The sequence below is a fragment of the Zingiber officinale genome, chromosome 7A (assembly GCF_018446385.1).
Source record: "Zingiber officinale cultivar Zhangliang chromosome 7A, Zo_v1.1, whole genome shotgun sequence".
In the NCBI taxonomy this organism is placed as follows: domain Eukaryota; kingdom Viridiplantae; phylum Streptophyta; class Magnoliopsida; order Zingiberales; family Zingiberaceae; genus Zingiber; species Zingiber officinale.
The window spans coordinates 135,456,961-135,578,110 of record NC_055998.1 but is presented as its reverse complement, the minus strand read 5'-3'; the positions used below and the strand labels follow the sequence as shown (position 1 = coordinate 135,578,110).

The 121,150-nt window shown below is 35.5% G+C and overlaps 3 protein-coding genes across 10 annotated transcripts; all 3 read left to right on the top strand.

Annotated features, from left to right (window-relative positions):
* The first annotated feature begins 18,299 nt into the window (after positions 1-18,299).
* LOC122002721 (dehydration-responsive element-binding protein 2A-like) lies at positions 18,300-21,696 on the top strand. Of its 7 annotated transcripts, none has more exons than XR_006117707.1 (4): positions 18,302-18,440; positions 19,934-19,975; positions 20,050-20,125; positions 20,509-20,671. XR_006117707.1 is itself a non-coding variant. In XM_042557996.1 (2 exons), the coding sequence occupies exons 1-2, from the start codon at positions 18,415-18,417 to the stop codon at positions 21,389-21,391; spliced, it is 909 nt and encodes a 302-aa protein (XP_042413930.1). In that variant the 5' UTR covers positions 18,300-18,414; the 3' UTR covers positions 21,392-21,696. The 7 variants fall into 7 exon arrangements, 2 of the variants coding, with proteins under 2 accessions (XP_042413930.1, XP_042413931.1); XR_006117708.1 differs by having other exon boundaries at positions 20,046-20,125; XR_006117706.1 differs by having other exon boundaries at positions 19,934-20,125.
* Positions 21,697-41,035: 19,339 nt separating this feature from the next.
* LOC122002720 (N-terminal acetyltransferase B complex auxiliary subunit NAA25-like) lies at positions 41,036-105,546 on the top strand. 2 transcript variants are annotated; one of them, XM_042557994.1, is made up of 19 exons: positions 41,036-41,299; positions 46,934-47,090; positions 47,175-47,293; positions 47,412-47,486; positions 59,619-59,712; positions 59,789-59,907; positions 60,991-61,061; positions 73,481-73,631; positions 73,734-73,909; positions 78,139-78,341; positions 86,856-86,986; positions 87,872-87,948; positions 94,037-94,111; positions 94,247-94,439; positions 96,861-96,980; positions 97,092-97,230; positions 97,424-97,464; positions 103,986-104,252; positions 104,530-105,546. In XM_042557994.1, exons 1-19 carry the CDS (start codon positions 41,153-41,155, stop codon positions 105,217-105,219), a joined length of 3,045 nt encoding a protein of 1,014 aa, XP_042413928.1. In that variant the 5' UTR covers positions 41,036-41,152; the 3' UTR covers positions 105,220-105,546. The 2 variants fall into 2 exon arrangements, with proteins under 2 accessions (XP_042413928.1, XP_042413929.1); XM_042557995.1 differs by lacking the exons at positions 41,036-41,299; positions 46,934-47,090; positions 47,175-47,293; positions 47,412-47,486 and adding an exon at positions 47,562-54,119.
* A 2,430-nt stretch (positions 105,547-107,976) lies between these two features.
* LOC122002719 (phragmoplastin interacting protein 1-like) lies at positions 107,977-113,698 on the top strand. The gene is made up of 4 exons (XM_042557992.1): positions 107,977-108,538; positions 108,639-108,798; positions 112,837-112,883; positions 112,962-113,698. Exons 1-4 carry the CDS (start codon positions 108,063-108,065, stop codon positions 113,449-113,451), a joined length of 1,173 nt encoding a protein of 390 aa, XP_042413926.1. The 5' UTR covers positions 107,977-108,062; the 3' UTR covers positions 113,452-113,698.
* Positions 113,699-121,150: the final 7,452 nt, after the last annotated feature.

Here is a 121,150-nt window from a genome sequence, read left to right as displayed (position 1 = left end):
TATGAGAGTTTAGTGATCTATACTTTGAGTTTAGGGTAGCGCTTAAGTTGGGAAAGACTCAATCATGAGGATCATCGTAGTCAAGGATCCAATCTCCTAATAGATTGGTTGGTTGAGTTGACTTGGGCTTATGACTCACAAATAAAATATTTCTATTCGGAGTTGAGCCAAACTGAGTAGTCAATTAGAATGACAAGCAGTCAACTAATCTCTTGATAGGAGTAAAAAAAACGAAGATTGTTGATCGGGTAAAGGAAAGTTGCAATTGTTAGATGACAAAAACAGTTAGGTCGGGCAATCAATTGAACCTGGCATTAGTCAAATCAACTAGTTGTTGCCGAGGAGAGCAATTAACTGGTGTTGAACTTATAACTTAATTCAAAAATCTGTTGGCAAACTAGAGGATGAGGCAATTACAAAAATGGCCTATTGGAACGATAGGTAGTTGCAGGGCCGGCTTTAGGAGGGCCCCAATTAAAATTTTGGGTCTATTTATTTTATTTGTAGTGTATTAAATATATTTTTATTTGTATTTTTTTTTAAAGAAAATGAAAAAGAATATGTTTACATGATTACACAATCTCATTTTTTTAAAAATTAGGATCATTATTTTTAATATATTAAATATATTTTTATGTATATTTTTTTAAGAGAATAGAAAAGAATAGAGTCCATGTGAATAAATATTTACATGATCTAAATTTTGATCAAAGTTTTGGATTTCGCAAAGGTCTTATTATACTTCCAATGAACAAAGTCATAAAGGGCTCTTTTTTTTAACAAATTAAATTTATTTTTTAATTATGGATATTATTTTATAAAATCTAATATATTCCTCTTCAATATCTCTCAATCCTAACTACTTTCGTTACGTTTCTCATTCGTTGATGATGTTTTCTCCTTTGATCAATAAGAACATGAATTAGAAATTTTTTTATCTTCTTCATACAATGCAAAATAAAAAAAGCTAATTTTTTTTTTTAGTTCCCCCTCTTCCCCTTTTCCAACTCCCCTCTTTATGCTTCTCTTGCTCATTGAGATGGGAGAAGAGAAACCACACGTAACATTAACACGCTGATCCGGTTGGTGCTACTATGCTCCTTGCTTGATTAAATTCAAATGTGATGCATTTATCCATATTGTGTCTAATCAAAATGTACCATTTTATTATTGTTTAGCAACAACGAGTTAGGTATATCTACCATTTCACTTCCTTGATAGTCATTAAATTTAACTTTTATTTAGATATATTTACAGTTATAAATTGTTCGATTTTCTCTTTATCTCCATTCTATCATTTACAACTGTTTTGATTTAGGTGATGAAAAATATGATTTATTTTTTTTTTCTCTGAGCCTAAAAAGGCTCCCATTTAGTTATTGATAAATGATAATAGCTAGTTTGATTTCATTGCGATCTTTATTTTCTAAGGATTGTATTGAGTTTATTATTTTGTACATATATTTTTTATTTATTTATTTTTATGCTTTGCCGATGATGATGAGTTCAAAATGGGAACATGATTTTTCTATTGTCATCTTATTTCATTGTTCTTATTTTCTCAATTTTATTTCTTTTGTAAGGGTTGTTCTCTTCATCTTTCATTTAAGTAATTAGTGTTGGATATAAGTAGTGTGAATGGAGAAGAGGTGGAAAAGGATAAAAGCTCCATTGTGAATGGGACTTTAGTCCCATATTGGGAGTTGCATGGCATGTTAGTTGGTTTATTTTGATTCACATGCATTGAAGATGTGAACAAATGCATGAGAGAGACTCTCTCATGCATGGGTGCACGGAGGGTGCAAATCTAGGGCCCAGATTGTATTGAATTATGTTGACTTGTGTACGGACATGACATGTGCACTCTGATATCCTGGTAAACAGACGACCTTAGTAAGCGAAGCACAGCTGGAGGTAGGCGAATCTGTTTCAAGGAAACAATCGTGTTCGGTTTTACTGCCCGATCATACTGCTCGATCGGCCTATCAGATCAGACGGTTGCTCTGCCTGAGTGGGCTCTGTGATCTACTGCTTGGCCGATCTGCCCGCTCAACAACACAGACCTGCAGCTCAGCCAATCTTCCCGCTCGGCGACTCAGCCTGCTCTGCCGCTCTTCGACTCATAGGAGAAATCAGCTCCTACTGGCAGCTTCAGATTATCCGCTCAAATTGTTTCTTCCAACAATTAGATATACTTTTATCTTTCTTTATTTTTAAATAATTTTGAATATATTTATTTTTTTTTGGTAAATAAATTGTAAACTTATTATTGACTTGAGATATATTATTATATCTAATAATAATACTCTGTTTAATATAATAAAATTTATACTTCTTTAAATTAGGTTATAAAAATATAAATATAAAAATTTAATTAATAATTTTACATCTAAAAAATGGAAAAAAAATAAATTTTATAAATAATATTTTAATTTGTTAAACAAAATTAATCTATATTTTTTATCCCAAGTTTGAATGAAAAAAGATGAGTAATTTTTTTTTAAACAATGTCAAAACGACTTTTTACCAAAAGGAGTTGTCATGTTTCTTTATTTATCCAAAAGTGCATCTTAGTTTTAAAACTATCAAAAAGAGCACCAAAAATAGTATTATTTCTTTCCTACCCTCCCGTCAACATCCTAAATCCCCTCTCTCTCTCTCACTGTTTCCAATGCATCCTCTCTCTCCATGATTAAAAAGGGTTTGATATGTTCCCATATCAGGCCCACCATTGGACTTGATATGATAGCCCAGTGTGGGTTTGATATTTTCCCATATAATGCATGTTGGGCCTGATATGCAAAATATTAGACCCACGTTGGGTTTGATATGATCCAATATCAGGCTCAGCGTAGGCTTGATATTTTCCCATATCAGGTCCATGCATTGAAAAACAATATGAGATTTAGGAGGTTAGCGGGAGGGGTAGGAAGAGAATAATACTATTTTGGGTGCTCTTTTTGGTAGTTTTAAAATTAAGGTGTTTCTTTTGGTAAATAAGAAAACGTGGTTGCTCTTTTGGTAAAAAGCCGATGTCAAAAGCCTAAATTTTTTTTCCTCCTAGGACCTCAAAATATGTTTGAGCCGGCCTTGGTAGTTGAATGATTGACAACATGATAGAATATATAGTAAAACTGATGATAACTTAGAAGGTTATATAGGGAGAACCAAGGAGACACCTTGAGGGCAAAGGGATTCGAAAGTGAGATCATTGCTTGTATTCATTTTTGTTGCATTTAATTGTGTTTTAATTAACCTTGACAAGACATTGACAAGAGTAAGAGTTGTATTTGTAGGTCAAGTAATATCCACCCCTCCTTTAGCCCCTCTCTAACCAATGATCCATTCATCATATACCCTCATAGTCCTAACAACCCTATCCAGAAATACAATTTTTCTTCTTTAAGTCTTTGATATCATTAATGTTTATTGACTTTGAATCTATCTTGTTAGATCCCTGATTTAATTCAGTCAATTAGTTTCGTGATCGCCTCAACCTCGAGTTTACTAACGAATTTCTGAGAAGACTTAATTCCACGCCAATCAACTATTCTCCAATTGGAAGTAGCTACTTTACTTGATTGATGCCAACTTTAGTCGATTGCCTTGATTTAGCTTTTCCTTTGTACGATTGATCAGTGGTCTTCTTTCTTTCTAACTCCTATTAGAGAATGAGTCGCTTGTTTGTGTTTGCCATTAAAATCGACTCAACTCATCCAATCACCTGCTCAGTTGATTGACCTTCGGACAAAAATATTATACTTGCAAGCCATCAAGCTTGAGTCGACTGGGCTTATGGTCAAGTCAATTGGGGTTTTTACTATAATTATTATAATAATCGAGTCTTCGCCCAAGTGAAGAGCTACCATAAACCCAAAGTGAAAGTTATTCGACTTTTACAACTTGCTTAAGGGTTTACCATACACAATTTGACTTCGCTCATAAGGTTATCTCTTGCCAAATCTTAAGTTCTTCAATCGGCTTGCTCCACATCCTATCCTTCACTATAAATCCACCTCCTTTTAGCCATCATCAACATTGCCACCTCAATTCTCCTATAGTCCTTCGGATGTCATATTTCATCCTTCTTAAATCTTCAATGGATCTCAGCCATCAAGCCAGCCCATTCAATGGCTTGGACAAAGTCAAATTCCAGGACCTTCACTACACACGATGCTTCTAATCTCTCAAATGGCTCATCGTCCACCTGGAGGAGCACTGGGCGGTCGTCGTCCTCTCCACGTCCAGGACCGGCTCAAGGCATAGGCCATTAAAATCTATGCCTAGGACTCTTATTATATTAGGGTCCACAAATTTTACATATATACCTATCTAAATCAAATATGAATATTAATTTAAAAACATATGAGTTTAGATATTAAATATTTAAAATTATAGCTAAAATAAATTTTAGTGCAGATTTATTTTCATCGATAATTTTAATTTTTTACTAGTTAAACTATATTTGGTCAATAATTTTTAATTTTTTATAAATTAAATCTGGATCATTTTTGTTTTTTTACTCGGGTTAGATTTAATTGGTCATTTTAATTTTTTACTATTAAAATTATATTTGGTTGGTAATTTATTTTTATTTTTTTTAACTAAAATTTAATTAGTAATTTTAAATTTTTTACTGTTAAAAAATTAATTTATTAATCAAAATTAAATTTTGTTAATAAATTAAAAATATTTATTGATTATACTTAATTAATATTTTTTTATAAAAATATACATGTTTAATATTATAGTATTATTTCTTTCTTAAATTTTATTTTTCTTTCACTTTTTAATAATTCACCATTGATATTTTCTAACTAAATATTTTTGACTAAATAAATTTTATCAATAATTTATCAAAGTTAAAATTGATAAAAAGATAGTTTAGTTCACGAAACTCCCATTAATAAGGGATTTCGAGGAAGAGTATATTATAAGTAGTGACTATATCTAGTACTCAAACCTATTTCCTTTAGGTCACACAATAATTTTACCGCTATGTCGAGACTTTCCTTCCTCGGGGTTAAAAATAATTGTTATTTTTTAAAAAAAAATTGTAATTAAAATGTATATTAATAGTATTACAATAATTTATTACTTGTTTCTAAATTAGTTAATATAAAATATTTTTTATTTTTTAAGTTTGACATAAGATAAAATTATTGCTACTTGACCTAGTTGGCCATTGCTTCCAATTGTATAAATAATCATTGGCAATATGTGAAATTGTCTTTTAAATTTTACTAATAAAAATAAATGTCGCCCTAGGGACATAGTTGAGTTGACTAATACATAATAGATATTGTTACAATGGGCAATGTGTCGAATCTTGGCAAAACCAAGAAAAATGCTCTCCTCGCAGTGACCAAATGCAATTTCCCGATTTATCTCCTTACATATGCTTGTAGGGTCGGTCTTGTTGGGCTGTTAGGGTGACAAATTCCATCTTTTGCTATAACTAATAAAATTAAATATTTCTAATAATATTTATTTTAAAAATATTAAAATTTTTTCATGGTTTAAAGTGTCATCCCAAAACGGGCGAAACGTCTCGTTCCACTTGGCGACCGACACTGGCACGATCACGACACCAGATCCATGATAGGTACGACATGTTACGTGACCCCGTGGTCACAGTGGAGGAGTTGCTCGACCCTGCAATAGTAGCAGAGGGGTCGCATAACCGTTCCGTTGCCGCCACGAAGGCATCGTGCGACCCTGCGGTCACTGTAGAGGGGTCGCATGACCAACATAGTCACACAATTCCCGCGGCCATGGCTAGTCGCGCAACCCCGTGACAGCGCCGAAGTTGTGCGGCTCACTAGTAGTGTCGGATTTCAGATTTTTTTTAAATTAAACTTAGGTTAATTATTTTAATCAACTCCTAGTTATAATAGAGATAATCTAAAGAGACTTTATTAAACCCTAATAAAATTATCTAATTAATTTTATATTTCATTTATTTTAATTTAAAAATTATAATAAAATTTTTATTTATTTATTTTTTTATTTATTTTCATTTATTTAAAGATTAATTTTTATCTTGTTTATTTTTTAAATATTTATGTTAAATATTTTAGTTTTTAATTAATATATTTTTTATTTAAAAATACCGAAACTATATCGGTACATCACAATACGGTACCAAAATTGTATCATTTCAGTCTATGACTGAAACTTTGACACGGGTCGAAATTTTAAAGCTCGATTTTTTTTCCGCCTCGGGCCTCAAGAATGGTTGAGACGACCCTGTTCACCTCCATCCAACGATGCAAAGAGACACAACAAGTCAGCAGCAACAGTTTGAGATCAATGTTGGAGCTTTTGATCAATTCGTGGTAGCCTCTGAGAATTGATGGTGTTTTTGATCGAGATTTGGAAGAAAACGTGCGAGATGGAAGTAGCGTCGAGCTACGTCAAGGACACTGAGTTGTAGTTTGCTCTGTCGAGCTCCCATGCGTCAGAGACATCCGTCATGAGAGGCGGAAAATGAGCACTTCTAGAGGTGAGGCTGACTTTGACAATTCTTCATCGGAGAGCAACTTCGATCATAGGAGTGTGGTGCATCCCTGGTGGCAAAATAAATTTTTGATTTCGATCAAAGATAAGAACTTTATGTGTTTTAGGGGTGGTTTAATTTTTCTGGACTGTAGTTGTTTAATGAAATGTAAGGGTGTAGCTAATTGGATAGTCGCCAATCTAGATATACAAGAAGAACAGCTTCCGGACGAGGAAGATGGAGACGGAGATGGAGGCGGATGTCGCAAGGTTATTTGTGAAGGTTAGCATGGATGAGGCTCATTACTTGAGGAAGATTAACCTCAAGGTTTACAAGGTGTACAAGAAGCTCAGGGAGGCCTTGGACGGCATGTTCAAATACTTTTCCCTAGTTAGGCAAGTATGACTTAATCGTTGCTACCCTCAAACTGATATATGGTTGTGTTTCTCAATAATTATTGATCTAAATTATTAATTTTCACATCTCTTACAAGAGAAGTATCAAGAAAAAAAGGTTGCAATTCGAGGGGGACTTCGCACACTGGAAGCGTCGTATGGAGGTATTCCTAAAAATTGATTTCGAAATTCGGTTAATAATAAAGTATGGCTTTGTAGCTCCGACGAATCAGAATGGAGAAGAAAAAGAAGAGAGTCAGTGGACAAAGAAGGAGCAGAGTGATTCCGTAGCGAACAACCGTGCGGAATATAACCTGCTAAGCGTGTTGCCTCCTCAAGAAATCAACAGCATCGGAAGCTACTCGTCGGCCAAAGAACTCTAGGAGAAGTTCCTGTAACTCCATGAAGGAACATCTGAAGCCAAGCTAGCAAGGAGAGACATTCTTTGGAACAGACTGACGAACATCTGTCTGGAAAAAGGTGAGAAGGTAGCCGATCTACACGCAAAGGTAAAGGAACTGATTACTGGTCTCGAGAACCTCGGTGAAACGGTAACAAACCGAGACACCATACACTACGCACTCAATGTGTTTCCCAGAACTTCAGAATGGACATCAATCGTCGATGCCTACTATATTTCAAAAGACCTGGAGGTAAGTACTTTAGAAGAATTGTTCTCTACTCTTGAATTACATGAAACTAGGTGTGTAGGGATAACAAAGGAGTCAAGCCAGATGATCACACTAAACGCAACTAAGAAGGATGAACCAGAGTCAAATTCAGAACAGGATCAGGAAGCATATATGGTAAGAAATTTTAAAAAGTTTTTTAGATCTAATAAATTTAAAAAATGCAGAATAAAAAGAATCCTATAAATAGAAGAAGAATGTGTTGCTACCGGTGTCAAAAGGAAAGACACTTAAAAGAAGACTGCCCAGAACTAAAGAAGGATAAAGTTAAGATACCCAAGAAGCACAAGAATCTAAAAGCAACTTAGGACGATAGTTCATCATCTGAGTCCGAGATTCAAGAATATGTCGGGATTGTTGGAACCCCAAGGTTGTTTTGGTGTGATCAACAAGTTAAGTTAGGTCCTGTTTATTTCTAACCTAGTGTCTAAGTGTATAGGAGTTTAGGAGCACAGGTAGTCGAGCGGAAGACGCAACCAACGAAAAGGACGGCACGCGGTGCGTCCAAGGGACGAGGCACTGCGGAAGAGTACACCGGTGAACAAGAAGGAATCGCGCGGTGGTTCCGAGGGACGAAAGCCGGAGCGGAAGATTGCTCGGGGAGCAAGAGACGCAGCTAGCGAGAAGGACGTCACGCGGTGCGTCTGAGGTACGAAGACTGCGGATGAGTACGCCGGCGGATGAGAAGGGAACACGCGGTGATTCCGAGGGATGAGAAGCCGGAGGGAAGCCCGCTCGGGAAAACCGGAAGTTGGGTTCGGGTGAGCCCTTTTCCGGATGGCAGAGATCACCCAAGCGAACGGATCCAGAGTAGAAGACCCGGACCTAGGCAAACTGAACCGGAGCAGTGGTCCCCGGATGAAAAAGTCAACATCGGTTGACTTTAGGCTCCGGGGCGCCCGGAGCAGCCCGGGGCGCCCGAAACCCTTCCGAGCGCCGGGACCTGGTTTGTTGACCTGATCGCTTCAAACGCGATCTGAACGTTGGGGATAAAGTTTTATCCCCCCAGGGCGCCCGGAACCCCTTCCAGGCGCCCCGACCAAGGCTATAAATATAGCCTTGGTCCAGAAGCTTTTTATCAACTCAGTGCATTCCATTTCCAACACTTGTACGCTACTGTTCTAGATTAGCTTCTCTATTTTACGCTTTCACTGCTGTAAGAGGCTTCTCCGCTTGAAGGAGATACTAATCCTACATTCCTTGGATTAACAACCTCCTTGGCTGTAACCAAGTAAAAACCTTCTGCCACTTTCTTTCTGCTTTTTATTTATTATTTTAATTTTATACAAGTGTACTGTTGAGAGTTCGAGAAAGGCTTGTCTTATTTTTGTAGGCTATCCAAGCCCCCCTTCTAGCCGGCCACAATGATCCTATAAGTGGTATCAGAGTCGAGACACTTCAGGAGGACTAACCGTCGAACGATGCAACGAGATGGCCGGATCTAACATCCACCCGTCAAAATTCGAGGGGGACCTTGCAAGCTGAAAGAAGCACATGGAGGTATTTTTCGGTACCGATTTCGATTTATTACTAACAATGGAACTCGGTTTTGAAGCTCCCGAGGGCAAAGCAAAAAATCAATGGACAAAGAAAGAGCAGGCCGAGTACGTGGCAAACAAGTAAGTAGAATTCCATCTGCTAAGCGTACTTCCACCACAAGAAGTCAACCGTGTCGGCACCTACAACTCGGCAAAGGAGCTTTAGGAGAAGTTCCTTGAACTACACGAAGGAACATCCGAAGCCAAGCTTGCGAGATGGGACTTACTTCACAACCAGCTCACCAACCTCCGTCTTTAAGAAGGTGAAACAATTGCACATCTACACTCGAGGATACAGGAGCTCATCACCGGACTTTCGAATCTCGAAGAAGAGGTAAGTAACCGAGATTCGCTTAGGTACGCTTTAAATTCCTTTCCTAGAAACTCAAAATGGGCATCACTAGTAGATGCCTTTTATATTTCGAAAGATCTTGAAAAAATTTCATTAGATGAATTCTTTTCAACATTTGAAGTGCATGAGTCAAGATGTGCAGGAATGAAGGAGCCCAAGAATAACATCACCCTCAAAGCTTTGAGAGACGAACCTGAGTCAGAATCTTCTCTCGACGACGAGGAAATGGTAATGATGGTAAGACGATTTAAGAAGTTATACAATTCTAAAAAAACTAACTATCCACAGGGTAGAAAGAAAAGAACGATCCGCTGCTACCATTGCGACGAAGAATGGCACGTCAAGGACAACTGCTCCAAGCTAAAGAACAAGGATAAAGATAAAGGTAAAAAGCCTGTTCAAAAGCGCAAGGCCCTAAAAGCGACGTGGGACGATACATCATCCGAATCGGAAGTCGAAGCATTCTCCGGACTCGCACTGATGGCGAGTCATCAAGACGACGACTGCGATTCAAGTTCCTCTGAGATGAGCATCGAAAGCATCGATGATGGGGGAGCTTCGTCGGAAGAAAGCAGCAGTTCAGGGAGAGACACAGACAACGAAATCAAGGTAAGTTAGGTACGTTCACTTCCTCCTGACACCTTTTTAAATTTATTAAATTACTAACTAAAGACTGTTGCAAGTTAGAAAAAGAAATTAAAAATTTTAAAGGAATATTAGCTGAATCTTGCCCATTAGAAATGTTAGACAAATCAAAACTAGAAAATGAAAATTTGAAGTTAGAAATTCAAAATTTGAAAATTCAAGTAGAAAACTTAAAAAACCATACATGTCCATCTAAAACCAATTTTAGAAGATCTAATAAATTAAATTGGTACTTTAAATATCACCTTGGATAAATTAGGAACATTTCAAGAAAATATGTCCCTAAAAACTTTTTAATTAATCCAGTGGGTTGAAACCTATATTAGGTTCCTAAATCATGCTTAAACTAATTTTTAAAATTAGCGCTTTAAGTGAGAAAAGTAAACAAAGAATTTCTTTATGAGGCTTTGTCAAGGAAGTGGTTGTTGCTCTAATAACCAAGAAGGCCTAGTGCCTCGCCACGACCTGGAAGCCAAAATATTGAAATAAATGTTTAATTAACTTACTAATGAAGCATTAATACAAGAATTAATTAGTGCTTTAAAAAGGTTATTCAAAACATTTTATTTCAATTTAGAAATTTACTTACTTAGAAATTTTGTTTGCCTAAGTTTTTTTTTTAAATGTGCTTAAAAATTCTCAAAGATTTAAGTTAGAATTTCTTAATTTCAAAAAATTATTACTTAGGATTTTTTTTGTACTTAAAAAAAATTCTCAAAAATCATTTTCTCCTAAAAGTTAAAAACTTTTTTCTGAAACTAGAAATCTCAGTTTAAATTACTTTAAAAAAATTTCTAAATTTCTTAAAAACTTAGAACTTTTTTAGAAATATTTTTTCAAAGTCTTTAACCCTTAAATTATTTTTCTTGGAACCCCATTTTTTTGTGATCAAAGGGGGAGAAGGGAAAGTATAAGTCTAGAGGGCGGTAGATAGATTTAATTATTTTTTTTTTTTGTCTATCTTTTTGCACTTAAATTACAAATTAAGTTAATTTACTTAATTTAATTTAATGTATATTTTAACTCTAGCTTAACTTGGGTTGATCACACCAAAAAGGGGAAGATTGCTGGAACCCCAAGGTTGTTTTGGTGTGATCAACAAGTTAAGTTAGGTCATGTTTGTTTCTAACCTAGTGTCTAAGTGTGCAGGAGCTTAGGAGCACAGGTAGTCGAAAGGAAAATGCAGCCAGCGAGAAGGACGGCACACAGTGTGTCCGAGGGACGAGGCGCTGTGGAAGAGACACCGGCGGATGAGAAGGAAGCGCGCGGTGGTTCCGAGGGACGAAAGCCGGAGCGGAAGATTTCTCGGGGAGCAAGAGACGCAGCTAGCGAGAAAGACGGCACACGGTGCGTCCGAGGGACAAAGACTGCGAATGAGTACGTCGACGGACGAGAAGGGAACACGCGGTGATTCCGAGGGACGAGAAGCCGGAGGGAAGCCCGCTTGGGAAGACCGAAAGTTGGGTTCGGGGTGATCCCTTTTCCGGATGGCAGAGATCACCCAAGCGAACAAATCTAGAGTAGAAGACCCGGACCGAGGCGAACTGAACCGGAGCAGTGGCCCCCCGATGAAAAAGTCAACATCGATTGACTTTAGGCTCCGGGGCGCCCGGAGCAGTCTGGGGCGCCCGGAACCCTTCCGGGCGCCCGGACCTGGTTTGTTGACCAGATCGCGTCAAACGCGATCTGAACGTTGGGGATAAAGTTTTATCCCCCAGGGCGCCCGGAACCCCTTCCAGGCGCCCCGACCAAGGCTATAAATATAGCCTTGGTCCAGAAGCTTTTCATCAACTCAGTGCATTCCATTTCCAACACTTGTACCCTACTATTCTAGATTAGCTTCTCTATTTTACGCTTTCACTGCTGTAAGAGGCTTCTCCGCCTGAAGGAGATACTAGTGCTACATTCCTTGGATTAGCAACCTCCTTGGTTGTAACCAAGTAAAAACCCTTCTGCCTCTTTCTTTCTGCTTTTTATTTACTGCTTTAATTTTATACAAGTGTACTGTTGAGAGTTCGAGAAAGGGTTGTCTTATTTTTGCTGGCTATCCAACCCCCCTTCTAGCCGGCCGCAACGATCCTATAAGGATAGCACTGATGGCAAGCTATGAAGGGCAAAGTACATCAGAACCCAGCATCAATGAAGAGAGAGAAACGTCAGATGAATGCAACGAAGCAGGGGGAGAATCAGGCTTCAAGTCTGATATGGTAAGTGGGGTATGCCTCTTACCTCCTGATTAACTTTACTTTGGTATTAAGGCTATGGCAAAATCCATGTATAAATTAGAAAATTAAAAAACCAAATTAAAAAATGAAATCTTAGAAACAAAAAGAATTTTGGCAAAATCATGTCTAATAGAGGATTTTGATAAATTGAAACTTGAAAATAAAAAATTAAAAGAGGAAATAGAAAGATTGAGAAAGTCTAACGGTTCAAATATTTCTGGTTTAAAAAATTATAGAGGATTAAACTGGTACTATAGGTTTCACCAAAGTCAAATTAGAAAATTATCAAAAGCCTATATATCTAGGAAATACCTGATTAACCCTGTAGGTAGGAGCCTCTATTGGGTTCAGAAAACATGTTTAACTTGAATTTAAAAATTAAACTTAGCATTTTCAGCGAGAAAGTTAAACAGATAGTTTGTTTATGAGGCTTTGTCTAAGAAAGTGGTTGTTGCTCCAATAACCAAGAAGGCTTAGTACCTCGCCACTACCTAGAAGCCAAAATATTGAAATCAAATGTTTAATTAACTTTCTGGAAAAAGTATTAAAATTAGAATTAAATAATGCTTAAAAGTTTGTAAACATTTGTTTTAAAAATTTTGTATAACTTGGAAAATTTTTCTATTGCAAATTTTTTTAAAAAAAAATTAAGTTTTTGCTTAGAAATTTTTTAAAAAATTTTTAACTTAAATTGAATTTTTTTTAAACTTAAAAATTATGTTTTCAAAGACTTTGAAAATTATTTCTTAGAAATTTTCTAACTTAAATTTTTAACACTTAAATTTTTTTTAAGTTAGAATTTACCTTAGACTTGTTAAAAAGGACCCTAATTTTTTTATGTGATCAAAGGGGGAGAAATATGTTAAGTCTAGGGGGTGGTATAAAATAAATTGAAAATCTGTTTTGGACTTATTTACAAAATCAATTGTTTTTATTGCATTTGTTTACCCTAGCTTAACTTGGGTTGCTCACATCAAAAAGGGGGAGATTGTTAGAACCCCAAGGTGTTTTGATGTGATCAAACAAGTTAAGTTAGGTCCAGTTTTGTCTAACCCTTGTGTCTAAGTGTGCAGGAGCTTAGGAACACAAAAAGTCGAGCGGAAGACGCGGCTAACGAGAAGGACGACACGAGAAGAGAGTCGATGGGTTCGGTGCATCCGAGGGACGAGGTGATCGCGGAAGAGTACACCGGTGGACGAGAAGAACGTACGCGACGTTCGAGGGACGAGAAACCGGGAAGGAATGTTGCTCGAGGAGAAGGCCGGAACTTTAGTTCGGGTGAGCCCTATTCCGGATGGCCGAGATCACCCATGCTAGCGGAGCCGGAGTTGAAGACACGGACCGAAACGAGCTGAACCGAAGCAGAGCTACCGGACGGAAAAAGTCAACTAGAGTTGACTTTTGGGTCCGGGGCGTCCGGAGCTGACCGGGACGCCCGGACCCCTTCGAGGCGCCCGGAACGTACCAGGGCGCCCGGACCGAAGATTTTAACTAGATCGAGTTTTGACTCGATCTGAACATTGGGGGATAAAATTTTATCCCCCCAGGGCGCCCGAACCTTTCAGGGCGCCCCGAACAGTGCTATAAATATAACACTGATCTGCACAGTCTTCTCAATGAACTTGTAATCTATTTTCTCTGTGCTCTTCTATTCTTTTGTGCTGTCAACGCTGTAAAGAGGCTACTCCGCCCAGAGGAGATCGTCAGATATTGAGCTATACTTTCCTTGGATTATCAATCCCCTGATTGCAACCAAGTAAACCCTCTGCGTCTGTTTTAGATTTTGTTTAGTTAGTCTCTTCTATTTTAATTACAAGTTTTATTATCTAGTTAAAAATCCGAGAAAGGGTGTTTTATTTTTCAAGGTAATTCACCCCTCCCCTCTTGCCGGCTTTCAAAGGGACCATCAACTAACTGATACCACGAATGAGTTCTTTAGACTTCCATCTTTCTGAAAATATAAAATTTTTGAATTTTTGATTAGCAAAGTTCCATCAGTTGGTTTCATCCAAAAGTGGCTAATAGACCTAGAGAACTCGAAATGACTTCAAACCAAGATCTTTATACTCGTCTAATGCTCCTCAATATATACGTGCCCTCGAACATCAATGTAACACACAATATTGAGAGCTACAATTTTTTCAACTTGATTTAAGCATGAGAAATGATGTCAAAAGTTCATTATAAATGCTACGATGATGATACTCACTAATCGACGCTACAAATGAGATCCTTGAACTCCTCTCATTCTAAAAATATCGATTTTTTGATTTTCTAAATGGTTAAGATCCATCAGCCGATTTTGTCCAAAAGTAGTTGATGGGCCTACAGAACTTGGAATGACTTCAAACCAAGACATATGTACTCATATAAGACTCCTTAATATATTCATACCCTCAAATATCAATGTGATACACTATATATAGAGCAATACTTTTTTTAAACTCGATTCGGACATGAGAAATGATGTCAAATGCTTATTATAAGGGTAACAATGATGATACTCACTAACTGACACTACAAATATGTTCATTGGACCTCCAACTTTCAAAAAATATCAATTTTTTTTATTTTTTAAACGATGATACATAATCCATTAGCCATTTTCGTCCAAAAGAAGAACTCTAAATCACTTCTAACCAAGACTTGTGCGCTCATTTAAGGCTCCTTAATATATTATGTCCTTAAACATCAACGTTATACAATATATTAAGCAGTGATTTTTTCAACTCGATTCTGGCATAAAAAATGATGTCAAATGCTCATTATAAGGGTCATGGCGATGATACTCACTAATCGATATCATAAATGAGTTTTGTGTACTTCCATCTTTTAGAAAATAACAAAAATTTTATTTTTTGAATGACGAAGGTCCATCAGCTAATCTCGTCCAAAAGTGACTTATGGACATAGAGAACTCTTAATTATTTCAAACCAAGACCTCTATACTCATCGAAGGCTTCATTATACATCTGTGCCCTCAAATATCAATGTGATACCCTATTTTGAGAGCGGTTATTTTTTCAACTTGATTTAGGCATGATAAATTATGTCAAAAGCTCATTATAAGGATCAGAATCGCATTATGTTAAATTATGCCCTCATTATAAGCTCAATATAACCATAATTCGCAGTATCATAATCTTACCCAAAATCGATTTGGGATCAGGATCAGATTGATTAGAATCAGATCATAAAATCATATGATCCTACCAAAAACTCTTAAATTTAGTTTAATATTTGATAGGATGATCAAATTGATCAATAGAGATTAAATCAATTTTATATTTCATTAAAATTCTCTTTAAAATAAATTAAAAGAAATTAATAATATTATTATTAATGATAATAATAATAATAATAATAATAATAGTAGGTTGATCATATACATAATAAATAAATAAAATTTATTTATAATTTTTTGAATTTAAAATAAATTTACATATATATATTAATAGAATAATTTAATTAGGGTTTGAAGAAATATATTTAAATTATCTTATTTAAGTTAGGAAATATTTAAATTAATTAAATAAATTTTCAATTAAAAGCCTACGTCTTTAAGTCTATTGATGCCCCCTCGATCCCTAATGCTCCCCTCGCCAGTGTTGCTAGCGTTGTCGCTACCGTTGTCAGCCGTTGGTCGATGCAAGTCGTCTGCAAGCCACCGAGATACATCACCTCCTCACCCGTCCCCTCCACTGTCGTTACCTGATGTCACCGACGAGGTCATTGGTCGTTGTTGCTTCCCATACTCACACGCTTGAGTTGTTGTCGAGAAACACAAGCTGCCTGCGTCGCCTCCTCACACACTCTAGTGCGTCCCCTCAACTGTCACTGGTTGTCCGTGCTTCCGGTGTTGAAAATTCTAAACCGTATGTAAAATCATTTCTAACATATATTCGTATTGATTTTATCGGTTCTTAGCAATCCCAACCATCCTATTTTGATTCTATCGCAAAAAATAACCTAATCTATCATGGATCAATTTTGGTGCTTCCAGATCGTAGGATCGTCCGATCTACAATCCAGATCATGATTTTGTAAACCATGGCTACGACCATAACATTTGCTAACCAACACCATAAATGAGTTCCCTGGTCACCCCTCTTTTGGAAAAATATTAATTTCTCAATATTTTTTCATCCAAAATGATTAATGGATCTAGAAAATTCCTATTCACATGTAATCATGATTGATGTACTTGTCTAATGCTCATGAATATAATTATATCCTTAAACATCAATTGATACCATAAATAACACACAAAAGCTTGAGAAATGTTATCAAAATATCATTATAAAGACTACGATGATACTATTATTTATACTGACTATGACGATGATAACACACGGCAAATATCAACTTACAAAAGTACTTATCTGAGAAAATCTAAACAACAATCCAATAATAACATAGATTAAGGGAAAATATTTGCCAAATAAAAGAACAATATCATTTTATAACATATCAAATATAAATTTACAACAAACATGCTATAAAATTTCAACAATAACAATAATGATCAATAACAACAAAAATTTAGGCATATTAATTTCCAACAGGACAAGATCTATAACACAATGACACAAAGAGCATCAATTTACAGCTATTATACTATAAAATTTCAATAATAATAGATACTTTTTAGCATAATTGTTGGGGTTTTCATACTTTTTTGCTCCACTTAACGCAGATGGCGAACCCCCAAGGATCGAGAAGAGGGCAAATTTCAGTTCCAATCACAACAAAATCTATGGAAAAAATAAAACATAAATCTATTGCAAGTGGCAGACATATTAATTTGGTTGTGAAGTAAATTTTTACAGAAAAAATGAATGATAGAATTCTATCATCTACTTCAGTGTTACTAGATATGACACCTATTGACAATAATGAAGTTGCTAAGTTCAGCTATGAGTAATATAAAATAATTTTCAAACTAAAATACAAGAACAACACAACAAATATCAATTTACAATAAACATATTACAAAATTTCAACAATAATAAATATCCAATAATAACAAGAATTTAAATATTAATTTCTAACCAAAGACCAAGATCTATAACACATTAAAAAACATCAATTTTACAACAAACATATTATTAAAAAAAATACATCAATTCATACCAGATCTTTAAAACTATAAAGTATATTTTTAAAAGATAGGGAACAACTAGGGGAGGGGGGTGAAATGAAATTTGTTCAAAAAAAACTAGAATATTCATTTCCAAATATATTAATTGTAATATTAAAATAAAATTAAATATTTTCAAATGAATATGTGTCATACCCGTTTTTTACTTCTGTTAAGTAAATGGTAGGTTTTGAAATAATCTATGATTTTATGCTTATTTTTTTATTTAATTTTATTAAATGTAAATGATCTAAGAGTACTGCGGGTATGATATGATTGAATAAATTATATAATGACAAATAAATGAATTTCCCACAAAGAGTTTTTAGTATAAAATTGAAGTTATTCACTATAGAACAATTAAAATAGTAAAATTTGTTATTTATTTTCAGCTAGAATTTAAAAAACGATATATACTAATTTTTCATGAGTAAAAATAAAAACGTATCACGATCATTTTATTAAATTAAATTAAATTAAATTATAAAATTAATTTCATAAAAATAATATCAAACAAAATTAGAATTTAAAAAAAACAAACTTTTAAAAAATAAATCTAGTTTGAATTATCTAGGCTGAACTTGGACACTCAAGACGACCGTACGACTATTGAAGGCCACGTGTATGACTAGATGTGAGTAGCTGTCTACGTCAAGGCTGGCGCTGCCATCAGCGGGTCGTCGCACTTCCTGGAAGCTTCGGCCGACACGTGGGGTGGCAGCGCTCATATCGCTACACGTCATCTCACACGTGACCTGGTAACGCATTCGCCACGTTGCTATTAAAATATTTCGACCTCTAAAGGATGATGATTCCTTACAGCTTAAGATAAATCGAAGCTTCCAGACCTAAAAAGCAATTGGAGATCAGAACGATTGTGGAGAAACCTAATCCGAAGAAGAAGAAGAAGAAGCAGACGAAGAACAAACAGATGGCGAGGATGATGGAGACGAATAGGTATGGTTAATTTCGTTGCACCAACCGATCCTTGATCCATTCTTTTCGAAAAGCTTCGTTAGTCAACTTTCTCTGCGCTCGATTTGGTTCAGATCGTTTAAATTTGTGCTTTTCGTGCCTGTTGTGTTCATCGCTTAATTGGCGTTGTTTTGGCACTGTTTCTCACTCTTCCTTTCTTGTTGGACTGACTTTATAGGCTTGTGGGTTCTTTCTGTCTCTTTTTCCCCCTTAGATATGCCAGGTTTGAAATTTATCCATTTTGGACTCAAGGGTTTACGATAGAAAGGAAATTTTAGCGGATATAGCTCTTGGCAATGGGAGGTTATTGATTGAACATACTAACTTGGGCGAAGTTGGAAGATCACTGTTACCTATCGAAACATCTCCGGATTCACTCGAATTCCGTGTCGTATGAGAAGAAAAACATCATTTGGGCGGTGGTGTGCGATTGAGGGTGTGGGGAACTACCTAATACGGTTTCTCTAGCTGGTTATGTTTGGGATTTACTTTAGTGTCTTTGCAGTTTGGATTGAATTGTCTCTCTCGTACTCTTTAACAGCTTTTAGTGATTTAAACTGAGAAACCTAAGGTGAAACCGGTTTAGATTCAAACAGTTGAGTACCCCTCCGTAAAAAAGTGAATTAGCGTTTGCAGTGCTTGGATTTGGTTGGTGCTAGTAGGGCATTTATACTTTTGGCGGGAGCTAATTGAATAGATCTGAGTGTTTTTCTTTGTTAAAGATTCAATGATAAAGGTTCTTTGATTGTCAAGATGATGATTGTTCTTCACTTGATTGATGTTACAGAAATTATGTTCTTGACTAGTATCTCCCTCTTGTGCATAGAAGTATCAGAGGGAGGATTTTGCGTTTTGATATAAAGGTTTTAGGTTGGTGCGTAATAACGAATCTGTAGGTAACAATCGATCTAATAGTTCTCTGTTGCTCACTCTCGAGGAATAATTTGATGCTTTGAAGCTTTTGTTTTCCTCTTATAAATTATGCAAGTTGACAACATTGACCCACAACGATGATACCCCGAAGTGATTTCCAGTCATGATAGTAAGGATGCATGTGCAATTTATGTTTGGCAAAGTTGTATTGTGCGAAATGGTTCTACACTTCTACATGGTAGTGACAATTGATGATTCCTTCACTTTATTCTTCCAAAATGGCAACAATTTTTCACGATTATAGAATGTTTCTAACTCCAGACTGTAGAACCTAACAAATGCTGATTTTGTGATGGTTTTGTTTTTAGTGGAAAACCTGATTTCTAGGGAAGTTAGGACTTAGGACAAAGTGTTGTCAAGGTGAAGCTTGTTTACCTTGGTCTGAACAGATTATAACCCGAAGTTTTATTTTGCTTGTTGTATTTATCGTCTTCCACAAGTTATGCAATTTTAATACGAGTTTCTGGAATTCATTGATTTAGATTTTAAGCCTTCTTCTATACTCACACTCCATGTTGTTTTGTGATATTATGCTGGACTAGATCTGAGGCGCAGGTGATTGATTGTTTTATTCCGCGGTGCATGTAAGTATGATATTGGAATCCTTTCTGATGTTTTTAATGTTAACTTCATGTTTCTCTTGCTTTTGACAAGATAGCACACAGCTTTGTTATCAAGATTGGTTCTTAATTCCAGTACATGCAGACCAGTTCTAAGTAAAATCAGACTTCCATGTAAGTTGTATTTCTGGCAATTGTTTTGTGTATGTGTGCGCGTGAACCTGCATGATTTGTTCGCGAAAAATTCTCCTGCGTAACCTCAATTGAGCCCGTGTGAAGCGTCTTCTATGTTGCCTTTAAATGTTTTCTTTGTTTGCTGTCTTCGACTCTATGGCTCTTATTAATTCTTGGTTTCGATGAGAGATAAAGATGACTGATCAGTGTTCTGTTTCCTCACTTATACCTTTTCTGTATCCTCTGCGTGTTCTTTTGTAGTCTATATTGATGTCTTGAGGGAGGCCTTTCCTCTGTTTACCATTTCGCTTGTTAATGTCCTTATTGGCTTTTTGCAAAATTTTCTGTTTACCCGCTTTCTAATTTCTGTGATTTTCCTGAAGAAAAAAGAGAGCACGCAGGGGGAAGAATGGCAACGAATCTGTGGCAGAAACTATCTCCTGGTGGAGAGAGCATAATCAAAAGCTCGACTGCTCCAATGAGAATGAGAAGCGAGTTCCGAAACCACCTGCTAAAGGTTCAAAGAAAGGTTGTATGAGAGGCAAAGGAGGGCCAGAAAATACTAGCTGCCAGTACCGTGGTGTTAGACAACGCACCTGGGGCAAATGGGTCGCTGAGATCCGAGAACCTAACCGGGGGAATCGCCTTTGGCTCGGAACTTTCCAAACTGCAATTGAAGCCGCCCTTGCTTATGATGAGGCTGCAAGAGCTATGTATGGTAACTTGTCCCGCCTTAACTTTCCGGAGGCTATGCCATGGGAAGAGTCATGGGAGTCTGCTTCTTCAGCTTCACATAATTGTCCCGCTGTGATTGGTGCCTCCATTTCTCAAGAGGATCAGATTAGAGATCCTAAAGCTGAAGTCAAAGAGGAGCTCCAGTCTCATCACAACGATAGTATTGGTTTCTTGCAAGAGGCACCTTTATCTGCTGAAGCGCCAGAGGATGAATTCTCTGTGGAGGACATGTTGAGGATGATGGCAAATGAAATTGACAGCAACAGCGTGAATGAGTTTGGTGCCACAGAGAACTGGCAATGGCCTATGCCAGAGGACAACCTATTGAACTTCCATAACATAGATGATACCATTGAAATTGGCCCTTTGTGGGCCGACAGAGACCGACTTGAGTTGGATACGGAGTACAGTGACATTGTTTCAAAGCCGTTGTTGGGTGATGACTGGGAGCAAGGCATGGTGATGGAAATGCCTACAACTGCTGAGTTTGGTGCCTCCACTGTGGATGTCCTTTCAAGTCCAACTAATTGATAATGTCGTGACAAACCATTTATTTCCAGAATCACTCGATCTCTACTTTTTAAAAGAGATGAGAGATGTATAACCTCATTTTCTGCCTTGTACATAGTTCTCATAGAAGTTGGAAGTTGTATTCTGTTTGATTAGTCAGTCACCTGTCATGCACATAGGCAGTCTCGGCAAGGTTGTTACTTTATCTAGTCAGGACTGCTGTATTTTGTGATTTAAACATGTCGCATATGTCATAAGGGACTCCCAGCTGTGTACACAGATCTCTTATTGGAATTACTCTATCATTTTTAAATTCTATTTTATTAGTCAAGTGTTTTATGCGGTTAAACATGTTGCTGCTTATTCGGCAACTTCGGCTAAAAAATGTATCATGTGGTTCATATGGAAAATCTATTTGACGAGTCATCTGTGATATATATTGTTATATATTGTGGTTTAAGGTACTCTTGTGTTTCTTATCACTAAATGTGGTTCTTAAGGAAGTTATTCTATATGATTAGTTTGTCATGTACTGTGGTTAAGGCATTCTCATGTCTTACGTTTCTTATCGACTCTTGAGTCCACTTTCTTTAGGCCAAAATACTATTTCTTTTATTTTTTTTAAATTAACAGTAAGTACCAAATTCTTTAAATTGACTATTTTAGAAATGCTCAATCTATCATTGGATCAAGAAGTATTTATATAGGCTTATTTAGATGGTCAGTGTTCGGCCAATGTTCTTAGATCTAATTGCTAAGGAAAATCCTAAACTTTGCACTTCTATGGTAGGATTAATAAAAATAAACATAAATAAATTATAAACCAACATAAAAAATTTATCAAATTTAATTTAGATTGAATATAATTTACATTCAAGTATTTGTATTTGTAATTTTATCTAGAAATAACATGTTAAGTAATATTAAATAATATGATAAATAAGTATTGTTGAAAATCAATACAACTAAAGAATGTCATATTTCAATTTTTGTTTTCAATAAATAAATGTTCACACTATAGTGCATTATTAATAACAATTATTCAATCAAATTATCAAACTCAATCAATTATATATTTAGATAATAAAGTTTTATTTTCACAAGGCTAGTACATGATTAAGAAATTGAATCTATAAAAATATACTAATTGTAATGAAATAATAGAGAACCTCTTAGTATGATAATAAAATATAAAATATTCATCCAACAATGAAGACATCTCAACTAAATAAGTAGAATTTAATTATTGTTGGATCGAAAAAATACTAGAAGGGTGAATAACACACTTCATACGCGTTCAATAATAATTCAAAAAATAAATTTGTGCATCGAACCAACAAAGAGAGAGTAGGAAAAAGACATGATAATTTTACTTGATTTACCGTCTTAAGACTACTATTTCAGACTCGCAATCAATTTGATTGATTTCGATAATCAATCATTATTAACTTTCTTTCTAAAAGGGAAAAAGGCTTGTTTCTTTTACAATGGTAGGATAGAAAACAAGCTTACTGACCCTTAGATAGATAAGTACAAAAGAAATGAATATGATACAACTACAACAAATGAAGGTTATCCAAAACTAGGCTTGAAGTGTTGTGTAGTTGTAGCTTGAGTGTAGTTTTTTGACGATGTAACAACATGTGGTGGAGCTTGAATTCTTCAACAGAAAATAACTAAGTTTTGGATCAATCAATGTGTTGAGGCTGCCATTCGATGGCTCTTTTATTAGGTATTTCGGTCGCTTATACCAACTCTGGATACCCCCATCTTGGCTTATCTAATCCACCTCCATTGGTGGGTTAGCCATCTGGTGGGTTAGTCATCTCCGGGCACCTGGACTGCTGACATAGCAGCATCTAGACGGAACTCTATCTGCATCGACTTTTTCCCTTCCTAGGCACCTGAATCCGTCCCGGACACCTAGAAGTTAATATGCATCGTCCAATCATGGCATGTCACCTCACCTGGACGCAGGTTGGAATTCGAGCTATCCGAGCGCCTAGATCCACTCGGGGTGCCCGGACCTCCTGTCGCCTGGAACCACTCTAGGCGCTTGGAGTTCGCTGTTTCCCGCCAATTTCGATTTAATTTGTTATTTCTTGTATCACAGTGTTAGCATAGACATAGTAAAATTATGATTGGCGGTTTTATAGATGTTCGGTCTCAACTTCAAGTCTCCTGTGAAACATTAGGTTGAACCAACACCTACTACTTTCCTTCCCAGAGCGTGTCCTCATCGCTCTACTCGAGAGAGTTTACTCGGTGTCAAACCTTGGTTCCCTCTATCTATTTGGATTTTTGCTCGACTTGATTTCGAATTCAGGACTTTCCGCTAGACTTCCGGTCCTCAATCCGTCTAGATTTCTTACTAGGTGTCGTCGACCCCAGGGCTTCTTGTCTTATATCAACGATCTGTCAAGATTTCCTAAGCAAACCCACCAAACAAGATTTTCTTGCCCAGTCTCTCTAACCAAGACTTCCTTGTTTAGACTCAATTAGGACTTTCTTGTAAACTTGATAAGCACATCAAACTGCAAATAGACTTAACTTTTAACCATTTGCCAACATAAAAACCTAGGTTTGATCATATTGTGTTTCTTGGACCAACATTAATAAGCTATTAACACCATTGGAGAGCTCTCACGCATGTGATTTTTGTTGGACCCCGTAGGTGTTTTGATGTGATCAACCAAGTTAGGTTAGGTTCTGCTTGTTATTTGATCCCTCTGTCTAAGTGTGCAGGAACTTAGGAGCGCAGGAAGTCAAGCGGAAGACGCAGCTAGCGAGAAGGACGGCACGGGAAAGGAGCCGACGGACTCGGTGCGTCCGAAGGACAAAAGAGCTGCGGAAGAGTACACCGGTGGACGAGAAGAACGTGCGCGGCGTTCGAAGGACTAGAAGCCGGGTCAGAAGCCTGCTCGAGGAGAAGGTCGGAAATTGGGTGAAGCTTCGGAAGTCAAAACAAAGGAGAAAGTAAGCTGGAAATGAAGCTCAAGGCGCCTTCATCAAGTATTGGAGGCGCCTTCATTCTTGTTTGAGGCGCCTCAGCCTTGGTCAAAACGACCGTTGACGATTGGATAGAGTTCTATCCATTCACCCGAGCTGAGGCGCCTTGGACCTTAGTTGGAGGCCCCTTTGACCTACGGGATAGACTTTCCAGGAGCTATAAAAGGGCCCCTGGACCTAAGAATGAGAAATCAATAAAGCGTTCAACTCTGTATTCATCTCTAGCAATAGTTCTAAGCTTCTAGTGTGTAAAAGACTTCTCCGCCTTCAAAGAAGGAAATCTTTCAGAGCTTTTTCTACTGCCTTAGATTAACAACCTTCTTGGTTGTAACCAAGTAAATTGTTGAGTCTTTTTCTTTTAGTTTACTTTATTACTGTTGCATTTTTTCTTTTGAGTTGAAAGTCTTAAGGAGGGTATACTCTTTTATTTTTCAGGCAATTCACCCCCTCTTGTCGGCTCCGCTGCACGAACAAGTGGTATCAGAGTCAGACCGCCTCAGAAGGACTAACCGCTCGACTGAAGCACAAAGATCAAGATGATGGCCGGAACAAGCATTCATCCCCCGAAGTTCGATGGAGACTTCGCTACGTGGAAACGCCGAATGGAAGTATTCTTCAAGACAGAGTTTGATATTCTTCTTATTATGAAATATGATTTTGCAGCACCTAAAGTTAAGGAAGAATACAACTAGATGAAGAAGGAGCAAGCCGATTTCATGGCCAACGGAAAGGCGGAGTTCCACCTGCTCAGCGTCCTGCCACCATAGGAGGTAAGTCGGATCGGAAGCTACAACTCCGCTAAAGACCTCTGGGAAAAATTCCTGGAGCTCCACGAAGGAACCTCAGAAGTGAAATTAGCAAGGCGAGACATCCTCCGGACCCAGTTGACAAATCTCCAGATGAACAACGACGAGAAGGCAGCGCAACTTCAGGCGAGAATCAAAGAGCTAATAACGCAACTGACCAATCTCGGAGAATCGGTAACGAACCGAGATTCTATCCGGTATGCGCTCAACGCCTTCCCAAGAACTCCAGAGTGGATGTCCTTAGTAGATGCTTACTACATCTCTAAGGACTTTGAGGTAAGTACCTTAGAAAGTTTATTCTCTACATTTGAATTTCACGAGTCTCGAATTGCAGAGCCTAAACAAGTAGAGAAGCCCAATCTTAATATTGCCCTACAAGCCGAAAAGGACGATCCCGACTCTAAAGCGTCGATCGACGTATCTGAAGCGGCTCTTTTGGTAAGAAAGTTAAATAAATTTATTAAAACTAATAAATTTATATCGCAGTCAAAAAACATCAACACAATAAAAGGACGGTTCGATGCTACAACTGCAACGAAGAAGAACACATCAAGGATGATTACCCTAAATTAAAGAAAAGGGACAAGGAGCAGTCTCAAAGACCAAAGTCCTCCAAACGCAAGAGTCTGAAGGCTACATGGGACGATTCTTCCTCCTCCGAGTCAGAAGTCGAAGCCTTCTTAGAAATAGCATTGATGGCCAACCATCTCTTTGAAGATGACTCGAACTTAGAGATGAGCATAGATCAAGGGGGAGAATCAGAAGAGGAAAGCTACGATGAAGGGGGAGCATCACCAAGTGAGGTAAGCAAGGTACGTGATCTCACTCCCACTCAGTCGTTTTAATTTATCAAAGTACTTACGAAAGATCTAGCAAAACTAGAAAAAGAAAATGATAAATTAAAATTAAAATTAGAAGAATCATGCCTCTTAGAGTTATTTAACAACTTAAAATTAGAAAATGACAATTTGAAAATACAAATTGAAAATTTAAAAATTGCTGCATGTTCAAAAACAAATCTTTTTCAAAAATCAAAACCTGAAATTTATGTAAAGCTAAATTGGTATATAAGAAAACATCAGGGACAACTTAGAAAGATTCCCAAGACTTATGTACCACCCAAATATTTAGCTAACCCTGTAGCAAGGAACCTATACCGGGTTCCAAAATCTTTACTAGGTTAAAATTCTTTAAGTTAAGACTTTCAGAAGAAATTAAATAATGAGTTTCTTTATAAGGCTTTGTCTAAGGAAGTAGTTTTTGCTCCAATAACCAAGAAGGCCTAGTGTCTCGCCACGACCTGGAAGCCAAAATATCGAAAAAAAATGTTTAATTAACTTTCTGATAAAAGCATTAAAATTAGAATTATATAATGCTTTCAATTTTTTTTAAACATTTTATTGGAAATTCTTCAAAAAAAAATATATAATTTTTTCCAGAAAAATATATTTTTTTTTCATAAAATTGTGACTTAGAAAATTCTCAATTTATTTAAGTTAAAATCATTTCTTAACTAAGTTTTTACTTAAAAATTATTCTGAAAATAATTTAAATTTTAAAACCTACTTAGCGTTCCTCTAGTAAATTTCTTTTTACTTAGAAATTTTTCTCAAACAAATTTTTTAAGTCATTTTGCAAGTGATTCCTTTTAAAAATATGTTTAGCAAACATTAATAATTGATTAACTTCAAAATTTCTTTGAAAATTCTTAAAGATAATTATGTCTTAGAAATTTTCTTTACAAATGATTCCCTTTTTCCCTACTCTTTTTGTTGTGATCAAAGGGGGAGAGTTAGGTACAAGTTTAGGGGGAGTTAGGAAAATCAAAAATCTTAATATTTGAGGTTGCAAATTCTATTATTGCAATTTTTGTACTTACAATGTTAGGTTAGTAATTTTTCTTAAATTACTATTTGTTTGTTTTTATCCTAACTTGAACTTGGGTTGATGCACATCAAAAAGGGGAAAATTGTTGGACCCCGTGGGTGTTTTGATGTGATCAACCAAGTTAGGTTAGGTCCTGCTTGTTATTTGATCCATGTGTCTAAGTATGCAGGAACTTTGGAGCGCAGGAAGTCAAGCGGAAGACCCAGCTAGCGAGAAGGATGACACGGGAAGGGAGCCAACAGACTCGGTGCGTCCGAAGGACGAAAGAGCTGCGGAAGAGTACACCGGTAGACGAAAAGAACGTGCGCGACGTTCGAGGGATGAGAAGCTGGGTCGGAAGCCTGCTCGAGGAGAAGGCCGGAAATTTGGTAAAGCTTCGGAAGTCAAAACAAAGGAGAAAGTAAACTAGAAATGAAGCTTAAGGCGCCTTCATCAAGTATTAGAGGCGCCTCCACCTTGGAGGCGCCTTCATTCTTGTTTGAGGCGCCTCAGCCCTGGTCAAAACGATCGTTGTCGACCGGATAAAGTTCTATCCATTCACCCGAGTTGAGGCGCCTTGGACCTTAGTTAGAGGCGCCTTCGACCTGTGGGATAGACTTTCTAGGGTCTATAAAAAGGTCCCTGAACCTAGGAATAAGAAATCAATAAAGCGTTCAACTCTGTATTCATCTCTAGCAATAGTTCTGAGCTTCTAGTGTGTAAAAGACTTCTCCGCCTTCAGAGAAGGAGATATTTCAGAGCTTTTTCTACTACCCTGGATTAACAACCTTTTTGGTTGTAACCAAGTAAATTGCTGAGTCTTTTTCTTTTAGTTTACTTTATTACTGTTGCATTTTTTTCTTTTGAGTTGAAAGTCTTAAGGAGGGTATACTCTTTTATTTTTCAGGCAATTCACCCCCTCTTGTCGGCTCCGCTGCACCTATAATTTTCACCCCTGGGCTACGGTACAGTGATAATGATGCTCCATTAGTTATCACTCCATCAATTCCCAAGCACCTATTATTCGAATCTCAGCTACGATCGACTGCAGCGTGATTTCCTCTAGTGGGATGATAAATCTCGGATGTTAGCTATCGTTGGGCGATGAGATGCTTGCACTTCTAAATTTATCCTAGTGGGTGATGATAAATCTGATAGTTAAGGTAGGTTTTGAACTACCTATAAAAGAGAATGGCAGGCCAATTGACTTCAACAACTGGACAAGTGACATAAAAAGAAACGCTAAAGTCAATACTATAGCCACAACCACATTGTAATGATATCTAACTCAGGAACAATTGAGTAAAGTTTGACTATTCAACAACTCTAGGACAAGCTAATTGAGTTGCAGGAAGGTTCAGTTGACTCACGAACTGCAAAGAAGGATTTGCTACTAAGTCAACTCCAGAACATCCAAATGAAGAAGGGTGAATCTATAAGTCAACTCCATAGTCGGTTCAAAAAAATCTTGAATGGCATTCACGTAACCGACGAACAAGTCGACAATCATGACTTGATCAAGTAAGCACTTAAGGAGTTTAGAAGGATCACTTTGTAGGCATCAAGGGTTGATGCTTGCAAAGTATCTAAGGATCTTTCAATTATAAAACTAGACAAATTCTTTTGTGATTTTGAGCTCCATAAACAAACTAACCTTGATAAAAAAAAGGCAAAGGTATAACCTTAATTGTAAGAAAATCCAAGTTGAAAGAGGAGATCGAGTCAGAAATCCGAGTCTAAATCAACTTACGAATATGATATATCTTCAGAAATCGTGCACTTGGTTAAATGAATGATCTGATGGAAGAAGATCTCTTGAAGATTTGTGAAAAAAGAAATCTTGAAGAAAGATTTTGTCAACGTTCAATGCTTTGAGTGCAACAAGAAAGGACATTTTAAAATTGACTGTCCACTTCTTAAGGAAAAAGAGACTGAAAAGAAGAAGAGGAAGAAAAAGATATTAAAAGTAACTTGAGATGAGTCATCATCAAAATTCGGATTAGACTCAAATCAAGTCAGCCTAATGACATTAGTAGCAATCAAAGAAGCATCAAGTCTTGAGTTCGAGTTAGACTATGACTCAACATCAGACTTAAGTTAAATTAGTGACTCAGACGAGTCAGCTGATAGGGTAACGAAATCGATCATCGAAAAATTATAGTCTACTGTTTCATATTTGACTAAGACTCTAGCTAAATACAAGTATAAAATTAAGACTTTACTCAAGGAGATCAAAGACCTTGAGGAAAAGGCTAACTTTGACTTATTGACTCAGGTTAATCAAGTTGAAATCTCAACTTAAGTGTCAAAGTTTGAGGAAGAAAATTCTAACATGAAAAACCTAGTGAGTTAAAGTCAATGGTAAGCAAGTTAACATCCGGGTCTAAGTATTTAGATATGAAGTTTGGATCCAAACGAGCTGCATGCAATAAGACTATACTTAGGTTTAGCTCGAATCAAAATTATATTTCTTATTGTACCTTAGTCAATAGAAATTCTAGAAGTAAGATAGACTTGGGTTCCAAGTCTTACTTAATTAATCTAGTTTATTATAAATATTTTTTGGATGCCTAAACAACATATACATGTGATTAATGATAAGGCTTTCTATGTTGACTTGAATGCTAAATTGAAATATGTTAGACCTCCAACTTAAGGGGGAGCTAACTCTTGGATCTTTTAGACTAGGATGAATTTAAACCATATTTACATTACTTTCATTTTCAAATTAATATAATTTTAAAATTAAGTTATTTTTTAATAATAATTTTACATATTATATACTTATTGCTTTATTCAAACTATTTTATGAGTTTTGATAACTTTTCTTTAAAAAATTTATGTGTGAACTTAAGGATTAATTGAAAACTTAGAAATACTTAGTGCAAAAAGTTAAAATTTTGACTTTTCGGTCACCCGGACAAGATATAGGTGATCGGTAATTAACTACGTAAAAGTCAAACAATTTGATTGGGGTAGATAAAAATTGGACTGTGGTCGATCGAGAAGCTTCCATGGTTGCCCACATTCAAAAAGTCGCATTTATTACAGTGGTAGAAAATTATGTCCCCAGTCGTCTGGGAAGCCTCCATGGTCTCCCACCTTACCTTGAATGAGCACCTTGATTAGACGTATGAGGTCATCGGATAATCCTACGGTCGCCTGGACAACCTTTTATAAAGGCAATGACGAGCATCCCTAAGACTTCACTCAAACCCTATTTTTCCTCTTCCAAAGTTGATTTCAAGCTTATTTTGAGTTTGTTTTCAATCCATTTCTCAAGCACATGCCCCCTTTCTCGATCATCATGCCTACATAATATTTTAGACTTAATCATTTCAATTTCATCTTATTGTATTCATAATATCTTTTTTCTTATTAAACTTAAACGTAGAGCTACTGAGACTAGCACCTCACAACATGCTTCTAATGACTCTAGGTTTTCCTTTGATAACCTTAGAGGCATGAACAACATGCATACATTTCCATGTACACTAAATATTCGAGTCAAAAAAATTTCACTGATCACTATGTCGACATACTAGAGATCATAAACATCTTCGAACTTAATCATTTCAATTTTATCTTGTTTTATGCATAATATATTTTTTCTTATTAAACTTAGTTGATTATTTTACTTGTTAGACTTAAAGGTTGAGCTACTGAGACTAACAACTCACAATATCCTTTTGATGATTCTAAGTTTTCCTCTGAGGACCTTAGACTTAGGTATGAACAATATACATACATTTTCATGCACACTAGATATCTGATTCAAAAAATTTTTACGGAACATTATGCGGATGTACTAGAGATCATAGTCTACTATGGTATGCCCACACTTATTTACTGTGACTAGGTAGTAAACATTGATCTAAGTGCCAAGTTTTATAACAACTTGACTAGGTTGGACGACTACACATATTGTGGCAAAAAGGCGAATATGCTCGCCCCCAGCGCCCCCGCCAACCCGTCCCAGGGCCAACACGGAGGAGGTAAATCACGGGCGGCTACTAGCCTTTGGAATAGTGACTAGCACATAAGGGAGACATTTACCTCGGCTTTGCCGAGATTCGAACCCGAGACCTCATTGTGGCAACACCTCATGCGCTAGCCACTAGACCCATCCGAGGGGACTGGACGACTACACATATGCATCTAGTGCTGGAGGTGTTGATATCATTTTCACAACAAATTTGATTAGCGACTAACTCGAGTTGCATCCCTCAGCCTCCATAATCTACTGTTTTCCATGTTCTAGTTTACCTTTTCCTTATGCTTATTCTGATATCAGTATGGATTTTATTTACACTTACTTTTTTGGTGGCAAATAGACTCCGACCGTCATCAACTTTAGCTCTGTCCAACTCAAAGTTGAAGACTATTGTTTTGTACAAAGTCCTATATTCATGTATCTTGCTTCTAAATACTTAAGACCTTGTTGGCAAAAAATGATACGCTGACCCAAAACACCCCACGTGATTAGTCCCACAGTCATTTATAGCCTTTAAACAATGACCATTGCATGGGGGAATCAATACTAGAGACTTTACTATCGTGTAATCATTCCACTCTTTTCTTCTATATGCCCTTAGACAGAGATTGAACATTAACCTTGCTATCATGCTATCATGTAATTTGACAAGATAGAGCTTAGAAATTTCACTTTAGCAAAGATGGTCCTCATAGAGAACGCCTTAGTTTAGAAGGATGAGAGGCATGCTCCTTATTCTCTAGAAATTGATGATATTTTGGCTGAGTTCGATGTTGATCCAACCCAGCTACCAGTACCTCTAGCACCTCCACCTCCTTTGACCTTGGAGGATTGAGTAATCCGACTCAAGGATACTGTCACTCAAGAATTTCAGGATGTTAAGGCTCAGCTGCAGGAGATCATGAATATAATGTGTGCCCAGCACACAAGCTAGCAGCATCCTGCTCCATCTACCTAGACTGATCTATCCTGGCTCATCTTTATATTTGGACTAGTAGTTATATCATTTTGGCTATTGTGGACTTGGATTATTTGATTTTATTTTGACTTCTTATGACTTATCTTATCAGTGCTCGACTTATCTTTATAACGGACTATTTTAGACTTGTAGTTGACTTTGTTTTTGACTTCTTATGACTTATCTTTATAGTACTAGTTTGCAAATTAATTATTTGCTTGATTTAAATTAACTTGTTTAATCTTGCTTATCTATACTTGACTATATATGTTTTCATTGATTAACATAATTCAAGTTTTTCTAATATCTTATTTAAAAAATTAACTCATTTTGATGAATGAAAAAGAAGGAGAAAGGGGAAAACAAGGGTTAGTTAAAGTCAAGTTCAAATTTAAAATGTTTAAAATTAAACTTCCCAATTTACAAATTCCAAACATTTTATATGATTAAGGGGGAGTTATGATTAAGGAGGAGTTGATATTTATATTAATATATTCATATATGATTGTACTTATTATTTTTCTTTATCATACATTGAATGTAAATCTCAAAAATTATTTTTTGATTGTTTTAAACTAATTTTAACTTAAGTTTTATACTATCAAAAGGGTAAGATTATTGGTGGTGGGAGTACAACATTAAACACAAAATTTTAATGTACAACTAAGGTTAAAGGTAAGTTTATCAAGATCTAATAAATTTATTTTAAGTGTGCAAGAGTAGGTTACTTGAAAGATAGTGAAGTCCTGGTTGGAAATAAGACAGTGACTAAGTACTAGTAGAGCTAGGCAACTAAAGTCATAGTTGGGAACTAGGTTGTGACTAAGTCCTAGTGGAACTAGGCAACTTAAGTCATGATTGGAAATCAAGAAGGAGTTAAGTCTTAGTTGGGAACCAAGCAAGAAGGTCCTACTTTGGAACTAGGTGGGTCAAGTTCAAGTGGAAGTCAGTTGGGAATTAAAGGCTTGGCAAATAAGTCCATGTAGAAGTCAGGTGGGAGCTGAAACCTTGGCAAACAAGTTCAAGTGGAGTCAAAGTAGAAGACTTGACAAATAAGTCCAAGTGGAATAAGCTGGGAGCAAAAGCTTGACAACACGCACTAGATGGGTCAGCTAGGAGCTTACATCTAATCAAGTGAGAGTAACTTAAAATATTCTATCATACTAATATGTGTAACTATTGTAGGGAAGTAAAGTTTGACAGTTCTAGATAACCAAAAAGAGTACGAATGACTAGCTGGTGATAACTCTCGATTAGTGAAGTCAGAGGGTCCAGGTGATCGTAGCTGAGTCGAGGCAATTATAGTGTATAGGCAACCAGAATAGCTTTCATGCAACCAGTAGTAGATATTATAAGTACCTCATGGTAGTTTTAATGTGATTAACTAAGTAAAGTTAGGTCTTGTTGGAATTTAATCCCTGTGCCTAAGTATGCAGGAACTTAGGAGTACATGAAGTCGAACGAAAGATGCAGCTAGCGAAGACGACACGGGAGAGAGACGACAGACTTGGTGCATTCGAGGGACGAGGTGCTGTGGAAGAGTACACGAACGGAGGAGAAGGAGGCGCGTGACATTTCCAAGGGACGAGAAGCTCGAGCAGAAGATTGCTCGAAGGCCTGAAAATGTGTTCGGCTGAGCCCTATTCCAGATGACCGAAATCACCCAAGCGAGCAAAGTCAGAGTGAAAGACCCAGACCAATACGACCAGAACTAGAGCGGAAGATTGGGATGAAAAGTCAAGAGAATGTTGACTTTCCGAATCTTGGTGCCCGAAGCAGGTTTTTATCTGAAATACGACGTGATGCGTTCCGTTATGATGGGGATAAAAGTTTATCCCCCCAGGCTCCTGGAATCCTTCCAGGCGCCCGACCAGGGTTATAAACACAACCCTGGTCCCATAAGCTTAGATAGAATACTTGTAATCATTTTTTTATTTAGCTTTTTAATTGAGTGATTCAACTGCTATAAGAGACTTCTCTGCCTACGCCTGAAGGAGAATTTAATTAGTGCTTCAAAGTTTTGGATTAACAACCTTCCAGTTAAAACCAACTAAAAATCGTAGCCTCTTCCTTTCTTTAATTAGTCTTTTATTTCTTATGCAAGTGTTAAATTTATTAAAGCTGTAAAAGTTCGAGAATTTTTTTTTTATTATGCAAGCTATTCACCCCCATCTAGCCGGTCATCAAAGAGACTAACAGACATTATCCAATGATTCGAGCGAGACAGTCAAGGTGAGATTTGACCATGCTCTAATCGACCTGAGAACATAGACAACATGATCTATCAGATAAAAGTTACAACCACGTCAGTAGCTTGCAGGCGACCAGAGAGGCTCCAGTTAACTGGAGCTTGCCATGTCGGCAATAAAGGAGGACTATATAAAGTGTCTTGAGGCAGAGGTTTTAAATCATCTCTTTCTATTCTTGTGCTAATGTGCTTGTGCTCTAGTGCTCTCTGTGCTCGACAATGACACGCTGCAACTTGTGCTTTATTTCCAATCAGTAACACCTAGCATATAATCCTTTATTTCTCTTGTGTTGTCATATTATTTATTCGTGTACTTAATTTTTAGATATTTTTTTTTGTAAGGTTTCTCCATCTACAAAAGCTTTTTGAAAAGGATCGATTAGAAATAAGAAGCATTTTTTATAATTGTTGTGCATGTTAATTTTTGCTCTCGTTGATAAACTGTAATACAAGTTTTGCATAGTTACCTTGTTTTGTTTCCATTAATTAGATTGTGCTCAATTAACTTTTATATTATTTCTACTGTGTTACTTTATTTTTTTAGTTATTTTTAATTAATTTCAGCTCGTAAAATTTGTAATGATATTCACCCCCTCTAATATCGAATTCAATCCTATTGATCGGTCCACTGAAAAAGGTGTATAAAGCTACCTTGACGGTCGAGCTCAGAAGAACAATTCTCAACAATCTAACTCTTTCATTCTATGTTCTGTTGGAGCAATTATTGTTGTTGACGCTCCTAATCTCTCACAACCAATGCCAAAGTTTTACACTTGTTGTTGGTAAATTTATTTTGGATAGCACTTCATTCTATTAGAGAAGTAATAGTTTGTTATTATTTCTTCTATATTTGCAAGTGGTTTTGTCTCCTCCTTCGAGAGTTCTTTGGGAGGAGAGATTATAGTATTGTCTATCCGAAAATGATCAAAGAGATCGAAGATCTTATAGTAGCAATCGTTGGGTTGTGAGCCAAGTAACAATCTGTGTTAGCTTGTCATTGTTTTTCTGTTGCTTTCTGATTTTGAACAGATTTTTTTAAAAAGCGTAATATCCATCCCTATCCATCCCTATCGCCTTCTTGGTCCTACAAGAAGATCATTTATAAAGAATCTGCATATTTTATTAACTTAAGTCTTGCGATATTAATTAGGTCAAGTATTATAAATATTGGTTAAGTTTGATCTTGTCTGTTTAGTTTTGGTTAAGAAAGTTGTCTGCTTAGTTAAGTTGATAATCAAGTGCATATTTAATTTAGTTTATTATTGCTTAATTAGTTAATTTGTTTCCATTGCATTTTGATTGTTTGTTTATTTGATTGTTATATTATCAATTAGTAAAATTATATACTCTATTCACCCATCTCTCATATAGACAATATCCTGTATAAAGGTACTTTACATGTACTAAAAGCAAATAAAACACAAGAAAATAGATACAAAACATGCTTATTTGAATCCACCCGAAGATAATAATCACTCATCAAATTTTCTAATTTGGATCAGCTAAGTTCTTTAATCGAGAAAAAAATTAAATAATTTACCAGAAGTAACATTAAAATCCATTAGGACATGTATGCTTCTATGTGAATTCTAAACAATACTGTTACATCTTTTGTGAAGGACAACCATAATGGACAAATTTAAATGTCCTTACTTTTGAATCCTAATTCTCAAATGTGTTAATTAATAGTCCCTTAAGTTGTGGTATTCCTGATATGCTAAGGAATAAAACAAAGGGGATATTACTTATAAGTTGAGTACATCTTTCATGGTAAGGAATAAAATAGAGGGGCTATTATTTATAAGTTGAGCACGTCTTTCATGGTGATGTATTCTTGAATGGACTCTTCCCTTTATGGAAGCTCTAAAACAAATTCTATAAAATGTCCCAACACACTCATCTAGTGTAACTTTTCCCCTAAATTTGATAATTGCATCATTCTTTCATAAGTTGATGCAATATCTTCAATGTTCAATGATAGAAAAATAAAATAAAACTTGATAAAATACAATCAACAACTTTGATAAAACTATCTTAAATAATTTTAGAAATTGTAAAATCCAAAACAATATACAACCTAAAAAATATTACCTTTGGAGATGATGGTAAGTTAGAATCTTGAAGATATGACATTATGTGAGAAAGTGATTTTGTAACCAGATGCAAATGGGAGAACTAGAACGCGGATTAAAATGGGAGCCGAAAGATAAGTCACAACCCATAATAAAGCTTTGTCGCAAGGAAACTAGGGTTTTGATTCTCATGAACTAAGGCTTTGAATTGTTGGGAATACAAATGAGTGACAATAGTAGACCTTTCGTAGGAAGAGTGTTGAGTGAAACACAATAGAAGAAAATGGAGAGGATGGTGATGCAAGAGCTTTTTGCTAGGCGATAATGCAAGAGCTTTGGCCGGGAGAATAGGGTTTTAGTTTTTGAAACTTTTAAGCTCAGGAAATGACATGGGACTTGGAGACTTCACACATGTAGGTAAAGTGCTTCAGTTGAATGAGATGGTTTGAAGGAACACATAAATATTGCGTGCAAAGGAGGGGTATAATGAGAATGTGCTAAGCATTTTGATAAATTTGAAACTTCATAATGCTATTTGGGTAATAAGGAAACCTATCTACATAGTTCAATAAATTATTTAAATGGTTTTATTTTTAATTGGGTCAACTAATGATATCAATCGATTACCGGTAAATTTTTGATGGACTAATGGTCTACGTGGAAAGTAAGAAAGAGCTATCGTCGTGCGACAATGATTGGATTGTGAAGAACAATCTATCGATAGTGATAGACTAGTCGATTATTGGGTGTCAAACAACAAGAATGAAAATAAAATTAAATGCTATAGGTGGAAGAGCTCATGGAGTCTTTGAGGCTAACAATTCTTAGACTAGTCAAATTTATAGAGAGCTTGTAATTTATTGCATTCTATCCTTATATTATTTTTGAAATTGTTAGTTGTTTCCCACATCTAACGATTGGTTGAGAAGGAGAAGATACAGAAACTTTTTGAGAATCATTTACATCAAAGTTTTGAACCATTTTATTTTGTTGTGTATGAGTTTATTCTCTTATTTTTGTATTTTATTTTCACTATAATAACCTTGCTTATGATTCAAAATATGAAATTGAACTACAATGACCATTCACCATTCACTCTAATCGACCTTTGTTCTAGTTCCTACAATTTAGGTGACACAAATGTTTGACTTAATAGAGGGTTGACCACCCATTCACAAGCAGGCAAGGCTATTAATTAGTTTTATTGTATTCTATAAACTCTAATAGAATGCGTGCATATGAAATTTAGAGGGTACCCAAGCTTTAATAAATCCGATTTGATAACTCGATCTGAGTCAATCCAATAAATATTGGATTTAGGTTAGCAGTATTTGGGTTCAGGGTTGGATTCAGATTAGGATATAGGATTATGTTGAATTCAAGTTCAAGGATGGAGTCAAGAATTGCAGTCCACTTGGACTCAAAATGACCTCCCGATTTCTCCTTGGGCTAAAAGCCCTTTCTTTTAATTGAAAATTTCAAAATTGATTAACAGGTCAAATGTATATGACTTGCTTTTAGCCCCCAAGCTATAACCTGAGTAAACTTTTACCTAACTTCAGTATTCAGGTTGATCCGAATGGACCTGAGTTTAAATTAAATTTTATTTTGAGATGCTTTCATATATATATATATATACCCTAAACCCTAAATTGTGGGTACATGATCATGATGCTATCCAAAATTTTCTAAAGAAACTTAGATAGATCATCTCCTTAGCCCTTGAAGAAAGAGACCTATGCTATATGTAATATTAACAGCTCTCCTCCAAAATGGGTAAATCTGAAGATTGAACCTGATATGCATCTTATCAAAACCTACATTGATGAGCTTAATGGACGACGATCAGAATTTGATGACTATACTTATGATTTTGATACTGAATGAGATGCTTTCCCTTCATTAATAGATCAAGTCAAACATTGGAGAGTCTCGGTCCAAGGATTCAACTAGACATGAGATTGATAAGAAAACCTTAATGAGTACCTACTAGTCGGATAAACATACACTGAAAAAATTTATTGGCCTAGAGATACGGGAACCAGGTGCTTCCTTTCTCCTTCACAACACAACATACAACATTACTACAACACTACAAATGAAAGGTCGAAAGATGGTCTCATAAAGCAAGAGCAACTTCAGCCATTTTTGCTAGAGCTTACAGAGCCGCTCTCGCCACGACCCAAAGAAGGGAGACCCACACACATAGCTCTTCTAACCAACAAGGCCAAGACAACAGCTCTTACACCCAAAAAGCCTAGTACAATGAAGCCTAGGGAACCAGTGTCAGTCCATCAATGGATTCTACAAGTGAACAAAGCATTGAAAACATGCTAGAACCCTAAGGGTCCCACACTCCATTTCTACTCTAGCACACTTACTTTACAACTCCATTCTCTCTTATCCTCCAGATGTCTCAACTCCAAAAATGCCCCCCTTAGTTTTCACCTTTCTAGCCTCCAGATGTCTCCACTCAAAAAATGACCCCCTTCCACCTTCTTTCTAGCCTCCAAATGTCTCCACTCCAACAAATGGTCCCCTTTCACCTTCTTTTTATCGTCCAGATGTCTTATTCCCTCCACTTTGAAAATGTGCCCTTTCCTTCCCTCTCAAATAGTTGTTTTGCCTCTTTTCCCTCTCTTCCTGATCTAGTCTTTATCAAAGCCTCTAATATTTGTAACACAGGAAAAACTTTAGACATTAGAGTCAAATATCTTATAAATATCCATGGCCATAAATTTACATTAAATACTTGTTTAGACGGTGGGGTTATTAACTCTATAATAGATGAAGTCACACTTCTTTCCACATTATCAAAAATTCTTATAAAAACAGCATCACAACCATTAATTAGTACTCAATTTGATGGTCAGTAGTTAGCTTATACACAATTAAGGTTTTACGATAATTACGACCGATATATCACACCCCTTCCACTCTCTAACCTTTGGATTAAACTATTATTGCATCTGAATATTCACTTAATCTTAGGACTAAATTTTCTTTTAGCACATGATATATCTTTCCTTCTAAAAAAGATTATGCTCTTTTCTTTTTCTCACCCATAGTATCACCTATAGTATCAGATTATTCATCTATTGTTCATCCTTTAACTAACATACTAGTCTTAGAAACATTATCCCTTGATGATAGTATTTCTTGTCAATTTCTACTAAACATGCATGCAAACAGTCAGGTGAGCCTAATAGCCAAACATGTGCTATAGTTCTTTTTGAATATCAAGACCATAAAAAACTAGACTCACTTGACTAGTCAAACCCTGTATCAGATCTTTTTGATGACACCTAGACCATCTCATCTGATCCTCTACTTCTAAAATAGTTGCTTCAAATAATAAATTCTCATCAACCTGATTTAGACTCTCTCATTTCGAGATTAGAAAAACTAGAAATTATTAAAGAAAATTCTACTAAATACTAGGACAAAGACAAAGTCTACAAAAAAAACTATCAATAATTGACCCAGATCTCACAATTAAAGCTTAAGATTTATGATATACAAATTAGGAAACTGATAAATGTAAGATGCATATAAACAAGCTACTAATTTTAGGAGCTATCCAGAGATCAACATCTAGACATAGAAGTATAGCTTTTATAATTAATAAAGGAGCATAATATAAACGTGGTCAGTCAAGGATAATGTTTAATTACAAAAGACTTAATTATAACTGTCACGAAGATAATTATAAAATATTCTACAAGGACAAACTTTTAAATAAAATTTAAAACTCTAAATGGTACTCTAAGTCTTATATGAAGTCAAGATTTTGATAAGCTAAAATGCACCCTGAGTCTATTGAATGGACAACTTATGGAAAATAATTACCGGAGGCACATGTTACAAGCTTGTTTTCCACAGATCTTACATGTGTCTTTTTTGTCTGAAGATGAATAATAACTACAAAAAAAAAATATGGAATATTTTCTGTTCCGATTTTTAGTATCCAATCACGTAGACAATTAATTTCTTTTGTAGTTTTAGCACTAAGTTGTTTTAGCATTAAATTTGTATTATTTGGAAAATCTTCCCATAATTTTTTAGATTGTCTAAAGGCACGTAATCCTGTGTTTCAAGGTTATGAGGGTAAGAAGGATATAAAAAAGAATTTATGAGGCTATAATCGGAAGAAGAGCGCACTACTTTTACATCATCTACTGAAATAATAGAGTATATTGAAGATGCATCAGAGACATTTGATTGTACTTCTACCTCATTAAGATTGATACAGGTGACTAGTTTAGCTTATCTTATATATAGATTTTTTTTTATTTGGACTATATGTGTATATATATATATATATATATATATATATATATATATATATATGATAAAATATTAAAATAAAAATAAGAAATTATAGAAAAAAATTAAAAAAATATATTTAATTAGACTTTTCAGATTTTTTGTATTATTCATATTCAAATTCAAATTTAAAATTTTCAGATTAAATTCAAGCTTAATTCGGATTATTTTTTAAAATAAAATATTTACTTTAATCCAATCCCAAACCCATTCAAATCTATTTTTTTTTATATGTACCTTTTTGGTAAATAAAAAATAAACAATATGAGATAAAAAAAAATAAAAAGCCCCATAGAAGTCAAAATGACACGTGCACATGTTGGGTTTGGGGTTGCCCGAATGAATTTGGTACAATTAGTTCTCCAGAACTGGCCTAGGGCGGCGGCACAAACGTGCCCCGTTAGAACATACTCCTTACATAATTGAACCGCTCTACTATCTCTGACCTTACGTTACTCTTCCCTTGTCCCGCTTCCGCCTAGAAACCCTAGTCTTACCTTACGATGGCCGCCAGATTTGGCCTTGCCGGCGGCATTCCGGAGCGCAGGGTCCGCCCGATTTGGGACGCCATCGACTCCCGTCAGTTCAAGGCTTCGCTGAAGCTCGCCAACGGGCTCCTTGCCAAGTACCCCACTTCTCCCTACGCCCTAGTGAGTTCTCTTCTCCTTCCTTCTTAATCTTCCGCGTCTCTTTTCCTCGTTACTCTTCGACTTGACGTCTGCCGTTTTGATCGATCGGCCTTTTCAAGCCGTGAAATTTTATCCGAGTTGAAAAAGGAGGGCCCTTTATTCTCCTGTAGTCACCTGTTTCTATGTTTTTGATTTGTCTTGGTTGCATTCTCCTCGTTGCGTTTCGGGCATTATAAATTTGAATACGATGAGTTGGACCATGAGGTGATCTGTCTGTGCTCGAAGAAAGGAATGGCCCCTGAGATTACAACTCTGAAGAATTTCTTTGAAGTTTATAGTATATCAAGAAGTGAAAGATAGCAGTTATTACCTCAAACGAGGTCTTGTTCACATAACCTATGAGGACAAACAGATTAATGAAATGCTGTAATCGTATCTATCACCAATTTCTTTTTGCACGTTTTTTCACGTTTATCACATCAGAAATCTGTATGCTACCTGGTAGTGTGATTGCTTCAGGCATTTTGTTAGAGACTATCTATACATTATCTGTTCATCAATTGCAATATATCAGTCTCTCTCGTTTTCCTTTTTTTTTTCCTTTCATAATACCACTTCACTAGCTCCTAAAAGTTTAGATACCTATTGCATCAAAGTTCATCCCATAAAAACCACATAATTTTCTTATTTCTTTCATGCCAATTAATTAGAAGCATCAGCAGTTGATCTCACAAGAAAGGAAAACAAACTTCCGAAGGAGTCATATATCTTAGCTCTCATCCATTTTTTTGCATTTGCAGCCTAGCATGCATGTAGATTAATTTAGTTTATAAGGTCCAAACATATGATGCATACCTCCATACCTGAGCAATCAACCTCATATTACCATCAGATTATGTAAGCTGTACGCATATTCTTTGCTAGTTCTTATCCATAGTTTTTTTTTATCATTAATTTTTTAAACTCTAGAATTAGATATTTGTTAAAAAATCACTATGTCATTCCGTTTCTTCCATTTGCCTTATTGATCTTAATCTTTATGCAAATAGTAATGCAGTAATACTCCATTCTTATATTTTTTAGATCTCTATACATGCCTGCTAGTTTCAGCCTTTGCAGTTTAACAAAAATATTTGATTTTTTCTTGTAGTCTTGATGATTTTATTATTTTTTTGTAACTACTACTTTTGATCCTTATAGTATCCACTCTCATCAATTTTCAAGCATTAGTATATGCCCTGATTATAGTAGTTGTATTTTAAACATAAATTCCACTCACCAAGTTGTCTTTAAAGTCGAGCCATTTCTTTTTGTCATATTTTTGTGTTTTATAGTTTAGTCATGGCAAAGGACTTTCCATAATGGATGTTCAAAAGACTGAATGATAGCTTTTATGTTAATACAGATAGTGTCTTGTAACATGCACTAGCATAGATTGAAAATTATCAAAGTAAATTACTTGGAAAACTAGAAAGGTTATCTTCTAAATTTCCATTGTTTGAGTTACTATTTAAGTATTTATATATGGATGTTAGTATATGTAGGTTTAGTCCCACATGAGGCAAATATTTCAGCATTGGGGTATTATGTTAGAGTCAATAGATATATATGCTCGTAAAGTTCTCTCTGAATGACACTACAATTTATCCATCTTAATACATTAAAGTTAGAGTCTCTTCTACTGTTCTCCTTTAATCCCGCCATAGGATGTCCAACTCTTCTACAAGAGTCGTGGAACAATCTCTTGCAATGCAAGGTAAGACTGCGTACAATAGACCCAATGTGATATGGTTATTCTCATTGGTGGGAGCTTCGTGCACTTGGCTGCCCTTTTAATCCCTTCACAAAAGGTCCATGGTTGTAAAAATCAATATAAATACTAGGATATAGTGGTAAAAAAATCATAATATAACCTGAATTTTTAATTACAAGAATAAAATTAAAAAAAGTGAAAACAAATAATTTGATATAATATATCATAAATGATGTTCAATTGTAATAAGGATATATATTGCGATCATGAAATAACATAATAGTTAATAAATAATGAATGGTAGAATTAATTATATTAGTTATATTGTTAGTGATGCCATGTTCTTGTTTTAATAAATTGTTATTTATTATTGTTTTAAAGAGTATTATTTTAGAAGTATAAATTGAATGCATTTCTTTTAGATCATTGATAAATAATAAACGATATTTTAAGTTTAAGAAGGGGAGCCTTGGCTCAACAACAAAGTTGCTGCCGTGTAATCTAGATGTCACGAGTTTGAGTCTCGGAAACAACCTCTTGCAAAGCAGGTAAGGCTGTGTACAATAGACCCTTCCCCGGGACTCCACATTTGTGGGAGCTTCGTGCATAAGACTATTTTTTTTTTAAGTTTAACAATATAAGACCAATTTCAAAAATATATTCATAAATACTATCACATTTATTAATACAAAGTTTCTGAATATTATTATATGTTAATATATTATTTACTCAAATTGATTATTGTTTAATATGTCATATTACTGGGTTCAATTTAGAAGGGTTTTAATGCAATATTGACTGGGAGCGAGGTATTATTTTCTTGTTCGATGAAGTATTTTCTCAATCAATACTAAATGAGGAAGAGATTGATGAGTTGCTTGGTTACTTTGTGGTGTATCTCATGCAATAACAAGGTTGTTCTTGATCTAGTAATAAATCTTAGGCGATGAAGAGGTTAGGGATTGAAGATGGAATTCATGAGAGAAACAAGCAATCTCATTTCCTTCTTGATTATGCCTTCACTGGTACTAAAGCTAAGGCCAAAAAAGAGTTGAGTAGATTGGGCGAGTTTGTCAATATCAATTTAGTTTGACAAAATTTCAACCTATTCCATCTTTTTTGTTGGTGAATTGACTATTTTTTAGCCCATTTAATCTATTTTTCAGTGAAGTTCACTCATTTCTACTTTTCTTTGACTGATTTCTTGAACAAGATCAGATTTGCCTTTGTTGAGGTCGATCCAACTAGGGTGGTCTGTATCAGCATCAATCCTTGAAACCTTGGTTAGGGCAGAAGTTTAATTTGATTGACACAGTTTCCCTCCACGAATGTACTTTTTCCTCCACAAAATTTTCTTCAACACTTCATTTGTTGTTCCCCTTTCTTTCTTCTCTTCATTGCTTGATGAAATATGCAATGCTATGTCACTTGTAATTTATCTCCTCTACTTCAAAAAAGGGGAAACCTTTCACTATGTTGATTACTACCTGCACATCGCATTCTCCTCCCCTTTCTAACTTTCTCATTCTCTTTCTCTCTACTGCCTTCTCTCACATATAAGCTCCTTTTATCAAATTTCTACCCCAAGAATATAAAAACCATCTTTGTTGACTTCTCATCCTCCACTCTTGCATCTTCCCTTTATCATCCTATATGTTTTAATCCCATATCAACTATTGATTATTCATTAGAGTCCCAATGATCTCTTCTCTTATATATTATCCAAGGAAGTTACAGGAGGTGGTAGGTGTACCACATTCTTCTTGCTTGAGCACTAGGGATGCAATGATCCCCACTACATGTGTTTGCGAAGGCACATGCTTCTTCTCCACAACCATCTGAAATTTCCGTAATGGATAGCATTTGTCAAATATTGCATCTTTGATTGCTTTCGGATTCTTAAATCAAATGAATTGTTTGACTATCTTAAACTAGCTAACTAAGAGGGTATATATGCCACTTGCATTTGTGGTCAAGATGAGATATTGTTTTTGAATGCACCACCAAAATGCTATGCCCATGGGCAGATGTACTTTCACCTTACCTCCTTCCATTCCTACCTACTTGTATCTCTGCTATAAGGCACCCAACGCTAGATCAAAGAAGCACACCAAAATCATGTCTAGGAGAGGGGCAATCCAAGAGCGATTTTTTTTTGTTAAAGAACGAATGCAATTGTGAAAAATGAGTGTAAACAATACTAGAAAAAGGAATATTAAGAAAAGAGGGTTTGGTCGATCAACATAAAGAAAAAGGGCAAAAATCACATCTCAAAAAGTAGATGACTATAGTAAAAAGAAACATTTACTTCTTTTCGCATTCTTCAATCATCTTTCCTCCTCTGTTGATGTATTATAAACTGTTTATTTCTCCATCAAATTTCATTTTTCCATTCTTTTTTTGATAGTGAGGTGAAATCATTGTTTGTCTTGAACTATCTCTTGTCTTTTGGAGTCATTGTCAAACTTGTGTCTTCACCATTTTCTCTCTCGGACCAATGACCCTCTATCTTTTGGAGTTGATATCAAACTTCTCTCCAACATATTCTCTCTTTTAGAGCAATGATCCTGAAACTGAATCTCCTCCCAACATTTACATCCACGTAGATGTTGACCCCCTAAGCACATTTTGACCTGCAAAACTTCTATTAGACTCTTCAGTCAACTGCAATTTCAATTTCTCTTTCTTCCATTATCTTTTTTTGTCTCAATTAGTTGCTACATTTTACTCACTTTGACATCCTTTAATTTGTTTGATTAATAGCACACTTTACTATTATCTCTTAATATTTACTCCTCATCCCAAGTGTAGAAACTGAAATTTTAATCCATCTCTTTTCCTTTGCAGCTTATAGCAGAAATGAGTATTTACTTTTGGTTTGAGGGGCATTAAGAAGATTATATTTACACCTTTTAATATCAGATCAACTCGGTCAAAGTTTCTTTGGATGATGGCTACTTAACAAAACATTGATTGTTAAAGTTTGTTGATATTTATATGTTATTGTTCGTATGTTTAAGTTTACTTCCATATGAAATATTTGGTTATTATTCATGCACACATGCATACAACCTTAGTGGATTGTTGCAGTTAGTACCTGTATGAGTATTTGCTCTAATAGGTCTTGGGTCAATTCCCAACGGGTGCAAAATGCCTTGTTGGGTGCTTGACATGCAAAGGGCTGTTGTGCTAGGGTAGAGCCGGCGATACTAGTTCGCTTGGGTTGAGTGATATCACCTTTTACTCCAATGCACACATGCATATACACATAAGAGTACAATAATTCTCTTTTGGTCAATAAACTACAATTTATCCCTCTCAAATTGTATATCTTTAACATCACTGTAAGCAAATTATATCTACTTGAAATATTGATTCATTCTTTTACTTATTTCAAATTCGTTTGTAGTACCATATGTTGGTCCACTGCTTGTATTCTGAATAGAAATTGTATATTGTTTCATAATTGTTGAAAAATCCAGAATTTTCATGTGTACTTGGTCACGAAAGTTTTTGGATAATTCCTCAAAGAAGACCTAGAGGTTTAATGTAACTTTTTTCCTCATTTCTTACCTAGATAAGGATTTAAGCTACACATCTTTATGCTGATTCATTTGATATGATTGGTTGATCCAGGTTTCTAAACCTCTTGATGAATTTTCAAGTTTCGCTGGCCTTGTTACATATCCATAATAAGGTCTTTAACATCTTTATCTTATGACAGACAATTGCTTATAGATGATCAAGTTCCTCTTTCTTTGTTCTCTTGTTTCTGTGTGGAACTATTATTATGCTTACTGATATTTAACTTTTACTTACCATTTTGTCTATTTGTTCTGCTTCTCTATTTGGTCTAGTGGCCATGAGATATTTTTAAATTGCTGATGAACATTTTTACTCAGGCACTTAAAGCGCTTATTTTGGAGAGGATGGGAAAGCCTGAGGAAGCCCTAGGCATTTGCTTAGAAGCAAAGGAGCTATTACATTCAAATAATTCTGTTCATGTTGATTACTTGACTCTCAGCACTTTGCAAATTGTTTTCCAGAGGCTTGATCATTGTTTGTCAAAATCCTTATTCTTTTTTGTTGTCTTTTGGCAAGTTAGTTTTTTTTTAACAGTGATTTTTTGGCTAATGTTTTTAGTGGAACTTGCTACCTTATGCTATGAGCATGCTTGCGTCAAATATCCTAACAATCTTGAGATAATGATTGGCCTTTTCAACTGCTATGTTCGTGAATGCTCTTATGTGAAACAACAACAGGTTTGTTAATACCGCGGTGTGTTATTCTTATGCATACAATATTGTTGATTTTATTTCAATAGTTGTCTACTTTATAATTTTTTTTTTTTTGTAATTCTTCTGCTGTTTTTCATGGCAGTTGGCAATGAAGATGTATAAACTTGTTGGCGAAGAGAGGTTTTTGCTCTGGGCTGTTTGTAGTATTCAGTTACAGGTTGTTTCCTGATTCCTATTTTCCTGTGTTTCATATTTATTTCCCAGATACTTTTAAGTGCTTTAGGTGACATTATGTACCTTGGTAGCTTTGATTTTGTATTTATTTTTGTGAATTTTTTATGTACAAATATTATTACTTGTTAGAGTTTTTTTTTTAATTTCAGAATATATGTTAAGCTTAAGCATTAATAACACTTAGAAATGCGTAAATATCTTAACTAATTGTTTTGAGAAGCCATTTTAGAAATTCAGGAATAATGATCAAACTTTCTGATTTTGGATCCTTATGTCTCTATGTATTTCTCCATGAATTAAAATCTTGTTCCATGATAGCAGATAGGACTATAAATGAACATAAGGTCCATTGAAACTTGGCTCCATAAGAGCTTTTTATGATTGTTTGATATAAAGAATATGTTAAACAAAGAAGCTTACACTAGGTTTGGTTCATTAAACAAAACTCATGAACAATTGATCATAAAATTGCTTAACAAATTTATTGAAGCTTTAATTTTAATCTTATCTATAAAGTTTTTAATTCAAACATATAACAAATATGATATGTGTGGATATTTATGATACAATTTTCATCTTTTATTATTGATATCTTAGAGCTTTAGATACTCTATGTGTTAAAAATGAATAATAAATAAATTTTATTTAGTGGGTCGATTTAACTAAATTATAAGGACAATCATGCTACTAGTTGAGGTTGATAAAAGGCTCAAGCTTGAATTTATCTTAATAAGTTGTTTAATAAACAAGCTTGCTTGAATAGACACGATAAGATTTTTTGGACATCATTATACTTGGCTCAACTTTGTTATAACATTATCAACCATCATGCCTCAAATTATCATTTTGCTCCAGACTAGATGAAGAACAATGATGACACCCCAGTGATGATGGTGGGTCTTTTCTTTTGAGATGAAGGCTTAGCACAATTTCTGTGTGTGGCAATGAGACTTCTTTCTCATTAAGACACATATTAAGAACATAGATCTTTGCACGACAAGGCTTTTTCCATTCAAGACACAAGCCTAGGATAATGTGATATGTTATTCTTTTCTCATGATTTCTTGTGTTTCATACCAACACTCAACATAGGTTCTTCCTTGTGATCCCTTCCTCCTCTTAGCATAGGTTCTTCATGAATCTTCTTCTGCCCCCATGGGTGTAGCCTAGTTGGTACTCGGGTGGCAGAGTTGCTTCATTAGGCAAGGGTCAATTCCCGTAGGGTTCATTCTCATGAGGATTAAATGCCCTCCCACCCAAGAGGTTGCTCGGTACCGTGATTTACCTCCTTTCACCTTGTTGTGGGACCGGCGTTGAGGGGCGCTCGGGGTGAGCGAAATCACCTTTTTGCTTCATTCATGAATCTTCCTCTATGTTTCTTCTTATGGTTTCTCTTTGTGATTCCTTACACCTAGATTCTCCTCATGATTCCTTGGTCCCTCCTTTCAATTGCTTCCTCTTCCAATTCTTCCTAATCAATGTCTACCGCATCTGCACCATGTCTTTACATGCGTCGTCAGGTTGGTATGAATTTGTTCTTGCTAGGGTGAAATGTGACATGAAACAAGACTTAAACCTTGATTTCATCTATGAAAGGTATTAGGTGATGCATGGAGCTCGTGATTAGTGCCATCAATGTCAAAAAAAAAAAGAAATCTAAGGGAAGCCTGATGCATGGAGCTCCTATCAATGCAGGTCTTGGGAAAGGGTTAAGGGTAAAGGGTCAGACCACATTAAGTCTATTATAAGTAGCCTTACATGTATTGTAAGAGGTTGTTTTCATGACTCGAACATGTAATCACTATGTCACACGGCAACAACTTTACTGTTGCGCCAAGACTCCCCTTTGTAAAATATTTCATAAGCCAGTAAACAAATGTTAAGAGTGTTCCAAGGCACTTGATTGTTTTTCTCTCATTTATATGTGAACTATTATTGAAAAATATTCTATTTTATATAAAGAATAGTGTTAGTTTATTTTAATTATTAACATCTAATATCATACAAGAACTATTTAGTAAATGCTGCATCCTCACCATACTTGATCATGTTATGGGTTGTTTTTGTTGTGCAGTTTGCACCAGTAGCTCCATTATTATCTGCTATTATTGACCATGCAATTAAGCTTTGTATCATCCACATGAGACTAAGTTCTCTGGTAATCAATCACGTGACAGAGCTTTGCCTAAACTTTTGTGTCAAACCTCTGAGCTCTTATATGATGGGTTCAAACTTAAACCCTAAATATTTCCAACAATTATATGACTATCTTTGCTAGTTGGTCGGGTCTATGTTTGTTTTGCTATTCATCTATAAAATGTCACAAAGAAATTATTAGGGTTATATGCTTGGTAGTGCTCTTTACAGTATATTGTTTTTTGAAAACTTACATTTACATCCATTAGGCTATATAATTACAACTAGGTACTCACTTTTTTACAGTTAAGCCACTCAGTCTTCCATCATACTTGTTTAAAGATATTGAAAAACCCTAACTTATTGTTAATGTATTTAGTTTTGGAACTTATTAATTTATTTGCATGATGATTATTTGAATTTGCAAATGAAGCTATGATCTCCATATTTTTTTTTCCTTGTAAAGTGAGTCGGTCTTTATATGTTTAGTTCTCCGGTGAACTACTGGATCTTAAGCAATATACATGACAACTTGATTGTCACAAATCGATTTCATTGGCTTAATTAGAGGATTACCTTACTTGGTCATTATCTATTTAAAATAGATAAGTTCATATGTGGTGAGAGTTATTTCCTATATTATCTATATGCACTTGACCAGGCCACTATGAGCTTCTTGCATTTCCAAAATATCAATTTCCTTCCAAGAGGATACAATACGCCAGTATCTATTTGTGTGAGTTCTTGTCTTATTTGTATTTATATACCTTACCTACATCACCGATTTGTAGGAGAGCTTGACTTATGTGTATCTGTTACCTTACAATTTACAATCTGGAGATGATCACGGTTAAGAGATTTAAGACCATTTTCCAAGCATTACTAATATATTGTAGGATCTTCAGAGCTTCCTCTTAGTGAGATCATGATGGGGAGCTCAAAGAAATTGATCAATTCACAGCTGCAGAAAGAAGATGGCAGGAATGTTGATTGTAAGATAGTTAAGTTTACCACTTAGTCAAGATGTCAGGAATGGTGATTGTAAGATAGTTAAGCTAACCAATGATATCTCTGGTAATAACTCCCATTGTTTTGGTCTGATATTAGGATCCATGTCAGTATATACTGACGTAGCTCCCAACACAACTACTTTCTCAATCATATCAATCATATATATTTCTCAAGCATATCAATCATATATATTGTAAGTGACAAATGCCCAAATATCTCAGGCTAAGTAAATCCTTGTTTAAAAGTGTTCATAAGGGCATACTTTTAACCTCGCGTTTGTACAAAATCATCATCAATAAAATATATTATCCATGAAAAAGATAAGAGATAATGTAAAATATGGCATGTTCTAGAAGACTCGTAATCATTTCAACTTCAACAACAATAATTCTGAATTTGATAAACTGTCCTAGGATTTTCGTTATCCTTACAAAAGTTTTTGTAGTTTGTTCAGAAAACCATTTTCCCTTTAAGTAATAAATAAGGAGGATGCTTTATATATACCTCTTTCATAAGATCACTAATGAAGGAAAGCATTCTTAATGTATAGCTGATATTACGGTTACTGATATTGTTCTATTATTGAAACTTTCAAAGGATTTATTTGTGATTTCTAAAAATATTTTGACCTTTTCGCAAAATGGCAATTAAATAAACAACACCTGCTTCTCTTCTCTTGTGCACCATGTCTCTTCCTCCCCATCCAAATCCTAACCTCCTCCCACTCGCACTGACACTACGGCTGTTGCCACGTCATGTCAGATTCCACCACAATTTTTCTAGCGAAGAGAGCATTAAGCAAAGCTCCTTATTCGGCCCTGTCACTGCCCCACGTTGTTGTTACCTCGTGTCAACTTTTGTTGGAATTTTTCCAATGGAGGGCAACAAACAAAGCTCCTTATCCGGTCGTTTTGTTGCCTTGCCTCCTCGTGCTAGCTTCATCGAAAATTTTCCAACAGAGATAGAGTAGTGATCATGATGACAAAAGGCGAATACGCTCGTCCCCAGCACCCTCGCCAACCCGTCCCAGGGCCAACACGGAGGAGGTAAATCACGGGCGGCTACTAGCCTTTGGAATAGTGACTAGCACATGAGGGAGGCATTTATCTCGGCTTTGCCAAGATTTGAACCCCAGACCTCATGATGACAACACCTTATGCGCTAGCCACTAAATCCATCCGAGGGGACATAGATAGAGTAGTGACCATGACTCCTCAGATGGTTGCAAAATCATTGCTCTTAACCGGTGTCGCTGCCCTTAGTTACGGCCAACACCCTTCTCTCCAAATAATCGTAGGTTTTGGAGCGGTTTGGATCCTTTGAGCGATGAAATGGAGGTTTCATGCTTGTTTTATTATAATCATCTTGTGCATGATTAAATATAGAACATTAATCATATTAAATAATTATGAATATTTGCAAAAAGGAAAATATTAACAAATTGCTTGATTATGAAATAGTGAGTAAATAAATAAATTGTAGTGGATAAATTCCTTGAGATTTAATTTATACTTTTATTAGGTGAAAATTAATGGTAAACTCATACTTTTATTGCTTATAAAGTCTTCTATTTTCTGTTTTTTGTCACTTTGTTGAAATTTATTGTTTATATTACCAAGAGACAACTTTAAATTTAAAAAGAACATATGGAAATTTAGGGTAGTCTCTTCTAACTTCTAAGGAACTAGAGTTATCATTACGATAAATTAATCATATATAGATGAATAACGGGCTAAACTAATCACATATAGATGAATAATACGAGAGAGCTTTGGCTCCGTGCCCTTAAGATGTCATGTAATTTCTCAATTTAACAAGGAAACCAATGCAGCAACCTTTGTTACAATAGAGCTTCGATTTTATAATTTCTAAGAGTGACAAGTCTAATTGTGTTAGAAAAAAAGAATCTAATAAATTCTCATAATTATAGAGCATTGGCTCTATGCTTTGAAGGAGTTGCGTGATATATATATTGAGTTTAAAAAATAAATTAATTACCTATATTATAGAGTATTGACTCTGTACTTAAAGTGGGCCCTTAAAAGTCTTTTCGTGTGCCTATAGACATCAACCATATGACATGAGATGTTTTACTCACTTGTTAATTATAGGTTGTTCACTCTATTCTTATATGTGATGCATTTCGAGTGGTTTACCCAATCTATATGTATGTATATGTACATACACATGATGCATTTCATTGTGAATGGATTGTAGATCATTCGCTCTTATATACGATGTATTCTTATATGAATTACTGGTTGTTCACCCTATTTTATACTTACATAGGATGTGTTCGCGTATTAGGTGGATTGTGGGTCGTCCACCTTTACATATTTGGCGTATTTCTTGATTGGTGGATTGCGGGTAGTTTACCTATTTAAGAAATTATGTTAATTTTTGTGTAAAGACTACAATTTGTGTAACATTGGAAAATGGAAAAGGGAAACAAGGTGAATTGATGAAATTGATTAAAAGAGAATGAAAGAAGAATAATGAGAAAAGTGTATCGATGCAATAATGCCAAAGAAAATGAAAACAAAAAACTATAAACTTTGTTGTTCCCTTGTTTGATTTTGGATTTCATGTATTTAATTTCTTACTCCGCTTTACACTATGTGTTCACTCTTCTTTTTTTTCCCTTTACCTCCAGATTTACAAATTGAGGTGATCCTCAAGGTTTGAATAATTTTATGGGATAATGTGGCTTAGAGATGCTCAACGATAGTATTAGAGGTGGGGTTTCTATTAGGGCCCATTTGTTTTATTTTATTTTTCTACTACAAGGTTGTTATTTTTATGCATTTTGGTACTTTGGTGTATTCTTTTCATTTGTTAGCGTGAGTCCATTTTGTCCATCACGACGAGTCCAGTAGAGTAATTATTGTGAGTCGGACATTATGTTAATATTTTTCAATAATGTTAAATAGATTGTTAAGTATTCATATTTGTTATCGCTTGGTGCATCCTTAAGGGTATTGCTTGTAGATATTGTTGCGACCTGAAGACTTCCATCCTTATATAAGGGATAGTCTCCTTGATCACGACAATATTCATTACTGCACCATAACCACAAGTAATACCTCTAAAAGTGCAAAAGGCTATAATAAACAAAAATACTTAATATTTTTTAACATTATAAAAAAATGTTAACACAATACCTGACTCAAAATAATGACTCTGTTAGACTCATGACGACTGATAAAATGGACTCATGCTGATAAATGGAAACTACCAAAATACATAAAAGTAAGAATTCCTGTAATAACAAATAAAACAAAACAAATGAATCCTAATAGAAATTGTCTCCAATACTATTGCTAAGCATCTCTAAGTTTATCCTATAAAATTGCCCAAACTTTGAAGTTCAGCTCAGGTCTGCGAATCTGTAGGTCAAAGGAAAAGAGGGAATGAGCATATAGTGCAAAGTGGAGTAAGAAGAAAAGTGCACGAACCAAAATCATAAAAGGTAATAATAAAATTTATAGTTTTTATTTTCATGTGTCTTAGTATCGTTGTATTATTACTTGTTTATCATTATTTTTTTTTCATTTTGTTTTTAATTAATTCCATCAATTCACCTTGTTTTTCCATTTCCATGCTATACAAATTCTAATCTTTACATGAGAATTAACATATTTTATTAAGCTGATGAATGACTTGTAATCTACTATCAAAAGATGTATTGTATATGTCAAATGAACGACTTGCAATCCACTTGATATGCGAACACATCCTATATAAGTATGAAAATAGGGGTGAACAACCCTCAATCTACTCGATAAGAATGCATCGTATATAAGAGTGAACCACTTATAATCCACTCGCAATGAAATGCATCATATTGTTTTGTACACATACATATATATTGGGTGAACCACTCACAATCCACTTAAAATTGTGGCAAAAGGCGAATACGCTCGCCCCCAACGCCCTCGCCAATCCGTCCCAGGACCAACACGGAGGAGGTAAATCACGGGCGGCTACTAGCCTTTGGAATAGTGACTAGTACATAAGGGAGGTATATGAGGGTTGTTCCCAATCCACTTAAAATGCACCTTATATAAGAATAGGATGAACGATTTACAATCCACCCAATGAGTAAAACATCTCATGTTATATGGTTGAAATCTATGAACATGCAAAAGGACTCGAGAGTCCTTTTTGAGTGCAGAGCCAATGCTCTATAATCTAAGTAATTAATTTATTTTATTAATTCAATATATGTATCATGCAACTCCTTCATAGCATAGAGCCAATACTTTCTAATTATGAAAATTTATTAGATTCTTTTTTCTACATAATTAGTCTGCCATTTTTATAAATTATAGAGCCGAAGCTCGATGGCAACAAGGACTGCATTGATTTTCTTTTTAAATTATTTGAGAAATGCATGACTTCTTAAGGGTGCAAAGCTAAAGCTCTTTGGTATTATTTACTTGTATGTGATTAGTTTGGCCTATTATTCATCTATTATGATTAATTTAGCATAATGATAATCCAAGTTCTTTTGAATAGACTACCTTAGGTTTCTGTTTTTTTTTTTAAATTTCAAGTTGTCTCTCGGCATTCTAATCAATAAATTTCAACAGGGCAACAACAAATAGATAAAGATTTAATGTAAAAAGGACAAACAAAGTAGAAGTCATTATATGAGTTTATTACTAATTTCCACCTAATAAAAGCATCAGAATTTATTCACTATAATTTCCTTTTTGAAGATATCATTATAGTTATCTAATATCATTAATGATTGATAATATGCACAAGATGATTATAATGAAACAAGTAGGAAAACCTCCCCTTGATGTCAAAGCGTCTAACTCACTCCAAACATACGACTGCTTGGAGAAGAGGGCGTTGGCAACAACTAGGGTGGCGATAGTGGTTAACGGTAGTGATTTCATGGTCATATGAGGATTCAAGCTTGCTGCTTTCTCTTTGCTGGAAAAATTCTGCGAAAGTTGTCACGAGGTGGCAATGGTGCAGGGTAGCAGAGCAGCCGGATGAGGAGTTTGCTTGCTGCCCTCTCTGCTGGAAAAATTCCTGTGAAAGTTGGCAGGAGGCGGCAATAGTGCAGGGCAATGGCATGGCTGGTTGTGGAGCTTTGCTTGCTGCTCTCTCTGCTGAAAAATTCTGGCGGAATCTGGAGTGTGGTGGCAATAACTGGTAGTGTCCACCTGAGTGGGAAGGAGGTTAAGGTTTGGGTGGGGAGGAAGAGACATGGTGCACGGGAGAAGAGAAGTGGGTGTTAGTTAATGGTCATTTTGCCAAAAGGTTAACATGTTTAGAAATCGCAAATAGGTCCATTGAAAGTTTCAACAAATACAACAGATATATTGCGGTATAAGTGAGATATTCTTATTGAAGCAGTGCTAATCTAGCCTTTAAAAGATTCACAAAACCTCTAGGTGATTTATTCAAGTGGACAATGGCTTGCATTCAATGATGAATTTGCAAAGAGACTAATCAATTCTGAAGTGCCATTAAAATGAATGTTTGCTATCTTATTTATCATAGCTTTTATCTTGGATTAGGAAAGGCCTCTGAAATAACATGAGGAATTAAATGTTAAGCTAAACGAGAAACAAAGACAATCCAACTAAGTAATAAATAAGTATAAGAGATAACAACAAAGAGGAGGCAAAGTAATGTATCCGTGAGTATGTTTTTAAAGAGCAATATGGTGGTCCAAATTAGAGGTTGGATCTGTGATTGATAATAAATCTTGCATTTACAAGAATTATGAAATCATATGCATGGTTGACAAACTAGCCAATCCCAATATGGATCAGCCGGGTTGGATAGTGATCAGCCTAGGCTGATCCAATTTTGGGACATGATTCTCAAAATTTCTTAAACTATGGTAATCAAATGGAAAATCGATTAAAATTTATGATGATTTTAGTTGAAATCATCTAAAAAGTAGTGCAAATTGATCGAATTAATGAATTCAGTTGATCTCTCCAATTCCACTTAGGAATTTTTCTATGGCAAAAAAAAAGTGAGGAGAGTAGGGTCGAACTATAAGAGGGTCAACATAGAGTAGGGTACAACGATTAGAGGGGCTAGTAGTAAGGAGAAACCCATTCTTGATTCTAAAACGAAGAGAGTTTGAGGAGGATGTGGCGTTCGGTTCTTTTTGTTGTTTTATTCATTAATTATTAATATTTCATATTAGCAACCATTGGAGTAAAAGGTGATATCGTTCACCCTAAGTGATCTAGTTTCGCTGACCCCACGGTAAGCTAGTAAATCATGGGGGCATTTTGTCCTAGCGCATCGATCCTTTGCATGTGGAAGTCAGACACCCAACAAAGCATTTTGCACCCGTTGGGAATTAACCCCAAGACCTATTAGAGCAACCACCTATGCAGACTAATTGCGCCAAACCATGGGGCTTTCATATTAGCACCCATTGGCTGCAAAAGGTGAAACCGTCACCTCGGTTGCCCCTCCGGGGTGCCTTCCACGGTGGAGATAAATCACTGGGTTTTTTGCCAAGCAACAATAGCACATGCAAGGAAGGGTTGAGACAACCAGCGGGGCATTCCACACTTGTTGGGAATCGACCTAGGCCTATTGCTAGCAACACCCTCTCCGCGGACAGGAGAGGAGTGAGTGAGATTGGGTGTGAGGGAGGGAGAGAGAGAGAGTAAAGGGGGAGAGAGATTAGTGGGAGAGAGGAGAGTACAGTGAGATAGTGAGGCCGTGAAAATAAATAAATAAGGATCTCATCCTGGAGCTCCTCTGATTGAATCTGAAAACAATCCTTTTATAGTGCAGTGAGACTGAAAAATTTATTTTGGTTTATCCTTTGGAAGGAACAAAATGGAAATATAGCTGCATATTCTTTCTTTTGGTTAACACATATCCTTATTGTTTCTTTTGGTAGACACTTATCCTTATTCTTTCTTTTGGTAGATGCCACTGGTGGTTTTATACAGCTCATACTGGAATCAAATATTTTTTTTCTGTATATTGGTGTCCCTAAGCATAGCACACTAAATTAAATGAAATAGATGCTATATTTTCTTTACAGATTTATATTTTAAACAACCAATATAATTGCATAAATTTTGCTCTGGAATTGCTATTTATGTAGAGGACTTAAGTGAAGGATAAACCATGGTTTAAAGTGCCGTGCTGAGACTATCGAAACGGGCGAAACGCCTCGTTCCACCTGGCGACCGGCACCGGCACGACTCGGCACCAGACCTGTGACAGTTGTGACGTTTTGCGCGATCCCATGGCCGCAGGGAGGGGTCGCTTGACCCCGCAACAGTAGCGGAGGGGTCGCATAGCCATTCCGACCTTGCGGCCGCAGCAGAGAGACGCACGACCACTGCGGTCGCACCGGAGGAGGCACACGATCCCTGCGGCCATGGCTGAGGGGTTGCACATTCTCGCCGCAGTGCCAAAGTCACGTTAGCTCGCAAGTGGTGTCAGATTTCGTATTTTTTTTAATTAAACTTAGGTTAATTATTTTAATCAATTCCTAGCTACGGTGGAGATAATCTAAAGAGGCTTTATTAAGCTCTAATTAAATTATCTAATTAATTTTATATTTCATTTATTTTAATTTAAAATTATAATAAAATTTTTATTTATTTATTTCTATTTTCATATCTTTTCCTTTTTTTAAGATTATTTTTTATATTGTTTATTTTTTAAATATCTATGTTAAATATTTTATTTTTTAATTAATATATTTTATATTTAAAAAATACCGAAACTATATCGGCACGGTACGATACGGTACTGAAACTATACCTCGGCACAGGTCGAAATTTTAAACTTTGGGATAAACCAAGGAGTTAATTATTATTCTCATTTTTAAGAAAACAAAGCATTTACACAATTAATTTTACACTGTTGCATATTAAACATGAAGGGGAGCCTTGATGCAATGATAAAATTGCTACGTGTGAGAGGTCACGAGTTCGAGTTTCGGAAACATCCTTTTGCAAAGTAGTATAAGACTGCCTACAATACACCCTTCCCCAGGACTTCACATTAACGGAAGCTTCGTACACCAGGCTGCTTTTTTGTGTTGCATATTAAAGATGATATAAATTTATCAATTTAGCTTTATTTTGATATTAAAAATAATATAGAAAATTATATAGATGCTAATCTTTGCTCGTTAAATGACAATAAGACTAGATGAGTAGACAACAATGGGGTAGTGATAAATTCCCGACGATGCATGCCCTCGGGAAAAAACTTTTCACCCCCTTGTCATTGGCGGCCGGTTATAAACTGACTCCATAATTTACCTTTTTTCACATAACCTAGGGATGAGTGAGGGGGGCGTATGGGGTGAACATAAACACCTTTTTGCTACAGTAGTAGACAACAATGTTTAGTAGAGTAGCTGAGATATATTTTTGAAATTAATTTGAAAACAGAAAAAGACAGATTCAGATTTTTTCTCTTTTGAATGAAAAAAGATTATAAACAAAAGATTTTGATCTCATTTTGAAAATTCTCAACCTACAAAAATTGTCGCATTCAATACAACTATTAATTTAGACGAAGATGGATTTAGCACAAGTCTTTATCATATCACATACACAATGGAATTCTTGCTTCGGTTAGCCGATGAGCTCCTACTTCCTACAGAGGAAATAAATAAAAACAGTTAACCTTTTTTTCAACTAAAAAGGGAATCAAGCTGATTTTTTTTGAAAATTTGTAGTTTGTTTATTGAAACTGGAAGACAAATAATGTAAATACTTGATAACTTTATGAGCATGTGGCTGGGATTCTTATAATAATTTGTAAAATATTGTTCTCTCGAATGTCAATGGGAATGCTCTTTAATTTGCATACAATTATAGTTGAAAGTAAGTAAATACTGAAACCTGTATTGGCATACCAAAACTCTGACATGGATTGAGATTTTAAAATTTAGTTATGAGATGATGTGGTTTTGAATTTTTCTGCTAAGTTCGTTATCTTTTAGGTACATTGTAGCAGCACCAGCCAAAAACTCCTGCAGTTAGCTGAGGCATTAATGAAGAAGCACATGGCTTCCAATAGCTTGCATGATCCGGAAGGTACACACGTCTTTTGATGCCTCATGTTCATTTTGGAGTACAATATGGTTTCATTTACTTGTCAAATTCATTTCAGCACTCGTCCTATACTTGTCGCTTCTGGAACAACAAGAAAAGTTTGATGCTGCTGTGGAAGTTCTATCTGGGGATCTTGGCTCTCTTATAGGAATTCAAGAGGACAAATTGCGGATCCAGGTACTTTTTGGATTTAGTTTGAGACACTTTGGCAAGGTTTTGGAATCCTTCAGGGGCCAATAGTCTGGTATTATGCCTAAAGTGCTTTCCCCAAAGCAGTGACTTCTGAAAGCTACTTTTCCAATACAAATGAGGGAGTGCTTTCCCAAAGCCATTTTTCCAAAGCAATTTTTTTATACTTTCAAAATATAATATAAATAATTAGGTAAAAATAGCCATATTAATATGAATAATATGCACATTAATGTTAAATGTTTTATTAAAATATATTATATGTATATCAGTACTTGAATGTTTAGTATTTGAGTCAATGTTAATTGAAAAAATATAAAATACCAATTATTATTTGCGTTAACAATGTGAACAAATGGAAAAATATTTTAATACTATTTAATAAAATCAAAATAAAAAATCATTAAAATAATATATTAAATAATGTTGTTAAGTTTACTCAAGTCTTAAAACAAAATAAGTAATAATTCACTATTTAATTTAAGTTTCATTCTTTAAATTTATATTTAAAATCACAAAAATTGATTATAAAAATAATATAATGTGTTCATTGTAATTGAATTTATAGCAATTAAATGATTAAAAGCATTATCATTGTTTAACTTTTAGTTAAAAATTACTTTTAATGTGCTTTAACCAAATATTACGAGGTGCACAATTGTTTTGGAAGTAATTCTGAAATGCAAGTTCCAAAAAATAATTTATATTTTAATTAAATTGTTGTCACTGTTCAAATTATAGTGAAAAATGATTTTAATTTTACATTCACCAAGTGTTATAGGATACAGAATTGCTTTGCAAAGTAATTTTAAAATGTAAATTACCAAACACTAAAGTACTTTTACTCAATGCTCTTCTAAATGTAAATGCAATGCTAAACCCAACCTTATCTCCATACTATTTGTCTGAAGTTTCTGCTTTTTTCGTCAGTGAGAAGTGACATTCATAATTAATGAAATTTCTTTTGGTTGGATTTGTAGTAGTTTTCCTTTTCAGTCAATATCTAACATGGTCTATAATAGAACTTCAGATTTATCATTCCTGTGTCCTTGTTTGATTTCAAGTTGACAGGGGAGGCTTCTAGCTCGTGCATGCAACTATTCTGCCGCTACTGAGATCTTTGAGAGGGTTCTAGTGTCATGGTATTAAATCATGCATATTCTGTGGATTCTTACTACTTCAACATGTTTTACGTCATACATTATGTGGATAACCTAGATCACAGATATTAGAACACTTGAATCATATAAAGTTGACAATACAAACTACTCTAGTTTAAAAAAATTGGAAGTAGGCTATATGCCATTAGGTTTCTAATGTGCCAAAAGCCTAGAAAAAGTAAGTAGTGCTACACCAGCAAAGACATTTTTCTAGTGTTGTTTCCAAATGAAGCACTTCATAAGAGTACCTATGGTATATCTCAAATTTTTAATTACTTGGATCTCATGATGGCAAAATTTATCAATCACCTAATTGCACTCATCTCAAAATATATATGATGAACTTGTCACAATGTCATCTCTCCGACTTATCAACAACCGGGTTCTGATAATAGTTTTATGTTGGATTAGTGTGATGCATGATTTATATCCTAATATTCTTGTCTCTTCAACAAAATCAGGGCATATTTTCTTTGGGTGCTATATATTTTTTTCGAGTGTTCTAAAAAGTGCTCAAACATTCACTGAAGGGCTTAAGTGAGGCAATGATCAATTGCCTTGGCACCGTACTGTCAGGGCATATTGGCTGGGCAATGCTAATTTGTGCATGTTGACCTGTTGTGTGAATGTCTAGGTAAAAGACACAGGTTGCACATCAAGATTATAAAATCATCCAGCCAAGACAGTCTGAAAATAAAAAACACATGGGGTACCTCCAAAGTTGAATAACTTCTATAATGAGATGGGCACACGTTTTGATGGGGCTTGACACAAATATGGATGGGGATGCCAGATGATTGATTGGAACAAGGCTTAGTTGTGTGGCAGATGGCAACAAGCAACAAGGGAGCTTGATTGCTCAACAGACAATTTAGGAAGGGACATGATGTGATTATTTATGGAGATTCTGAGTTTTGACAAGGCCTTAAATATGATATCAAATGATATTAGTTTATACTGTTATTGTTAAGTAATTGTTTAATGCACAATTCACAAAATTGACATCAATAATTGGATTGGCCAGCCAAAAAACTTTGTATTGGGTCAGAAGGGCTGGTAGAATATCATTTAGTTAAAAGCGAAGTAGATAATTTTTTATAGATTATTATTAACAAGTATCATAAATTAGATTATTATTCTAATTAATTAATATTTTTATATAATGATACTAATAATGAATCTTTGTTAATATTAAATATGTTTATTATTAGTAACTAATATCCTAAAACTATACATAATTTATTAGTAATTTAAAATTTTTAATGTAGAATGTTATATTTACTAGTAATTTATTTTTTAAAATCTGTTTATTATTATAAATGGTTTTAATATTTATTGGATAAGATTATTAATATATAATATAAAATGATCATCTAAATACACATTTTACTAGTAAACAATCATCTAATCAATTAATTTAGAACTATGAATAAATAATATCGTAGTTAAATAAATAATATTTTAATAATATTTCTTGCTAATTTATCACTTAAGTAATTTAATTTTAACATTTAACTAGTATATGATAACTTTTAATTTATTAAGCATTAACATATAATAATCATTCACAATAAGTACTTTGATTGCCTCTTCTCTTCTGTGACCTGATAGTCAATAGTTCCATCATTTATTCACGGGTTATATGGAGCTCCTTGCTCATTTGTCAATTTCTCTGCTAGCTTGATTAATTTTATCCAATTTACTTTTTGGTTTATATTTCTTGTAGAATTATTTCACTACCTCAAGCTGTTTTATCAAACATCCGAATAGCCTGAAATTATTTATTTATTAAACAAAAATTGGCAATTACCTCTTATATTGAATGAGTATTTATCTTTCTAAAGAAAAAAAATTAGCTAAATTCAGTCCATCAAGATATTTCACCTAATAAATTAATGGAAGACTGTTAATTATGGCAATTGCCTTCTTTTAAAATTATTCTAAATTTTTTTAGTCACTCAAGATTACAGGCTGTATAATAAAACATTGGAGGGTATTTTGGTTCATAAAAATGGGAGGGGCTTGATTTGGCATTTTCCAACATTAGGGACTCTTTTTGGATAATAGTTCTAAATTTTATATTTGATCACATGGTTCAATTTGAAGTGTGGATGTTGGAAGGGTTCAAGTGTGATAGGTTTAAAGTATGATCAAGATTACACGAGACTCGAAGTTGGACATCAATGTGTTTGAAGGGCCATCACTAGACTAAGGTGCCCCTGAGTGTAATCATCTAAGGGTAATATTTCTACCATAGAAAAAAAGGCAACCATTTTAACCTAACTTTCTGAGGATCGACCAACAGATAGATTTTCTACACTAGCATGAAGAATTTATGCAACAATATGTGAATTACAAGTCGGATCACCCAATCCTCTAAGGTCAAAGGATATCTGGGCTGGATCAACATCGAACTCAGCTAGATCTGGTCAATCTCTGGAGATTGAGGAGCCTGTCTCCCATCCTTCCAGACTAAGGTGTTCTCTCTAAGGACTGTCTTTGCTAAAGTGAAATTACTAAGTCCTATTTTGTCAAATTCTGATATGACAGGAGGGCATATAGACTCGACGACTAGTAGCTGTGCATGAGTGATAAATGATGGACCTAAAGATATGCAAGCTAAAATTAATGTCCAACCTCTGTCTAAGTGCATATAAAGAGAAAAGAGTGGAATGGACACATGACACTTGACGACAGTCGGAGTTCGTTCACCCCCCACCCCCCAAAAAATAAGTGTACATAAGGTCCAAAGTAATGTCAAAAAAAGGGTAGATTAGTAAATGAGAAACATTAGAATGTGGAGACTAAGGGATGCAACTTGAGTCGGTCCCTAATCAGATCAGATGTGAAAATGATATCAACACCTCCAATTCTAGATGTGTAAGTGTAGTCGTCTATCCTAGACAAGTTGTTGTAAAACTCGACACACTCACTGCCTGGTCACAGTGAATGAGTGTGGACACACCATAGTAAGATATGATCTCCTGTATGCCCGTACAGTGATTAGTGAAAAATTTCCAACTCAGATATCTAGTGGGCATGGAAATCTATGTATCCTGTTCATGCCTAGGTTTAAGGTACTCAGAAGGAAACCTAGTCTCATCTGTGAGGTCCTAGCCTCAGTAACTCTAATCTAACAAGTAAAATAAACAATTAAGTTTAATAAGAAAGAAAGAAAAAGATATTATGCATGAAATTGAAATGAAGTCTAAAAATGTTGCCTAAGCATGATGATCATGAAACGAGACTTGAACTCAAGAAATAGATCAAAAACGTTCTGGAAATAGGCTTGAAACCTAGTTTGGACAGGGAAATTAGGTTTTGGTGTGAGGGTCTTGGTGGCTGCTCGCGGTTACATATATAAAGGCCCCGGTCGACCCTGCACATCTTATCGAGGCGTCTGTTTAAGGTTAGGCGAGCGACCGTGGAAACTTCCCGGGTGATCAAGAACCTAATTTTCTATCGTCATAATAAATGCGACTTTTTGGATGCGGGCGATCGTAAATAGGTTCGGTCGACTATAGTCCAACTTTTTACCTATCTGGGTCAACTCGTTTGAATTTCAGGTGGTTAACTACCCTGGATAATGTCCGGACGACAATGAAGTCAAACAGTTGATTTTTTATAAATGCTATTTCTACCAAGTGTTTCAATCTGCCCTTAAGATCATATGAAAATCTTTCTAAAATGGGTTATTAAGACTTGAAAATCGTTTTATCAATATAATATTTTTGAAAATAATTTTTAAAAATAAATTTTTAACCATCTAAGTTTTGTCAATATAAATTTTGAAAAATAGTTTTGAATGTTCAACTTTGATTTTGAGCTTAACTATCTATATGATAGAAGCTTTTAATCAGTTGGTCAAGCTAAGTAAAAGTTTTCAACTTTTCCTTATAAAAAAAAGTTGTCAACATGAAATTACCTAACTTGATTTTTAGCCCCAATTCATGTCAATACATTGATATAAACATCTGGAATTAAGGCTGTAACCCTAAGCATCTTACACCTTTCTATGTTTCTCAATACACAAACATGTTATTCCTTAGATATTTATGACATGTTGGCTACCTAGTATCTATAGGTGCATGCAGTCTACAATATTATCTAGGTTAAGTCCATTATGTAATAAAAATGAATAAAGCAAGACAAATATTAATAAATATATATAATATGAAAAATATATATTTAATTTTAAAATCATATTTATTTGAAAGCGAAAAATGTTAAATAAATATGGTTTGAATCTATCCTAGACTAAGAAGATTTAAGAGTTGCCTCCTCTTAAGTTGGAACTCTAACAGATTACAATCTAGAATTTAAGTTAACATAGCAAGCATTAGCATTAATCACATGTATATATTGTTTGGGAATCCAAAAATATTTATTTCTTACTTTATTGACTAAGACTTGGGAATTCAAACCATCTTATTTTTAACATTTCTATTGACTAAGATATAGGAAGAAATATGATTTTGACTCGAGCTAAATCCGAGTTTAGTCTTGTTGTATGCAGCTCGTCTACATCCAAGCATCATGCCTAAATAGGCCCAGATGTGAATTTGCTCAACGTTGGCTTTAACTCACTTGATTTTTCAAGTTAGAATTCTCTTTCTCAAGCTTTGATACTTGAGTTAAGGTTCCAACTTACTAACTTGAGTCAATGATTCCAGCTTAGTCTTTTCCTTAAGGTTTTTGATTTCCTCAAGTAAAATCTTGACTTTAGACTTTTATTTATCTAGAATCTTAGTTAAATATGGAACTGTAGCATACAATTTTTCAGTGAGTGGATTTGTTACCTCATCAACTGACTCATCTTAGTTGCTAATTTGACTTGATTGTCGCTAATGCTAGTAGGTTGACATGGTTGAGTCTGATCCGGATTCTAATGATGACTTGTCTAGGTTTACTTTTAACGCCTTCTTTTTCTTCATTCAAGTTCTTTTTCTTTCTCCTTTAGAAGCGGATTCTCGGTTGCACTCGAAACATCGAACGTTTGCTAGATCTTACTTTGAGGTCTCTTTCTTCTCGAATCTCCATTTCTTCCATTGGATCAGCTATTTAACCAAGTGCGTGACTTCCAAAGATAGGTCATGTTCGTCAGTTGTTGATTCGGATTCGGATTCTGATTCAGTCTTCTCTTTCTGCTTGGCTTTTGACTTAGATTTTCTTACAATTAAGGCTATATCCTTCTCTTTTTGATCAAGTTTATTCATGAAGCTCAAAATCACAAAAGAACTCGGCTAGTTTTATAATATTGAAAGATCCTTGGATACTTTTTAAGCATCAATCATTGATGCCCACAAAGTTGTCCTTAGAAACACATTAAGTGTATACTCGATTAACTTGCAATTGTCGCCTTGTTCATCGATTGTGTGGATGCATTCAAAATTTCTTTGAAGTGACTGTGGAGCTGACTTACTTATTCACCCTTCTTCATTTGAATGTTATGGAGCTGACCTTGTAGTTGATCGTTCTTTGGAGTTTGTTTCGTGCAACTCAATTAGCTTTTCCCATAGTTAGTGTTGCTGAACAATCCAACTTAGTTGTTCCTGAGTTAGATCGCATTGCAGTGTGGTTGTGGCTCTAGCATTGGCTTGAGTCTTTCTTTTTTGTCACTTGTCCAGTTGCTAAAGTTAATTGACTCGCCATTTTTATTTGCGGGTAGTTCAAAACATACCTTTATATTAGATAGTTTTCTATCTCATTCATGAGATAGTATTCCATTCTATCCTTCTGGCAAAAGACATTTTCTCCGTGATTCTTGTGAATCTTGGGTTATTTGCACAATAATATATTACACAAATTTGTTCAAGTTGTAGTTAAGGTTTGGAACATTGTTTTTGGTTTGGTCTAGTTGCAATTAGGGTTTGGATTGGGTTTGGGCTAGACTCGGATTGTGTTAATTAATTTCAATTGATATGATCTGACTCAAAGCACAAAATTCGATCTATGTTACATTTAGGTTTTGCTTTGGACTAATTAACCAAGAGTTTTCTAAATTTGCTTCTATGCAGTGTTAAGGCAACCTTCTTGATTGGAAGAATGACCACTTAATTAGACAAAGTTAATTTAAGAATCTAATGCTAAATTAATTTTAATACTATACCTTGGTTTAATTGGTTAGAGTGAGGTGAGTTAGCTCCAACTAGTTCCACTTTACTAGCTCACACTTTCTTAGAGTTTACTTCTCCTAGACTTCTTATTAGCTAACTCAACCCTGATGATTGCAGGATCAAACTTGACGTTAGAGGGGGGTGAATAACATTACTAATTATCAATGTTCCAAAATTCGCTATGCACTTAGGTGGGGACTAGACGCTGCTAGGCGGATTCCTCGGTATTAACATAATTTACATAATAACTCACATATTATAACTCCAACACAATAGCATCAAATTTAAAATGAGTTCAAAATTATACAACTAATAAAATTTCATTGGACACAAACTCAATATTATTAGACACAAACTCAACTTCAAATTTATTCTACTTCTCCATTCTTTTCAACAACTTGTTCTTCATCGGACATAAACTCAATATGATCATTTTGATCCTCTTCTTCAGATGCAAAATCATCCTCGTGAAGTTCACTCTAGAGCTTCTTCGGAGTTGTAGATTTTCATTTGCTTCACTCATCAACCAAAGCTAGTTCAACTTCATCATCTTCTCCACCATTCACAATCCAACCTCGTGTATTTAAAGCATCTTTTGCAAGAAGAACATCGACATTCCTTTCTTTTTCTCTTTTTTGTTTGTTCAATAATCTAGCATTAAATTGGACAAATACTAGATTGTTCATCCAACTTATTTCTTTTCTTTGTATGAATCCAAAAAAAAGAGAGAGTAAATATTATAGTTAGCAACATGAATATAAAACTTTAAAAATTAATACTTACTTTAATTAAAGACTTAAAGTTTAAAGCCTACTCTTTCGAATACTCTAATTTCTTTCACACCCAGATGAACTTGTAGTTAATGAAAGTATCCTCAATGCCACTTGTAGAAAGTTGGGTGTGTGAGCACTGTATGTACTCCACCATACACATGAATCAAACGTATCATCATTTTTTTCACATGCTTTTACCGAGTGTTTTTCTAAATAATCCAGTCTTGTCTCTGTATTTTGTCAATTCCTTGTTAATAATTATATCCCGCAGATCTAACCCATTGGCATGTAAAATTTTCATGCATTCAAAAATCTCTGTTGTGAGTTGTGACCTCTTCATAAAGAGCAATAAAACTATCTTTATAGTAAAAATAGGGATTCAACAAAAATACAGTGGTATGCAATGATGTATCAAGTTTATCCTTCATTTTTAACTTAATCACTATGATATGTTGATAATTTGATTCCACGTTGTTCAGGGCCATCTTAATGTCTTCTTTAGCTTGAAAAAGCTTCCCATATAGAAACTCCATCGATGACTTTCTATCTACCATTTGAAGAACTCTTACCAAATAAGCAATTATTTTCAAACAAAGTGTCACACTATTCCAAAAACTCATGCTCATCACAGTAGAGTGAGCCAATTTTTCTTTGTTTTTGACCATTTACGTATCTCCCACATATCACATATAAACATGACCCTTAAACTAGATTTTTTTTTAATCAAACTTTGCAATGTGAGGTAATTTGATGCAAATCTGGTAACTCTTGGCGGGACTATGTCTCTCTTAGTGAAACTTCTCATCAATGAAAAAGTCTTATGGTGAGTATAAATGAAGATGATAAAAGACTTGATTTGCTCAATAACCTTTTTATATCGTGGAACCTTACCAATACTTTTAAGCATGAGATTAACAGTGTGAGTTGCACATGAACTCCAAAAGATCCTAGGTCATTTTTTTCTCATCAATTGAGCTGCAATTATATTGTTGTTGGCATTGTCTGCCACAATCTGAATAATATTCTGAGCTCTTACTTGTTCAACACACTTGTCAACATACTCAAAAATAAGTTCAGCTATAGGTGCCTCGTTTGAAGACTCCTTAGACTCTAAAAATGTAGTATCCAGCTTACAATTAACACATATTTAAGATGCTTCTTTTCCTATCACTCCATGCATCTGTCATAATTGAGCACTCGTTCTTTGCCCATTCTTCATATTTCTTTAGCAGTTGCTTTGTTCTTTCAACTTCGGCTTTCAACAGTGACTTCCTAAGTTGATATTGAGTTGATGGCTTAAATCCTAGTCCAAATTGACTCACTGCCTCCATTAGTTACTTGAATCTATCATTATCAATAGCATTGAATGAGATTCCATTTTCATACAGCCATTTCATAGCATATTGTTGAACTTGTTAAGTTTTCTCTTTGAAAAGAGCCTCATTTATATTTTTTGGCAAATCACTTTACTCCCATGGGAACATACATTTTCTAGAGCAATTGTTGATGCATATCTATCCATGGGGGCAAGAAGAAGAGGTTTTTTAATTCCATCTATCCCTTCAATTGCAGAACCTTCTTCTTCGTCTAGAGAAATAGTCACCTTTGCCTTATAACTCTGTTCAATTATTTTGTTCTTTCTTTTTGTTCCTCCTTTCTAAAATAGTCGGTTTGCACTTAATTTTATCTACTTGAGATGCTTTTTGACAGCTAGATACATTTCCAGGTATATTTGCTATGTGCTCCTTGATCCTATACACGCCCTCGACATCGTTTTTCCACACAATTTGTATTTAATTTTGTCGAAGTTCTTAGGATCAATCAACATCCCAAACTCCTATCCGATGTCATTTGACTCTCTTAAGAATTCTGGATTTGGGTTGAGTGACGGATGCCGTCGAAGATGGATTGCTCGCCTTTGTATTTGTTATAACTTGAAAAGTGATTTAAAAATAAATTTATATGATATAAATCATTAAAAAACATTAATATAAATTAGTAAAATAATATTATCAAAATATAAATTTAATTTATATGAATTAATAAAATTTATTATATATATATTTTTTAAAATTTTAAATATAAAATTATGAATATAAATATGATTTATATGAATTAATAAAATTTATTAGAATTTTTTAATATTAAATATAAAATTTAAATTAATTATTAATATTTATCAAAATGTTTAAATTTTAAATATGTTTTTTTTTATAATTTATTGGTATAATTTAATTTGGGTGTATAAAAGCCTATTCGAATTACCTTATTAGGTGAGGAATTGTTGAATTAAATAAATAATAAATAAATTTAAAATAAATATCGCGAGTTCGCAACATCGTCGTTGCTACCGCGCGTGTTTGGTAGCACTTGTGCAGAATTCTGATGGGTCCAGGGTTGCCGGATGCGTTGCTTGAAGCTTTCAACGGTGTTGGAAGCTTCGTCGGAGGCTTCCGGCAGTGCTAGAAGCATCGGGGACGCGCCCAGTGCCCTCGTCGCACGACGTTGGACGAGTCCCGTGACGCTTCTGGTGTTGCCAGAAGCCTTCGGCAAAGCGTCCAATACCGCTGGAAGCTTCCGGTGACGCGTTCGGCGTCGGTGGAAGCGTCGCAGGAGGCAAAAAGGAAAAAAAATAGATAACATAAATTTTAAAACTTACTGATCATTCGGAGGAGGCGAGAGACCGTCGGGGAGTTAAAACGGCGTGAGATTGAGGATTTAGGGCTTTAAATGGCAAAAAATTGGAATTTCCGCGACACCCAGTGCCACCTAGGCACCTGGCCGCCTAGGTTGGCCTCTGAGCTCCTTTCTTGTGCGGGTGTTGCCCGCCGAGTGCCTAGGCGGCTGCCTAGGGCGCATTTTAGAACACTGCCAATTATACGAGCAAAATTTATCTAAAGTAACTAAAAACAGCATAATAATAGAGTAGCATAATGAAAATATTTAAAAGCTAATTATAAAAGATTTAGTTAAGTAAAATAGAACAATGTAAGCATGCAAACAACTGAATCAAATATTGAGCATACAAGACTTTTAGCAGTTTATCATAACAGGAATTGACAAGCACAACAATAAAAAAAATGATTCTTATTTTTAATTTCTCCTTTCTAGAAAGTTGGAAAAATCTTACAACAAAAAAAAATATAAAATTTAAGTACACAAAAACACACAGGTATGGCAACACAATAAAAATAAAGGATTATACGCTAAGTGTTGCCATTGCAATTGATGCAGGAAGTTGTAGCGTGTTGTCGTTTCAGCACAGAAAATACGGGAGCACAAAGAGCACGATGAGAGTAGCACCAAGATAGAAAGGTTGATCTAAAATCTCTGCCTCGAGGCTTCTTTTTTACCCCTCCTATCGGCAAGCTCCTGGAAGTTGCTAACGTGGCTGTAATATCTGTCTGATAAATAACGTCGTTCGCGTTCTCCGGTGTCGCTTGGATCATGGTGAAATCTGATCTTGACTGCCTCGCTCGGATTGTTGGATCTCGTCTTCTATTGGTTATCGGGAAGTACCTCGGTCGCTCATACTCTGGTTGCCTTGACCTAGCTACAGTCGCCTAGACCCTCCGACTTTGCTCGTTGAGAGTTATCACAAGGCAATTGCTCGGACACCTTTCCGGTTGCTTGGAACTGTTGAACTTTGTTTCCTTTCAATTGTTATATGCAATGAGTATGATGTAAAATTCTAAATTACTCGCTCTTATTTGACTAGATGTCTAGCTCCCAAGTTAACCCATCTAGAGTAAGTTGTTAAGCTTCAGCTTCATTCCACTTGGACTTACTTGCTGGCCTTCAACTTCTAGTAGATTCCACTTGGACTTGTTTGCTAAGCCTTCAGCTCCTAGCTGATTCCACTTGGACTTGATCCACCTAGTTCCCAATTAGGACTTTCTTATTTGGTTCCCAACCAAGACTTAGCTCCTGCCTCATTCCCAATCATGGCTTCATATGTTTAGCTCCACTAGAACTTAGCCAGTCCCTGTTTTCCAACTAGGACTTCCTCTGCCTAGTTCCACTTGAACTTTGCCATTGCCTGGTTTCCAATCAGGAATTTATTGTCTGTCAAGTAACTTGCTCTTGCACACTTGACACCAACTTGTTAGATCTTAACAAACCTAACTTTAGCCTTAGTCATATATCAAAACTTTAGGTTAAATTTTGTTCTCTCTGCACCAACACTCTTTGCTCACAATTGATCCAAGAGTGCATCTCTGAGCGGCCTTGTGTTCTGTGAAGGAACAAAAACAATAGGTTAAAAGATTTATAGGCAATCATGTTGTCCCTTTTGACCTAACCACTGTTTAATGAACATTGTACCTTCTTTATTGATTCAGTGTTCATTCTAGGCTGACAGTTGACTTAAGAGCAGAACCCTGGAGTGCAACTAGGGGGATTCTAGGTCTGACAAGATACTTTTGGTACCTGGATAATTCATTTGCCCTTCTTGTGCCCTTGTCAAAAATCCGACATTACTGATATTGACACCCTTAGCGACTGAGATGTCAGATACCTAGATTCATATTTGTAATGTAAATTGTGCCCAAGTCTGAGGAACATAGGATGTCACAACACAAAGGCCTGCTGCCAATGGTAGTCTAACACAAAAGAGAACAAAATTCCAGATTGATTGCTAGCCAAAATGTGAACTCAAGATTTTTCCATTGATAGATTGGTCATCAAAATCAGGAAATAAGAGACGGTGTTGTAGGAAACTGAAAATTTGCATCGAGGGCAACACCAAGATGCAATCAACGTTAACAATTGTTGGCCACAAGAAAAAGAGGCGGTGCAGGAAGAGATCCAAGTGCAGAAAACTCATGGTAAACTATGCTGTAATTTTGGGAGAGGTGATCTTTTTGTTATTGCAGTTCTCTTAGACTATAATGTCTCAGTTTTCCAAAGAAACTCCCTAGCAATGATGACAAAGATCTTGACGAATGGTCAATGCCTTGAACATATGAAAGTTATGATGCTATTCATGATGATGATGACCAACGTATGGGTCAGTGCCATGCTTAGATGAAGTTTATTTGAAGATGACGATCAGTAGGCTGAGGCAATGCTAGAAGAGGATATCTACCCATGTGAAACCTATTTATTAAATTTGAAATATTACTGGATCTGTTATCATATAAAAGATCCAAATTATAATGTGGTAATTTATCTACACCTATTCCTTCAATTTATGAAAAGTTTATAAGAGAAGCTCTTTTTGTAGCAATACTCTCCATTCTCTCACTATTTGCTACATCAACCTTCAGATTTGATTACATTCTTTGGTTTGGTCTCGAGCTAAATAGAAATTTTTTTATGTAGAAATAGGGTGCTGAAAGAATTAGTTCATTTTGAAATAGTTATTGTGAGAACATACATGATAACATTTCCTTCTTTAGGATGGATTGATAGGGATACACACCTGCTGAATGAATGACTTATTGGTTTATTTGCTTGATGAATGATATCCGTGTTCTTGGTTTATGATTCTGACCTTGTATTGGCTTGGCAGTCCTGATGATTGGGAGGTATTCCTGTGCTATCTAGGCTGTCTGTTGGAGGATGATCTAAATTGGTTAAAGATGGATGCTACCATGCAAATCTGCTCACCATCTTTTGATGACAATGGAGCTTGCAAGGCAAACCACTTGAGCAATGATGAGGTTCTGTAATCATTCAAATGATTTTTTTAATTGAATGCCATGTTGATTACTTTTCCCTTTTCACCCATGCTGAAATTTTCTTTCTGACTCATGAACATGCAGTTTAATTCCCGCATCTCCAGTGCAGTGTCACTTGTTCAGAGGCTGCAAACAGATTGCAATGGCGGTTTTGTCAGAGGTGCTTTCCTAGCAAATATTGAAATTGAACGCCGTTGTCGGTTGTGTGGTACCAAGCATGATGACAACTTTGTGGAGGCTTTGCTAACTTACTTCTATAGGTTTGTGTTTCTCTTCAACGGGATATGACATCTTGCAATTTTGGTAACGAGTTGTACTTTTAACTGTATTTTATCAGAGAGAATTAGTTTGCATACAGTTTTCCTAAATTTGTTTTTGTGAAAATACTAGCACGCATGTACATCCAAGTGCATATGCAGTTTTATTGGAGAGATGCACAAACAAACACATAATTAATCATGAAGAATAGAATTGGTATTATTCACATATGGAAGTTTCTTTGTTGTTGATGTAATATTTGTGTTTCTTGATTCTTTTAAGGAGGATTTTCTTAATGCTTTCCTAAGTATCTAATGAAAACCTGAGGAAAAATTAATTCCATGAGTGCCTATCTCTACCAAATGCCTTTTAGTTAGGCCATTAAAAACTTAAGAACTGGTTTAGGCCTCCAAAGGACAAGTTGCTTAGTGCGAGATGGAGACCTTGGCATTGATGATTCCTAGAGAATTGGAAGCTAGACCACAGTTTACTTAAAAGAGCTATGTGTTTGAACCTCTATCTAAAACTCCATAGCTGTCCTTCATTAACCTTCTATCTCGCTTCTTTAAGAACACCATGTTGTACCTCCACAAGCAATTCATCATCTAGAATTTAGTTCATAATGTCGAGGTTCACATCAATCGGTTCATAGGGAAAGTAGAGGTGCCAAACAAGGAGAACACCTATATGATTGAGAGTTAGGTTGACTTGACCAAACTTGACCTCCTATGCAGGTAGCATATGCCACCTAACTCAGTGTGGAGGAACATTTCAATGAAGCAAAGGAGCGACTCATGATGTCTGTGAGGCAGAAGAGATCTCGCTGAAGTACTAGCATGATTTGAATTAGGTGAAGTGTGAGCTTGTTGTGCAAAACATCTTAGTCATCTCTCACAGTCAGACCCTTTAAACTAACTTGGAGGTTGAGATGTGAAAAAGTTTTATACATCAAAGAGGCTCATTACGCAATGGTGGTTGAGCATAGGAGGGCTCTGGATGAGCTTGGTCAGGTCCAATAAGTGACACTCAAACTCACGGCCTGCTGATGCCTCCAAAGAGATGGAAGTGGCAGTGAATAAGTTAGGAACTTCAGCCATGTCAATTGCTCAGCTCCATCCCACCATCTTCCAATTCGAGCTATGCAGTTTACTGAACCAAGTCCATGTGATCCAAGCAGAAAACTCTTATTTTGTCAGATTGGGTGAGGAAAGTGGCTGAAAAAGGGTAAGGCACTTGGTAGAAGAGAGGGTAGAGGAAGCAATTAAAGGAGATGAAATGGAAGTAGGTGGAGTAAAGACGCTCCTGACTTAGCTTTTATTTTCATTTTGCAGTTTATTTTCTGCTTGTATATAAATGTACTTACTCTTTATATAATAAAATTTCTTGTTCATATCAGTTTACTTGTTTATTCTCGTGATTTTGTTTGTTTCCAGTTCTTCCTTGCCCTTGTAGCCTTTACTTTTTTTCTTCTTGACCTTTGGATCAAAATTGGCATGAAGTATAGACTGTTAGGTCTTCACCAACTGTGTTGGTGTCAAATATTTTACTATAGAATTTCAACAGTAAGAATTCTACATCCACATGTGATACAAGCGGTGATGTGTGCAGGTAGGTTCTGGTGGTCTTCAAACTTGTATACAGGTGGGGAAGGGTTAAAATTGCATAGGTGGATAAAGATTTCTGATGGAGATTCTACATGGAGGAGGATTGTGTTCTAATGCAGTAGGTTAACAGGAGGAACTCTGAGGGAAGGACTTCAATGGGTCTGGAACCTTTGGGGACCTCTTCCTCACTTGATGGCTTCCTACGGAGGTTGTACTTGGAATTCAGCAGGAGGGAAGGTGTAGATGGGATCCTTCATGACCTTTGTTCTACCAATAGGAGGAAAGTAGGAGGTGCCTTCTACCTGCAGATTTGTGGACTTGATTGATGATGGAAAAGAGGCTTTGCTCCTCTCAGCTCTCAGAGGCTAGTATGCAGGCAGAATTATGATCAAATCTGATGGGTGTTAGATAATATGCGAAGGTCATGATGACGGAGACAAGTCTTCTCTAGCATGTGGGTAAACGAGGTGATCTGTATATTGTGGAGGTCATTTGGAAGGAGTATACTGAAGAAAATTAATTTGTGCCATGGGTACAAAAAAAAAGGAGTTGGGTAATGATGACTTAATCAGGTAATGAGATGTGGAGTTGGATATGTCAATAGATGCGCAAGGGAAAATTAAAGTGATGGAGGTCGATAGTGAAGGGCGGATTCAGCATTAGGAATTTGTGCTTTGATACACCTAGATGCAACAATAGGACAAGTAAACTCAAAACAAGAATTCAATTTTATTAAAATTAAATATTTCTTATGAAGAGCAACTAGTGCTTCTTTTATAAGATTCTGAACCATGATCTCTTCACCCCAAAAGATAATTATTTGGTATTCCTAACATAGAAAACATGGTAATAAATGACCTAGAATGGGTTACCCCCTGAAGTACTCATCATGTTCTACCCTTTTTAACAGTCACTAATTTCACATCTAATGTGTGAAATACTGCATGGTTGAGACAAAAAATGACCAGGTGCGATCATACCAAATCTAATACATTGGAACTTTAAAATTAAACATGCTTGAGCAAAAGTAGTTTTAAGATACGTAACCCCTTGGTGGGAAGACCTTGTGTTCAACCCTTTTGGTTTTCTTAACAGAGATTAGTTTCACATCCAATATAGTGGGGACACCTCATGTCAAGACCAACACTAATGTACTAGATCCCATAAAAACTTCGAAGTTAAGCGTATTTTGGCAAGAGTAAGATTTCAACGGGTGATGGTTTGAGAAGTACTGTTGGTGCACCCTTTTGGTTTTCGTAATGGAGATTAATTGCACATCTAATTGTGGTCTGATGACACCCTATGGCCAGGAGCAAAGAGAGAAAAAAATTGACCTATTCTCTTGAAATAACATATCTTCTTAAAACGATCCAATGGAATGTCACCAATTTAAACTGAATTATAAAATAAACTTTGTTTCTGCATTACAATCACCAATCCATTCACTAATCTGCAACTTCCAATCAGAACCATGTGTTGCCTGTCCAACATTTTCCCTTGTTCTGTTAATGAAAACACTAGTGGTTGACCTCCTTTGAAGTTACGGCACCTCTTTTTAGTGAGCATGGTTCTAACCGCTATCCATCAGTTATTTTGTTTAGTAAGCAATATACATTAATGGTCAATTAGGGCTTTGTTTGTTTTTCTTCACACTGATATTTTCCATAGTAACTTTCACTTGAAAATTTTGAATCAACATATTTAACTTATAAACCTCACTGAATGAAGATTTAGTTTATTTTCATTTTCCAATTTTTCCCCATGAGTTACACTATAGTTTATCTTATATTCTTACTGAATAAAATGACATTTTTGCAATAGTAGGATGGTATGAATTTTCCTGTGTCAATATGTTATACTCCGATAGGAATGCCTTTCTTTCTTTATCTTTGATATAAAGACTGATAAAGGCATTATGATCTCTTTGCTCTATTGTACATTATGTTTTTAGATATTTCCTTTTTTGTACTTTTGTTTGTGATGCCAAAGTGTATTGATATTACTCTATTCATCACACTTCTAAGGAAACATAATTGACATTAACTAAAGTTGAAAGTGAACAAGCTTCTTGCATGTCAAGATAAAGTTACAAAATTATGATCTAAATAATTTATATTTCTGTTACTTAAATTTCTCTCTCTTCCTCACATGTTAAAACTTCTTACTTGTAATTAGATGATCATGACATCAAGTTACTTCCATCTATAACTGACCAAACTGTCTTTGATCCAGGTTTTATGGCACATTTGCATGTAATCCTTCCTGATAAATTCTTAGATACAGGACTTAAATGAGCAGGGTATTTGTTGCTGTGGTTTCATAGTTTTTTTCTTCTTTTTTAAATGAGTTATAACTTTTAATCATGTTGATTAATTTTGTCTGGCAATTATCTTGATAACAGTGATTACTCTGTTCTTATTATTATTCATGTTTTCACATTTCCTTTAAATTTACTGTTGTCATTTTATGCCATTGTCATATTAATATCCTTATTCTTTCATTTATCTTTCTGATCTATGAATATTTTTTTTCTTCAGGCCATTGTGAGGGCAATGACTATTTGTGCTTTTAATTTTATCCAGAATTTTCCTTCAACCCTTGTAACTTCTTTCACTTAAAATCCACAGGTTTGGACACTTATCTTGTTTTGCTTCTGATGTGGAAAATTTTCTCCACTTACTTACTCTAGAAGAGAAAGATAAATTTCTAGAGAAGCTCATGAAAACATTAGAGTCCCCCCCTGCATCTCCACTAAAAGCACTGGATCAAGCTATCTCCATTTTCAAAGTTCATGAGTCTCTTGGTGTCATGTTCTCTCTCCCTCTTACAGGTGGGTAAATGTTCTGAATCTGTTATGCAAATTGAGGTAATATTTGCCAACTTCCTTCTAATAGGTTAATGTATTTTATTCTTTTATGCTAAAAGATCTCTCTAGAAAAATTATGACAGGCTGATCTGATTAGATTTAATACTGTATAATAATCATACTGACATTTGATGCTTTGACACATGCTAAGATGAATTTATCTGGGTTTTACACCTTAACTTCCTATCATTTGGCTTGTTACTTCCAAAAGACAATTTGTGGTAATTAGTAGCTAATTGTATTAAAATTTTGAAAAAATAGATTAAAGACAACAAACATCTTGACTACTAATATAACTACTACTAATAATATCTCTACTAATTTCTTATAAGTTAAAGCCTTTATGAATACCAAAAATGGATGTAATGCATCACTCTGATTAACTTCAAGTTAACTATAAAATTAACTACACTTTATAAATCATAATATCTTACAAAAAAAAAAATCATGGTTTAAAATTTCATGCCATACTCGGTGGCATGAGCGAAATTTATCTTTCCCCGGCTACCGACACGACACCGTGGCCTCATGAAGGCCTCGAGCGAGCACTGTGGTCGCGTGGAGGCCTTGTGCGAGACTTCGGTGATCGCACGAAGCTGCAAGTTTTTTTTTCAATTTAATTTTTAAAAAAAATTTTAGGCCGCTGAGTTTTTTTCAAGTTTAAAAATTTCTTTAATTTTTTAATTCATAATTTATTTTTATTTTTTTAATGGTAAATTCTTTTTCCTCTTAATTCTTTATCCTTCCTTACCATATTTTAATTTTTTTATTCTATTCATCCTTAAACACATGAAAAAAGATTCCTTTTTAATTTGTTATCTTATTCCTTTCATTCTTAAATACATGGAAAAAATTTCATTCGTAAATTGATTAAAATAAATTAAATTCAATTGAATTTTAAAAGGAGAGTCTTGGCGCAATGGTAAAGTTGTTGCTTTGTGACCTAAAGGTCATGAGTTCAAATCTTGAAAACAACCTCTTGCAAAAAGCAGGTAAGATTGCGTGCAATGGATCCTTCCTCGGGACCTCGCATGGCGGGAGCTTCGTGCACCGGGCTGCCTTTTTTTTTTTTTTTTTTTTTTTTTAATTCAATTGAATTTAAACCTACTTGATCTTAGTCACTATACCTAGACTTTAGTTAATCTTGAGTTGACTTTTATTCAATCTTAATTCTTAAAATATTTGTTTAACGTAGTGGTAAGTATTTATAGTAATCAAATATTATAATATAATTTTTTAATTAATATATTTTATATTTAAAAAAGTATGAAATCATATCGGCATGACACGATTTGATACATAAATCGAAACTTCGTTATAACTCAAAATTTTAAAGCACGTAAAAAATTACTCCATAAAAAATCTAAATTATTTTTTATCCATTTAGTATAGTTATACTAATTTTTATAATTAATAAATAAGTAAACTTTTGATTAATAATAATATTATTTATAAATTATAGATAATTAATAATTGTAATGTTAACATTTCATCAAATTATTCTTTATCTTGTGTATATAATATAATATCAGTCTATATTGAGTATAATTATATTATGATTTACATAATTAATAAACTAGATAATCATTAATGTTTATTGAATTTGTAAATTATTGACATAAAGTTATTACTTCTAATCGTTGACTATTAATTTAGAATTTAAATTATAACTTTTATTCAATTATTTGAATTTGGTTTTGTGCCCATTGCCATTGGCATAGGTGAGACTTACCATTTTGCTTGTTGGATGCCCCACCGAATAGAACAATACATTTGATAGGTGAGTGACAGCTACATGTGTGAACTTTAATTTTGGGAAATGTCATCATGGCATGTGAATTGAGGAGGGGGCAAGTGTCTTCCTCAGTTTTGCGAGCCACATCTTATAGGTGTGTGACAGTCACACTGTGAATGACAGCCACACATGTGATCTTTAATTTTGGGAAACGCCATCATGGGATGTGAATTGAGGAGGGGTTCAAGTGTCTTCCTCAGTTTTGCAAGTCATTGCAAGAATCGCGAGGCTTCCTCTGTAAAATGATTTGTTTGAGTATTGAGTCAATGTTTTGCAAGCTAGGATTCCACCGCAAGGTTGTTTCCAAGTAGCTCGTTCAACTCCCTATCAATTGGTTAACAACTAAGTCTGAGAGAAACTCGCCAATTTCTTCTTCTTCTTTCTTTGATTCTTTTTTCTAATTAATACTCCTCACTATGCTAACAACAACATTCGTACCTGATACCTTGCTTATAATTATTAATAATATAGTTAAAACTATTACATAACTACACCCTCACACACTCATGCTATTAATTTTAAATTTAAATTACAATATTCATTAGTGTTTTAGCTTAATTATTAAAACATAAATAACCTTATCCTATCCCTATAGAATGAATTTAATTACGTAACTTTGCAAACAGCATTAATGCATGTGTATGATGCTTATATCCTTCTAGAGCTAGCTGTGTAGAGTGTCATAAACCTTACCCTAACTATCACAGCCCTGTAATATATGTGTTCAAACTGCAGTGTAAATGTTAGAGTAAGGTTATGACTGAGTATTAATATTGCAGGCAAGTGACAGGTCAACTGTGTGATTAACTGTCACGTAGTTGTAAAAGTGACATAACATTTAGCTATAACCTTAGTTTCACATATCCTGTAATATTCTTGAAGTCTAGACATCACCAACTCAAATCGTTATGCACCTTATAGTATCCCACAAGTCACATGATAGCCTTGTTATTCATTGATGACTTGAATTGTCATGTATCCTGCAAGTCACATGATAGCCTTTTATTCGTTGATGACTTGAAACACCATGTTCCCCATTATGAAGGCCCACAGGGCATTATATAATCATTAGGCTAATAGTCCTTTAGGTAAGTTGAAGATTAATGTATGGCACTTCTCATTCTCTCAGTTATTACTCTCACCATGTATGACAAGTTCACAACTATTCCTCTACGTTAGGGTACATGTATTTCTTATGACATACTATATGTTAATCTCTAACCGTGCATTATCAAGATACGAATAACAATTCATGCATTGTTAGATAAGAATGGTAGCTTTAAACATATATCAATAAAAATCTTGAAGCATGATTCGTAAAAATAAACATGTTATTGCTAAACATGGTGGATCCAAGATAAATAAAAAAACAAAACAAATAATAGAATCATAATGGTTAGAAAAGGTGTATCTGTCAAGTTAAGGTTTTCAACCAAAACTTGCCCCCCTCTCAAACTGGCCAATTGAGTAATCCCATCACAATCTGACAAGTTGAGTAATACAAGGCCTACTGTCTTAATCTGATTGCTCATAAAGTATGCAACTTATCTCCAACCCCAATTATTGGTGATCATATAATAATCGTGAATCCAACACTATATCTAACCACACCCTTGATATTACATCAACCACTCTTATGACTGATATGTATCTGCCAATGGCATACATATTGACACTGGACATTCGGGAAGACATGAACAAGCACTCAATTCTCAAACACAAAAGGAAAGCATAGGATCACTCACCACTTAAAAGAGAGACCCATACCAGATTATTCAGCTCATCACTCTTAAGTAATTCAGTGCAAAAGGAGATCACTGCTCAATGGAAGTGCAGCAAAGAGATCCCAGGCTGAAGAGAATAAGCCAGAGCTATTTCCTTCCCAATGAAAATCTGAAGATATGTTTAGTCTATTTTGGAACAACTCTCCAAGGATGGGAAAACAAAGATTATAAGTATAAACTTGTGGTTCTATGATTACTTCACTTTCCAAGAGGCATATTGCTAGTAATAAGTGCTTTATAATACGAAAACAACTACTGGAGTTAGTAACAATGCCTAACCATTATTTCTACTTAAATTCCATTGATTCTCATCCATTGCATGGCTACGTGAAGACTTCACTATTTGCTGCAATCCATATTCATCCTGGCTGGACGAAACTAATGGATCAACTTGGGCTTTATTATGAGCTAAGCTAGTTATCTTAGCTCCCATATCACATATTTATAGTGCTAATTTCTATGCATAACCAGAAGCATACCCTTGCATGGTTGTCCAATGTGTCTCAACCAGACTTGGATAACTAAAACTCGTATCTCTATTCTAGAGATCACCATGCCATCATGATCCCATAATGGATTGCACTGGCATGATGCTTAAGACAATCACTTACCTCTTATCTTGGAACAAAGCTTACCTTTTATAACTCCTTAGTCTTTGTAATGTGTACAATATGCATTGCAAAAATGAGAGCTTGTGTATGGTTAACTCTCCGTGATATGTAGCATGATTCCTCTCTAGGAACAGCCAATTTAAAGGCTACATGTATATAGTAAAGAATAAACATTACCTCAATTACTTCACATAATTAAAAAGAAGTCCCACTAATGATCTGAATGAGTTAGGTAGTAGGTAGAAAACCTCAAGCTAAGTTGAAGTTTTAGACTTTGAGAGTAATACTGTTTCAGTACCGAGTATGATATCAGCGTTTCGATGTGTGGTGCTGGTGGAGAATTGATGAGGAAGGAGATGAAATAGAAGAATACGAAGAGAACATAACTATATACCTATTTCCATATAGAATGCCGTATGTTTAACATTTCATTATATGGACAAAAGCTAAAAATATTACAAGTTTTAATTCATCTGGGACAGTTTATAGTATGTTAAGGGTTGTCAAATGTCAATATCGAGTTTCGGTACTTTGCAACATGATAGAGACAAACACATCATAAATTACTCATGTCGAGTGGTATCAAGTTTGGTTAATTGATTGGATCGATGCAGTTCAACCATGCCACCTGGCACAGTATGAGATTTAAAACCATAGTTAGGTAACACTATGTCAATACAACATTAAACCAAAATCTTCATTTTCACATTAAACAAAAGGATAGACCTTATGATGTTTGGACTCGGGCCATCTCCATGCCAAAAAAGCAGTTAATATCTCACTCTTAACCTTCTCCCTGAACCTCAAAAAGAAACATCTCTCTAATTTTCTAGCCTCCAGAATGGGTATAACATGCAAAAATATGGTTATAAGACATTGTATAACACATAAATAGACTTTGTGTACCTATATTATGAACACTTTTTTCCGAATGAACCAACGCGATATATACAAATCTCTATTAGATCACATACTTGATCTCAAGTAGTAACAAATTCACTTTTATATATGCTTCTTACTTTGGGCAATGATTTACAAATCATCTTGATGACAACGGTTAGTAATGCGATCCCATCCAATACAAGATGGTCGCTAGCCAAAGTGATCCTCCTTATTGATTAAGGTCTTTGTTTGTGGTCCTTAACTCATCTTTGAAATTCCTTTAAAGAAAACAAGAGGATCATACCTCAAAAAGCAGGCTTGACAATGACAAACAAATATGATTATCTCTTTCCCTCTAAGATGCTGCCTTAAACAAACATATAGGTTTTAGGTATTAAGGAACATTATAAGGAAAAGAAGGAAAAAAAAAACATTGCCTATGATGTTGCCATTGAAAACTCAATTTAAAACAATCACTTGATGCTGAATACACCAATCCACACAAAATATGGACCTTATTGCTGCACACAAGGAGTATCTCTAATAGCAGCAGGAGGAAGATATAGTGAGAAGGGAGTTCAAGATATTAATCACCTTTCTTTTGCTGGTGCGATGATGCTCCAAGTGGTTATGTTCAATTAGATGGTTGTGATTATTGGGCAAAGAGTTTAAATTAGGCTTGACCTGTGTGTTAATATGTGCATTAAATGTTCAGGATTTAAAACAGTACACTTATGACCTTTGAGAATTTGGTGACTTGACATGCTCGAGTTGGTTTGTAGATGGTTTAATGGCTTGATGGCTTTGATGTGAGGTGGACTTGAAAGGCAAAGAAAGAAGGATGACATGTGGAGCAAGCTTGTAGAGCTTAATACATTTTGAGTTTTGGAGTGTCTAATGCCAGGTGTACTTTGGGGCTAAGACCTAAAAGTGAGATGAACTCATAGGCAAGGAGTGAAGGATGCCATGGTATATCTGAGGAACTAAGGCTTTGACAAGAGGTGCGCTTGAGGGCAATGAAGAGCATTGATAAAATTGAAGACTTGAGGTATGAGAGCCTTGAGAGATTGCAGGAGGGATTATAATCTTGGGCTTTCTCTTTTGATAATATCATCGGAAATGATGTGCCTAGTTATGTAGTGTTTAGATTACTTAATGGCTTGTATGAACCTTCAACTCAAGGGGCAACAAGTCTTAGTCATAGTCAACACTTTAATTGATCTCGAGACTTCACGTAGCTTATAAGGGTGTAAGCCAAGTTAAGAAGGGATCACTGACTCAATTTTGTCAATTCTTAACTGGAGTTGGATCTTTGTCGACTAGAGCATTTAGTTTACTTGGAAGTTGGCTGAACTTGATCTTTCAGGGAACACAAAGGCAAACATTCTATTCAAGCAACATTTTACTACTCAATTTTGTCAATTCCATTAACTGGAGTTGGATCTTTGTCGACTAGAGCATTTAGTCTACTTGGAAGTTGACTGAACTTGATCTTTCAGGGAACACAAAGGCAAAGATTCTATTCAAGCAACATCTTACTGGAAGATTCAGTTCAATCAATTAGTGGTTCAATCTAGTCATTTGGAGGTTGAGCGGTTTATAGGGCTGAGCCTCCATTTGACTACCAATATAATTGTTAGTTGCTCAATGACTATATTTGCTAAAAAAATTGACTGCAAATTTTTTCAGTTGACGAAAGTCAGTCTAAATGGAGCTGTTGGACCCTTAAAAAGCTATGGAGAGTTTAGGGTTGACATGCATGCACAAAAATAGGTGATACTTTTCACTGGACCGAGAGCTTACATCTCTCCAAGGGCTTTGTGGTTCGGGTTGAAGGCTTCATTCAACAAGCCCTTGGTTATTTTTTTCTCCTTAGCTATATTCATTTCATTTGCATTTGACAGAAAGATTACTTTATAATCATCCCGAAGGTTGGAATTGGGATTGTAAAAGACTTGCTATAATTCATTTAGGGCGTGGTGTAGGAGCGAAGTTTTCAAACCGCTTAAAAACAATTGCATTTTAGTTGTTCATTTTGCTCACTATTTCTGCTGCAAGTAATACTTGTCATGATCAAGTACCCACGTGAGAACTAACAATCTTGAATTGTTTATGTATATTTAGAGTTCTTATTTTAGGTTTGATTATTCACCCCCTCGCTCCTAGCCAATGCACACCACCACCATTACATTAAACTTGCACCTTCTTTTCTAAAACAATGTTGTGGTGTTCAACCCTTCACAAAGGTGCTGGTCTTCTATGTTGTCGAGAAGAAGATCAATCATCTCCCAAATTGTGACGGAGGGTAGGTGATTTCCAAATCCAATGATTTCAAGTCTCAAAGCAGGCAACAGGTCTTCTGAATCAGGAAGGAGAGTAGTCTATTCCTTTCCAAATAGAGAGGGAAAGATTGATTTTTTTCCAAATTGAGAGAGAGAGAAATTGAGATATATTTCTTCCTAACAGAGGAGAGAATTTAAATTATACCTACTTTTAAGTTAAAAAACTAACTGTGGTATAACAAACTTACATTCATGATAAATGACCGAGCACCTTGGTATATCTTATTTGCAAATGTCTATTGAGTTAATTATGGGAGTTTAACTAGAGTAATCTTTAAACTTGAATTTAAAAGGCTAAGTTAGGAATTAGAGGATTTAAGCAAGTAGTAAATAGAATTAAATTTGAGCTTGTAAAATGTATAAAATGTAGTTTTATCAATCAAAAAAGAAACTGTAGTGATGAACTAAATTCATACAAGAGTTATTAATATCTTAGATTTATTATTTAGTAGTAAGGAGATATTGACAGTAGCATAAATGCTGAATAGTCAAAATGAGAATGGTTTTTGGTAGAGATGTTGAAGAGCTTGTGCTGCATACTAAGAATTGAGCTTTATGAATGAAAGTGTTGGGCAATTAAAAGATACTATGCACAAAATTTTATGCAGTAGATATTAAATGTTAAGATGAATGAATAAAGTAAATAGAAAGGTAAAATATGTTAATATAAACTTTTTTAGGTGCAGCTCCAACAATTGATAAGATGTTAGAAATTATATGGTCATGTTATTAAATGGCCGAAGTAGCCTATAGTTAAGCAAACTGAGTTGATATGAGTTAGCAATGTGTAAGAAGACAACCCAAAAATTTCCACATAACATAATTAATAGCAATTTAATTCACGTTGACAATATGAATGATTTAGCGGCTTATATAGGTCAGTGACATGATAAGATGTGGGCACTATGTTGCACATCCCAACAAGTGCTTGGAGTCTGGGATTTTTTTTTTTTTTTTGTTGGATGCTACATCATTTTTTTTTTTTTCATATCCTAATGATGGGTTCTTTTGATGCATTGTTGTTTCTTCCAATACCTTCTAACCTCTTCTACTGTCATATTCAGACCTGGAAGTCACTACTAAAAGAATGCTACAGATGTACTGTAAAAATCTTACACTATCAAAGGACTTGGATCCTCAAGAAAACATGCATGGAGAAGAGTTGTTGTCAATGATCAGCAATATCCTTGTCGTCGTACGTATGCATTGGATTTTCCTCTTTTTTGCTGCTTAGTTCTTGTGCTTGAAATGCTTATTTAGAAAAAGTTGAATGGAAAATTAACCACAAATAACCTCAATTAACTAAGTTTGAAAACAGAAGAATTGTTGTCAATCAGCAGCAAATATCCTTGTCTTCATACTTATTGATTGTTATGCCCATTTTTTTTAGTGCTAAGTTCTAAGAACATGAAAGGTTTATTTAGAAAAAACAGTTGAACGAAAGAAGACCACATGTAACTTCAATTTACTAAGCTTGAAAACGTGCATGAAGAAGACTTATTTTCAATGTTAAGCAATATCCTATTTATGTACTGGGATCTCCCTCTTTGTTTAGTGCTTTGATCTAAGGACTGGAAATGTTTATCATGAAAAAGTTGAACATAATACCAACAACAAATACATCAATGACTGAGCTTGCAGTTAAGATCAGCACATTTCCTGGAGTATGGATTTCTTCTATTCAATCACATTTCCTAGTGTATTGATTTCTTCTATTCAATTACATAAAATTTCATATATTTGGCGGCATTCGAAACAGTTTTTTGCCTGTGATTTTTAGTACAAATATACCCTTGAAACATTAAATTTATATGTGATGAATGTCAGGAACTTAAGCTTGCACAATTGTGGCTTATCTTTTGTTTGTATCTTGTCAGTCTTCATACTTCCACTCTGAAATTTTATGTGGATTTTTCTAGTTGAAAAGGAATAATTAAAATTACCAGAGGTATGCTATGAGTTAATAACAAGTTAAAAAAGAAACTTCCCAATTAGGCTTAAATGGGTTTAGAATCCTATCTTCATCATGCATTGAAGTATGCCTTGATACAAACGTATCTTGATTTTCATCCTATTGCAGCTATTTTGGCGCACACGGATATTAGGATATTTATTGGAGGCAATTATGGTTTTGGAATATGGGCTAACCATCAGAAGGTAAAAATGATCTTCTAAAATTTGTTAATCTCAGAAAACTGAAGTGCTAAATATATGCTCTTATTTCAACATTTTATCAAAATTGAGTATTGATGTATTATATTGTTCTATTGCTTCCTGCATCTAAGATATTACTATAAAATATGACATGGATGGCATATTGGTCCGCACCACTAAGTTGATTTAGTTAAAGAAGTCAACTCCATTAATATAAGGACGCATGTAACAATAAACATGCATTGCTATCGACATCACTATCATTGTGTGGATTTTCATTAATTTTCAATTGACCCCTTTCTTTAAAAGTAGTTTTGCCTTTTCCTTTCTCTTTAGTAAAAATTGTAGGAGCTTTGCCCTTTCCTTTACCTTTGGTTAGGTTTGAGATTGAGATGTTTGAGAATGTCTAGGATGAAATCTAGAAAATTAAAATTCTTGGTCAAGCTTCATCATCATCTTCCTCACTGACATCTCCTTTAGCTTGTACTTTTTCAATCTGTTTAGTAAGAAATTGAGATGGTCCTTGTGGATCTCTTGTTTCATCAAGTAACAGATTCTCAACCTCAACAGTGCTATACCAATCCATCATTGGATCGTCCTCACTTTGGAAATGGGTCTATATCACTAGACTCGTGTTCTTTCTTCTCTTTTATTATTGCTCTTAGTTGAAGACACATATGATAATAAACATAGATCATCTTCTCCAAGTGACGATAAGAAAGATAATTTCGTGTTTTTGCATGAATGAGGGAGAAAATTGACTAATTTCTTCCGCAACCACTTAAATACGTTGTATGTGAAAGAATTCGTATTGCAATCTTTTTCAAATTTTGGATTGATCCTCCATATTGTAACCACCACTCAGTTATAAGATAAATAAGGACAAGATTAAAATGGTATTTATATTTATTGATAATAATTAGTTATAATTTTTGCTATATACTTGCATTCATTTATATCTGTATCACACTGTAAAAGCATCACTAAAAAAATCATATGCCTCTTGAAATAATCGATTTTCCCACTTAGAGAGGCCACTCGGTCACCATGATTTACTCTCTTCATTTGGTTGTGGGGCCGGTGGTGAGGGATGTTTGGGGTGGGTGAGTCACCGTTTGCCACAATATAATATTAATACTCAGTGATTGTAGGTGTCTTCCTCTTTTGCTTCATGAATTAGGCAGTAAATGTTGCACATTTGTGACTTCTTGTCCATATCAACTTTCCGTAGAATGATGTATAATGGCTCTACTACTATAAGAATATATATGCAATATAGTCTTAAAATCTAACATATAATAATTTTTTCCATCTCCATACCTTCAGTGGTGCTAGAGGATCTAGTGACTTCTCAATCCTCCGAAGTAAACATGACCTTGAAATTGATTTTTTTTTAGACGACGATTTTAGCAGGAGAAATGAGTCAAACCTAGTTGCTTTTGGTCATAGAATCTCTCCATTAATAAATTTCCTCATTAATCTGTGAACCCCATGATGATTATAGAGGAATTTTGTTAACGATTGATCTCTGTTCACTACCTTCTTCACCATGTCGACTTTATCGAATGCCATCATCAAATAGATTCAGTGTGTTGTGTATGGTATCCAAAATAATGTTTGATACTTTTACTCCAATAACTCTCAACCAAGTTGGCACCGTTGTTTGTAATCATGCACTATATGTTCTATGTCTATCTCTTGAACTACATTATCTTCTTTCTTCTTTGTCTCCTTTTTCTTTCGGTCCGAATTTAAATATATATTTACCTTATTTTCTTCTCTTTCTTCTTTATTTGCTCTCTCTTTCCACCTCACCATATATGGAAATTTCAGCTCAATACTGAAACAATATCGTTCTACTCCTATATTGAAATTTCAACACGGCTTGAGATTTTGAATCTTAAATTTATTTTCTTTAAATTTTACATTACTATATATGATGAATAGCTTAAATCACGGTGGTTAATAATACCCTTTCATGTTGGTCGACATGAGCGAAATATCTTGATCCTTGTGATGACACACATATTCATAGAAGAAGGTGACAATGCACATAGAGTCCTTTGAGACATGAAATATGCAAAAACTATGATTATGCAAAGCTCCTATGACTCCTCATCCTTCATGTCTTCGTGACTTTGCTTAGGGTTCAACGACATTCAAGAGGAGTCATATGGAGGAGTCTAGAGTTTGGTGGCAATGAGAGAAATCATGGCGAAAAGGGTTTGATATATATTTAAAATTTTCAAAGACACCAAAAATATATTTAAAATATTTAGTTAGAAGTCAACAATTTAATAAAACTTTCACTTCATAGTTCAGAGGTACAAAATTACCTAATTTTAATTTTAAATAGTTTTGATGAATTCATACGTAATATTTGCCTTTGTTTGATGATAACCTAATGCAATCCTCTTCCTTTGCCCAGGCATGACAGTGTTTATTCGAGCCTACTGATAGAACAATATAAAATTTGTTTAATTATAGCTGAGAATATAGTATGGAATTGAGCTTAATGATGTAAGAAGATTCATATAGCCAACTCTATTTAGTGGGATAAAAACTGGTTGTTGTATTCTAAATAAATTTATTTTGTCTCCTTAGTTTATATTTTTTTCAATGAGATAATAATTTAAAAAAATCCTTATATATGAAATGGAATGGACTTAAAGCTTTTATGTGTTAAAATAATAATTATAAGTTATGGACCACCTTTATCCTAAATGGCATTCCCCTCTTCGTTTTAACTAGTTTCACTTGCAAAATGGGAAGTTAAAACTACCAAAGGTTCTGAATTCCTTCACTTAGCTCCTTGAAGGATAATCACTGTAGATATAATTTTACAGTTGAAATCGCTATAAGACATTAAAGGTTTTAAGGATGCATTACATATTAAGATTTGGGAGAACATTTGGAATGAGTATTAAAGTAAAAAAAACTTTATATAATTTACTAATTTGTACTTAATATTTTTATATATTAAAATAAAGAAACTTTATATTTCTATATATTTTCAAACATAATTTGCTAATCTGTACTTAATCAATTTTAGCTTGTGCGCTTTGAGTTTTGATTTTCTCAAAAATTTAATTGAATATTTTACATTTCAATGATGGTTCCAAAGATACATCGTAGATATTTTGGTTGTGGTGAGTCTAATTGGAGCTAAAATTTAAGATAAGAGATGAATGAAATAAGTTATAGTCTAGATATAAGGTAGAATCTTATTGGATATTGCATGATCAGCATGCCATCATTTTCATGACCATATAGCAATAAATACCACAATCTAGTCAATCAAAAGTAATTCTAAATTTGAGTTGGAAATTATTCATATTTAAAAATTTAAATTATTTACTTACTATGTCTATATTTTATGATTATAAAAAAGTCTCAATATTTTTAATCTAATGGATATAAATCATCAAAATACCCCTTAAATTTTTAAAGCTTTTATCAATTTCACCTCTCATTGTATATAATAATAATTTTAATGAAGATTAAGAAAAATGATGTAGAAAAGTTAAATAGATATTAATATTTGCATCTTGGTATCCGAAGGGAAAGGTCCCTGGCTAGACAATCTATCTTGTGAGCGTCCATCAATGCAGGCCATATAGATACTGAACTTTGAACATTCATATCAAAATCTTTGAACATTCATAAGCAATTTGAAATGTGTGCGATGGTAGACTCATCACCCCGTGCGAATAGCATAAGATCATTCACATATGTCAAGTGAGTGATGCTTCTCAACGCACACATAGGGTGGTAGTGAAATCCTAGATGTGCTGCTGCATCCTGGAGGGCCAAGAGGACACCTCAAGATTAATACCAATCAGGAACAGTGATAGAGGGATTCCCTATCTTAAAACTTTTCTCCTCTGAGGTAATTATACACCTCTCTGTTTATAGCTACTAAGAAGGAGGTGTTGGTGACACTGCAAGAAGGAAATCTGAAGTTCTGTAGAGTAGCCTTCTTAAAGGTCCAATCAATTATATCAAAAGGTTTTCGAAGGTCTACCTTTAGTACACACCTCGGAGAGACTTGCTTCCTTGCATATTTCTTCAGCAACTCTTGTGCAAGGTGAATGTTGTACGCAATATATCTCCTCTGGATGAAAGTTGCCTAGGCAAACTGTAGTATGCTGCCAATAATTTTTGTCATCCACATAACAAGGATCTTGGAGATGACTTTGTAGACGATAGTGCAATACGAGATGGGTCTCCAATTGGTGACACCTAGGCAAGGTTTAAAATCTCGACCCATGCCCAGGTTTCAGTCCCAGATCGAAATGATACAGTTTTGGTATCATATCGTGTCATGTTCATGGTTTTAGTATTTTTTTATATATATATAGTAATTATTAGATAAATATATTTATGGTGTATAATTTTAAAATAAGTTGTATATTGATTTTATTTATGTTCTCTTATTGAATAACTTAATATTGTTAAAAAATAATTAAATATAGTTTTCTCTAAAGAAAATTGATCTATCAATAATTTGAATTAAAATTGATATATTATGTTACTTGGAAGCATTGGTTCTTCAAATTAAATAATCATAATTATATAAATTAATACAAAGATACTATTTTATAAATAATAATTATGTAAATTAACTATTTATTTATTTAACTAATTATTAATTTAAATAATATATATTTAAAATAGTAAAAGAATCAGAATATCATTTAAATATTAAAACAGTAGAAAATAAATAAATAAATAAAATAAATAAAAATGATCAAAATATAAATTTGATTTATTAGATTTTTTAAAGATTTTTTTTTAGAATTTTTAAATAAAATTTAAAACAATAAAAAAAATTTAGAATATCAATTAATTAAATTTATTAATTTTTTAAAAATTTTAAATATATTTTTATATATTTATTGAGATAATTTAATTAGGGTTTATGAAAACTTCAAATAAGTATTACATGATGATTGTTCTCATGTAAGGAGCTTCTCATCATAATAAGGTGCTTCTCATCATAACTCATGTATAAAGAACAATCATAAGGAGCTTCTCATCATAATAACAAACTCAGCAACTACCTCCTCCATGCTTAGTGGTGTATTCGCTCGATTCCTTTGCTACCGACACAATTGTGTTTCGTTTGTTGTTGCGCTTGACATGGTCATGGAAGAATTGGTGCTATGATCACTGCTCTTGAGGTAAATGGATTTAGCACACTGCTAAAAGAACAATCACTCCGCCTCTACTAGGAAGTTAGCACGAGCCTCAAGACACCCATATTTTGCTGTCGGAAGTCCTCTACCCAGCACCACACACTGAACACTCTTCAGTTCTTCCTTAGTATGACAAGCCTGCTGCATAATGTGCTAGAAATGTTGCTGATTCAGAGTACGAAGCTTGCTTTTCAATCTGTTTTGCTTCTATTTAAGGCTGAATTGCGTGTACCCAATGTTTAAAATTTCGAACCATGCTGAAATTTTGATTTATGATCAGAATGATACGATTTTGATAGTGTATCATGTTGTACTGATACAATTTGGCTACTTTTTAAAATATACATATATTAATTAAAAATATTTTTTTTAATATTTGATTGTTATAGATGCTTATTATTGAGTTATATTTGAGATGTTGAATTCAAAATTTCATATTATTTTGTGAAATGTTTGATGTTTATTGAGTAAAAGTCAATTTAGAATTAGTCAATTTCATATTTTTTTGTGAAATGTTTGATGTTTATTGAGTAAAAGTCAATTTAAAATTAAGAAATTCAATTTTTTAATTAATGGGGAGTGATGATACATGAATCTCTGGAATGGTGCAAGATAGCCATCCCATTGCCACAAAAAAATGAACTACTATGTCGCCAATATCCATATCTTGGGTTTGGTTGTGCCGTCTTATGCTTATCTATTCTATTCCCCATGACATGATTATCAAATCCTTGCTTGACATATTTTATGTGGGTAGAATGTATTCTTTTGTTGATTTGAAGACTTGTACATTTAATTGGATTCACTGTTCAGTACCTTTTACTTATTATATTCTTGAAGAATCTTGTTCACATGTTTTTTTTTTTTTTTTCTGATTTTGTCATGTTAAACAGATATGTCTGGCAGTACAAGATTCAATTGGTGCATTTATATTCTCTTTTGGGAGCTCTGCCCCTGGCTTATGAGTGGTAAAATTTATTCTTGGTTGTGTTTGAATGCATTTGTTAAAATCTTGTTGATCATGAGAACCTATTTAGTTACTTGTGATGTATTGTTCTATATTCTCTCTGCTTCGTGCTTGCTGAGTGTTAGTCTCCTGAAAGGTACTGTATGCTGGAAGTCAAGAATATCCTGGTTGAAACAGTTTCACACCATATCTTGCCCCAAATGCTGAATTCACCACTTTGGTCGGAGACTGGTGATCTCTTGAGCGATTACTTGAAATTTATGGATGATCATTTAAGAGAATCTGCTGATTTAACTAGTGTTGCATACAGACATCGTAACTACTCGAAAGTAAGCTGGTTTTCATCTTGTCTCTGTTGATTCTTTATTATCCTGATTGATGCTATATATGAAACAGAAAAGTTGCTCTTTGTTTATTTTGTACATCATGTGATTTGTCCTTCATGCTGTAAATGTAGGAAAAGGATAATTTACATTTAAATCATCTTTCTTGGTTTGTACATGATGTTGTAAACCATGAAATGTGATTTGCTTAAATGCTAATAAGAGTAGCAAAGCTATTGGTTGGGCCCTGCCCGAGCTCAATTTCCAGTATGTAGATGTCGTCTGACTGACACATAAACTTAATGAGAAAACCGCTAAACTAGTATCAGAGAAAAGCATATCAAAAATTTCTTGCGGTGGGTTTCTACATTGACTCTTGAAAATTTAGGAAGCTAACTTGATATTAATTCCAGAATTTTGAGGAAAGACAATAAATATTAATATGTCAAATAAGGCTGCACTATGTATACGAGTATAATTGCATGTGGACAATCAGACAGAATTGTATCAACAAATAATTAATGCTGCTCACTGATGAATTTGGCTACCAAACTATCAGCAGGTATAATAACAACACAAATGCTGCAACTTTGAGACAACAAGTGAACAACACTAATCAGAAAGGTGAATTGAACAATTCAAACAAATAAAATGAAAGGGATAGACCAGGTGAATTGATCAAATGAACTAGATGAATCAAATGGGTCAAATAGGTCAGACAGATTGTATTAATGAGGCGAAAATAAACCCAACAAAATAAATATGCTTGGCAGACTGATCATGCTGGATGGATCAAAGGACATGGATGGACTAAACGTAGTGAATGACTTGAATAGTTAGACAGGTTGCAAGAGCCAAACCTAATTGAACTGGTCAGATGGATTGGAAGAGTCTGTTGGTTCTTACAAATGTATTGAGTTGCTCGAGCTTTGCACACTAGACAAATGGGATAGGCTAGGCAGACATGCTTGGTAGGCCGAACATATCAAATGGATCAAGCAACGCTGAGTTGATTGGATAAGTTAGATAAGCCCCTTGTAGAATGGGTCATTCCATTTGTTATATCACTTCATTTATTATTCTATTACATTCTCATTTCCATACTCATTCCAGTCTGTTCAATTCTCTCCTTCTAGACATAGACAAGTATCTAACTTTATTAATATTAACTAGACTGCATGCTTGCATGATCAATAGAACCATAATATGTATTTTCATCTCTCAAAATCATGAACGAGTGAATTGTCAATTTCACAATCCATTCCTATAACCATGCAAATGATAAATCATGAAGGGTGGGCTAAAAATTTGTTTCCTTGGACATTTTGTTGGACTATTATGCACTCCCCGGTTAACATAAGTACAATTTACACAGTTCAACATTGACTCGTCCGGCATCACATTCTAATGCCCAAGTGTCTCTGGTATATAAGGTTCTAGCATCAGATTGTTGGGTTCAAAAACATGGGCTTCAGCCTTATATCACACTATGCCACTACATATATGTTTGCACGAGTACCCTATGAATATCAACAACTATATCTGCTCACTACCAATATAAAATTTGTAATTAACAAGATAATCATAGTCAAACACCTGATTCATGAAGATAGTTTCATTCTCTCTAAACAATCGGTCACACACACATCTCTTAGTCTGTTCTTTTGCTATACAATTTCTAATATCCTATTTTAGAAACATAATATCATCCACACTTAGTTATATAATTAACACGTATCATATTTCAAAATTACAAAATGAAATTTTAACAACATGCTGTGTCTCACCCAACGAAGCTGACAACACAGTCTCTTTCTTCTTGATAAAGAAGAGATGTTATAGATCCTATCTTTAGTCACAATATTCACACACTGGAATTGAACCCATTGTTACTCATCATAATTCTTGACTAATATTTTTTTAGTCATTCAACACTAAACCATACATCTCAACAAAAATCCATTTTAGCAGTAGATCAATCTGATGACATAATTGAATCATGATTGGTCACATGGAAAGCAAAAGCGTATCACTTAAGATGGATTTTGTTCCGAGTTGTCTCTGATTTGCTGAGCTCAGTGCTGTTGTCTTCTATGGTCATCAGGATTACAATCCATGTGTAAATTAATTTAATGAAGCCAGAAATATATATTTTTTATTTAAATTAAGTTCAATCCAAACTGATACTCTAAATTAATATTTTGTTAAAGTCCTCTCTTTAACAGTTTAGAACGTTGAGATTATGTTGGTTATTGTATTCACTGCAACTGTTTTAATCAAGCTATAAGTTCGCTGGAACTGCAATTAGCTCCTACTTAAAATAATATTTATGCTCTATCAGAAGAAATGTAGTTCACAAGTCAGGTTTTAGCTTTATAGATTTGGGAACTCAAGAAAAAAACAAGTGAAATAGGTTATGATTTCTAGGTAATAGAGTTTGTTCAGTTCAAAGAACGCCTTGGGCATTCTAGTCGACTTCTGACAGCAAGGCTTGACGTGCCCATTTTGCAACTGAAGCAGAAGGCAAATAGTCTTGAGGAAGTTGAGGTACTTTGTGAATTTATTTTTTTCTATTCAAGATTCTTATTAATTTTTCAATAATTTGTGTTATTAAACTAATTTTGGATCTGCTTAAGATAACCTCTTTTATGTTCACAGTGTATCTTTGAAAATCTGAATTGTGGTTCCAAATTGCTTGAGATGTCAAATGAGGATAAAATGAAAATTTTGACATTTAATGAAGATTTTCATGCAAGACCTTGGTGGTCTCCCACCCCCAATATAAATTATCTTGCAGGTGAGGCATGTAGGGTTTTGCTTACCGTGATATCATTTTTAGTATGCTTTCCACTTGTGGATAAATAAAAAAATTCTAGTGCATTGCCTGTATTATTTTGTCATCTGCATGTGTATTTGTGCTGTTGTACAAGTTTTTTTGGTTGAATGTTGAATGTCTTCTTTTAATTATTCTTTTTCCTCCATTATTGCAGATAATTTTGAAGAAGGATTTCCATGGTTAAAAGAGAAATTGGTATGCTTCTTAATTTTAAGGAATTTATAGTACTTTGTAGAAAATTTTAATATGAGAATATTTACATCTTTCGGTCTTATTTTTTTACCTATTGGTCTTTAGCACTTTGTTTAGGATTAGTTTTCATAACTAACAACTTATACAACTATGAAACAACATCATTTGCGCAAATAGATGTCCAAAAGATGATATATTTGCTAATTTGTTTTTGGATAACTCAAAAAATTATCATTTTAATGGAAATGGAAATTATTGAGAATATATCAATATATTTTAATATTTTTAGTATTAAGACTATTTGTGAATAATGAGATTCGTTTTTTCAGAGAATTAAAACTATTCATGATTATGAACTTAAGTTGTTACTAATAATTGTTTATCAATGGTTATGACTTCAAATCACTGTAATATAAACCTAGTGCAATAAAAAATTAAAAGTTATTAGAATAGGGTTTAAATTAGAAATTTTAATTTGGAAGTTTTATATTAGGTGGTTTAAGTTTTATAAGTTTTATGGTTTTTATTTTAAATCGATGAAAAAAAAAAGTAGGGAATTTTACTTTAGTGTGATAAGTTATTTTAGGAAACTCCGCCCATGATGACCGGTCATGGTCGGTCCCAAGCTCGGATAAAGGAGGTAGTAGAATCCATTAAACTATTGTACTAATGCTCAGTTGTTCCCCGGAAGGCACGCGTTGTAGGGTCTAATTGTAACGTCTCGGCATGGACCGCTACATCTCCAAAACTCAGGTGTAGTGATAAATATGCAAGAGTTCGCGTTACATGGTCCGACTGTAACGTCTCAGCAAGGACCGCTACATCTCCATGAGAACTTGGGTGTAGTGTTAAATAGGTAAGAGTTCTCACACCGTAGGTTGGATAAGAACAAATATGATAGGAAAACTAATAATCTAAGATTTGGAACATGAAACATAGGAACTCTCACTGTTAAATCAATGTAGGTAGTAGATATGATGATTAGGAGAAAAATTAATATTTTATGTGTACAAGAGACAAAATGGACAGGCGAGAAGACAAAGATGATAGAGAACTCGGGTCTTAAGTTATGGTACACTGGAAAGAGTAAAACAAAAAATGGAGTGGGTATTGTTGTAGATAGTTTGTTAAAGGATGAAGTTGTAGGAGTAGTTAGAAAAGGGGATAGAATTATAGCCCTTAAGATAATAGTGGCGAAAGAAACTATGAACATAATTAGCGTATATGCGCCACAAGTAGGATTCAATGAAGCTATTAAATCAAGGTTTTGGGAGGACTTAGATGAAATATTACAAAATATTTTACCAAATGAAATGATTTTAATAGAAGATGATCTAAATGGGCATGCCGGAATGAAAAATGAGGAATATGAGAGAGTACATGGGAGTTATGGGTTTGGAACGAGCAATGAGGAAGGGAAAACTATATTAGATTTTGCGATAGCATATGATCTTATATAGCTAATACGTTTTTTAAGAAAAGAGAAAACACTTAGTCACATTCAAAAGTGAGAATAATAAATCGCAAATTGACTTTCGTATGGTTAGGAAGAAGGATAGAAAGATTTGTAAAGATTGCAAAGTCATCACTGGAGAAAGCATAACTACCCAACATAGGGTAGTAGTGTTGGATATACACCTCAAACATAGTATCAATAGAAAGAAAATATATATAATTCCTAAAATTAAGTGGTGGAAGTTAAAAGATGGGAAGTAAAATATATTTAAGGAGGAGGTAGAAGTACAAGCATTAGGTGAAATATACGATGACTCTAATACAATATGAGATAAGATGATATCAAAGTTTAAAACAGTAGCTAAGACTGTACTTGGTGAGTCAAAGGGACATGCACCACTAAGTAAAGAATTTTAGAGGTTGAATGAGAAAGTACAAGAGAAATAAAAGAGCGGTGGAAGAGATATTTTCATCAACTTTTTAATGAAGGTTTAGGTGATAAACTTAACTTAGGTAATTTAATTAGGTCAAATGAGCATAGAAATTTTAATTTTTATCGTAGAATTCAAATTTCAGAAGTAAAATAAACTTTAAATGAGATGTACAATGGAAAAGCCGTTGGACCAGATGATATTCCGATAGAGGTATGAAAGTGCTTAGGGAAACAAGATATTGAATGACTTATACAATTATTTAACATGATATTGAAAACGAAAAAAATGTCTGATCAATGGAGGATAAGTAACTCTAGTTCCCTTATATAAGAGCAAGGGAGACGTACAAAATTGTGCAAACTATAGGGGTATTGAATTAATGAGTCATACTATGAAACTTTGGGAAAAAGTAATAGAAAAAAGATTAAGGAAGGAAATTATAGTGACAGAAAATTAATTTGGGTTCATGTCTGGAAGGTCGACAATAGAAGCTATACATCTTCTTAGACAATTAATTGAAAAATATCGGGAGCAAAAATAAGATCTACACATGGTATTCATTGATTTAGAAAAAGCTTATGATAGAGTCTCAAGAGAAATTATATGGAGAATTTTAGAAAAGAGAGGTGTTAGCGTAACATATATTGAACTAATTAAAAATATGTATAAAGATGTAACGACGTAAAGACTTCAGGCGGAGTAACTGAAGCATTTCCAATAAAGATGGGGTTACATCAAGGATCTACTCTAAGACCCTATCTTTTTACACTAAATATGGACGAACTCACTGTGTACATTCAAGACACAGTACCGTGATGCATGTTGTTTGCAGATGATATTATTTTGGTAGATGAGACACGTGAAGGAGTAAATGCTAAGCTAGAATCTTGGAGGGAAACACTAGAAGGGAAAGGTTTTAAGCTTAGTAGATTAAAGACAGAATATATGGAATTTAAATTTAGCAGTATTAGAAGTAATGAAGCAATTGTTAAGATAGGAGAGGACGAGTTGCCCGGAACCGAGAGATTTAAATATTTAGGATCATTTTTACAAAATGATGGAGGGATTGAGAGAGACGTCTTACATAGAATACAAACAGGATGGGTGAAATGGAGGGGAGCGTCGGGTGTTTTATGTGATCGTAAAATACCTCTTAAACTTAAAGGTAAGTTCTATAAAACCGCTGTTAGACCTGCTATGCTATATGGAGCTGAATGTTGGGCTATGACTTGAGCACATGAGCATAAGATGAGAGTTGCAGAGATGAAGTGGATGTGTGGACATACGAAGATGGACAAAATAAGAAATGAGAGTATTAGAGAGAAAGTCGGAGTTGCATCTATTGAGGAAAAACTCCGAGAGACACGTTTAAGATGATACGGACATGTACTTAGATGACCAATAAATGTTCCAGTTAGGCGATGTGAAACTATGATAAACATGCATATCAAACGAGGAAGAGGAAGACCAAAAAAGGCTTGGTTAACAATAATAAAACAAGATAAAATTTATTTAAATATAGATGATGATATAATAGGAGATAGAGCTCAATGGCGTAAAAGGATTCATATAGCCGACCCCACCTAGTGGGAAATGACTTTGTTGTTGTTGTTGTTGTGATAAGTTATTTTAGGAATTCATCACGTATTTACCAAGTATACAGGAAATGAATATTTTTAGGAAGAAAAAAGTCTTTTTCGTGTGTCGCATAATTATGCCAAAGTACGAAAAAATGTGGGATCACGAGGGCACCACGATCCTGTGGCTCCTCTACGACCTTGAGAAGATCGCCGTGATCTCACGATAGCTCGCTGTGCAGGTGCAAGGCTACGGACGGAATGTTAAACTCCATTTGTTTCTCTTGGCACGGTACAAAATTTTAACCCATGGGTGTCACTTTTGGTATCAACCCAAAATAATGCAGTCTTATGTCTAGCCAAGTTGACACTTGGCATTGATTAACAAGTTATGTATGGATTGTGATATCATTTTGGGCTTATCATTTTGATTCGCTATTAATATCTGAACTTATACCATACCTTGTTAGTAAACTATATTCTAATGTGATATTATTAGGAGTTTCTACTGAAATAGACATCATGCATTTAGATTAGAGCATTAGTTAAGGGGCTGCCACACTTCAGTGGCCTAAACATGCATTAGGTATATAGGAACTTCTCTGTAATTTTGATAGATGAATTCCAATTACAACTGAGAGATAGCCTAACTTCATTCGTCAAACCCTTTTTTTTTAATCAAACTAAGGATTTGTCCTATGAATTTCCATTTTTATATCCGTTGTTTTTTCCTTAAATTTGGAAGTTACCACTTTATAGATTTCCTAAGACTCAATCCAAATTCTGTGTCTCCCAATCCAAATTAAATATTGCTCATGGGACTAAAGTTTGAAATGTCGAGTTGTGCTGGTCAACACGGACTAAATTTACTGTTTTTCTAGTTGAGCGGCATACGACTAGTTGATTGGCATGCGAAACTCACTGATATTAAAGCTACTGGAAGAGAGAGGCATATATTTAATACTACTAACCTAAGTTGAGTAATTAAGTGGTAAAAGGCGAAGCGCTCGCCTCCAGCGGCCCCGCCAGCTCGCTATAGGACTAACACGGAGGAGCTCTATCATCTTTGCCTTTTCTTCTGCTCATTTTATCTTTTGTAAATACAAAATATTAATTTTTCTCCTAATCATCGTATCTACTACTTCCATTGTTTTACCGGTGAACATTTATGTTTTATGTTTCAAATCTAAGATAATCAGTTTTCCTATAATATTTATTCTTACCATCTATGGTGCGAGAACTCTTGCATATTTAGCATTGCATCCAAGTTCTTATGAAAATATAGTGGTCCTTGTCGAAACGTTATAGTCGAATCCTACAACGTGTTCCTTCTAGATAACAATCTAACATTAACAACACAATAGCTTGATGGATTCATTTATTGAATATTTGTGAGTTTGACGTTGGCCGACAATTTAATACAATCCTCAATCTTTTTCATTCAGGTTTGGATTGGTATTAGCGATTTTCTAAGGTATTATCGTAACAAATATAAAAAAATTAATCATCAAATTCTTATGAAATGCTTATAAATAAATTTTACATGCTTACATAATGTCATAAAAACTATCTATTCATTTCAAACAAAATTACATTATCAGAAGTGAAGTTTCTTGATCCTTTAGATTTAAAATTGCTTCAATTGTTTATAATTTAAAAGGAAAGCATGCACAGATTATGGAGAAGTAGAAAATATCCCATTTTTCATAGCCCATTACCATTCAATGATTTACATGCAAAAGTTTAATAGATTGTAAGTGTAAATTATTATAAACGAAAGGAGTATATAGTTTACAAGTGACTAAAGATAAAAAAAATTAAATGGTTACAAACATTTTTAATTCTTTGAACTCAGGTGATAAACATAATCAACAAAAATCAACAAGACTAAATATGTATTAAATAATTAATTATAATAGAAATTTTATAATTTTAACTTCTATTAAATAAAATTAATTAAATTATTGTTAAAAGTTCAATTACATAATCAAAATTTTTCTGGCACAACATGATTTGGTATCAAAACGTATTGTTCCAGTTACAGGACAAAATTCCTATACGGCTTAATATTTAAAACCTTGCATGGGACATTTGGTATTTTAATTGTTTGTTAGACGTCTATAAATATATTTTGGTGGAAATTGGAGTAGCATTGGTAGAATTAGAATAGACAATAGACATAGTATATGCATCGAAGTAAGTATCAGAGTGCTCTGATGTAATTGAACACCGTATGCTGTGTAACAATTACGGGGTTTAAGATGAGCTCTCATGGATTTATTCATTATTAAGACAATTTTCATTTATGTGATTCTATATATTATAAAGTTTTGTTTTATTTAAACTTTTGTTCATTACACCTTATGTTAAATGATTAATTATGTGGAATCAAATCTAAATAGACACTTGTCGCATTAGCCAAACATGTTTTTCGTTTGTGTTGGTTGGTTGCAGTTTGCTTATGATTTACAGTCGGAACATATGTTTTACCCATGTCGACTGGCAAAAAAATGAACTTTTAAACTATGACCTATATATTTTCATAGCTAGCTTTGATTGCTTCATCAGATGTATAATTAAGAAACTCTGTTCCTCAGCCAAGTACATGGTCAATAATGTTAAGCTGTATGCTTGCTTTGCTGTCCCTTTAATTTTTTCTTTTTCTATCTCTCATATGTGACATTTTTTATGATTGCTACGAAATGAGTTGATTGGACATGAAGGCCTTTGGTTCATATTTTCTTTGTTTCAACTTTTGTTTTCCAGGAAATAGAATTTGAAAATTGAAAAAGAGACTAATATTTATGATTATCTCTGGACATGATGTGGCAGTATTTTAATACTTGCAAAGAAATTGTACCATCATATTCTTAATCCATATTATTCAACTGGCATCTTGACTGGACTTTTGATATTTTAATCTTCTGTTAGTATTTCAAATAGTTTGTGTGTTAATTTGTAATCGAAGATTTGAGAGAAGTGTTTGTTTCTTTTCCATCCTTTTTTGTGTTTTCCTTTCTTGCTTCTTCATACTTCAAATTTCTGTGACATTTTTCAGAACAAGAAGAAGAAAGCTGTAGAAGAGGAAGGCATTGTGAAGAAATTAATTGAGAGGAAATCTCTTCTTCCTCGGCTAATCTATCTATCAATTCAGATCAGTCCCATTTCACTTAAAGGAAACGTGGGTAATGGCTCTTTACATGATGCTGATGCTATCAAAGAGATAAAATCGCTTTTGGAGAAATATGCTAGGAACATAGGTCTTTCTTTTGATGATGCAATGAGTCTGCTGCTTGCCATCTTCAAGGGTCAAAAACCTCTAAAGGTATGTGAAATACCTATAATGGGATGTAATTATATCTGGCATTTTCAGGAATTTCATATTGTTGAAATCTAGCTTCAAAAGCCTACTTGGCTCATGTATACATTTGAGCTTATTTACACCTATGTTTGTTTGGAAATATGACTAATAGGCATTACATTTTCTCCCACCCTTAAACACTGCCTGATTTGGTTTTCACCTATCCTTAAGAATCAGATTATCCAAATTTAAATTATACTTCTTGTAATGTTGTTGAGAAATTTTATTTATTTTTTCTCAGGATCTAGGTCCAGATATCATCAGCTGGCTAAACTTTACAGTTTTTGTTAATGCATGGAATTTATGCTGCCATCAGTTGGAGTCACCCAGAAAGGATAGCTCTATGAATTCATGGAGTGTTGTAGATTACATGTTGAGGTCCTGTATTTCTGAGCAATTAACACATCCAGAGACTGTACTTGCAGTTCCAGGAAGCAACCTTCCAGTTTTGGTGCAGCTGGTAGCAGAGCCTTTGGCTTGGCATATTTTGGTAATTCAGTCATGTATCAGATCAATGCTTCCAGCAGGGAAAAAGAAAAAGAAAACTGGTTTGGTGGATTCCCTGAACTCATCCTATGCTCATGCTGTATGTGATTCAGTTCAGTGCTTAATTTCGGTGCTACAAGATATAGGCAAGTGGGTGTCTAATCAAATTAGAAAGTCCGAGGATCAGGATGTGGACAGACTACTGTCTCATTTACAGAGAAGCAGCAGCCAGGAAGAACTAGGCTCTATTCTTTCTATATTAGAAGCGAGTGAATCTATGAGCGTGTCTGAAGTAGGAGAGAGAATATCAGCAGCTTTACAATCGTGGAGTGCTGCAACCGTGTGCAGAAAAATATCTGCAGCACAACATAGCTTGCTATCGCAGTTTCTCAGCATATGTGAATCCAAGTTGAAGCTGCTATATTCCATTAACAAGTCGATATAGACTGGCAGGCAGGAACCGAGGTGAGTTTCTGTATTTGGAGCTCGTGATGGCAATACACAAACAATGGTCACCTGATATTGCCTGTTGACTACGAGCAACAGCCTCACATTCAGACTCCATCTTTTCTCCCGACAGCATGTGCGGATTGTAAATTTTTGAATATGTTAATTCTTGTAATACCTTTTTATCTTCCTCTTTATGATACCAATGAGGTATTTATAGTGAGGTTTTTCTACATCTATCTAAGTCAGGATTACAGTCCATCCCTTGAACATATGTAAACACTTCTACTGTTTGAATTTTAAGGAAAATGAAGTTTGCAAACAAGTTGATCTCTTCTGGGACTTACAGAGGTAAGTTGAGTTAAACTGTGTTGGGAAAGGGAGTTTGATTGTTCAGCTGACTGCAGAGTTTGTCAAATTGGATATGGATCAATGGTGGCCACTGCTTGGTGGAAATGGACAAATCTCTAGACGAAAGTGCATATGAAAGTATTCGGAGTTTTATTCATTGGAGATTGAGAGAGTGGGGAATCATGTTCAAGGGTTGCTTTGTCGGGGGCAAGGGTGTAAATGGATAGATTGAGATGTAAAAGGATGTGGATGGGCCTTGTAGATGGAAATAGAGGAGAAGTTGCCATCTACAGAAACCCAAACCTTGGAAGTTACGATGGCAGGAAGTGGCTGTGGCCAAGACTATTTGTTAGTTCTCTAACTTAGCCAATCTTCCATGCTCTTAGGTGCATTTTTTCCCCCCTTCTGTCAGCTCAGTTTTCTCTATTCGTTATTATGGCGGCTACTTCTACCTGGCTTTGTAATTTTTGGTAAATGCAAGTGTATTCCTTGTCATGTTCTTTCATGAAATGCCTCTCCATAGCCAGTTCTGTAAGTGTACCCTAGACTTTGGTACCACATTTCTATTCACAGTTCAATCATAAAACCTTTAATTTGACCGAGGTATGTTTTTAAAGTTTTCCTAGGCACTTTGGTCAACCTCCTTCACCTTCACCTACCTATTCTCACCACTTTGTGCAAAGTGTTTCTAACAAGGTTGAGTTGCTCTTTTAGGCCTTTCAATTTGACAGTCAAATGGATACTCAAGGTCGTGACATGCATCCCTTGTCCCCACGGGGTGGCATAGTTAGTTCATAAAAAAGTATTACTACCAATAGACTTGAGGCTGGCTTTCAATTGGTACGGAATGTATCGCTGGTTGTCTCAACTTTCCTTGCATGAGTTGTTATTGCCGGGTGAAACTGTGATTTATCTTGCTTCTAGACAATACCATGACCTCATTCTAGTGAGAGTTTACGAGAAAGTGTTCTGCGTCAACTTTTAGATCTTATTAAAGCTAGATCATAGTAAAAAATAATTATGTTCATCATAAACTAGGTGTGTAAACGATTCAAATTGAGTCGAATATGAAGGAAAATCTTAGGCTCGAATTCGTCTCTAATTAGTTATATTCGAGTTCAAGCTTGATTCAAAGCTCGAAAAGTTTAAAATTTTTAGCTCGGATTTGTCTCGAATTAGAGCTCGGGTCGAGTTCGGCTCGAAAGATTCAAACATGTTCGTGAATTATTCGAACTATTGTTCAAAAATAAGTACTCAAAAAGTTCAAAATTTATTTATTTAATATATAATTATATTATATTAATAAAATATTAAGGCTTGTGAGTAGCTCGTGAACTATCGAACTAAATAATTTGGATTCAAGTCCAGTTTTAAAAAAAGTTTGAACATGTTTGGGCTCGGCTCGAATTTGATAAATTCGAATATGAATAAAATATTTATCAAGCCGGCTCGAAAAGTTTGAGAACCAACTCAATTCATTTACACACCTACCCTAAACACCTCCTTACAGTTCATCTCTATGTGAAGGGATGTAAATCACAAACTTAATTTATAGTCGATCATCAAATGATTAGAAGATGAGAAAAAAATTTTTTTCATGCGTCTATACAGAATTGATCCATTCTAACTAACTGTCACTCATGTGGGGACGACATTATTAAAGTTAGAGAAGATTAGAAAACGGGATAAGAACTCAAACAATATTACTAATTCAATTTATGTGGTTACTCGTTGATAAGACACCATGAAATCCATTATACTTTCGGATGCAGTCATAATCTTCCACTCTAAAGCTCCGGACCTCCTTTTCTACTGCACCATTTAGATCGGGCTCACACCAGTAGAGTTTCTCCTGTTCTGATCTCTAACAGTTGTCCACCGTTCATCCTAATGCTTCTATCAATTCGTCTCTAGGCCAATATAACAGAGGTATATGACGAATAACTATTAGTTATTAGTACAATGGTTAAGACATATACAGACACGTCGAATTTTGATCTCATAACCTAATATGATAATATCCTATATCTTAACCATCGTATCATCCCGAAAAAATAACTTCTAATGGACTAGAAGATTTATGATGAAATGGACGACCCTAACAAAATAATCAATACGGTAGAGAACTAGATTTTCAAATATATTATTGAAATTATTATCCTCACAAACTATTTTTATGGTTAAATATACACGAGTAAATATAATTATGGTCTTTATTTTTTTTTCAATACAAATATAAGAATGAAATTGATATTAATTATTTTATAAGGTGTAATTAGGAGCATTATTTTTTTTCTTGTAAATTCAAATAGGAATTAAATCAATGTTTGTTAGAATTATTTTCTAATATCGATTTGCATTTTAATTATTTTCATATGGAATATAAAACCTTTGTTCCGTATCTTTACTCGACGTACTGGACTTTAGGGTTTTTGGGGTCTGATAAAGACTTTGCCGCGACTGCTGCTACGCCATCGTGCTCTCTCCTCGATGGTCCTCTCGAAGAAGAAGCTCAAGAAGAAGCTCCGGCACCTCGTCGCGGAGTCCCAATCCCAGGTGGAATCCGAAGGTGCTGGCAAGGGCGTCAACGAGGAGCTTCAGACAATCAAGGAGATCTTGAAATCCAATTCCAAGAAGCGACCGAAGCGGAAAAGACCGTCCAACGACCAGGAAAAAGTCCCCTTTACGGCAGAAGAAGAGAAAGAGGAAGAGAAAGATGGCAGCTCCCAGTCCGGTGATGTGAAGGAGCAGAATAAGAGTAAGAAACGGAAAAGAGAAGGCGGTGCTGCGGCGGTGCCTGTAGATGGTGAAGAGAAAAAGAGTGAAGGAAAGAAGAGAAAAGAGAGGAAGAAACCGAGATGGAAAAAGGGTGAGGAAAGTGTCAAGAGCGGCGGGGAAGAACAGGGAAGTTCAATTGCTCTTGACAACGAGAAAGGAACAGCGGAACCAAACAATGTCGAACAGAGGTACGATTCTCCTACTGGTTGGAAGAAAAATTTGGTTATTGTAATGGATTGATTTCAGAGCTGTAAGTTCGGGGCAATTTAAGCTTCGTTCTGGTTACAGTGAAGAAAACGCAAAGGTTTATGTTGGTGGGATTCCATATTACTGGAGTGAGGATGACATCAGGACCTACTTCGAGGGTTGTGGAATTGTGACTGACATGGATTGTATGACTTTCCCAGAGAGTGGAAAGTTCAGAGGGATCGCCATTCTTACTTTCAAGGTTAGCTTTTAGATTTATTTTTTCAATTGGTTTTGTTGAAAAGAGTGACATAATTGTAGTACTTGAATCGTTTTTTTCCCATTTCTTAGAAGTAGAGATATATTGCTTAATAATGATATAGCTTTTTTTTTTCTCCTTACATGTCTGAATGATCCCCTGTTGGCATTAGATTCATAACATATAGGTGTCACTATTAATTTGTCATTAGATTCATAGCTTATAGGCATCACTATTAATTTGTCATTAGATTCATTAATTATCTTGTTATGTATGATCTACTTTGAGATGAAATTACTGGAGTTTGTTTTTCTTTTTTCTCATTGTACTTCTCTCCTATTCTAGTTTTCTAGCATATATTATTGGTCTATGATAAGAGATTATCTGGTAGACTCAAGTTAAACTTGCATTCTCACTAAAAATATCCTTTCATGACCTTCATGAAGTGCAAAAGTATTGCTAGAGAGAAAAAGCTTGAAGGGGCTGGGGCATCATGGAAAACTTGTTAGCACATTTTTCTATCACAGTTAATCTCTTACTGAAATCCAACATGTTCTTTGTGGGACAGAGATTTGTACTTGGTTGTAAAGGTAGGAGTAGAGAAAGTGGAAGGACCGTGACCTCCCTTGGAAAGAAAGAATGAGAAGGATTCCATACAAAAGGTAGACCCCATCTATTTCACACAAAGATGATAGTGAAGACGGCAGAGACTAAACTTGCTGCGAAGTCGTGTAGTTTTGTTTCACTCTGTCTCCTTCCCATTTCTACTCCTTTTCTATCCTTCATTGATACCTACTTCTCTCCTTCCAATCCAAAAAAAAGTGTTACTCATTGCATTAATTAATGGCATAACTACCACTATGCAAGAAGTTTTTTCGTTGTTATTCAATTTGAACAAAGGTACCACTGCCAGTCCCAAGCCTGGATGGAAAAGGATGACGGTCCAACCAACATCAACGTTTGTCTAAACCTATGAACTTGAATCTTAATTTATTTTTCATGAGGCTAGGTTGTAACCAATAAGTGATGTACCATCTAACTACCTTATATACAAAGGGTGAGCTAGTAGGTTGACCATAAGCAACTCCCATCACAGCAATGCCTGGATGCTATGCAAAATAACCATAGTTTCTGACATTATTATGGGTTAATGCAGGTAAAGAAGCTAGTCCATGGTTATAAAATTTGGTCAGCAGCATTGAATATGAGAATATATTTAGGAAAAGGAATAAAACATATAGAGAACATGATGTAGAGAAACATTAACATAATTTTCTTATAAGAAAAAATTGGATGGAGAAACATCTAGAGAAAGAGGAAATATATATTAATTTGCTACCTGAAAAGTTAGAAATAAAGTTAGAATGGATGAGGACTATAACTATAAGGTTGTCTAATTTGAGATTTAGAGATAAAATTATCGTGCTAAAATTGATTTAGAAAATAAGATAATACTATAAGTGTTGTTCCCTTCAAGTAGGATTGAATGATCAAATCAAAAGAGATTTCTGGCAGAAAAAGATGAACGCATTCATAGTTAAACTTATGACTGTAAGAATGGGTGATATGTGAGAGAAATGGCTATAGAAATAGATCATAAATGTTTTAAAATTTGTTATTCTGGAAGAGTTAAAAAATTAGAAAAGGAGTAGAAATTATTTTAGGTGTGGATTGTAAAAATAACGTTGTCAAAGTTGGGATCTAGAGATACACTTAGTGTGCTAAAATTGATTTTAACGGATGAGACGATGTTGCAAGCTCTTATGCCCCGCAGAAGGAAATTTTAGCTGAACCAAGATGAATCTATTCACCATATATCTATGGCTGAGGAGATTTAAATTGACACGTTTGGAGAGTCTCTGGAGAATACAAGGTGTATATTTAAATTTTTTATTTGTTGAAAGAATGAAGAGAGTATTATAATTTTAGAGTTTGCCATATCTTATGACCCTATGATTGTAGATACTTTAAGGAAAAAGACAAGCATTTAATTACTTTAAGAGTGATAATAATTATAGTCAAATTTTATTTTCTTAATAGGAAAGGAGATAGAATCATGTATAAAATTGTAAAGTAATATTTAAAGAGTGCTTAACTATCCATCCTTGACTAATGGTAGAGGGCAAACATAATAAAAAAAACAGTTTTAAGTTTAAAAGAACTAGAAATATAAGAATTTTTCAAAGATAATATCTGATAATATTGATGTTATGTGGACTATGATCTATGATCAAATAAGATAAACATGTAGTTAGATTCATTGGTCAAATCTAAAAGATAAAAGTAAAGTTAAGTCCAATCGGAAAAAATGGACCCAGGTGCCACTCTGGTCCCAATTCTATGCTAAAAAATTGGCTGGTTTGACAAAATTGATTTTGTGAAAGCCAATTTTTTTCAAAAATATCCCTCATCGTCATTTCAAAAACCCTAATAAATCATTTTTCTTTGCTGAACAAAAACACCCAAGTTCTAAGCCACTCTTCATCTCTTCATATTTATTCGCTCGCCAATTGCCGCAATACCCACACCCTAGCTGCATTGCTGTGATATGTATTATTTTGATGATATTTTATAAACTTTTCATATCAAATATGGTTTAATGACTTTATAACTTGTCTTGTAATGTGAATTTGTGATGATTATGTATTTAGTAAAAGTTGTAAAAGATTGTGCTTGAAATGTTTAATTTACAAGTTATAACTTTGATGAAAATTCCACATTCTTAGATTTTAATAATATCCATTTTATTTTTAGGTTCTATCATATATTAGTTATTTTTTTAGATACCTGATTTCCACTTTGTAGTTAGCTTGACCAAGTTAATTTCTGGTTGAGCATGCAATTCGATCAATTGACCGTTTCCTTTGACCAGTTTACCATTGATTTGGAGCGAACTACTGACTTACAGTTTTTTCAGTTTGATTCCTTGTTCAGTTTTGATAATTGTGTAGAAGATGAGAATGATAGTGTTACTAGAAAGGATGAAATAAGAAATATCGAGCAATTAAGTATAATTCCAATAAATGATAAAATTTGCAAATAAGTTGAAATGATTTGGGCATCTTCAGAGACAATTTAGAGATTCTATGACGGTTGGAATAGTAAAATCTATTATAGTGGAAGCTGTGAGAAGTAAAATGAGATTAAAGAAAATATTGATCAATATAAAAAATATTTTATTTAATTTGAATATAAATAATGTGGCAAAAGGAAATTTGCTCGCCCCCAATGCCCCCCACCAATCCGTCCCTAGACCAATACGGAGGAGGTAAATCACGAGTGGCTATTAGCCATTAGTGCAGGTGGCCAAGACATGGGGAAAGACATGCTCGGACACGACGAGTTTTAACCCTAAGACCTCATATGACAATACTCCATGTCTTAATCACCGCACCGCCTCGAGAGGACAATTTGAATATAAATAATGATATTGCCTTTCATTGCTTAATAGAGGGATGAGACTTACGTAACTATATAACTGCCCCAAATAATTGAGAAATCATGAATTGATGATGATGATAATGATGATTTAAGTTGAGCTGGTAGAAGTTGCCTCTCCAATCAATTGATTTAATTTTTCAAGAGAAAAAAAAAAACTTCTTGGACAGGGACAGTAAGTGTCCATGGGATCAATTGATTATACACTAACATTCATAGTTTTAAGTGTGTGAAAAGACTACTTCTGGAACTTACGTGCACATTTTGATCAATTATCTAAAAGGCCATGCTTTTCATTAGAAGGTAGATTAATTTCTTGAGACATGCACTTTACAGCTCAAACTTGGCCGAATATATACCCAAAAAGTAAGTGCATGTGGGCCATGTTTATTTGCCCTTCAATCAGTAGGATACTTTCATCTTACATAATTTTAAATGGTGCAATGCCTGGGATTTCCTCTAATTTTGTTATAGGTTGTTTTAGCTTAAAAGCCTATTTTAATAGTTTAATACTCCAGTCTTTATTACTGCATAGCTGTTTGGACTAAGGTGAGGTGGTCGTGATTTCCTCCATAAGCATTAATTCATGTCACTGTCTTTCAGACAGAAGATGCTGCAAAGAAGGCTCTAGCTCTTGATGGTGCTGATATGTAAGATATTTCTATACATCATCTTTGTTCCTTTTGTCTTTGCAAGGATATTACTAACCTACCCTCAATAATTTTCAGGGATGGGTTCTATCTCAAGATACAACCTTATAAATCCAATCGCCACCATAAAACTGATTTTGCACCTGAAATTATTGAAGGCTATAATAGAATCTATATCGGGAATCTTTCATGGGATATAACAGAAGATGACTTGAGAAACCTCTTCTCTGATTGCAAAATCTCTTCCATCCGGTTTGGCACAGATAAGGTCACAGGTGATTTTAAAGGTTATGCACATGCTGACTTTGACAATGGTGCCTCCGTAAACATTGCCTTGAAGCTTGATCAGACAGTGGTTTGTGGGAGGCCAGTTAGGATCAGGTGTGCAGTTCCTGCAAAGGAAGTCGAAAAGAAGACGAGTCTGAAGCCTGTTATGAAGAAAGATGAGAGTAAACAAATTGGAGAAAGTTCAAAAAAGAAAAGACGAACATGCTATGTATGTGGTGTACCAGGCCATCTATCTTCATCTTGCCCGAAAAATGTTGCATCTCCTGGCATTGAGAAGTAGAGTTGGATTCTTGAATCCGTTTCCCATCATTCGATGGATGTTGCCTTCCATTTGCTATTATGTTTGCCTGTTGAGGTTTTGCCAGTCCTCCAAGATGCTGGACTGATAATTATTTTTTCTTCTGGAATGCTAATCAGATGTTTGATAATTCTAGCCAATTATTCTCTCTTGTAGAAAACTATACTCGGCATGTACTTACAGAGTTGTGCTGATTAAAACAGGAATTTTGTTGTCTCATTTTCATCCATGAACCTTTGGTATAAGATTGGATCAGGTTATTTCATCCTTAATTCTACGAAGTCGAATTACTTTCCACAAACAATTTCTATTTGAGGATTATTGTATTCTCAGATCGGATCAGGGACTCCAAAAACTTGTTGACTAACAATAAAGGTTTCCTGCATTATGTGTATCTTTTAATTAATCTAGTATATTTTTTTTAAAAAAAAACAAATAATGTAAAATCCACCACTAATTATTCTGTCCTCCTAAAGTTCAACCACCAACGTGGATCTGGTGTTGGTACTTGGTGCTTTACTATCTTTCAACTAGAATAGTGCCTACTTTTTTTTAATTAATTAATCAATTTAATTTAACTCGGGGTAACTTTCTCAACTCCAGTGCAACATCAATAGGTATTATTTTATGTATTCTCATAAGATCCGATCGATTATCTTCCAGATTAATCAGATTGTATGAATGAGATACTTGAATTATAAAAAAAAAAAAAACATCTCACCAATCCATCATATTGACATCTATGTTAACAATCTACTTACTTGACTTAGTAAAATGCTAGGCGAAGACTAATTAATGCCAGAGTGATTTAACACCGGGAAGTCAAATTTTAACAATTGCTAAATTAAAAAATAAGCAATTTGAAAAAAATAATATATCATAAATATGATTGAAATTCAAAGTACAATCTACAAAGTCATAATTTTTGTAGATGCGATTCATTGAATCGACAAGAGGTTGATCGTGCAGCAAGAAAACATAAATCGTGGACTAGGAGCTTTAGGAGTGCTGAGCTACGTAAATTGCTTGTGTCACTGTTGTGTGGTATGTGCTTGTTTCTATTAATATTTTCCGTTGCTAATTGCATTTTCTCATCTTGCTGGGATCGTAGCAAGATAAAAGGAATTTTCATTTGCAAGCATTGCAGTGGAAAGATGATTATATTCATCTTAGACACTATTCATAATTTATTCCCAGATTATGTGAAGGAAGTAAATCATGGAATTAATTTGTAATCGACCGCTAAGTAATTAGGGAGTGGAAGGAGTTTTTTCTTAAAAATATATGTCTATTCAGAATTAATCTCTATCCTATTGTAACAAATCTATCATCTTTTAGTCAATTAGATACCGACTTCATTTACAAGCATGAGTGCTCAATTTATCTCATCACCATGACCAATAGGAATATGTTTTCTTTCTCAAATTTGCTTGAAGTTGAGAAAATCAGTTGGTTGATGTGCATATTTAGTCAAATGGTCAGTCGTGTTGATGATGCAAGGGCGGCACCATCAATGAGGAACTAGAAGATCTAGAGATGATGAGATCAACATTGGCAATGAGATTGAATAGTCATTCTAGATGTGGATCCAAGGCTAAAAAGGTTAGGGATTATGGGGAGACGAGGTGATCAATTGTTGCATTATAGTAGAAAGATAATTATACTCATCTCATATGCTCCACACAACCTGTCCCTAAACTTCATTTGCATGCATGAGCTAGCGCTCAATTTATTTCATCACTATGATCAATAGGAACATGTTGTTGATAAAGTGTGAATGGAGAAGAGGAGGAAGAAAAGAAACTTCATTGTGAATGGGGACTTCAGTCCCACATTGGAAGTTTCAAGTGATTTTTGTTAGTTTATATTGATTCACATATTTTGAGGATGTGAACAAGTGCATGGGGAGAGGCTCTCTCTCATGCGTGGGTGCGCAGGGGAGGGTGCAAATCCAGGGCCCGGATTGCATTGAACCAAGTTGACTCGTGCGCGAGCGCGACCTGCGCACACGAATGCCGGACCGGTCGGGGCAAAAATTTGCCCAAGCAGAACAACCAACATTTTGCCACGTTGAACTTTTTGTTGCTGTAAAACGGATACAGCAACAAAATGACCATTAATGCAGAATAAAACCGGCCGAATAATAATGAGTGAAACGGTGGTTGTTTCGCTGCTCGGCTAATAATGACCATTAAGGTCATTAACACTGCCGTTGATCTGAGCTCCTATATAAGGAGGCTGTGATCACAGGCAGAAAAGAAGAGAGAGCAACAAAGAAAAGGTCCTCCTCCTCGTTCCCCTCTGTCGTGCAACTCCTGCTTGGCAGAGCGCCCGTGATAGTGATCGGGTGCCACTCAGTTTGCCGTGACCACCAGTGCTTGGTGGAGTCCACGGTCAGATCGTTGTATCCTGGGAAACAGACCTCCCGAATAGGCCTCAAAGCACAGTCGGAGGTGGGGGTGAATCTGTTTCAAGGAAACTGCGAATTCGCAGGCCTCGATGAATCCACCTGACCCGCTGTTCGGCTGAGCTACTGTGCTGCCGACCTGACCTGCTGTTCGCACTGAGCTGCCGTCCTGACCCGCTGTTCGGTTGAGCTGCTGACCTGACCTGCTGTTCGGCTGAGCTGCCATCCTGACCTGCTATTCGGCTGAGCTGCCGACCCGCCAAGCTGCCGACCCGCCGAGCTGGTCTGCTGACCCGAGCTGCTGACCTGACTTGCTGCTCGGACGATTTGCTCAAAACCAGCCCCTGCTGGCAGCCTGAGATTATCAGCTCAGGTCATCTCAATTGTAAGTTGAATTTGAATTCGGTGTAATTTTAAATTCAGCTAAATATCCTATATATCTCCGGCTACAGATTGTTTGGTTTCCAACACATGTTTCTTTCTTGAGTTTGCTGGAAGTTGAGAAAATTAATTGGTTGATGTGTTATTTACTCAAATGGTCAATCGTATTGATGATGCAGGGGGTACCATCAGTGAGGAACTAGAGGATATAGGGATGATGAGGCAACATTGATAACGAGACTACGTCGTCATCCTAGATGTGGATCCAAGGCTAAGGAGGTTAGGGACTAGAGGGAGATGAGGTGATCAATTATGATATCGTAGAAAAAAGATGATTGTGCTCACTTTATGTGTCTTTCACAGTCTATTTAATTTCTAGATTATATAAAAAAAATAAATCATAAGATCAACTTATAACCGACTATCAAATGACTAGAGGATGAAAAGAAATTTTTTTTTTCTCTAACTATTACGCTCACCGAGATAAGATGATCAATTAAGGGTAGAGGAGGAGGTTGATAAATTGCATGTTGAGCGGAGTAGAGATTGGTTGGAGAGGTGGTGAGGAAGTATTGATGGATAGTCATATACTTGCAATTCTATCGATGCTTTTTATCAGTACCATGATAATTTTTAGAAAAATAGGTATGTTATACTTTGGACAATGTTTACACACTAATGTCATTGACAAAAAGGATGTGCACACCAAATACGTAGTAATCAATCAACAAATAGGAAAAAATAATAAATAATAATCGAGAGGATTTTGCAGGACGATAGAATTTACTATCAATAATTTATGATTTTAAATTATTATTTTCCTGAGTTATTGCATTACCATGGATAGTGTAGTGTTTTCTCAGTGTCAGATGAGATTGCCCATGCTACCATCCACGTAGATCGAAGGGTGTCAATTCGAATGGGTCGGATTGAATTGGGTCAGGTTGAGTTTTTTTTAACCCAACTTGAATTTGATCCAAATCTGAGTTCAATCCAAAACATTTAAACCTGAACCCGAACCTGACCAACCCGATCAACTCGAACCCAACTCAGATAACCCAAAAATCTAATTCAAAACGATTTTTTTGGACTATTTTTCTTATAATTCCACTTATATCTTAATTCTCTATTATTATCATACAAATATGATGATCCGGTAGTAAAAACAAGGGACCCCGCCATGTGAAGTCAACGCCACGTGGAAGCCATAGTGGCAGTTGTCCATCCGGAGAGGGCCCGGTCCGACCTGACGGACGGCAGGCCGATGGAATCGAACGCCCGGAGAGGGATGGGTCCGATCGGCTTGTCGACCGGACGATATTCGACTGATGGTTAAAGGCGCCCTGTCGAAATCAAGGTTCCGGCGCTCAGTGGAAAAGGTCGCTGGGCCGAGCGGACCCCACGCTCGGCCAAAGCCATAAGGTAACACTGCTAATAGTCCCCATAAAGCACGTGATAGAAGATCTCTCCAAGTAAACCACCGCATATGTCCGGCCGGATGTTGAGGGAGCTGTCCGCCCGGAAGCCAGATTTGGAGCAAAGGGGAAAAGGACAAGGAACATCTTTTTCTGACAGCAGGTATGTTTCACGTGTGGGCCATGCTCCTAATCTTGTGACAGGGGATTCCGCTGTCCCATCGAGGACATGCTAAGACTGTAGCAGTATGGGTTAGGGAAGCTCACTGACAAGTCCTTACTGGAGTATGGGCCATGGACACGTATACACCTCGGTAAGTGTACACTCACTTCTTCGCTGCCCTATATAAAAGCCCTCATTCTTCGCCGGAGGTACGCAGTCTACGAGTTTTAAATCCACTGTTTCTTTCTTGAGCTTCGCCTGACTTGAGCGTCGGAGGGTCGCCGCCGGGAATCCCTTCCCGGCCCGACTTTTGTGCAGGTTCGCCGGAGCTTTGTGCCGCCAGTCGAAGATCCACGCCAGCAGCCGGAAGTGCCACGTGCCCAGCGTCCGTTGATTCGGCATTCGGACAGGATCAATTTGGCGCCGTCTGTGGGAACGTTCCTGTATCCGAGCGGAAACAATGGATGAAGCTGGACGACAACACATGGTGACGCTTTCGAACGAGGAACTCGACGCTCTGATCGAGATAAGAGCCGCCAAGCTTGTGGAGCAAAAACAGAAAGCCACAGCTGAGCGGCCAGAGCAGCAAGCCACGTCAGCATCGGGTGGCCGAGCGGAAGCACCACCAGCGACAGTGCCATTCCATCGAGCTCTCTTCCGCACTCCTCCTGAAGCCTTAGCAACTAATCGAGAGCGGGTATCATCTTCGGATGAAATACCAAGACGAGACAAAAGAAAAGGGAAAGCCCCCCGAGCGGACGCATCTCCCGAGCGGATCAATCGCCAATTTTCGGAGGCTATTCTACAAGACCCTCTGCCCAAGCACTACGTGCCTCCGACGATCGGCGAGTACAATGGGACAACCGACCCGGATGATCATCTGGGTAAGTTCGATAACACAGCCACTCTCCATCAATACACAGATGGAGTAAAGTGTCGAGTTTTTCTTACCACTCTCTCGGGATCGGCTCAACGGTGGTTCCGGAGGCTGCCGGACGGATCCATCACAAGCTTCAAGGACTTCCGAACGGCCTTCCTCCATCATTTTGCAAGCAGTCGGCGCTATCAAAAAACGAGCGTGAGCCTGTTCGCCATCAAGCAAGAAGCCCGTGAATCGCTTCGAGCTTACATCCAGCGGTTCAACCAAGTGGCGATGGACATTCCAACGGCCACCTCGGAAACCATGATGAATGCCTTCACACAAGGCCTAGTGGATGGAGATTTCTTCCGATCGCTCATCCGAAAGCCGCCCCGAGACTATGATCACATGCTACACCGGGCGAACGAATACATCAACGTGGAAGAGGCACAAGCGGCTAGGAAAAAAGAAACTCCAACCGAGAGGGCTCCTCCGGCCGAGTGGAAACCACACGCCACACATCAGCCGCCCAGAGGACCAAGGGCCGAAGCAATCCGATCCCCCCATGCCAGGCCCCACGTGCAAGAAGTAGCCGCCGCCCGGCCCAAGCCAAAGAAGAAATGGACCCCAATGTTCTGCTCCTTCCACCGGACGGATACGCACAACACAAGGGATTGCCGAAGTCTTCCCTTCGTGACTCATCCCGTGCCCCGGAATGCCGGACGACGGTCTCCCTCAGTCGACAGGCAACAGAGAACTCATAGAGCCGATCGGACGCGAGTTGATAGGCCACGGCAACAGACTCCCGATCGGCATCGTTCTCCAAGGCAGGAGAATCACCGAGCGTCCAGAGAACGGTCCCGACCGTCCGCTCGGGAAGAGGAAAATAGAAGCAATACTTCCCGAGGCGAGATCAACGTTATTGCTGGCGGGCCGACCGGAGGAGACTCCAACCGAGCTAGAAAGGCGAGCGTCCGGCAGCTCCAGATTCATGCGGTCGGCTGTAGCCGAGAACGAGCGGAAGGACCCGAAATTAGTTTCGGGCCCGGGGACTTGGAGGGAGTGGAAGTACCCCACAACGATGCTCTGCTCATCAAAGCGGTAATAGTCAATTATACTATTCACCGCGTATTTGTTGACACAGGGAGCTCAGTGAACATCATATTCAAGAAGGCGTTCGATCAGCTGCAAATTGATCGAGCCGAGCTGTTGCCCATGACAACCCCGCTCTACGGGTTTACGGGCCGGTCGGACAGATCCGGCTGGCTACCTCGCTGGGAGAAGAGCCACTCAGGAGGACAAGGACAACAAACTTCGTGGTGGTCGACTCTTCCTCGTCCTACAACGTCATTTTGGGACGACCGACGCTCAGCGAATTCCGAGCGGTCGTCTCAACCTTCCATCAGAAGATCAAGTTCCCCGTGGAGGACAGAGGGGGAGAAGTATGAGGAGATCAGCTAGCAGCTCGGCGATGCTACATCGAGATGGTCCGAGCAGAAGCCAATTCCGCTCGGAAGGCGCCCCGGATCGAGGTAAACGCCATCACCGAAAAACCACCCTCTTTAATTTATGAAGAAAAAGAGGAAGTGCAGATTCACCCAATCCGATCGGAGGCCACGACTTTTATTGCGTCCGATCTGGAGAAGAAGCAGAAAGAGGATCTGATCCAATGCCTCCGAAGAAATCATGATGTCTTCGTCTGGTCGACACATGAGCTGCCCGGAATTTTGCCGAGCATAGCACAGCACGAGTTGCATGTCCAACCGGACGCTCGGCCGGTAAAGCAGAGAAAAAGAGATTTCAGCGCCGAGCAGAATGCCATCATCCGGGCGGAGGTGGAAAAGCTTCTGGAAGCCGGCCATATACGCGAGGTGCAGTTCCCGAGCTGTTTGGCTAACGTAGTATTAGTCTCCAAGCCAGGCAACAAGTGGAGAGTGTGCATAGATTTTCAGGATCTCAACAAAGCTTGCCCGAAAGATTTTTATCCTCTACCCCGGATAGATCAGCTGGTGGACTCTACGGCCGGCTGCGAATTAATCTGTATGCTCGACGCCTACCAGGGCTATCACCAAGTGCCGCTCGCCCGTGAAGATCAAGAAAAAGTCAGCTTCGTGACGGCCGACGGCACTTATTGCTATAATGTGATGCCGTTCGGATTGAAGAATGCGGGGGCCACATATCAGTGCTTGATGAATAAAGTATTCAGAGAGCAGATCGGGCGGAATCTAGAAGTTTATGTGGACGACATTCTCATTAAGTCCGTCCGAGCGGCCGATCTCTTTAAAGACATGGAGGAAACCTTCCGAACGCTGCGCAAATATGGAGTCAAGCTAAATCCCCAGAAGTGCCTGTTCGGAGCAAAAGGAGGGCACTTTCTGGGGTACATAGTGACCGAGCGGGGAATCGAAGCAAATCCCAGCAAGGTGAAAGCTCTACAAGATATGTCGCCTCCAAGA

What these genes read in the sequence shown, in the direction of transcription:
- LOC122002721 (XM_042557996.1), top strand. Translation starts at nt 18,415, where the DNA reads ATGGCGAGGATGATGGAGACGAATAG. An exon ending in AGGATGATGGAGACGAATAG is followed by an intron (nt 18,441 to 20,508) that starts GTATGGTTAATT and finishes ATTTTCCTGAAG; the next exon opens with AAAAAAGAGAGCACGCAGGG.
- LOC122002720 (XM_042557994.1), top strand. Translation starts at nt 41,153, where the DNA reads ATGGCCGCCAGATTTGGCCTTGCCGGCGGCATTCCGGAGCGCAGGGTC. An exon ending in GTTCTCTCTCCCTCTTACAG is followed by an intron (nt 78,342 to 86,855) that starts GTGGGTAAATGT and finishes TGTCATATTCAG; the next exon opens with ACCTGGAAGTCACTACTAAA. An exon ending in AGGGTCAAAAACCTCTAAAG is followed by an intron (nt 104,253 to 104,529) that starts GTATGTGAAATA and finishes ATTTTTTCTCAG; the next exon opens with GATCTAGGTCCAGATATCAT.
- LOC122002719 (XM_042557992.1), top strand. Translation starts at nt 108,063, where the DNA reads ATGGTCCTCTCGAAGAAGAAGCTCAAGAAGAAGCTCCGGCACCTCGTC. An exon ending in CCAAACAATGTCGAACAGAG is followed by an intron (nt 108,539 to 108,638) that starts GTACGATTCTCC and finishes TTCTGGTTACAG; the next exon opens with TGAAGAAAACGCAAAGGTTT. An exon ending in GCTCTTGATGGTGCTGATAT is followed by an intron (nt 112,884 to 112,961) that starts GTAAGATATTTC and finishes AATAATTTTCAG; the next exon opens with GGATGGGTTCTATCTCAAGA.